The sequence below is a fragment of the Haliotis rufescens genome, unplaced genomic scaffold (assembly GCF_023055435.1).
Source record: "Haliotis rufescens isolate VD_foot unplaced genomic scaffold, xgHalRufe1.0.p SCAF_4, whole genome shotgun sequence".
NCBI lineage: Eukaryota > Metazoa > Mollusca > Gastropoda > Lepetellida > Haliotidae > Haliotis > Haliotis rufescens.
The window spans coordinates 42,911,904-43,048,438 of NW_025964112.1; the positions used below are offsets into that span (position 1 = coordinate 42,911,904).

The following is a 136,535-nucleotide window of genomic DNA, read 5'->3' on the forward strand; positions in this document are numbered from 1 at the left end:
ATAAGATACAAGAATGACTAATGAAATACCTATTTAAATATATATGAGTCTTCAAAGACATTAAACGTCAACGCCAGAGAATAATCAGTCTCGATTATCTGCTTAAACAGATTCTATTGGGTGTAAAAGGCAGAGTAGACGAAGTGATGAAAATTATATGAATAGATCACTGATAGCTCAGTATCGGGCCTGGGTGAGCAAGTCCTGCCCTACCGTCAGTACACGCTACTTAGCCAATTTGCACAATAAAGTGTTTGTTTGTTGCCTCATCCCGCCAAACGACTGCCTGTAAACAATCTGGACCAGACATTCCCTGGACTAGAAAGCGCGTTTACTGGAACTGTAAACGTTAAAACGTTGAATTACTTCTAATGCGTACAAGTGCAGATATTATGTTGCTTAAATCGCTCAATTACGAATAGTTCCTGCCTCAGCCTGTCTGGGTAACGGGTCTCCTAAGGTCACACTGGTCAGCTAAAATGGTCGATTGCACGTAGACCTGAACACAGATCACAATTCAGGCGAAGTTAATGTCGGTGGCGCAGAGTTGTTGGATGGGTGGCCGCGTCCGGCAGCTTGACTCCGGCAGCATCTACAGCTTCGGTCCTGCCCTACACTTCTAGGATATGAACATGTGTCAAGGCACAATGTGCCGGAAAAGATTATTGTTAGAACATATGACACGGTATTGTGTGTATGTATAGGTCATTGGTTGGAACACGTGACAAAGTACTGTGTGCCTGTATAGGTCGTTGTTTGAGACACGTGTCATAGTATTGTGTGCCTGTATAGGTCATTGGTTGAAACACTTGTCATAGTAGTGTGTGCATGTATAGGTCATTGGTTGAAAAACGTGTCATAGTATTGTGTGCATGTACAGGTCATTGGTTGGACACGTGTCATAGTATTGTGTGCCTGTACAGGTCATTGGTTGGAACACGTGTCATAGTATTGTGTGCCTGTATAGGTCATTGGTTGAAACACGTGTCATATTATTGTGTGTCTGAAGAGGTCATTGGTTGGAACACGTGACAAAGTACAACGTGCCTGTATAGGTCATTGGTTGGAACACGTGACAAAGTACTGTGTGTCTGTATAGGTCATTGTTTGAGACACGTGTCATAGTATTGTGTGCCTGTATAGGTCATTGGTTGAAACACGTGTCATATTATTGTGTGTCTGAAGAGGTCATTGGTTGGAACACGTGTCATAGTATTGTGTGCCTGTACAGGTCATTGGTTTGACACGTGTCATAGTATTGTGTGCCTGTATAGGTCATTGGTTGGAACACGTGTCATAGTACTGTGTGTCTGAATAGGTCATTGGTTGGAACACGTGACAAAGTACTGTGTGCCTGTATAGGTCATTGTATAGAACACGTGTCATAGTAGTGTGTGCCTGTATAGGTCATTGGTTGAAACACGTGTCATATTATTGTGTGTCTGAAGAGGTCATTGGTTGGAACACGTGACAAAGTACAACGTGCCTGTATAGGTCATTGGTTGGAACACTTGACAAAGTACTGTGTGTCTGTATAGGTCATTGTTTGAGACACGTGTCATAGTATCGTGTGCCTGTACAGGTCATTGATTTGACACGTGTCATAGTATTGTGTGCCTGTATAGGTCATTGGTTGGAACACGTGTCATAGTACTGTGTGTCTGAATAGGTCATTGGTTGGAACACGTGACAAAGTACTGTGTGCCTGTATAGGTCATTGTATAGAACACGTGTCATAGTATTGTGTGCCTGTATAGGTCATTGGTTGGAACACGTGACAAAGTACTGTGTGTCTGTATAGGTCATTGTTTGAGACACGTGTCATAGTATTGTGTGCCTGTATAGGTCATTGGTTGAAACACGTGTCATAGTATTGTGTGCCTGTATAGGTCATTGGTTTGACACGTGTCATAGTATTGTGTGCCTGTATAGGTCATTGGTTGGAACACGTGTCATAGTACTGTGTGTCTGAATAGGTCATTGGTTGGAACACGTGACAAAGTACTGTGTGCCTGTATAGGTCATTGTATACAACACGTGTCATAGTAGTGTGTGCCTGTATAGGTCATTGGTTGGAACACGTGTCATAGTACTGTGTGTCTGAAGAGGACATTGGTTGGAACACGTGCCAAAATACTATGTGCCTGTAGAGGTCATTGGTTGGAACATGTGTCATAGTAGTGTGTGTCTATATAGGTCTTTGTGTTCCCGAAGAACAATGATATGGTATTGTATTCCTGTTGATCAATGATCAGAGCAAGTGCGACGGCTCAGTGGTCAGATGTGCAAATCTTTGCTGAAATAGCACAATGGTTAGTAGTGTCAACACGCATGACAGGGAATTCGCACTTGGGAGAATCAAGGACAACATCGACATCACTGTCCCGGAATGTTTAATTACACAACATATAAACAATAAACAAAAGATACACAATAAGCGGAGTACCTGCTCAGACAATATAAACATAAGGATGAGCGGAGATTCAAGCCGAGGCATCCATGAGGTGAGCGGAGTTCCAGCTCGACCTCAGGCATAAATCAAACACATATATAGTAAAGAACAACAAGAGGCAATGACATAGCCCTGGACATGGAACTTATGGTCGTGATTACCGACACAGCTCAGGGGATAACCGATAAAGGCTGTAACTGCCATAGCATAAATAACAGTAATTAATCAGGGACATAGCTGTACAACTCGTTCAGGATGGCAGACAGTCAATGTAAATTAAAATGGGGATTAACAATGGGGCTTAGCATCTTCAAAAATTGCAGTAAAGTGATTCTAGACTTGGACATGTTACGGATACAGGGTAATTAACCTTTGTTCATTCGGCCGCTATGATAACATGTATACAAGACCCGTGCATCGGTATTGTTCAATGATCAGAACACTTGCTAAGATATTATTTGCTGGCATCTGTATCATTGTATTTTTGGTCTAAATTTATGTTCGTCACCTTATTCATGTTGGTGTGTGTACTTATACTGAAACAATGTACTCAGACACTTGATATTTGTAGCAGTAACTACACGTTATGAATTATATGTAAATACAAGAAAACCAAACGTCTGGGAATAAATCTATATGTGATCATGTATTCCTGCTTCCAAAGCTATATTCTGGATGTCACGTCCGCAATGGCCTTTGATATTTACATGTTGGTTCCCTCATGAGTTGCCTCTACACCGACTCCCACTGGCTAAAGTCAGACGCTGCCTCATCAAGTATTTTATCGTTTCAACTGTGGCCTTGCATACACATCTCAAGTCTCAGACGGGTCAGGTTTAAAGCAATCTTACGCTAAGTTCAGGTCGGTTCTGGTGTATAACAGAAGTATTAGGTTACAAAGCTAAAATAAAGAAAACATTATCAAGCAGGAATTCTCCAAACGGCTGGCAACACCATTTAGCATTTACTTCTGGATTATACAATCCTCTGCGGGTCTCTCTTTAATATTACAATACGTGGACTGGTGAGGCCGGATGTGTAACTCGAGAAGACCCTGCGAATGGTAGGAAATTAAAGGTATTGATCGGATGTCGCGTGTGGTATGCACGAGGGCTCGTGGGTGTGGAGTGTGCACTAGACATGATTGATGGTGTGATTAAGGTGCAGTGCCGGATTCAACTGGCTGAGGCTTAGACTGCATCTGACTGGGCACAGACCGTGACCTACTGGAGAAGCCATTGCCCCGCAACTGGGTCGTCTCATGATGTAGCTTTTGGTAGCTATTACTATCCCCGAGGTCTCCTAGGCACACGGCGTTTCCATCTGCACTACAGTTATGTTTCCAAGGTCATATTTTCAGAACAGGGTGATAGGAGACGCCGTAGGCACTGGTTTGAGGATAAGATGCTTGTTTGGGTGGGGTGGGGTTGCGTGGTGTGGGGTGGGGGTGTTGCCTGGGGTGGGGTGTTATTGGATGTTATATTATACATGAAATATACTCACATGTATTCACATGTCAACTGGATGATACGGGGGTAACCATCTTCCGTGGTCGCCAAGACACACGGCGAAGTCTTCTATACGCACAACACGTCAGGGACATATTTGTATGATAGTGTTCAATTATGCAAGACGTATTGGTCTGTACTCACATTGCACCGACGTTCGTGTCGACTGGGTGATAATCAGTTTAAGTTGGTTAGAGTATGGTTCATGTCGACTGGGTGATAATCTGTTTATGTTGGTTAGTGTATGATTATACACCTTTTGGTATCTATATCACATTTACAGGGGAACCAAGAAAGGACGAGACGTGAAGAGGCTCACTCATCAATTTGTGGACTTTCCAAGTAGACATGCTTGGTTGGATTGGTTTGGTTGGTTTGTTGTTTAACGCTGCACTCAGCAATATTCCAACAATATAAGGGCGGTCTGTAAAAATAGAGTCTGGACCAGACAATCCAGTGATTGATATTATGAGCATCGATCCACGCAATTGGGACGGATGACATGCATCAACCAAGTCAGCGAGCCTGACCACCCGATCCCGTTAGTCGCCTCCTACAACAAGCGTGGTCGCCTTTTACGGCAAGCATGGGTTGCTGAAGACCTATTCTACCCCGGATCTTCACGGGTCGCTTGGTTGGATTCTTGCTGTGTCTTTACAAGCATCAGTGATATATAAGATTAACTACAAATTGTTTTCAATGCTTTGAAACTTCATCACGCCAGAAGCCCCATAGTTTGGTTATCTGTCGATTTTTGTGGTGAATATATGTTTATGTTATTTTCACTGTGCAGTGAATGTTATTAGTCATATTGTCACGGCACGGAACATATGCATGGTATGTGTACTGAACCATTTACCGGAACTTCTTTCAACATGAGTTCGGATTTCAAGCGTTCCATGTAGAAAAACGGATTTATTTTTCGTAAGTTTAAAGGTTCGGAATAAAATCGCTGATTAAAATAATTTTTCTGTTAAACAAAATACTAAGCGGGGATCGAATTTCACACCCCATGTAGTAAACGCCTGATGAATAATTGATGGCTTTGACAGAAAGCAGCTAACCAATCATATTGCTAGATTTTATGAGTAACGATAAATAAATGTATGCGACAGCCATGATAAGTACCACAAGACGTCATTTCATGAATTTATACGACAGAATTAAAACGCATTAAATATGTATGATCTGAAAGGCTTTCATGGTCGTATTAATGAAAAGAATTTCAGGTGAACAGTATCTCTCCGCGTTGATGCGAATAACGACACAATTGTATGTCCGTCTTAATGAAGAGACGGTTGTCATCCAAACGCTATTCCGGCAATTTGAAGGAGTCAGCAAACTTTGCTGAGAATAATGCTTCTTTGCAAAACATCCGGATGGTGTTAATGAAATACAACACCAATGTACATAGCCATCGGGTTAATGGAACCGTCGTGACACTGGCTGTGGCACAAAGCTACTTATCTGTCATCATTGGCACCGGCCATTGATCTCTTAAACACACAAGGTGGGAGTTGGGGGTGGGTGAAATGTTACAAGACATTAACACGGTAGACGTAACACGGTGACCTAATTCCGCATTTTGGATCCTTGTCCTTTCAGAATAAGGGATCTATTATCAATCGATGCCAACCTAAATGCACACATTTCTATGGCAGGAGTCGCTGTTGACTTCTATGGGCGAATTGAGCCTATTTTGGTATCGTTACATTGTGGCCAAGTAATTATTGCCTCATCAGCATTTTCTTAGAATGTCGCAACATTAACACGTAGCTTTAGACATGCATGTGAAATATCAAAGAAATTGTGCAATACTGGGAGGAGACACCGTACGAACTGGTTCGAGGATAAAGAAGCATTTTGGGGGTTCATTTTAGCTTGGATATCACACCAGCACTGGCTTACATGTTTATAAAAAAGACACAATTATGTCTTATTATGTATCAACTGCCCCCAATCAGAAACATAGGTGTCAAGTCTATTCAAAGGTGCTACTTTTTTAGCTACATTATCATGGACAATTTAGGACAAGGCAGACGTGTATGGTTACTAAATTATGTCATTTATGTGACACTGAATAACAAGGTTCGGAAGACAACCCGAGTCATCTGATCATCACTGAAACCATTCGGCATAACTCCGTGCATGTACCTTGACATCAAGGTTTTGCCATAACTAAGACAATCACATCCGACCCACTCTATAATGCTCGGTTGACGCATTGGGCACAACAGATGATTATGACAGAGCGTAATGCACTTTATCGACGTGTTTTCGACGTATTCACCCAGCATTCCAGGTTTCCTGGCGCCGCACTTGCAAGGTTATAAAAGCATAACTCACCTATCACGGGTAGCAGACGATAGTTGAATCAGCCAACACTCCAAGCAGACGATCAATCCGTAAACTTCTCGTCTGTTAGGTATCTGAGGAGAGGAAATCCCAATAAACATGTCAATGGATCGCCTTCGACTACTGTTCTGTCGATTTGAAACAATGGGATGCACAGATTAAAGTATGTACTGACCGAACGAGACAGACGACGCTCCCATAGGATCGATATCTTGAATTGCCGGTTGTGCGTGAACCTCAACAGAGCAGTCGGTGTTAGAGTTTCATTTTGTGATATGGACAGAGTCTTGTGAGGTCGTTTGTAATGAAATAGCAAACGGCCTTAGTTTTTAATCTTATTCTAATAAAGAAGAGGGTTTGGCTTAAAAGGAGTGTTGCTGCCATTAGAATAGTAACTTGATGCAGGATTTATCAATATTCACAGAACGAATGAATCCTAATTTCTAGACTGTAAGACGTCATATATTTGCGCTGTTGATGCAGTTTGAAGATAATATATTGGGATATATGATGCATCTTAATCTGTATTATTTATGTATCTAGAAAGATCATGTCGGTATCAACATAATATCATTCTTGAAAATCCATTAGGCTTACAAGTAGAATGCAGTTACAGCTACCGAACAAGACAATCAAACACATTTGTACAAGCGTTTCAGGTTTGTTTTGCCAGTATATTTCCCTAAAATCAATCTCAGTTTCCCATAGCACCACGGGAACAGCAACGTGAGAGTATTGATGGAAGCCCTAATGGGTAGTATCTACCTCAAATCCTGTTATCCTTTGTGAATGAGATCTCCTTGAAGCTGGTAAAGAGACAATGTCAGCTCCAATTCCGATGCCAGACGATGTGTCCCGTGGCCCTCTGTCTCCCGTCAGGTACACATACAACCGTATCAGTCGCCGGCTCCTTGCCCTGTGCCGAGTTCAGGTCCACATCCGGTGCAGAGAGCTTCTAGCACAGAAATCCCACTTGGATCCGATATTGATGTCCAATTGCACAAGACATGATCTAACGATTATTTGGCTAATAGGGTGATATTTTCGATACATAAAACACGGCTTATCTCCAGTGTAACTGCCCAAGATCCGCACTGAAAATGTCGTCTGCCAGCTTTGACAAATCCGTCTCCAGATGAAAGCCGACAGGAACTAGGTGAATATTTTAGTAGTTCCAGTATAATCATTCAGCTCTTGCCTGCAAAGTCTCGCGTATCTCATCCACTTGCCAGAATATTGAATGGAAGAAGAAGCATTCCACGCGCAGACGAGAGGCTATCGTCTGCTGATATTGGTGACGCCGCGAGCTTTCGTTCCACAACACACGCAGAGCTAGATCACGTTGCAATGGACTGCAACTGGCAGCAATAGGATCATAGGCTCGTGCCTCACACGTGCTATACGTGACTTTTGCCCTAGAGAATCCCGATTAAGTTGTTCAAATGGAGTTTCCTCGTGTTTGTATCACCTATCAATCAAACGTCCCCTTCCAGCCCAAAGTCTATGCTGCCGGGACCGTACATGGCTGTGGCTGCATTCTCCATGGTATTGATTTGTTTCGGTTTTCTTTGAGATCAGAATTGATTCTGTAAAATACAGTCTTTATTCAGCCGCTAAAGACTCTGCTCTAGGTTATAGGAACATGATCAGGAAACGACAACTGAGATCTCGCTAAATTACATCACCCCCATCTTGTTCGTATTCATCTCTGAGACATTATTGGTTAAAATGATTAATCGATAGTGATGGATCTCACCCATACAGACAGGCACGATTTAAAACAAATTACAATATACTGCTACTAAGATGAATAGTTATCATTTTCTGTATGTAGACTGGAGGTTGGTGGTACATATAGTGCGTAGTGGTTTCAAAATGGCATATTGGTTTACCTGTTAACTGTAGATAACCCTGTAGATAGGGTTAGAATTGATCTTCAGCAACCCATGCTTGTCGTAAGTGGCGTCCAACGGGATCGGGTGGTCAGACTTGGTTGATGCAAGTCACCTTATCCTAATTGCGTAGATCAATGCTCATGATATTAATCACTGGAGTGTCTGTTTCGTCATATACTGGATAAAAATACTGGTTAAACAAACAAACATAACTGTTAACTGCAGCTTCGGCCAAGTCCCCTCTCTCCCCCAATTCCTATCCCATTTCTCAAGTTCCTAAATCCGCCTCAGCGGTGAGACAGCACGGATGATCAAGAATGTTCGTGTCGGGTAATTAAGGCAACAATAGTGATGAAAGAGTTACTTCCCTTGATGCTTCATATTCGTTGGATCTGTCTCATTAAACACCATAGAAGTAGTAAGAGTGTATTCGTTTCTTATATGGTTATGATATTTTGAAGATATATTTTCCATACCGACGGTATTTCGTTTGGATGCGATTGCGTTTTGTGTGAAGACGATAAGCAGATCACATTGCACAGGAAGAGAACGTAAAATCATAACTATCTTTCCGTTAAACTTTAACTCATCATCGATAATCGTCGTAAGACAGAAGAAATAAGTGAGTGAAAAGTTAATAATCGACACAGTCAGCAATATTATAGTTATATCACTTGTTACCCTGTCTGGCGCTCGGCATTAAGGAGCTAAAACAAGGGCTGGTCGGCTCGGAATCAGTATACTGTGTCTGAATGGGGTATTCATGTTTGACTGCGGCACACACACACACACACACACACACACACACACACACACACACACAATAATCTTGAAAGCGACGTAAACCCCATTTCATCTGAGACAGCAATTATTTTATTTTCAAACGTGTGAGCGAGTTGGGTTTAACGACACTTTGAATAGTATATCAGTTATATCATAGCCAGGTGAGCTTACAATAAATCAGTGAGCCTGTATCTTTACCGCCCCGTGAGCACATCCCGAGAAGGGCGGTGATCCCTAATAAATCATAATTGTTACCCTCGACATAATATATATACATACCATACCGTAAACAACTGCCTGGATGATAACCCGTGTTGATGAGCCATAAAGTCTTTGGATGTTTCCCTCGGTAGAGTGAGTCAGACTCTAACGTAAAAATAAACGCGGGTGTGTGAATTTAAATGGTTGGAATGGCCTGATTAATTTTATAGCATAAACTGCCGGACAAAAGAAAGTACACACCCATGTTTGATGGTGGCTAAACATGAACAAACAGGAAATGGTTTTTCGATGGTGATGTGTTTTATACTGGTATCAACGTTGTGTTTTTGGCCTAAAGTTTACAGTGTTTCGGCGACTGTTTTCATCCTAATATCAACGTTATAAACGTTTGTAATGTTTTGCTCAAACCAAGTGTTCACATCTTTTGTCCGTCAGTTTATTAATGTGAAAGCAAAATAGAATTTGTCCTTGGTTAATTATCCCACACAAAGTCATGATTTTTGTCTTTGAATTTAAAGGGATCACTTATGGCCCAGTTATTGAGGCGCTGCAATCTGAGTTGCTAGTTGCGCCCCGTGAAGATTCAGGTTTGAATTGGTCTTGAGCAACCCATGCTTGTCGTAAAAGGCGTCTCACGAGATCGGGTGGTCAGGCTCGCTGACGTGATTGATGCATGTCATCGTATACCAATTGCGTGGATCGATGCTCATAATGTCAATCACTGGATCGTCTGGTCCAGGATATATTATTTACAGACTGTCGTCACATAGTTGGAATATTGCTGAGTGACTCTTATAAAACTGAAACACCATTCAAAGTGGCGTTGAACTAAACTCACTGAAGTCCCTACAGTGATTGGTCAAATTGTTCCATACGTAAAAACATCCGGCAATAACAATCACCTGTACCAAAGCGCTTCCATTATGAATCTTATTATTTTAAATATATACAGTGAAAGCTGTAATTAAAATAACACGATATTGGAATATATTATTCTGATAAAGTAATAATTTCAGATACAATTTCTTCCGACTATTGCATCAAAATTAATTGAAGTTGTATCATTGGGTAATTTTTAACTGAATCACCGGTAGATGCGGGAGAAAACGCGTATAAACATGTTTGTGTATTGTGTTTTAGCCAAGATGGCGAACGTTTCCGAGCGTAAACGTATATAACTATTTCTCCGGTCCCTTGTAGTTCGTTATATCCATGTTCCACTGTACATTGTATTGTAAAACGAACGAGAGTGTTTATGGGAAAAGCCCGGAAAGTTCTGTCCTAGGTATGTGCTAAACAATGGGAATTAAAGTCACATGGGTCCTAAGATCGCTTTGAGGAAGGTGAGGCTGAACACAATTTTGTGACCAACTCCGGACAAGCCGAGTAGCGACTTGTGACCCTCTCAAGGCCATTTTTGCGACTGGGTTCTGTCTAAGCTCAAACGGGCATTGCTTAAAGACTAATAATCTCGATGCTTAATGATTTACGTATACTTCCCCCACATATATTCCAGATGCTATTTAAAACAAATCGGGACTTCCGGTATTATTCAGTATATTGAACAAATTTAACTGTAACTTGGGTATATTTTAGGGGCGGTCGGGTAGCCTAGTGGTTAAAGCGTTCGCTCGTCACCCTGAAGACCCGGGTTCGATTCCCGACATGGGTACAATGTATGAAGCCCATTTCTGGTGTCCCCCGCCGTGATATTGCTGGAATATTGCTAAAAGCGGCGTAAAACCATACACACTCACTGGGTATACTTTAGGATGCAAGACATGCAAAATCAAACATTATTCCTGGGGGAATCTTTGACCGAAGTACTTGAAGTCATGCGGGCATTCTGATTGGTTTGTCGTATTTTCGCATATCACATTCATCGATAGGAATCAAGTCTTCTTGAAATGGGCGAGTGGTGACAAGTGCCAGGACTTTTCACTGCGCATGAATACTTTTCAGGACCTTTTTTCATCAATCCTAAATCTGAAACATCCCATTTGGCTTAGCGAAATGGATACCCGATAATTAAATATTAAGTTGGATCGATATTTATCAGAACTTCGATCAAGTTGTGTCGCAGGAACAACAAAAGTCGTGCGCTGGTTGATGTGTACAAGTGTATCTTTATTATACTTCAACATATCCGTGAATTATAACAAATTAAATGTAAAAGTGGTTTTGTCCAACATGTTTCCCTCGACATACCATGTAGTTTCCAAACCAGTAAATTATTAACAATGTCTCATAACACAAAGAATATGAAGTTTTGGAAACATTAACTAATTTGTACCTCGGGCAATTCTAAATTCAAAATATTCTTACTTTTGCATGTTTCCCATAGTATATGACTCTTTCAAAATATGGAAATGCATGTATAATAATTGAGATTTACATTTGAAACATCTTGCTAGGGCCTGAAAATAAATAATAATCTCCTAATTTAAGAATATAGCAAGGCCTCGTTCTACAAAGCGATCGTTGCGCTACGACCAATATGAAAGAATAAGAGTTACGATCATCTTAGCACTACGATCACTTTGTGGAACGGGGACCAGGCGGGCGGATTCCATTGTACCTACTACTACTACTACTACTACTCGATAGTAGTAGTAGTAGTAGAAGTAGAAGTAGAATTAGTAGCAGTAGTAGCAGTAGTAGATTATTAGAGTGTCGTGCGTTTACATCATATTAATTATTTATTATATACTCTATGGTCGCAAATGTACACACTTCAAAAAAAGAAACGCATAGTTAAAAATTAAGGATATTTATTAAGCGGATTTAAAAGAATCTACACAGAATATGCGTGAACACAATCAAATGAAAATAGACACAGTGATCGAGAAAAGCATTGTTGTCATTGTAAGCATAAATGTAGTTCAGTCATTGCACATGTGTAGCCACAAGGGGGCGTCATGGTCAGTACCTGGTCACACCACCTCTTGCAGCCGTCACTGCTCGACACCTCCTTCTCTTCGGATTTTTTCGTGGGGAATTCTTCGCCATTCCTCCTGTAAGACGTTGGCGAGTTGTGCCAGTGTGTGGGGACGCTGGTGACGTTGACGGACGCGTCGATCAAGTTCGTCCCACAAATGTTCAATCGGGTTGAGATCAGGCGATTTGGACGGTCATGGAAGGACATTGATGTTCTCATTAACAAGAAAATTAATTGTTGCACGTGCTGTTTGGGGCCGAGCGTTGTCATGTTAGAACAGTTCCCTCTGGCGGTCCAAAGTTGGAAGGAGGTGAGGACGCAAAATTTGGTCTATGTATCGGTTTGGTGTAAGATTGCCCTGGACAACCACTAACTGTGATCTACCCGTGTAGGATATGTCTCCCCATACCTAACACTCCCTCCACCAAATCGGTTCACCTGTCGAACGCAGTTCGGCGCAAAACGTTCATGTCGACGTCGATATACACGTTGTCTTCCATCCCGTCGTTGAAGAAGAAAACGTGACTCATCGTTGAACCAAACGCGTCGCCAGTTCCTGAGATCCCATGCCTGTACTCTGTTGCACCACCGGACACGTCGTTGAGGGTGTAGACGTCGCAAGACTGGTCCAACTTTTGGTCGTCTCGCTCGAATTCCCACTTCCCTCAGACAATTTCTGATGGGTTGGTCGGAAATTCTTCGCATACCAGGCACATGTCCTGCAGTATCCGTTGCTGTAGCAAATCGATTCCGAAGATGATGCAACCGGAGGTACCGATCCTGAGCAGGGGTGGTCACTCTTGGTCTTCCACTTCTGGGATGATTTTGCGTCGAATTAGTGCGGGTATATCGATCCCATAGTCGAGATATGGTGCTTTGGTGAACGTTGAAGTGTCTTGCAACGGCAGACTGGGACTACCCTGCTTCCAAACGTCTAATGGCGATATTTCGATCAGCTGCAGTTAATCTTGGCATTTTTCGATCTCCGTTCACGTCAGAAAATTCGTAATGAACTGATGAATTTTGTACGGTCTTTTATAGTCAGTGTCTCTACTCTTGTTTCCAACATTTTGCACGTGCATTGTGCAGAAAACTTTTTCTGAAAGCAATTTCCGTGCATCCTTTGCATTTTGGCTGATAAACGTTTACAAAAAAAACATTTTGAGATGTGTTTGCGCGCAATGCACAACAAACATGACATGATTAACGGGAATCAAACATAAGAATTGTCTTTATGACGATTGCTGAGGAAAAAATCAAAATGGAATTTTCAAAACACCTATGCGTTTCTTTTTTTGAAAAGTGTATTTTTTTAAGCAGTGTCTGCAGTTGGGCTTGTTCCCATCTTCCCGAGGCAAGAGAGTTAACTGACTTTAAAAGTCAAGTTTCCAACCTTGCCGACCTAGGCTGAAAATCCTAGGCTCGATCGTAGTGCCGCAAGTGGCTATTACGAGTTATGTACCTTCTAAGCCTCTCCTATGGACCAATAAGATTCCACCTCTCGTATCACTTGCATTTGCTTCAAACAAAATGGCGGCGCCCAGTCAAGACGATCTGATCGATAATCAAGATCTATATTGTGATAAAACGGGTCTTACATAGCGAAGTGCATTAAATCACGTGAGCACCTTGATTTAAAAACATGTAAAGATTAGGAAAATATCTGTTGACAGCAAGTTCGCGGTGCACATGCTTTGCAAATCCTGCAATCGACCGAAATCTGCAAGACAGTTTACGAACCGGATTTCGATTTCATTGCGCGATTTTGATTGGACATACATAGGCTCATTAGTCCAACCAAAATGTTACTCCATAATACCAGCCTCGTTCGGCTTGGGTGGAAACTGGACTTTTATAGTCAGTTAACTCCCTTGCCTCGGGAAGATGGCTGGTACCCGACTCTCTACGTGTGATGTGAAGTGACGGTGCCCTAGCTTTTATGTTGGAACGCGATCGATATCAATCATCCTTGTTTGCCATAAAAAACTTATTTCAACATTCCAAATATTCCGGGGATAAGAACCAAATTGAGTGAATAATTGCCTTAAATTCATAACAGGAAAGAAGTGTTACAATGACATATATATATATATTATATTGTGGAAATATTTAAATCTCACTTTCCTGTTTTCTGTAACGCTATTGATTCTAGACTGATACAGAAAGCCTAATGTCAATGGGACAAACGGTGAGTCCAGGCAATCAAAATTAATTCCAGCCCAGGGCCCAGTTGCACAAAGCGATCTTAGCGCTACGACCGTCGTAAGCCTATGTTAAAGTATGGGAGTATACGATCACCTTAGCGCCAAAATAGCTTTGTGCAACGGGGCTCCTCGATATGAATTTTACCGTACGGTGTATATCTCCAGTAAAAATACACATACAATGAATAATTATTAGATATTAAATATATTTCCTTACCATGTTTGTGTAGTTAGTACTAGCATATCACATAGTGTGCGTATGAATACGTTGTGGTGGTTAATATCAAGCAATCGTCCTTGGGATAAGCAAGTCTTTAATATCCACACATACGTACAGCCCATGTAGAGTTTGTCGTTTCCGTAATGTAAAACGCATGATGATATGGCTCTATTATCAACATCAACGATTCACTCCAGTGCTCCCCGTGTATGTGCGAGATCACTTTCCTAAAGTAAAATACTGGTTTCCGTGCGGCGGCACATGATCTCCTCTAGGCTTTTTGTATCGTTTCACGCCAGGTATATTAGCCATCATAAATATAATAGAAACTAACGCTCGATTGCATTGGCTTATAGCATGACCATTATCCAATGAAATCAAACCACACAAATCCCTTTGGAATTCGCCTCTGTCGGGCTTTTACGGATTGTCACGAAACGTAACGAAACTTGCCTTGAATAAACCAGGAAGTAAATAGCTCGAGTTATGCATACATGAGGCATACCGAGGACCCAGCTTTCGGCTTGACAGGTTGTCAATATCATGGCTAACTTTAACGCTTCGATTCGAGGTATTCTATCAGGTTGGTAAATCTTTTTCAAAAGTTGTACATGTCCCCTATTTCATTGCTGACACAACATGAAAGCATTGTTCATGTTGTTCTGTTAACTACTGTGAGACCTTAACCCTGATAGAGTGTGGAGCACGCAGACTCGTGTCTGCAACTGTTAACAACTCGAGTGTTTATGTACGCACTGGTATTAAGTTATGAAGACTTACTTTACGTTATGCTCGTATATCAACAGATATGTGGACAATCTTATATTAGTCATTCGAAACTAAGGATTGAATTTAATGATTAAATTTATATATGTTTAAGTCCACTAGTGAACGAAGAGAAACTGAAATTTTTGTCAATAATATTATTCATTTTTTAATGAATGTGTGTCAGCTTCGTCGTCTATCACGTAGGCGCAATGATGCTGAACATATATATATATATGTGTGTGTGTGTGTATGGTGTGTGTGTATGTGTGTGTGTGTGTGTGTGTGTGTGTGTGTGTGTGTGTGTGTGTGTGTGATTGTTTGTTGTTTAACGCCGCACTCATCAATATTCCAGCTACATGACGACGGTCTGTAATTAATCGAGTCTGGACCAGACAATCCAGTCATTGACATCATAAGCATCGATCCACGCAAATGGGATACGATGTCATGCATCAACCAAGTCAGCGAGCCTGACCACCCGATCCCGTTAGTCGCCTCTTACGACATTGATATATATACTGATTTAATACTGAACATTTAAGGTCACCCCTATTGGATATTGTTTCATTCATAACGTCAGTTACAGATGTGAAATGATTGTTTAGCAATATTCCAGCTATGTGACGGCGGTGTTTACAAAATCTAGTGATTGACATCATAAGCATCGATCCACGTACTTCAGATACGGTCACACGCCTGTGTGGGATGTTGGGGACGTTTATTTTTGCACCCCACGAGGTGAGGTGAAATAGGGTCTAACGTCGCGTTCAAGATTATTGCACTTATGTAGCGACGTGCATGTGTGTGTGTGTGTGTGTGTGTGTGTGTGTGTGTGCGGCTGCTTGAAACAAGTCCGGACTAATGCCGATTTTATAGTGTTCACCAACTGAGATACCACGCCGCAGTTTAACATGAATACCCCACTCAGACCCAGTATATGGACTCTGAGCCGACCAGTCCTTGGTTTAGCCCCTGAATGCCGAGTGCCAGACAGGGTAACATCAAGTACTATCCTTTGTCGTTACGTCTTTTGGTATGACGCAGCCGGGGACCGAACCACCTTCCGCTCTTCGCGGGCAGACGCTCTACCACTAGGCCACGGAGGCGGCCCCCAGAAGTTGATGTGTAATGTGTAGGGTATATGACACATGGCCTTGTGACTTCATTAGTGATTGATGTGTAATGTTTCCTATCAATTTGCCTTGTAATGTTTACTATTAATGTGCCTCGTAACACGTACAACGCTCCAATAAATGAATGTTTAAATCAGATGACATAAATATATAATTATATATTCGTCCTGATGTTTATTTGCATGTGGTCGTTGTCACATGGCTGCGTTTGGAGTCGTTACACAATTCCGACACAACCGTCATGACCCGGAAGAGCGTCTCCGTGTCGGATGTACAGCTTGTAGTTCCCGACAAGGAGACATACATTGACTTGAAAATGAGCTCATTATCTCGCGAGCCACAGATACTGTCGTCGCCACTTAAAACACAATCACGAAATATCCCGATGATTATTCACGAAGATAATACGCTAATGTGTGCTTATGCTTACAAAACACTTACAGTCACCTGACTGCCGACCCTCATTCGGATTATGACAACGTGATCAAAACCCAATGATGTTTATCGGTAGCAAAACAAACAAACAAACTGTTCAGAATGTCAATATATTATTAAAGCGCCATTAACACGAAGTCGTGATTCGTTATTCCTCATATCTGTTTAAATTTCCTGTTGTTCTCGAGGATTTGGGTATTTGATAATAACATTCCAAATAACAGTTATGGTTATCTACAATCATTTTATTTCAATAACCATATTGCCATTATTGTTCAGTATTACATCTTATGTACTACCACTTATGTACATTTTGCGTGACGACGTTTTCTATTAGTCCACTGATAACCCTTATTCGGTAATGAGGTCGCTGACCCACTATAAATATTCATTTGATACAACTCATACATATCAGCTATCTATGGAATTAATTATTTTTTTACAAATTGAATGCATAGATAATATTGGGTGTGCGTCAGTAAGTCTTGTCTACTTCCCGTCGGTTCCAGATCGGTTTTGTTTACAAGTAATCTATGGTAGGAGTGGGGCGGTCGGGTAGCCTAGTGGTTAAAGCGTTCGCTCGTCACGCCGAAGACCTGGGTTCGATTCCCGACATGGGTACAATGTGTGAAGCCCATTTCTGGTGTCCCCCGCCGTGATATTGCTGGAATGTTGCTAAAAGCGGCGTAAAACCATACTCACTCACTCACTCACTATGGTAGGAGTGTCGTCTACCTTTCACTGTCATGGTTCGTGCTGGGAACGCAATGTGTAATATATAGAGAAGGAAATACACACGATATGCGATTACAGATTAACGCGAAAATACTTATACAGCGAGACTGAGCATGTGGCTGGTACACTGACCATACACGGCTTGAAGCCTGTGTGGGGACGGTTGGTGGGGTCTTGGGTTTGGGGGCTGTGGGTTTGTATGTTACGGGGTCACAATATACACATTTTATTAAACTAACTACCAAATATTTGAGTTCCCTCTCATTGATGTTTATTTGGTCATTGTGTTTATTTACCACAGATGCACACTTGTACTTACTCTGCACATGGTTGGGTGTATTGCTGACGCTGGTTAACTATTGTTTTGACTACAACATACTTTTTTAGAAATGATTAATGTTTTTGGTTTTTAATGTAGATTGTACGTTGTGTACTTCATTTACAGGCCCGAAGGAGCAGGGGTGGGAGGGGATGAGCGTCTCTCTCTCTCTCTCTCTCTACGGGCCTGATGTTTACCAGTTTACCAGTTTAGCTGTCGCGACCAAGTGGCACATGTTTGAAGTGTAAGCATAAAAAAGTACAACGCTCGCGACAAAGCTAAATTCTATACCTTGCGTGTACAATATGTAGCCGACTGAGCAGTTGACTGTTTTTGTATGCCGTGCACAATGAAACTGAAATCATGTTTGCGTATCAACAAGGATATTTTATCCCGATCAAAAGAGGAGTTGTATATCTGTTGGTAAGTGCGTGAGTGAGCTGATACGAACAGACCTTGTTAGTAAAGAGTACTTAACCGGAGCATGCAATTTGTTCATATATGTCGCTATTGATTAGGACCCACTGCCGATAACATTCTAGCATGATTTATATATCCTGTTTTGTTTTCAAAACGATATTAACGGAAGTAAACATGCGGTCATTATGGAGATATACTTGCCAACAGTCCAAATTACATATATGTTCTCTGTCTCACCGCATTTATTCACCTGATGAAGGAGTAAGCATATACTCCGAAACATTGTGTTCATCATACTAAAGAAGTTGATATCCATAAATTCTCTTCCTCATGTGTATCACTTCTAAATGCCTTTCAAAGACTTGAGTCCGAATTCAGTTGTTTCTTTTAACCATTACTGCGTTTTGGAATTAGTTGTATACAAACAGCATATTAAACAATTTACTTGTTACATTAATTATCCATACAGCACACTATATCGACACAGCGCTATTACTTAAACGTTTTTGAACATACAATACTAGTAGCCCATCTCATAGATCGCTGGGGAGGTAGCCAAGTGATTAAAGCGTTCGCTCGACACGCCGATGGTGCAGGTTCGAATCTCCTTATGGACAGGAATATTGCTAATGGCGTATAACCCCCTATCATACGTTCGCTTCGGGAACATGGCTACCTTGCTTGACAGGTATTTGAACTGAAACACACATTTTGTTCACAGAGGTCGATGCGTTTTTCAACGAGACGCTGCGTAATGAAAAGGTGTCACGTAAGGCCCTACTTCATAAGGAGAAACTACTGGACGAAGTCCACAAGCTCCGACAAGCCTACCCAGAACTACTTTCGACATCTGTCGGTCCTATCCGAATTGACGGTGAGTAACTCTAAATGGAAACAAATATTCCAGGCACCTAACAATTCCAGTGCTACTCTATACGTATATAAGAGACACCTGCAGCCAATCAGAAAACGGTAGTGGGTGTGGCCTACTCATTTCTTTGTTTACGGGACCATGAACGCAAAACATATTGCTTGGTTAGCCCATGATATGCCATGGAATCACTTGCAATTTATTTATATAAGATAATAACTTTCCTTACCGCGTCATAGCAAAACATGTAAAAAGATGTTACTTGGTTAAACCCTACCTGGTGCTCGACATTAAGGGGCTAAAACAAGGACTGGTCGGCTCGGAGTCAGGACAAGGAAGCGCGCGCGCGCACACACACACACACACACACACACACACACACACACACACACACACACGTTCAGCTTAATTTCACCCCACCACCTCACATTTCATTTCACGATGCCAAAAGTAAGTTTAAAGAATACTCATCTTACATTTGTGAAATATTTGGCAGGTAAACCTAAGATCAGAATTCAACATGCAAGTAGTAAATGATTTTATATTTCAATTCCGTTGCTGCACATTTGACACAATACTTTGGTACAGGACATCCTGTGTCAGATACGACTAATATCAACATTTGTGTAGACAGCATAGCCCTGTTGCTTGACAACGGTGTAAGGATCTATACCGAAATGTCGCCTTGACAGTAAATAAAGAAGTTGTTATCCATAAATTGTGCCTATTTTGTTATCCGTCAACTTCTCTAAGTAGTGCATATCAAACAATTCAGCATAGACCTGTGTTCAAAAGATTAATGTGTGATTTTTTGATATGACTGCCCCGAGAACGTGTGTGAGTAACTGTGTGTTCACTATCCAGCTGATGACTTAATTCCGGAAGTTCCAGCCAGAACTCTCAAAGACATCACCAAGGCGGGCTTCCTGGAGAAAAGAAGAAAGAAAGGTTTGTGTCCTACTTGAGGAAGATCGGTTGAGTAGTACATTGCATTACATTACATGTATCCATTGCCAGGCCGATCATATAATTCTGTGTGTATGTGTATGTGTATGTGTATGTGTGTGTATTGCGTGCGTGTCTGTCTGTCTGTGCGTGTCTGTCTGTCTTTGCGTGCGTGCACGTGATCGAGAGAGAGAGAGAGAGAGAGAGGGGGGGGGGGGGGGGGGGGGGGGGGCAGTGAGAGGATATCTGAAAAAAAGATCATTCCTCTTTCCCCGTGAACAAGCTGACAATATACACTGCTCTATTTCAGAGACGCTCTTCCACCGAGGTAGTTACCAAAGGCGGTACTGTGTCATCCAAAACAGCATCTTCTATTACTTCGGCAACTTCACAGATAAGAAACAGGCAGGAGCCTTCAGCCTCGCAGGTACAGTATAAGGCAGATACTACCCCTGTCAGGTGGAGACTGTTTATGCTAAACGTCAACACCAGATAATAATTTGTCTCTGTTATCCGCCGAAACCTATACCTAAAATACAGCTGAGACCACCCGGGTAACCTTCTCTCAGCTGCCACCTTACTGATTGTGTTATCATACAAGACACTTATGTAGATAATGGTGATACACAACACACGCGATTATCCACATACAGCCATCTTTCCGCCGCAAGGGAGTTAACTGACTACAAAAGTCCAGTTGCAAGTCGCTTATGTAAATCATGTAACTCGCCAGGCATTAAAGATGCATCTCACTGTGTATTTCGTTGTGAGACTATCAGAAAACAAAGAATAACATACATCGAAAGTAAATACCTAAACTGCCAAAACATCTTGAATCTAAAACGCTTTTTATGTTCTCCTCAGTGTAAAGATTTAAATCAACTTGGTAGGTTCCTAACATCTCTTAATACAGACATAAGTAAGAAGTCATTATACAAGTGAACAATCTGAAGTCGTTTAGCTATTTGTGTATACCCCTAGTTATATATAAATGTATACTCCCTGTGGTCTTCATTCATTGATTCACTGTCCACAAGATATATATCATGTATTAATGTATTATATTACGGCTCATGTTCCAACGATGGTGGTTGAAAAAGAATTAGAGAATCTGAGAATCTGAGAACTTGGCTGGAATTTCATGCCTCGCTCGTAGCGCCACCAGTGGCTATGACGATTTATTTACCTACCATTTCCCTCCTATTAACTAATCAGATTCCACCCCTCGTATCACGCATCCATTTTCTTCGAACAATAGCCTAGTGGTTAAAGCGTTTGCTCGTCACGCCGAAGACCCGGGCACAATTTGTGAAGCCCATGTCTGGTGTCCCCCGCCGTGATATTGCTGGAATATTGCTAAAAGCGGCGTAAAACCATGCTCACTCACTCACGCTTCGAACAAGAAATTCATTATGTCATTAAGATCAAGTTAATGGAAGGAAAGTTTCCTTTTCCCTGCCTCACAGACACTCAGTGCATGTGGATTGTAACACAATAATTGAGCAAGATGATTAAAGGGATAAATATACTTGAAAATATCTGGCGACGCCCAGTTGACGGTACACATTCTTTTCAAATCCTGCAATAGACCGAAATCTGCACAATAGTGGCCACGAACAGGATGTCGATCTCACATTACACAATGGACTATGGACTATGCATAAAAATTATGCAGATTTTCCAGCCTAGTTCGGCAAGGGTGGAAACTGGACTTTTAAAGTCGGTTAACTCCCTTGCCTAGGGAAGTTGCAAACAGGTTGTTACGATCAGGGTTGGAATTGAGTATTAGCAACACATGCTTGTAGTTAAGAGGCGACTAACGGGAGTGGGTGGTCACGCTCGCTGACGTGGTTGAAGCATGTCATTGTATCTCAAATGCGTGGATCTGTGCTGATGACATCAATAAGTGGATTGTCTTGTCCAGACGCGATTATTTACAGAACGCCGTCATATAGCTGGAATATTGCTGAGTGCGGCGTCAAACAACCAAGCAATAACAAACACTTGACAAAGAGAGGTATATTAGGTGAGGCACGGTGGCGGGCGAAATGTTTGAAAATAAGTAAAATATTCTGATTTATTTCCTAATAATTTGTACATGAGCAGACCAAAAATCCTGTGGCACGTTCATACGCATGTTATGTCACCATATATACTACTCACAAAGTTTAAGGACTACCCAATTCTTACATATTTCTAGCGTAGTCTGTCTGTTACTATAGTAATATGAAAGAATCGGGTGCTCTTTAACTTCTTTGAGTAGTACATTTTCATACACAATCACTTCCTCGAAATACTTAATACATAATACTAAAATACGTTTGTGAAGTTTAAAAAAACTATTGTCCTGTTGAAAATTCTCCTACGTATTGTTCAGTTTTACAGTTAATACATACCACCTATAATGACTTTGTTTACTTGTATATCATGCTTTAACACAGGCTACAAGTTCAGAAAGGCTGCTTACCTCCCCGAGGAAAGCCACAAGAAAGATCTGAGTTTCGAGCTGTCATCGCCAGGAAAACGTTCTTACCAGGTAAATACATACACTATCTACCTAGCTTCCTTGGATTACTGGTCAACAAGAAATCTCTAAAAGTCTTGCCGTGATCACGTCCGGGCGAGGGTTTAGCAAAGTAACAAAAATCTCCGGGGAAATGTGATGGTGTGTTTGTTGAACGATGTTCGTGTTGTAAACATGAATCGATGCTATGTCTTAATTGCTATTCACTCTTTTTCGTAATTTTATTATTTATCAAAGGATGAATACTAACGTTGTACACGTTTATACATTTTGTTCTAGTTTTTGGCAGAAAATACGCAGGATTTCAAAGAATGGAAAGAGGCCGTGGAGAAAAACAACTCAGACTCTGAAAAGAATAATAAAAAAAATAATAATAAGTCGGAAGGTACGGTGTTTTTGTTAAGCAATCGTCTAGCTTTATATGAATATTTTGTAAAAATCTAAATGATAAATTTCCGAGACTACTACTTTAAAGAAATGGGTTTGAATACTTTAATGCAAATACAATTGCCTATTTTTACAATAAGGTTACTTACTCTGAAACAAACATTTGAAAATCTTATATGTCAAAATAGAATCAACGCTCTGTTTTGAAATTTCGATCCGAAGGGTGCGAATAGGACAATGCCTTATGTTTTGTAATTGTTACACTTTGCCTGGTACCGCCTTAGTGGTCTCGTGGTACAGTGTCTGCCCGGAGAGCGGATCCCCGATCCCCGATTCGATCCCCGGCCGCGTCATACCAAAAGACGTTAAAAGATTGTACTTGTTTCCCTGAATGGCGCTCGGCATTCAGGGGCTATAACAAGGACCTGTCGGCTCGGAGTATGTATACTGTGTCTGAGTGGGGTGTTCATGTTAAACTATAGTGTGGTATCTCAGTGGGCTAGCACTATAAAAGAACGTCGCTGTGTAAGTGCAATAATCCTGAACGCGAAGTTAAACCCCATTTCACCTCACCTCACCTTCGCTTGGTATATCGTAAATGATTGAGAACTGTAAGGGATGGGATACACATATTGTACAGTATCTATGAAGTCACATGTCAGACTAGATTCGTTTCAATAACTTCGTATACCGTTCCGCCAACCAAATGTTTCAAAATTTAAGTTTGAAAAGTTTGATCTTCCTACTAACACGCTTGTTTACTGGTTACTTCATGCCAATACTTTATAGAGAGTCAATTTTGGAAGCAAAGTGACCCTTGAAATGTCATTCGAAAACAACCCCTTTCAGTCTTTTCAGAAATTATATAACAAATCATTAACAAATCAGTATTTCGACCAACGAGTGTACGATTACAAAAAGAATCGTTAAATAATACAATGAATCGTTTCAACGTTTACAGCAATGTCCACTCCTAAAGGAGAGTCTGAGTTTGTGAAAGACGACAGCGACGATGACGAGTATTACGTCGCTGTGCCCGCCGACAGAGAGGAGAACAACAATAAACAACATGATAATGACAGTGAAGACGACAGCGATGATGGACAAAATTATGAGGTCGTTTTACCAGATAAAGATGTTGATAGAAATGGAACTAAACCAGAGAGTCCAAAGCCTCCCCCTGTGCCAAAGAAAACGGCACCAAAGAAAAAGGCACCGAAGAAAACGGCAAAGACATCTATAACAAATCGTGCCCCCATGCGACCTCCGCCGTTACCTAAACAAAATGCCAAAACTAAACCTACAGCTGATAACGGCTTGTACGAAGACTGTGATACTAAGTCGGATGACGACGAGAACTACGCCGACCCGATGGAGTACGGCAAAGAATCTGATGAAGATTTCGACGATGAGGAAAACTATGACGATGTTGAAAGTACTTTGAAGGACCCTGCTGCTGAAAAAACACCCGTACAGGATGATGATGACGATTTGTATTATACCGACGTCATTTCCGGAAAAGCACAAGAGGAAGTGACGCATTGAATTTACCCGGACCCTATTTCGAGGTTTGAAAATAGCACCCATTTTAAAAGGCCACGAATCGTGTGATCAGATACGAATCAGGAAGTTTGAAGAGTTTGAGGTACACAATGCAGGGTAGATGGGTGGGGACACGCACGTGCATGAACCCCCTGCACCCACGCCCTCTCCAGTGATAAACGTGCTGTTTCTATGCCAACAATGGTTTTATAGATAGTGATCTGATTTGTGATGTTATACTTCCTTGTTACATTGTATAGATATGTGTTTGAGACTTTTTTATATACAACACTGATCTGTGGTGTCTGCAGTCAACAATTAATGCTGGCAATAAATCGTGGTTGGACAATAAGTGCAGAGCGGGTCCAGGATGTTTAAAGGGGGAGGGGCGGAGGGTGATAAAATGTTCACAACGTCAGGTTTTGTGGTTCATTACAGTTGGTAGGGTAAGACGAAAGATTTATCAAATTAAATATTTAATATGTTTCTAATACCCTGATTACAGTCAAAAGCCAGCTGGTGTTCCAACCACACCACTACCACCCCGTCATTCTAGGGGTCCCCGCAGGGACATTTCCTCACAGGACGGTTTCCAACTGAAAGTGTTTCCCCACCCACCCACTTTTTTTTATCCCCCGCCGAACAAAGTTGGCGAGGGATATAGAAACGGGCTCCGTACGTGCGTCCGTCACGTTTCGTTTCCGGAGCATAACTCAGAAACCGTTCAATATTTTTTCATGAAACTTTGCAGGTCTGTCAAGTACATGCTGAACTGGTGCCTTTTGCTATTTAGAAATTTTAGAAATGTTTATTCTTTACGTTTCCATGGCAACAAGATGGTCTTAGGTTCCAAACTCTTCATTTTTTTACAATTTCCATGACAAGTTCCAGCTCGGTTAAATAAGGATAGGGTTTGTTAAGATTTAATTATGTCATAAATCTTGCAACAGGGGCGGGGGATATAGACACGTTAGTGGCAAACTCTTGTAAGGAACTGAAAAGAGGAAGTTTGGTGGAGGATGCAAGGCCTATTTTGAGACGGTGTTTTTCTTACATTAACCACTAATCATAAGAGGACATTGGAAGCGAATATTGCCAGCCTGTAGACTGTAGATGGGATCATGGAGGTATTTGTTAATCATCGGATGTGACCGTGTTGACAGGATCTTTTTAGGAACCGACCTTTAGATATCCATAGGGGCCTGGAATTTTATCGAAAAAAAATAATTGTCCAAGAATATGATTGAAAAAAATAATTATGCTTCAGATTGTTGTTTAAAAGAAATAGTCTTTTACAAAAAAATATATACATTGTTGCAAGATGTATTGGTTCTTGCGGATACCAAAGGTAACATTTTATTGTTAGAGGAAATTGGTAGTGAATGCTTAATATCATGTAGATATTAGGATATCGTCTTTTTATATCCTTTTATTCTCTGTGGGTAATCCTTTCACGCTGATGGAAGAAAGTCAGTCAAGCAGTTCACACAGTCTATGTCATAGGTGATCAGACTTGGTTAAAATTAGTCTTTATCTGTGACAGATTCTAGCTGGTGACATTTTAGTGAACTTCACAAATGCTGACGAATTTTAATATTCATATTATTATATTTTGTCAGTTGTAAATAAAACTGTGATATAAATGCTATGTTGTCTGTTTTATATAATTTTGATAATATATTCAATGTGGGAAAAATTTCATATGGGGAACTTGCTATTTGGGGTATTGTCCGCGTAGGAAATTGTCCTGTGGATAAATGTCCGAGTGGGACATTGTCCTGTGGATAAATGTCCGAGTGGGAAATGTTTCTGTGGATAAATGTCCGTGTGGGACATTGTCCTGTGGATAAATGTCAGAGGGGGAAACTGCCCTGTGGATAAATGTCCGTATGGGAAATTATCCTGTGAAAAAAGTCCACGGGGAAGTGGCAGTGTGAACTATTATCCGCGTGGGAACTTGTGGACCTGTGGATAGACGTCCGCGTGGTAAATTGTCCTGTGGTGATCTGTCCGTGTGGTAAAGTGTCCATGTGGTGAAATGTCCGTGTGGGAAATTGTCCAAATCGGGTAATGTCTGCGTGGGAAGTGTCCATGTGGTGAAATGTCCGTGTGGGAAATTGTCCAAATCGGGTAATGTCTGCGTGGGAAAGTGTCCATGTGGTGAAATGTCCGTGTGGGAAATTGTCCAAATCGGGTAATGTCTGCGTGGGAAAGTGTCCATGTGGTGAAATGTCCGTGTGGGAAATTGTCCAAATCGGGTAATGTCTGCGTGGGAAAGTGTCCATGTGGTGAAATGTCCGTGTGGGAAATTGTCCAAATCGGGTAATGTCTGCGTAGGAAAGTGTCCATGTGGTGAAATGTCCGTGGGGAAATTGTCCAAATCGGGTAATGTCTGCGTGGGAAAGTGTCCATGTGGTGAAACGTCCGTGTTTGAAATTGTCCAAATCGGGTAATGTCTGCGTGGGAAAGTGTCCATGTGGTGAAACGTCCGTGTTTGAAATTGTCCAAATCGGATAATGTCTGCGTCGGAAAGTGTCCATGTGGTGAAACGTCCGTGTTTGAAATTGTCCAAAGCGGGTAATATCTGCGTGGGAAAATATCCATATCGGGTAATGTCTGTGTGGGGAATGTCCGTGTGAGGAATTGTCCATCTGGTGAAATATCCTGCAATCGTTGTTCGGGATCCTTCACTGATATGTTTCACGCCCTGGTGCCCATGTCAAGTCTGGATATTGTCCTTGTTGTTAGTATATATTATCAGTGTACAGTCATACTGTAACGCATCATGTATACGTGTCCTTCTACCACGGTGCAATTTTTTGTGCACATCATAAAATTTCTGATAACTCTGCGGTTATGATGTTTATTTTTAGTCTATGTATAGACTTTGTAATTAGTGTCCGTCGTGTTCTTTGTGTAATAAAGAAATAATTTTATTGCTAGATTGATCAAAATAATAAAATTTCAAATAACGCTACGGTTATGCAGGCCATTTCAAGAAGCCTTTGTGTAATTAAAGTAACGATTAACTGTTTGGTTTATGTACGTAATAAGATTGGAGTGGACTGAAACTACACATGTGCAACTCCTGAAACCAACATGCCAACATGTCTACCGTTAAAGGCGTGATCCCTGATACATGGTCCAGGCATAGCCCACCGTCAAAGGCGTGATCATTGATACATCGCCCGGGCATAGTCCACCGTCAAAGGCGTGATCCCTGATACATGGTCTGGGCAAAGTCCACCGTCAAAGGCGTGATCCCTGATACATTGTCCGGGCATAGTCTACCGTCAAAGGCGTGATCCCTGATACATGGTCCGGGCATAGTCTACCGTTAAAGGCGTGATCCCTGATACATGGTCCGGGCATAGTCTACTGTCAAAGGCGTGATCCCTGATACATGGTCCGGGCGTAGTCTACCGTTAAAGACGTGATCCCTTATACATGGTCCGGGTATAGTCTACCGTTAAAGGCGTGATCCCTGATACATGGTCCGGGCGTAGTCTACCGTTAAAGGCTCGATCCCTGATACATGGTCCGGGCATAGTCTACCGTTAAAGGCGTGATCCCTGATACATGGTCCCGGCATAGTCTACCGTTAAAGGCGTGATCCCTGAGACATGGTGCGAGATATTACAGTTTAGTATAGTGTATAACAATTTCACCTTATCAGTTTAATAATATCCAAGTTTGGAATCTTTAAGTTACCTGAGAATATGTCTATGGGTATGTTCGTCACGAGTGTATGTGTATGTATAATTAGAGTAACAGATATACAATTGTTGTTCAAGTTTATAGGAGCAGTCGTCCAATGCTATCAGATATTCACATGTGTTGGAGCGCATGCAAGGAGCATCGAAGTGAGTCAACAATCAAATCTACATCCGGGTCTTGTGTCTACTACTGTTTTGGCGACAAGCCAGAGGCCTGTTTACAGCTTATCAAGGAAGTGAATATTTATACTTATCTGCATGTAACTGTGTTCATCTCTCGCAGGTCGACATACACCTTTACCCGCCTCGAACTGCAGGGTTGAATTTTGTGACGCATTAAGATGAATGAGAGAGGGAGACAGGGAGAGAGAGAGAGAGGGGGGGGGGGGGGGGGGGGGAGGGAGAAGAGTGAGAGGAGAGAGAAGAGGGGGGGGGGGGGGTGAGGGGGGAGAGAGACGTGAGTTTAGATAATGAAATACTGACATAAAACTTAGTTACTGCTGTTTAATATTGTCAGTCATGATCGCTGTCATCTCAGACGCCTCGCCAGTAACACTGAGGCTTTTGTCAGATCATGTGATTCGTAGCGGGGACATTGTGGGTAACGCGTGGTGCCAAGAGTGTTTGCTTCTATTTTGTTGTTTAACGCAGCACTCAGCAGTGTTCCAGTTGTATGGTAGCGGTCTGTACATAATCGAGTCTGGACCTCACAATCCATTGATTGACATCATGAGATCTATGTTTAGAGGATACGATGACATGCATCAACCATGTCAGCAAGCCTGACCACCAGATACCGTTAGTCGCCTCTTACGACAAGCTTGTGTTGCTGAAGACAAGCTCTACCCCGATCTTCACTGGTCATATGTAGTGTGTCATAGATGTGTGTCATAGGTCTGACATATAAGGTATACAAATTGCAATATTTATTGTGTACATATCACGTTCATGACATTGCGTTTTCCGTCTGTGTCATCAGCACAGCTGAACTTCCTCCCACCGCGACGTGATAACATTCACAACCTGACAATGAGTGTAGTTAGTGTCTGTATGACATTATAGCACATGTTTCACAGCAACGATAAATATAGCTTGCCATGTTGACTCAGCCACATATAGCTAATGTAGGCAACTGTCACCTCTAACCACCATATCTGCTTTGATGGAGTGTGAGGTCATTCCTATTTCATTATCAACATTCACTGTGATTAAATCAAAAGGTTCCAATTTACAGATAAGGTGGGAGTGGGAGATTTGACACCGCTTTTATGAAACGCAATTACAACCATTGTACACAATGTGCATGGTTTCGTAACGGACACAACTCTGCACTACCTGTAATTGAACCTGGTTAGGTGGGGGGCTTGTTGTTCAAGTTTCCGCGTCACTTCTTAAACCAGGGTTCGAATCGCCACATGGATCTTTATCCCTTAGTCCGTTCTTTGAGCGCCCTGTCGTGATATGACGGCCATGGAATATTGCAAAAAGCTGCGTTTATCCTCACATATGGGAGTGAGTGAGTAAGTGAGTATGGTTCTACGCTGCTTTTAGAAATATTCCAGCAATATCACGGCGGGGGTCACAAGAAATGGACTTCACGCGTTCTACTCATGTCGTGATTCGAACCCGGGTCTTCGGCGTGACGAGCGAACGTTTTAACAACAATACCGCCGTTATTTTCGTTTAGTTGCCGCAATTCGGAGTGAAAATTTGCACCAGGATATGGCTAGTTTTGGGTTCGAATGTCATATTCGTCTCGAATATGGTCCTTGGTTTGCCTGTGCCATGCCTTGATGGTTTTACGAACGCAGTAAAAGTATGTGTCCACCTCGAGCTTTCCACCCAAATATTATCTGACCCTAGCAATAGAATAAACGGTAGACAATGTTCAAACAAACAAGAGATTACCAAAGGTTCATAAAATGTGTGGCTTATATCTACGTATCTAACATTGATAAACATCCACAATAAAATTTATTGGGTAAAAATATATGTAAAATAGAGGCAAAATCAATTTCATGATGGAAACTGTAAGCAGCAGGATAGCACGATCGTGTGTACTTTTATTCATCCGACCTTCACACCAAAGAAATTACAAAAATGATGATGTGTGACATCACAACCAGTTACCGAATCACGAATCTCATACCGTGTTAGAACTGTAATATTGTATTTAAGCTCTAGCATGGCATTAGGCTTTGTTATAACTCACGAGCACGAGTATGGTGTGACAAACCTCGAGGTATAATCAGGGCGAATCTGGATTCTCACGCACGATCATAGGTTTCTGGCACGCCTTAGGGAGGCCACTCTGAGTACGGCGCCTTAGACGATGGGGCCACCCTTTCACTTATTGAAAAATACCCCTGTTGCAGACCAAAACCAAGAATCGAAACTATTCATACTACATTTCATTAATCATGTATTTAGTGACAAATTACTATAATTATGTATGAAACTATTAAAAATCTTTCTGGGAGACCTATTTTCTGTCTGCCTCACTGACACTGTGGTTTTCACTTAGGATCATTTAATTCACATAAGAAAATACAAATCCTTGTTAATTAAAACAACATGGTTATCTCATTACTCAAAAAGTTACATGTTCACACGAAGCTGTGCCCTCATGAAAATATTAACTTTTCCACGTCATTCAATACGATAAATATACTATTCGACAAAAAATGTCATCTATATTTTCCTTTTTTTGTTCGGGGCGGCTTTTTTGTATTCATAGCCAGTTACAAACAGGCTGGACCGACCTTAAAAATATTCAGAAAAAATCAGAATGACATCTTTTTACATATACCACCTACGGTAAAGATGGCTTTGACAACAAAAATGACAAAGAACTGTCGCTGTCAGATTTTAGACCTATATTATTTATAAAACTCCAAACCAGGCAAGGTATCATCTACCCATCCAAAGAAAACTTTAACATGATTAAAACATCCTGTCCAATGCAATTTGCTTTAATATTTTTTAACAATGGTAGTATTGTTGTATGTCCTATACCTTAAGTGTAAGTAAGGAGAAAGTTGGTTTTGAATACATCACGCGCAAGGGTGAAAAAAGAACTTTCCGAATGTCGAATGAAAGGCAGACGCCTTGAACTAGTGTAAGCACTGTGCGTCCGGGGAGGTGGGGTAGTATAGTGGTTAAAGAGTTCGCTCGTGACGCCGAAGGCCCGGGTTCGATTCCCCATATGGGTACAATGTGTGAAACCCATTCTGGTATTCCCCGTCGTGATTTTGCTGGAATATTGCTAAAGGCGTTGGTGAGCCATATGCACTCACTCACTATACGTCCGAGCGGTTAACAATTAATATTCGGGATGCGAACACCAGACGATACCCGAGAGATAAGTAATAGTTATTCCAACGCTTTTCTTGGTGTATCTGTCAATTCGTTCGGTCGAGTTAATCTTAATCAATATTTTTGGACAACGACACGTTCAGGGCCTGGAAGACTTTGTTTTTAATACTCAAGTGTGTAAACTTGGACGTTTTGCACGTGTTATATGGTTGGTTGGTTGGTTGGTTGGTTGGTTTTTTAACGCCGCACTCAGCAATATTCCAGCTATATGACGGCGGTCTGTAAATAATCGAGTCTGGACCAGACAATCCAATGATTAATATCATGAGCATCGATCCACGCAATTGGGATCGATGACATGCATCAACCAAGTCAGCGAGCCTGACCACCCGATCCCGTTAGTCGCCTTTTACGACAAGCATAGTCGCCTTTTACGACAAGCATAGTCGCCTTTTACGGCTAGCATGGGTTGCTGAAGACCTATTCTACCCCGGAATCTTCACGGGTCCACGGGGGCGGTCGGGTAGCCTAGTGGTTAAAGCGTTCGCTCGTCACGCCGAAGACCCGGGTTCGATTCCCGACGTGGGTACAATGTGTGAAGCCCATTTCTGGTGTCCCCCGCCGTGATATTGCTGGAATAATGCTAAAAGCGGCGTAAAATCAAACTCGCTCACGGGTCCACGTGTAAAATGCGTTGCTAGAAGTGGGGTGTGATATGAAAACTGTGATATTATAACCTGTGATATAATAACCTTTATATCATATGCCATAGCATAAAATTGTAAAATGTATCTATTTGCAAGTGAATAAAAAACATCTCACCTTGTCTTGGAAGTCAGTGTCACGGGAAAGCTATCCGAGCAGACGACGCACTAAGGGACGTAACTCTAAATTATTACCACCCGGGCTGATATCCAGTCCATTTTGAATGCATTGACAAGTCATATCAGCCCTGCAGGGAGAATAATACGGGTCTGGTTATTACACCTCCTGTGATATGATCGTCTCCGTGTTGGCTCTATTTACATGTAAAATGCCTCATATCATTGAGAGGTATATGATAAATACTATTATGATGTGGTGTGCTGGGTTTTTTTCACATGTACCTGTAATCATCGAAGGATACTTGATTTTTTCATAAGAAGTGCAGTCAGCAAGGACGTAATTTGTGATCCGACTGATTACCAGACGTTTTTTTCATATTTTTTAAATAATCTGCAATATTGAATGGATACAATAGTTGAGTTGTTAGAGCGTTTCTAGTGGTTAGAGCGTTCGCTCGTCACGCCGAAGACCCGGGTTCGATTCCCGACATGGGTATAATGTGTGAAGCCCATTTCTGGTGTCCCCCGCCGTGATTTTGCTCGACTGTTGCTAAAAGCGGCGTAAAACCCATACTCACTCACTCCCTTCTGTGCGGGAGGTGTAGTAAGTCGGTTAATCGTTCTTTGAAGAGTATTTCAGTTTTATAACAGTTTAATGTACGAGTAAATTCGAAGCAATGCTGGTCCGTTTATCTCTTTGGCAAAACCCATGAATGCAAGTGTGGTGCTGACAAACCAAGATTCTCTAACCTTGGAATCGAACCCACGATCATCGGATATTTGCCTTAACTGGTCTCGCCCTTAACAATAATCGATTCTACTTTAACCGCTGGTCCCACCTTTCCCAATGTTGACAACCTGTGTTCCTCTTGGTTATCCTCGCAGTGGTACGGGACGAAATATGGACCAAACAATGTTTCTGACAATAACGCTTTCATTTATGAGAATTTGTGAAATAATCCATTTTTAGGTAGAGAGACAAACGTTGTTTGGTGTTTAACATCGTACTCAGCAATATTCCAGCCATTGGGACCGGGGTAGAATAGGTCTTCAGCAACCCATTCGTGTCGTAACAGGCGACTATGCTTGTCGTAAAAGGCGACTAACGGGATCAGGTGGTCAGGCTCGCTGACGTGGTTGATGCATGTCACCGATCCCAACTGTGTGGGTCGATGCTCATAATATCAAACACTGGATTGTCTGGTCCAGACTCGATTATTTACAGACCGCCGTCATATAGCTGGACTATTTCTGAGTGTGGCGTTAAACAACAAACCAGCCAACCAACCAACCAATCCAGCCATGAGACGGAGCCATATATAAGATATTCGACGACAGCATGGATCACCATTCATAATATCAATCACTGGATTGTTTTGGTCCAGAGTCGATAGTTTTCTGACCGGTATCATATGGCTGGACTATTGCTGAGTGCGGCGACAGGCACTTCACAAAGCTTTTATAATGTAACAAAGCGACCAGTACATGGCAGTACATGATTACTCATTTCTCGAACACCGACTCAAAAGTTCAAATTAAAATTAAGTCTTAACCCATAACGCTACCACCTGTCCACACTGTTGTCGTAACAAATGTCAGTTTACCTAGTCACCATTACCTTTACTTGGTTAGATTGTACATTTTTCTGAAAGTATTTATTGTACCATGTTCGCTGTAAGTCGTATATACTGGTGTGTATAATGCAAGTGCCTGTGAAATTATTTGCACATTTAATTTCAATATGCATTATACATCTTATCCATACTTGAGTTAACGCCCAATTATATACCATGTATCCACAACATGTCTAGAATCAATTAATTGCCTTTTTTATATATGTGTTTTATTGTCTCTCATAGCCCTCGGGGCGGCCACTGGGTGAAACAAAAATACAATATTTTTCTTTCTTTCTTTTCTCTTTTTATAAGATGCTAATACCCCATTGTTAATTCTCACTACCATGGTATTGTATACTGACTGTCAGCAACCTGAACGAGCTGTTAAAGTATGTCTGCATCTTCCCGAGGTAAGTGAGTTAACTGACTATAAAAGTCCAGTTTCCACCCTTCCCGAACTAGGCTGGTATTATGGAGTTAGGTTTTGGCTGGACTCACGAGTCTATGCATAGTCCAATCAAAATCGCGCACCGAAATCGAAATCCGGTTTGTAAAGTGTCATGCAGATTTCGGTCGACTACAGGATTTGCAAAGCATGTGCACCGCTAGCTCGTTGTCAACAGATATTTTCTAAATCTTTTCATGTTTTTAATCAAGTTGCTCACGTGATTTGATGCACTTCGCGATGTAAGACCCGTTTTGTCACAATATAGATCTTGATTATCGATCAGATCGTCTTGACTGGTCGCCACCGTTTTGTTTAAATCAAATGCAAGTGATACGAGAGGTGGAATCTGACTGGTCCATAGGAGAGGCATAGAAGGAACATAACTCGTAATAGCCACTGGTGGCGCTACGATCGGGCCCAGGAATTCCAGCCTAGTTCGGCAAGGGTGGAAACTGGACTTTTAAAGTCAGTTAACTCCCTTGCCTCGGGAAGATGGTATGTCTGTGACCTAGGTAAGACTTGGTCCAGGGACGAAGAAATAAAGTCTCACCCTTAGCTTAGCATAACATGTACATGTTTAGACTCACTTAATAACCATCATTCTAAGATGCAAATGCCCGGACACATAGCGTTTCTTGTATATATCTACATGTATAAAGCAAATGTATATATACCGCAACGTGCTGGATGTTGTCACTTCCTGTACCGAGACCCGTACATCGATCCCTTACATATAGGAATATAAGACCAATCCTAAGTAATCAATTTAATTCATATGCATATCCATATACCAAAAATACACATGTACATCAATTTAATTCATATGCATATCCATATACTAAAAATACACATGTACATCAATTTAATTCATATGCATATCCATATACCAAAAATACATATGTACATCAATTTAATTCATATGCATATACCCAAAATACATACGTACATCAATTAAATTCATATGCATATCCACATACCAAAAATACACATGTACATCAATTCAATTCATATGCATATCCATATACAAAAAAATACACATGTACATCAATTTAATTCATATGCATATCCATATACTAAAAATACATATGTATATTTTTTTATTTCATATGCATATACCCAAAATACATATGTACATCAATTTATTTCATATCCATATACTCAAAATACATATGTACATCAATTTAATTCATATGCATATCCATATACCCAAAACACATATGTACATCAATTTAATTCATATGCCTATCCATATACCAAAACTACATATGTACATCAATTGAATTCATATGCATATACCCAAAATACATATGTACATCAATTGAATTCATATGCATATCCATATACCAAAACTACATATGTACATCAATTTATTTCATATGCATATAGCAAAAATACATATGTACATCAATTGAATTCATATGCATATCCATAAACCAAAACTAGATATGTCCATCAATTTATTTACAGGCCAACATGGTGAGAGACGGAGACGGCATGTTGGGATCGGCACTTTCCGCCAGTCATTAGGTTTCTCTTCCGTTTTTATGTCACGGTCTAATTCACGATACTTCTTCTTTCGTGGTCTCAGTTTGAATCCAGCCAGAATCTTGAGTTATTGTAATGTCTTATGCATTAGGGGGCACGGGAGGTCCAGTCGTCTAAGACGCGGCGATTCGCTGTGCAGAGTTGCGTCCCTTGGGCACGCCAGAAAGCTATGATTTTGGGTTCGAATCCCTGTTCGCCCCGATTATGTTTCTAGGTCTGCCAGCAGCACCCGTACTCGTGGATTTCACCAAAGTGGTAAACGTCTGAGACCTGCATCCCTTCAGGCTCTCCTCCCACATTAAGGTGACAAGCTGTTAAAAGCGGAGTTAAACCCAACTCACTCACTCACTCTTATGCATTATGTTCTTTCTTTATCATATATATGAATCGTAAAGTGTGGACCCAACTTTGAAAGTTTACAGTGCCAGCCCTCATTTTTACATACATATATTCTATTCAAATAAAAATTTCCCATTTCTAGCATTTATTTTATTACACACCTGGTATGTCTTCCTGGCTGGTTCTCGCTATGTCTTCCCTGGCTAATCATTAAAACAATTATGATTACTCATTTTTAACGTGTAAAAAGGTTCATACCAAAACCGAAATAATTACCACCCACTGTCATTTCCTTTAATTTACATTCAAATATCATGGTCACTCTCCACCAAGAGACCGCCTCCGTGGTCTGGAGGTTGAGCTTCCGCCCGGAGAGCGGAAGGTCCGGGGTTCGATCCCCGGCCGCGTCATACCAAAAGACGTTAAAAGATGGTACCGTCTGGCGCTTGGCATTAAAAAGGGGCTAAAACAAGGACTGGTTGGCACGGTGTCAGTATACTTTTTCTGAGTTGGGTATTCATGTTAAACTGAGGCATGGTATCTCAGTGGGCTAGCACTATAAATCGGCATCAGTCCGGACTAGTTCAAGCACACACACACACACACACACGTGCATGCACGTCCCTTTATAAGTGCAATAACCTTGGACGCGACGTTAAACCCCATTTCACATCACCTCATTTCCGCCAAGGGGTAAAGCTGTGTTAACTGAACCGACGCGGAAATGTGAATACGGCGATTAGAACAGGACAATGGGGTGCGACAGGTCGGGTATTTTCGTATCACTGTGTTCACGTGAATATTCGTACCTGGCGATTTATGGGATTTCTATGGTTTGTGCGCAATTTCAGTCACATGTTTCGGCACTTGTATGCGCCATTGTGTCAGCCTGAGCAGCGAATGACTCACCATCGTTATCACTGTACCATTGACGTAGATCTAGGTTCATTTAAAACTATATTTACCTACTACCTTTGAACACACCTGGATTGTGAAATCGGAGTTGACGACACGGAATCTGGCCCCGTGTAAAATTGTGTAAGCCTGACGCGCTCTTACACAAGAAGAGTTCACTAAGATATTTTGCAACTCGGACCGCCTATAGCATAAACGATTGCCCTTGAATAAAATACGTAAACACGTGCACCCAACCGTGACGACAAATACACCATGGACTGAATAGCTATCGCAATACATCGGTCAGTGGCTAACAACACAATGCAAAGGATTAATCAATACCGCGTGACTGCTGAATACAAAATACTGATTATGTGCAATCCTTATCGAAGTGTTTGTTTGTTATGGAGACGGAACACGAGGCTGGCAACAGGGTGGAGCTTAACGTCCAGGTCTCCCACCGGAAGTTCCCAAGTTTTCAAGGCAACAGTGCGATGTACCGAGGCGAAGGAGGACAGGCAGAGGAGACGGGAACGGACCAACTGATAGACGAGTATTATAAAGACCTTGATAACGACCCAAAGTTATCGGAACCCAAACCGCCTCAAGTCAGTCATCCTAGCACCAACAATATGAGCGGACACGGCGGACACGGCGGGGCTAAAGTTGAACCCTTTTCAATCGATTCGGGTAAATATTCATGCTGATACAGTGATAGGGTGCGGTCGTGCTTACCGCAGCTTCGTCCTAATAGTTGATACGCTTTGTATTATTGTCGGTTCGTTTCATGTAGCTTTTGTATCTAACTCACGTAGTGTCATCTCGTAGTTTGCTATGTTTATCTAGGTAGGTCAGGATATATTGACTATGTGCGAGGCGTCCTGTCAGTTGACAGTATGTATGCGATGTGTCGGCCTAGTTAGTTGACCTGGATGCGTGTGTAAATATTCATTGAAAAGGTGAGATGCTGTGTGGATACAATGTCGTTTTCAAATGATCCTGCTCCGGTCCTTGAGTACTGTGTTTTAAAAGGAATCGATATTTATGAGTGTTGTGGAGCGTATTGACTTCAGCAATCCGCGACGGTAAACTATCCTGCTGCATGTAAACACGTTGACTACCTGCCTACCGAAAGGTGTTTCCGAAAACTTGTAAATACGGGTCTCAATTGTAAATATATTTCATAATGTATTTACTATATCCACGACAGTAAACCACCTTGTTTCATATAAACATTAAGTGTCTGCCTGTCCACCCCAAGGTGTTCGTTGTTACTTGTAAATAGAGGTGTCAATTGTAAATAAATGACATATGGTATTTACTGTATCAATCCACGACGGTAAACCCCTATGTTTCATATAAACATTAAGTGTCTGCCTGTCGACCCCAAGGTGTTCGTTGATACTTGTAAATAGGGGTGTTAATTGTAAAAATAATGACATATTGTATTTACTATATCTATCCACGACAGTAAACCACTATGTTTCATATAAACACGGTGTTTGTCTAGCTAAAGGCGTTCTTGTAAATAGGGGTGTCAATTGTAAATGAATGACATATGGTATTTACTATATCATTCCACGACAGTAAACCACGATGCTTCATATAAACATAGGTGTCTACCTGCCTACCCCAAGGTGTTCGTGGATACTTGTAAATAGAGGTGTCAATTGTAAATAAATTTCATGTTGTATTTATTATATCTATCCACGACAGTAAACCACGATATTTCATATAAACATGGTGTCTGTCTAGCTCAAGGCGTTCGAGGATACTTGTAAATGGAGGTGTCAATTAAGAATTGACCTTCACTTTGTGTGAGTTCATTGGAGTATGAACCTGCATAGAGTGAGGGCCAAACTGTATAAACGTCGGAGCTTGCAACGACGTTCATACAATGTTTGGCCCTCACTCTATGAAGGTTCATACTCCAATGAACTCACACAAAGTGAAAGTCAATTCTTATAATTTTGTATCACAATTTCTTTCCTCATAGGACGTAGGCCAAGATCTAAACACAATTTTATTTAGTACGTGTGACTTCATGTTTACACTGACAGCCAAACAACAACCAGCTAAATCGTGGAATAAAATAGTTCCCCAAACAGAGGTGACATGAGCGTATGGATGCAGAACTTGCTCTTCAGAAACATCTTACGCAACACATGTGTTCATATAATATCCGCATTAGATGAGAAAGGTCTGTAATGAACTACCCCAGTAAGTCAGTCACAATGACAGCGCGTCGTAATACATTTACATCAAGTACAAGACGTCAAAATGGCCGACACGATAAACGTGCCGGGAGGATTTCCGAAGTTGTTAATGAACCTGTGGCGGTTACATGTGTTAGTCATCATTGATCAACTGACCGATTATTGAAAGGTGATTAAAGATGCGTCAAACAGACACCAAGGTAAATTCGTAGATTGCTGGAGACGGTCACTGTCAGCCTAGACACAGATCGAGTCGATACTGACGATAGTTTTTTCGTTTGTTCATTAGGACGTAGCGAGGAAATTCGTGAACAATCATGCAATCAAGCTCTCTTACGTTTCTCAATGTATACTGAAATGCTGAGACCAAGATTAAAGGTTCTAAATGAACACGGTCTCATGAAAAACGTATGAACGTCAAATTGTGTCGTTCATACACTTATGAAAGTCAACTTCGCGGTCATGTGACCGACCTCTCGTCCAATGGAAAAGCCATATATCGTGTAAACGTCAAATTAAAAAAATATTTGTAAATAAATTACATGTTGTATTTACTATAACAATCCACGACAGTAAACGGCTATGTTTCATATAAACACGGTGTCTGTCTAGCTCAAGGCGTTCGGGGATACTTGTAAATAGAGGTGTCAATTGTAAATAACTTACATGTTGTATTTACTATAACAATCCACGACAGTAAACCACGATGTTTTATATAAACACGGTATCTGTCTAGCTCAAGGCGTTCGGGGATACTTGTAAATAGAGGTGTTAATTGTACAAATAATGACATATTGTATTTACAATAACAATCCACGACAGTAAACCACCATGTTTCACATAAACATTAAGTGCCTGCCTGTCCACCCCAAGGCGTTCGAGGATACTTGTAAATAGAGGTGTCAATTGTAACCAAATTACATATTGCATTTACTATATCAATCCACGACAGTAAACCACCATGTTTCATATAAAAAGGTGTTTGTCTAGCTAAAGGCGTTCGTGGATACTTGTAAATAGAGGTGTCACTTGTAAATAAAAGACATATTGTATTTACTATAACAATCCACGACAGTACACTACCATGTTTCATATAAAAATAGGTTTCCGCCTGTCTAACGAAGGTGTTTGGATACAGGTACATGGTGTATTGATATTGTATTTACTATATCAATCCACGACGGTACACCACCATGTTCCATATTGACATAGTGTCTGCCTGTCTAGCACCAGCTGGTCGGGCATGCTGGTGTGTTGTACCACATCTGTGACATCCGTGGTTTTACAATAACTGGAGGCAATAGTTTTGTTGTTTTGCTATAATTGTGAGTGTATTTTTAACGCCCTGAGCAATATGCACCTACACACACAACGTCTGTTTGTTTGTTGTTTAACGCCGCACTCGGCAGTATTCCGGCTATGTGACGGCGGACTGTAAATAATCGAGTCTGGACCAGACAATCCAGTGATTGACATGTCACATCATAAGCATCGATCCGCGCAATTGGGATACGATGACATGCATCAACCAAGTCAGCGAGCCTGACCACCCGATCCCATGTGTCGCCTCTTACGACAAGCATAGTTGCCTGTAACAGCTAGCATGGGTTGCTGAAGATCTATTCTACCCCGGATCTTCACGGGTCAACACACACAACGGGGTAGGTTGGGGGTGCCACGTGGGACAACGGGGTGGTGGGTAATTAACAGGTATTTGTGCGATGGTTAACATGGGTCATTGTACCAGATTAATAGACACCTCTCAAATGAAATCTTTGAAACCCGAGGCTCTTTCTGTGCGACAAATCAATGGGTTTGTTCTTTGCAACATCAAATCGGTTTTTTTTCTGTGCAACACATTATGATTGCGGTCTCCAATGATTGATGATGGATGACTGTGCTCAAGCGTGCTTGCGAACGACTTGAAAACCCCGGTCGATCCAGGCTAACCCGTGTTGCCCTTTACCTTGGTTGACCATTGTTAGCTCACGCTATCTGATTTACATGATACTTCGGTTGATTTAAGTTGCCCATAGCAACTGAACTCCTGGGGCGCGGTAATCTGGTTAGCGCCCTCCAGGTGACGTCATCGGTGAAGAAAATTTGTTTTATTTATTGTTTCAATCATGAATAAAAGTAAACAGAATTAGCTAGGTGTTTATAGTATATGTGTATTGTGATATGGAAATTTCTGGGAAATTTAACTTTCGATTGTTGATATATATACTTTGGAATTACTAATGCATCTTGCATATAGTTTGATGTTATAATCTTTAATTTTTTTTATGTTTTGTATAAAATGGTTTATATGCATACAATAGAAAAAGTACAATTGGCAGCTTTATCAAGCAATGAAAAAACTCTGCTAGTTTTTGTTATAGCAATACACATTACCCGTGAAGATCCGGGTTAGAATAGCAACCCATGCTTGCTGTAAAAGGCGACTACGCTTGTAAGAGGCGACTAAAGGGATCGGGTGGTCAGGCCCGCTGTCTTGTTGATGCATGTCATCGCATCCCAAATGCGTAGATCGTTGCTCATGATGTCAATCACTGGACTGTCTGGTCCAGTCCAGATTATTTACAGACCGCCCTTGTATAGCTGGAACATTGCTGAGTGCACCGTTAAACAACAAGCAAGCAATACACGTGCATTTTGTATTGCATCTAAGGTTGCATTGTATGTGTTTTATTCAGTATACTAAGTTATCCTTCATTAACACTGGGGCGGTCGGGTAGCCTAGTGGTTAAAGCGTTCGCTCGTCACGCCGAAGACCCGGGTTCGATTCCCGACATGGGTACAATGTGTGAAGCCCATTTCTGGTGTCCCCCGCCGTGATATTGCTGGAATATTGCTAAAAGCGGCGTAAAACCATACTCACTCACTCACTTCATTAACACTGGTTAACTCAGGTTGAATCTAGGCAACCCTGGCTGCCAGAAATGTGGTAACCTCGGTTGATTCGGGTTTAATAATCAAACGCAACTGGTGTTGAGATACGTGACAACATAATCACACACAAGTTATATAAAGCAAAACTAAATCAAACCTTTCAGCTTCATTGAAGTAAATCTTCAGACGAAACAGCACATAGACAACGTATCAAGAAAATGATTACAGTCATAGAAGGCTATTTTGACCTTTGGTTTGTGTAGACAAAACAGACTAAACCCAACTAACTGCTTCAACCACTTTTACTGCCTGAATCCACTTAAATGCCCATTTCATTAAAATCAGATCTATGTTCTCGCTGCCGATAAACAAAGATCTCAGGACTTCCAATTACGGGTCACGTTAGAACGACCTTTCGCGAACTTTGACAGACCACTGAAATGACCAACTCAAATGTTTATCCCACGGAAGAGAGATATGGACGAAAATTCTGACGGAATCAGTGGTACGGGTCGTAGCTGTCGTTCGGAATACCCCATGCCGTAAAAGGCGACTATGCTTGTCGTAAAAGGCGACTAACGGGATCGGGTGGTCAGGCTCGCTGACTTGGTTGATGCACGTCATCAATCCCAATTGCGTGGATTGATGCTCATGATATTAATCACTGGATTGTCTGGTCCAGACTCGATTATTTACAGACCGCCGTCATATAGCTGGGATAATGCTGAGTGCGGCGCTAAACAACAAACCAACCAAACCAATCGGAATACCGCATGTTAACATTTTCGAGGTTGCATGATTAGAAAACACATTCTGGATGTCACTTTCATGATCTGGATGAAAGATCGTTCTGACGTGACCCGTAATTGGATGTCCTCAGATCTTTGAACTAAGACCTGATTTTAATGAGATTGCTTAAATGCCTGAATCCAACTAATTGCCTTAACCCACTTAAATGCCTAAATCTAACGGGATCAGATGGTCAGACTCGCTGACTTGGTTGATGCATTTCATCGATCCGTATAGCTCGGATCGATGCACATGATATTTATCACTGAATTGTCTGGTCCAGACTCGATGTTTTACAGACCGCCGTCGTATAGCTGGAATATTGCTGAGTGCGGCCTTAAACATCAAACCAACCAACCAAGCAAGCAAGCCTGTATCCATTTGAATGTCTGAAACCACTAAAATGCCTAACCCGAACTAAGCTGTCAGCAGTTTTTTATCAAATATCAAATCTTAACAGCTTCCAAACATTATTGTTATTTGTTTCAGAAAATGATAGTGACAGCGGTATTGGGTGCTGTGGATACATCCTGTACGGCCTCTCCCTCTTCTGCATGCTCATCACATTTCCCTTATCCCTCTGTGTAGCCATTAAGGTAAGAAGATCGCCTATACAAGGCCATGTGGTACACAAGCCGTTCAGGGCCATTTGTTTATTTCTTTACTAACTTAACATTTCAAGATGCTATGTTGAAATTTCAAGTTACTTAGTTGAAATTTCAAGTAAGTATCTTGAAATTTCGACATATCATCTTGAAATTCAACATATCATCTTGAAATTGCAACATAGTATCTTAAAATGTCAAGATAATAAGATGAAATTTCAAGTTAAAGTCTTAAAGTTTCAAGTTTAGTATCTTGGAATTTCAACTTATTACCTTGAATTTTCAAGGTCATTTTCTTGAATTTTCAACTTATGTATCTCGACATTTCAACTTAGTATCTTCAAATTTCAACTTATAATCTTGAAATTTCAAGCTAAAGTTTTAAAGTTTCAACTTATTATTTTAAAATTTCAATTTAATTTTTCTTGAATTTTCAACTGACGAATCTTAAAATTTCAACTTACTGTGTTGAAATTTCAACACAGTATCTTGAAATTTCAAGATTATAAGATGAAATTTCAAATATAGTTTCAACTTATAATCTTGACATTTCAAGATCATTATCTTGAAATTTCAACTTAGTATGCATCTTGAAATTTCAACATAACATCTTGAAATTCCAAGATAAAAAAAAAGAAAACAACAAATGGCCCTGAGAGGCTTCCATAATATGGTGTAAGACTAATCTTACCGTGTAAGACTAATCTTACCGTCACATCAGATTCAACGCCCTAGTGGTCTGAGGCGCCACAATATGCCGTGCGCAGTTGCGTCCCTTGGATTCCTGGACCCTAGGTTCGAACTCAGATTCGCCTTGATAATGATCCATGGTGTAACTCCATACATAGGCTTGTTGGTTCCACTAAGGTACCGACCATATGCTGGTGGATTATCTATGAGAAAAGTTATCCCAAGGATTACTTGAAAATAATAATTATGTTTCAGACTGACAAAAAGTAAATTGACTGCCACAAAAGGTTCATTATTGCACGGCCATTGTCTTTTCTTTTTCTTTATTCGGGCTCATGGGTTTAATAAAAAACTATCTGGATTTGCAGCAATGGTTGAAAACTTATCTAATTGACAGAGAATGGCCAGTCTCGATTATCCACCAAAACAGATTCCATGGGGCGGAAAACGCAAACTAGGAGGACAATTATTTGAATGGATCACTAAAAATTAGTGATGACAGCAGTTGTTTGCGAAAAGGGTTAGCCTGTCCCGCTTGTCCCCTTCCGTGGCCAGTAGGGCCTGGTTTGCCCCAATAGGGATATTCCAACACCATACTGACACGTGTTCCTTAATGGGTTGGTTGGTTGGTTGGTTGGTTGTTTTACGCCGCACTCAGCAATAGTCCAGCTATATGACGGCGGTCTGTAAATACTCGAGTCTGAACCAGAGAATCCGGTAACCTCCCATTGGTTATACGTCCCATTTGTCATACACCTTAAAACAACATAGGTCATGGCTGAATGCACTGATTGGTCTACCCTAATTTACCTAAGTATTAAAATGGAGTGATCCATTAGAAAAGTGATCTACATGAGTGAACTTATATATAAGGAACATAAGATAATGTAGAAAAATAAACATATACATATATTAAAAAATCTTAATTAAAACTGGTAGAAACATTAACAATGTATATCAGTCTTTGTGTAGCACAGTAGCAATAGCACTGTATGTTTGAATTGTCCCTGGCCTACTCCAACCCTGCATAGAAGCCGGCAGCATCCAGGAACTGGAGTGGAGTCTTCAGTCCCTGGTGAAGCTAATCTTTCAATCTCCTCAGACGGTTTTCAGACTCTCTGTAGACACTCTTGCGGTGGGGGTGCTCCGAAATCGATCTGGGCCATCTTCGCGCGGTCAACCCTCTCGATTCTCTGAAAAAAACTTCAATGAAGCGGTAAATATTTGGATGGTCGTGGGGTAGTTCTCGATTCAGTCTGTTATGAAAACCCTGAAGATCGTTGTTTGGGCGAGGTCCTGTTTTCTGGTGATGGTTCCAAAGATGAAGGGGAAATCTAGCTTCGAAAGTCAGCCCAGTTCATCTCAAATAATCTAGTAATATACAATAAAACATTCACAATTAATTAACCTAATAATATCTTATTGTTTCATAAATATTGTTGTAAGACAGATAAACTAAATTCAACACAGATTAGTTGCCTTTTTGTCTGATCATAACATTTCACAATACCACTCGGGCTTGGTAATTAGTATCTTTGCCTTGGTCTATGTGGAACTCCATTTAGGGCTGATCCATTACTCAGTAGGTGCTGTCTTAATTAATCCTTTCCTCCTCCCAAACTGTAACAACTGGGATTATAGAGGTGTGTTGCAAATGGGACGTGTAACTAATGGGATATAACCGACAATCCAGTGATTAATATCATGAGCATCGATCCACGCATTTGGGATCAATGACATGCATCAACCAAGTCAGCGAGCCTGACTCCCCGATGCCGTTAGTCGCCTATTACGACAAACATCGGTTGCTGGTGACCAGTCCTAACCCGGATCTTCACGATGGAGACAAGGTGGGTTGCTGGGGACCAATTATAACCCGGATCTTCACGATGGAGACAAGGTGGGTTGCTGGGGACCAATTATAACCCGGATCTTCACGGGAATCTCGCTGGAATTACACTGACGGGAAGTGATCGCTCACGTTACAATTACCATTGATTTCTCTGAGAATCCATATTGGTTATTGATAAAGGTTACAACAAAACGGGAAATATTGATTATCGCTTAGAGGCGTATGGTGTGAAATATCTTTGTTTGGTGGACACAATTAATCAATAATTTCATATGGTTATATATTTGAATATACCTTCGATATTTACCCGTAGAACGTTACTGCCAAACACGTGACAGTCTAGTGGTTAAAGCGTTCGCTCGTCACGCCGAAGACCCGGGTTCGATTCCCGACATGGGTACATTGTGTGAAGCCCATTTCTGGTGTCCCCCGCCGTGGTATTGCTGGAATATTGCTAAAAGCGGCGTAAAACCATACTCACTCACCCTAGTAAATATGCAGAGCCTCTTTGTGCATATAGGGATGGCTGGGACAACATCTACATAGTACCGATAGGAGTGTAAGGGTCCGACCGTTTTATACTCTGGGTGTGTGCGGGGGGGGGGGGTTGTCATCCCAGGAACCCCCCCACCAAACCCACCCCGAATAACAAATGGTCGGTCCCTTAGAATACGGTAACAACAGTACCACCGCCTGCATACCACGCACCAGCTTTGTAAAGTTACCAAGGTGTCGTTGTTCAAAGCGATCTTAAAGCTAAAGTGATCGTTACTCCCACACCTTAGCAGAGACTTACGCCAGTCGTAGCGCTGTGGTTGTTTTGTACAGCGACACCCAGAACGGTACTGCCACGTGCATACTACCCATCGATGTTACCACAACAACAGCATTACCAAATATGCGTGTCCTTCAACACTAATGTAAATATATAAAACAATGTTCAATTTTTTTTTTTTAACGAATCAAAGAAACGCAATACACAGAAAATGCACAAACACACCCTCACTTCCCAGTGAACAAAGCGAAGTTATTGAACTCTTCACTGATTGGGGAAACTGATTACTTTCTTGTTATTTGTGTGATTGTTTTGTGGAGTTGTGACGATCATTAGGCGTCGTCTACCTCCAGTGTAAATTTACCAGGAGAATATCTCAGTGGTAGTCCTTATGGACTGGTGTTAATTAGTGAACTGATCAATCAGAACTGATCTCACCTGTCCACGTGTTCTGAAGAAACTGGTGCAAACATACAGATACGGTACACAATGACAGTTTACACACGATTGATGTCCGTTACTTCTGCAGTTGTGAGCTAAAGAGAACAATAGGTTGGTATCTGGTCGTCATTTGGTGTAAGTTTATACTTTGAACTAAATATGTGTTTTATGTCATCTTACTCATAAATTACGAAAAAAGATGATCACTGCAAACTTTCCAGAATAAAGACCAAATGGTGAATATCTAATCAGTCTGTAAACATCCTCGCGAAGTATTTATCTTATCTGATCCTCCGCATGAACAAGACCCTTTTTTTACTACTTCATAACTTTAATTTACGGTATGCCATAGTTTGACTTTACTTGTTGGTTTTCGTGATATACAGATTATCAGCCAAGTTTATGTTTGTATACTTTTTCACATTTTAGGAATAGAAATTGTATCGTGCGCATAATACGTAGTATATTTTCTGATATATATTTACGATTAACAGTTAGGAAACACATGAGGATAATAATCTTTTTATCATATAAAGTCATACTTAAAATAATTGTTTGAAAGTTTAATATAGTAAACTACGTTTGTAACGAACACGCTTATAACGAACTGACCGATATAACGAACTTGTTTTTAGTCCCGACCATTTGTTGTATAAATGCTGTATGTATGCTTATAACGAACTACGGTTATTACGAACTAAAATGAGTGGTCCCTTCGAGTTCGTTATAACCGTAGTTTACTGTTCGCATTTTTCCTCAATGAAGTAACATTATGAACCGCGTATGAATACAAAACGTGATCCGCTCCGTTTATCATATAGTGCCAAATGATTTACAGCACACACACACACACACGCACAGAGGAAAACCGCTATTCGCTATAACCTATTTGGAACATCAGACAATAATTTATTGATCAAGCGACGTATGGAGCTTAAATGTAGTCCGTGCTTGGTTACCTCATTTGCATATTTATTGGATGGGTTTATCGCATCGATTTCACTATCCATTTATGTATGATAAAATACATTTAAGTCTGCGCGTGCGCGCATGTGTGTATGTGTGTTTTGAGTAGGTGAATGTTCCAGAATGACAATCGAAAATATCCCAGCTATATCACGGCGTCCTGTAAATGAGAGACGATGGTGGTGCGACCACACATATATTTACAGATCAAGCAGAATAGCGACTCGTGCCCCTCTCGTGAACATTTGTGCGACCGGGTTCCGTCTTAGCGCAGACGGGCATACCTAAAACAATTGTCAACTCGTTGCGTAATGGTTCACATATATTTCCCCATATATTGTATATATTGCAGATGCAATTTAAAGCACATCGGGACATGCGGAATAATACAGTATGATTGAACACATTTAACTGTGTCTTGGGTATATTTTTAGATGCAAGACATATGTAAGATCAAAAAGTAATTCTGAGGGATTCTTTGACGAAGAACTTGATTTGGTTTGTCGTATTTTCGCAAAGAACATTCATCGATAGAGGTGCGACATTCGTCACCACTCGCCCCTTTCCGTAACCTGCAAGAAGAGCTATTCGGTTGTCCCGCAATAACACGAGTTGGTCACGAATGAGAGGTGCGAGTCTTCTCGCAGGTTACGGAAAGGGGCGAGTGGTGACAAATGTACGAAATCAGTGACATCGTTCAGCGCAATAATGGAACACAAGCCCTCTCAAGAGAGAGTAGTCCGTTAGTGGGCGTGGCCTATTTTTATTTCAGTTTAAGGAAACAAACGCAAACGAAATTGCTTGGTTAACCAATAAAATGACACGGTATCACTTGCGATTATTTATTCTGATGTGACATTGGGGTCTTAGTGCTACGATTGTCGTAACTCCCATTCTCTGATATAGAGTTACTTCAGCCGTAGCGCTAAGATCGCTTTATGAAACAGGCGACTATCGGGTTCACCTGCCCAGAACAAATCATGGCCTTACAATAAGTGAGTTATTTAGGTTTAACGCCGCTGTGAAGAGTATGCCTGTAATCAGCTAAATGTGGGAGGAACGCCCGAAGTGATGCAAGTCTCAGACGTTCACCTCAGTGGAACCCACGAGTGAGAGAGTGAGTCGGGTTTAACGCCGCTTTTAACAATTTTCCAGTTATATCGCGGCGTGTCAGCTTAATGTGGGAGGAAAGCCCCAAGTGATGGAGGTCTTAGACGTTTACCACTTCGGTGAAACCCACGAGCACGGGTATGGTGCTGACAAACCTAGAAACATAATCGGGGCGAACCGGGATTCGAACCCACAATCATAGGTTTCTGGCGTGCCCAAGGGACGCAACTCTGCACAGCGATTTGCGGCGTCTGATACGACCGGGCTACCCGTGACCTCTCACAATGAGTGAACTGCTGTAAAACTGAGTTAAACCAACACTCTTCCTCCCTACGTTGCAGGTGGTGCAGGAATATGAGAGGGCGGTCATATTTCGACTGGGTCGTCTGGTCCCCGGAGGCGCCAAGGGGCCGGGTAAGTACAATCATTTCATCTTCCAACTAACCATTGGAATATCTATAATCGATCTGATCACGAACCATTTTATTTCCTGGAAACCAACGCTGTGTTCGCCATACATGAAATCAAGTTAGTTAAACCAATTGATCATCTGGAATTCTGGGGTGGGTGGGGGAGTGTGCTGGTATTTTGTAAAGCCGGGATCGCTTATTTTTTCAGCTATTTATAACTATGAGACAATTCTTTTTTCTAAAACACGCATTGCCAATTTCTTTTTTATTCCTACCAATTTTCAAGACTTTTCGGGGAAAAAATATTTTTTCCGATAAAATCCCAGACTCCCCCGGAATGTCAAAAAGTCTGCCCCTGACATCTACCTTGAAACCAACCATTTAATTGCCTTTTTGAGTCAATCAGTTGACTGTCTTTTAACAAATAAGGTAGTTATTGTGAAACAGGGCATTTTGGTTAGGATGAAACTATACGAGTAGTGACGGATGGTTCATTGGTTACACAATGGCATCCAATCCATCACCAAGAAATCAAACAAAAAAATTACACTAATAGATTTTTGTGAAGCAAACAATTTGTCAAATTGGAAGGCTTCCTTCTCGATGTGTAAATTGAATACACGAAGGAAAAGGGGAAATGATGAGAAATATGTATTTAAAACATCGCAATATGTCGATTTCACTCGCCGTATTATGTGATAAGCCCTATAGAGTGCTTATGGAGTGCATGCGGTCGGCTTCCTTTGCTGAATCTTTTCTGATGGTGAAAAAAAAGTGATACAAGGATTTCTAATAGTCTGAATAACATAACATGCATATACATATATTATTTTTTAAAGAAATGTGTATATTAGTGTAAAATAAAAAAAGAAGACTTGGTTTGAGGTCTTGAAAAATGAAACTTGTACCCTGATACTGAAAGCATAAATATATAATGACGACGACGACGATGATAATGACGACGACGACGATGATGATAATGATGATGATGATGGTGATGATGATGATGTTCTGTTGGGCAGGTTTGTTCTTCATAATCCCGTGCATGGATTCTTTCACCAAAGTGGATCTGAGAACTATATCGTTCGATGTGCCGCCCCAGGAGGTGAGTGTCATACGCAACGTTGTCAGTAATATTTCACTATCATCGCGGCCTGTAAACCAGGAGAACCAGTGCTAGATGAAAAAAGGATTCAAGGCGTCGTGCACGTTCACACACAATAAGCCAGGTCACATGTTGTGACCCATCTGTCCTAAATGTAGTCGGCTCCAATGGAAGCGAGGTGAAGCAAGGGACATCTTATCAACAAGTAACATCTTTCAACGTAATTAGGTTTGTCGTTGGGACCTTCCGCTCTCGTGGTCTTGTGGATAGAGGGTCTACACGGATAGGTCGGTGGCTCGATCCCCAACACTCTCCGTGCAGACCGTCTATCCACAAGACCACGGGAGCGGTCGACAATGGTAACCCTCCCTCGTGGTATGGACATTGTTACACCTCACCTCACTGAACAGACCGGTAAGAATAGGTCTTCAGCAACCCATGCTTGCCGTAAAGGGCGACTGTGCTTGTCATAAAAGGCGATTAACGTGGTCCGGTTGCCATGCTCGCTGACTTGGTTGATGCATGTTATCCCAGTTGCGTAGATCGATGCTCATGATGCCAATCACTGAATTGTCGGTTATTTTCAGACCGCCGTCATATAGCTGGAATATTGCCGAGCGCGGCGTTAAACAACAAACAAACAAAACACCTCACTCACTCACTTACTGTCTCTTATAGGTGTTGACGCGTGACTCTGTGACGGTAGCCGTGGACGCTGTGGTCTACTACCGTACGAGCAACGCCACCGCTTCCATCACCAACGTGGAAGACTCAAGCCGATCCACGAGACTGTTGGCAGCCACAACACTCAGGAACGTCCTTGGAACCAAAAGTCTGGCCGAGATTTTGTCAGAGAGAGAAACTATCAGTCAGAGTATGCAGGTAAGTTGGATATCTGTCCATCCATCCATCCATCCATCCATCCATTCATTCCGAAATTTGTCTCTCATGTATTGGTTAAAGTTCAAAGATTTCTTTTGTAAGTTGTGTAAACATCTCAAAATGAAATAAGGTAAATCTTAGAGTTGTGTTGGCAAAAGTATAAATCAGTGATTTTGGTAAAAAAAACCCTTATTATTTATTTTGGATAATAAAAGAAGACAAGGAAATATTTATCTGTTTTGTAAATGCGCAATTAGAAACTGCTTTGAGTATCACCTGTGAATATTGTTTGATGTGAGGTGAATGGGGTTTAACATCGGGCTTAAGATTAAAGTACTAATACAGCGACGTGTGCATGCGTGCGTGCGTGCGTGCGTGCGTGCGTGCGTGCGTGCCTGTGCTTGTACTAGTCCGGACAAATTCCGGTTTTATGGTTCTAACCCACTGAGATACCATGCCGCAGTTTAACATGGATACCCCTCTCAGACACAGTATACTGGTTCCGAGCCAACCAGCCTTTGTTTTATCCCCTAGATGCCGAGGACCAGGCAGGGAAACAACAAGTACCATCTTTAACGTCTATGTTGTTTAAGTATGATATATGCTATTCTCAAATTATATCATCTTTATCGTCCCATAGATGTCCCTAGATGAAGCCACAGACCCATGGGGTGTGAAGGTGGAGAGAGTAGAAGTGTAAGTAACATCCTCACAAAATCTCGCAAATGTTCACTCAATACCATTTGTAGCCGTGTTGTATTATTGTCTGTTATTTAACAACTGTAAATAATCGAGTCTGGACCAGACAATCCAGAAACTGAAATGAGTGAGTGGGTGAGTCAAAATTTAACGTCGCATCGGCATTATTTCAGCCATATAGCGACGACTGACATGAGCACTGATCTACGCAATTGGGATACGGTGACATGCATCAACCAAGTCTGACACCTGCTCCGATTACAAGCACGTGTTGTTGAAGACCAATTCTAACTCGGATCTTCACAGGGGTATTGGGGCGGTCGGGTAGCCTAGTGGTTAAAGCGTTCGCTCGTCACGCCGAAGACCTGGGTTCGAATCCCGACATGGGTACAATGTGTGAAGCCCATTTCTGGTGTCCCCCGCCGTGATATTGCTGGAATATTGCTAAAAGCGGCGTAAAACCATACTCACTCACTCATTCACTCACTCACAGGGGTATTACGATAACCCCATGAGATGAAATTATGAATCATCCCTGTCAATCACTAGATTTTATGGTCCAGGCTTGATTATTTACAAACATACATTTACATACAGCTGGAATATTACAGAGGGTGGCGTTAAACAACGAACACATCTTTAAAAAATACGTGTGGTCTACCAGTGTGATTGAATTTAAAACTCTTAATAATAATTAATGTTCTTCGAAAAGAAATGCATACAGACAAGTATCAGACGCAGTGTGCTAGCATTATGAGTGTGTCTGAATTTGTTAAATGATATTCTTATATAAGCTCATTCCAAGATGTTTTCGTAGCTTATATTTACAACTTTATATTTTGCAGTAAGGACGTGCGACTGCCACTCCAGCTCCAGAGAGCCATGGCTGCAGAGGCAGAAGCTTCACGAGATGCACGGGCCAAGGTAGATAACTCTTTTATCGCATTTGCTCGCTTTTTGTGAGAAAGTAGTCTTTGCATCGGGGCTAGGATAAGGTTTGGTACAAATAATGTTGATACAGATTTATTAATCATAGCATTCAAGGAATATATCAATGAAAACATGTTAAATCCTGGTTTTAGGGAGAGTGATTTTATTACGAAACACGTGTTTTAGCCAACTTAAAAATCACTACAACTCGTAACTTACCTGTCACATTTATTGTCAGTCAAACATTTATGCGAAGAGGAAGCATTCTTAGTGAAGATTTTATTTTGAACTAAGACAAAGAGTACACCATGACCTTTCTCATTGTTGACCTCGGCCTCGTGAAATCAACCAACCTTGACCTTCCGTCTTTCAGGTCATTGCCGCTGAAGGAGAACAGAAGGCTTCCCGGGCTCTGAAGGAAGCTGCTGATGTCATCTCAGAATCTCCCGCGGCTTTGCAGTTGCGTTATCTGCAGACGCTTAATACCATCTCGGCTGAGAAGAACTCGACAATCATTTTCCCTCTGCCCATTGACCTTCTGCAATCATTTGTGAAGAAATAGTGAAAAGAAGTCAATCATTTGTGAAGAAATAGTGAAAAGAAGACCGCTTGTTTTGTGGCACATGAGAACATTTGAGATGTTATGTTGAGGGGTTTGTGTTGAGGTTTTTTTGTGGTTTTTTTTGTATATTTTGTTTTCAATTTTTTTTAATTTGTTCTAAATTTATTTATTTTTCTTATTATTTATTTGATTTTTAAGGGGGGGGGGGGGGGTAGGGTGTTAGGGTGTGTCATTTGGTAAATTGGGGTGGGTGGGGGGTGAGCGTAGAGATGGGCAGCGATGGAGAGGGGCAGTGTGGGGATTGTTCAGGCAGCTTGTATACATGCACTGGTTGTTTGTTCTAAATGGTAACAGTGGTTTCATGACTATTATATAAATGTTTGACCTTTTTTCCACTTATCCTTGAATACTGTTGTATCAGCAGCAGCATATAACCTAAGGGTGATATTATCAGTATTGAGACCATCATGTACACGGTGCCTTGTATATTACATAACCCTACACCTTGTTTAACCAGATTCTGCCAGTCTTACACACACTGTCAACTACGATTCTACATTAACTTCCCCTATAATGCAGAAAAGTATCTGTTATATTCTACTTGTTTGTTCCCGCACATGTTTTCGACGTCAACAAGAAATAAAAATAATAATCTGTCTTTGTCACTTTCACTACAGGCACAGTTGTATTGAAAGGATATTTAAGACAAAACATATTTACATTTCAACTCGTTCGTTATTACCTTGTGCTCTTTAAGGGAAAGAGGAGTAAGCATGATTATTGCTTGTGCTGTATTAATTCTCTTGTATACCATGAGATATTACTCATTTGATAATCCAAATGTCTTTGGGTCAATATTTTATTCAACAAGTATCTACCCTCCATTTGGTATTAGTTTGCTGCTTTCTGTTGGCTGGTGCAGCGTAAAGCAATATTCTTTTATTCTTTCTAGGGGTTACTGTGTAATCTTGAAAATTTTGCCCATTTCATATTCGGTTTCAGAATACAAGATGATATCATTACCCAAAGCACAAAATAAGTCTGCACTGGTACTTCCACCATTTGCACCAGATATATGTTCCACAAAGGAGGCATAACGCTCCGAGGATCGCAAGTCTGTGCTGAAGTATGGGAAGTGCGATCATCCTAGCCCTAAGATCGCTTTATTAAACAGTTTGACAAATACATTTATGTCAGAAGTTGCTTGAATTGACAAAAACAGAAGAGAATTCCTAGGATGACGCCAATATGCTGCATTCAGAATGAAACCCCTCTGTGTAGTCTGGATAACAAGACTGGAGAGGGCCGACTAAACTAGCTATCTAAAGATATCTGCAAAGGGTCAAAACAGGTCCCTTCGTAAGAGCAGGGTGAATTACACTTCCCTGTTTGGAGGGTCCTCTGTCCCGAAACCTTTGGTAATAATTCCTTAAGTTCCTGAATTTGGTCCCGGGAAGGTGACGACCATCCCATTGTCTTATAGAGCGTTATATATATTTAGACGGCAGATAGGTGCGAATAATCTGATCTTTCAGCTTATGTTCAGGAATATGTTTCATTTATACTCCCCCAAGGCCTTTATTATTGAACCTAATTCCACCCAGTAAAGTGAGTGATTGAGGATGGTTTTGCGCCGCTTTTAGCACTATTCAAGCAAATATCACGGCGGGAGACACCACAAGTGGGCTTCACACATTTTACCCATGTCGGAATCGAACCCGAGTCTTCGGCGTGACGAGCGAACGCTTTAACCCGACCGCCAACCCCCCCCCCCCCCCCCCCCAACAACTATGTAGTACTGCTGAATGACAGAATATGCAAGTTCTGCGCTGAATCGAAGCTTCAAACTGTGATAGAAGATAAAGCCCACTTCTTACTTGACAGCTTCTTCTCTTCAGATCAACGTTGCAAACGTAACAGTGTACATCGAGAAAAACTTAGTTTTTATTCATTCATTCATTGGACAGCACTGAGAAGTTGTATTAATTTTATCTTACAATGCTTTACAACACCTCTTAGCTTTCACTTTATATATAATGTACAAAGGAAGCCTTGTAAATAGAACTCTAAAATGTGGATACAGCTGGATGATGATACAGTTCAAATGTGTTCAAATTGTATATACAGTAAACTACGTTTATAACGAACTGACCGATCAAACGAAGTTATGTTTTAGTCCCGGGAAATATGTTGAAAAATGCTGTATATATGCTTATAACGAACTACGGTTATTACGAACTACAATTATTGGTCCTGTTGAGTTCGTTATAACCGTAGGTTACTGTATGTGGCCATGAGCTTGATGGGCATCATACTCTTATCTGTATGTAACATTGTTTTTGTATTGTTGTGAGTATATTGCTAGCTCCAGAAATAAACTATTTATCTATCTTATATCTATTATACCTCGGTTGACTCGCGCCAACAGGAAGAGTCGCAACCCCTTCCAGAAAGCCTTTTTGAAGGCACTCTGGATAATCCGGCGTGAAGGTCCTGCTTGCGATCCACGCAAGCAGTCACAATGGCACAGCCAAGTCAGAGCCTGACCACCCGATCAAATTTAACCCCCTCGTCGACCAGAAATGGATCAGAGGAAATCATTTGGCCTTTACCCAGCTCACTCACTCACTATTATTTGGTTATTTTATTGCGCTATGAAACCCTGTATTCACATTTTACAGCCATGCTGTGAAATCAGATAAACGTTAGTAAGATCCTTCTGGCTGTTTCCGTTGACAAAATATGTACGCAAACGCACAATGCTAAAGTTGAAATAAATACCTCTAATACTAATACCTAAAGAGTTGTGTCCTGGCCCAAACCGAAGAATCCTACACTGTTGGTATGTGAAGAATTCGAAATGGGCCAACTAAGGGACACAACTCTTCACTTCGCGTAATGGAACGTGCAACCTATGGTTAGTGCATTGGTTAATGCGTTGGTCATCATGCGGTGATTCCCTGCATTGTTTTTTTTGTGAGCAGCTCATTCTTGGTGTCCCCTGTCGTGGGGGTGAGGCGAGGTGAAATGGGGTTTAACGTCGCGTTCAAGATTACTGTACTTTTATCGCAACGTGCTTGCAGGTGTATGTGTCTGGATGCTTGTTATGGTCCGGACTAATGGCGATTTTATAGTGCTAGCCCACTGATATACCATGCCACATTTTTAAATGATTACCCTAGTGAGACACAGTATACTGACCCCGGCAGGAGGCGACTAAGGGGATCGGGTGGTCAGGCTCGCTGACTTGGTTGATGCATGTCATCGTATCCCAATTGCGTGGATCGATGCTCATGATGTCAGTCACAAGGTTATCTGTCCAGACTCGATTGTTTACAGACAGTCGCGCGGCGTTTGTCTTATAAATACTTCCTGAATTAAACTACTTTTAAGCGTATGCTACAGGTGCATTATGCACTGAATCGTACTGTTTGCTGTTTTACGCCGCATTCAGCAATATTCGAGCTATATGACGGCGGTCTGTAAATAATCGAGTCTGGACCAGACAATCCAATGATTGACATCATGCGCATCGATCTATACAATTGGGATAAGATGTGAATCGTACTATGTTGAGAGGGCGCCAGTGACGCATTATCTTGACATATTCAATATTCACCTGGAATCTGTGTAAAACTTCAAACAGACAATTCTACGGACATGTGTGCGTTGCTATGAGACGTCATCGATGTGCCATGCAACCAGTGAGAGGTAATGGGCTGACTGAGGGGTGGAAGACAGGTCAACAGAGAGATGAAGATGGTTGTGTCACTTTCCGAAACTATTGTAGCGTATGTTTTGTTGTTTTGTTTGTCGCTTAACGCTGCACTCAGCGGTATTCCAGCTACATGACAACAATCTGTAAAGAATCGGGTCTGGACCAGACAATCCAGTGATTGACGCCATGAGCATCCATTCACGCAACTGGGATACCATAACATACATCAACTATAAGTCAGCGTGACCACCCGATCCCGTTAGTCGCCTCTTCCGACAAGCATGCATGGGTTGCTACACGAAGACCAATTCTAACCCGGATCTTCACGGGTGGTACTGAATGTGTCCATTTTTGAGGAATACACTATATCTTAAAAAACAGAGATATCGCAGAGATATCCCATTCGTCACCACTCGCCCCCGTTCCGTAACCCGCAAGAAGATTCGTCCCCCTATTCATGAATGTTATGTGCGAAAATACGACTAAGCAACCGCAATGCACGTATGAATTCAGGTACTTCCGTCAAAGAATCCCTCAGGAATATTTTTTATTTTTTATTTGACACATGTCTTGCATCTAAATAAATACCCCAGATAAAGTTCAATGCGTTCAATCATACTGTATAAATACCGTAAGTCCCGATGTGTTTAAATAGCATCTGGAATATATATGATGGGGGGGGGGGGGGGGGGGGGGGGGGGGGTGGATATAAGTGAATCATTACACAACGAGTTCACAATTCTTTTTAACTATGCCCTTTTGCGCTTAAATGGAACCCAGGCGCAAAAATGGCCACGAGAGGGGCACGAGTGGCTATTCGAGTTGTCCCGGAATTACACGAGTTGGTCACGAATGAGAGATATCCCTACCATGTTCTGGACATAACGCATTGTTAGTGTAGATTGAACAGTTTGACCATTGTGATCAAGCCCAGATATCCTCAAAACTAATTTTAAAAAGTCACCTCATCCACGACAGTTTTCACACTAGTAGCCGGAACAGCAGATGTAATTGACCAAAGATCACGTAACTATAACAATTTAAACGACTGAAAGAAGACAACTGTATTGTGCATTCGTTTTAAACTATATTTTATTTCATTTTTGTGACGATTTTAAAGTGTAAGCACTTGTTTTTTGTGGTACGAAGTAACTACGCCACAGGTAGTGAGCGCTAAGATCTGATTTTAATGAGATTGTGAATTTTATGAATTTAAACGTCAATCAGTTATCATTTATTGTATTTAATTACTAAATGAAAAATACTAACATAAATCATTACGAGCACATATCAAGCTTTTTTATTTGTTTTAGTTATTATTTTGAAAATCTTTGAATAAACGCCTGCCTTGAATAAGAGCCGGGTCGAAATATAAAGTATTTAAGAACTTTCTTTCAAGATAAATGCGTCAGGGAGGAGAACGGCACAGCCAAACATTTCGCCAGCCAATCAAATGGCTTCAGCAATATAAACTTTGACCTTACCGCAAGCAGGAAGTCAAAGGCTGGACCCGGAAGAGAATTACGAACTTTGAGAGACATGAGCTGTCAAACATACCTTTATTGGTAATTTTGAAGTTTTTGGAAGGGTACATTTAATCAAAGATGGCACAGTTTCACGAGAGCATTCGCAATGCTTTATCAGGTGAGGAAAAACATCAACTTTCACTCGATCTATCCAAGTAAACGACTCGCGAAAGACATTCCTGTACAAGCCTAAGGCGAATTTGTAAACATTTTCAAGTTCTCATGTCCCATTCCTAGTGGGTACCACGAAGTAAACAGATAATGCAGGCAGGAATAAAATAAGAGTAGGGAGAGAATAATCCTTTTGTTTTATGGAATTTGTATGTTTATCAACAGCTGATCATCAACAGTAAAGTCATGTTGATATAACTTCAGTAAACAACTGATGAGTGATATTGATATGGATAATTGAATGATATATGTACTGCTGATAATTTTGTTCTTGGTCGTCTAAGTCAATATAAAATTGCTGGTCGCCACAATGATTACATGTTTCTGTAACATTACAGACTGCATGATATTATTATCAGTCAAACTCTTGAAACAAGTTAAACATGTACGTGTGTTTGTTCTCAGAAAACAGAATAATTATCTAAGTTATGTCACGTAATAATTCTTTTCAGTTATGATGTATGAAAGTTATAATATATGTTGTGTAATTTCTTTCTTTATACAGAATTTGATAAATTTCTGGAAGCTCTGAAAAGTGAAAAGTTATCAAAGAAGTTGCTAAGTAACAAGGATAAGCTGATTGAGTTGCTGAAGAAGCTGAGGGATGACTACCCAGCTCTTGCACCAACCCCAACGAATGATATAGAGGGTAAGATTTCCCTTCACGGGGCTCAAGATATTTTTTTAGCCAATGAATTATACTCACAACTTGATGGTTTTCTTTAGGTATTAAATATATTGTCTGTTTGGTATATTTATGCCAAAGAGTACATATTTGTAAACATTCTTTTGCTTAAATGCTGTTTCAGTTTTCAGTGGTGTGCAAAAGTTTATCACAATTTAGGGGGTCTATGGGGGTCAGGAAGGCCAGAAAATATGACACATATCTATTTTTCAAATATTGTTTATATATATATTTAAACATTATTTAGGGACTTGTCATTTACTTTAGGGAGGGAGGAGGGGGAAGTTGTAATGAAAAGATGTAACATGTATTTGAAGGGGTTTGGGTGGGCAATGATACAGTCTTATTTCACTGCTCTTTGCCCCTTCAACCCAGCCCCCAGCCCCCCATTCCTTTGGTTAATGACCTTCTTCCTTGTTGGTTGCAGGGTCTGATGGATCAGCGGGGAGAGTGAGCAACCTGAGTGTAGGAGCGGCAGATGAAGATGACTATGCCTACACTGAGAGTAAGTATAACCCTGTTCCTTGTTTGTGTCACAGGTCAGATATTGAGGTCACAGGTCAGATATTGAGGTCAGGTGTAATGTTAGTGCTGGTTTAACATTACCTAGGCAGTTGGAATAAGCACTCAAGAACGGTCACGTCACTGTCAAGTATCAAGGAAGTTTATAGTTGACATGTTTAGATTCACATTTCATTTCATAATTTCCATTTACATCTTTTTAATGACCAGTAATAGGGTTTTTCATTACAAAATAATAGGACTACACTGTATTACCGGTATACCGATACACTGAAATATGCTTTTCAAACGATACATATTGCAATATTTTTTCTGTCTTGTGGTATTTTGAGTAAAAAATATTACAAATTCCATGTATAGTTTATCTTAAGATCTATACAGACATTCTGTCACAAAAAACAGCAGAAAAGGGGAAGTGATTTTTATCCAGTATGTAAAAACTAGGATCTGCATGGACAATCAGTGTAAAAAAATTCAGCTCTTAATATATCGCAATACGTATTGCAGTACAGATACATGCATCATAATATATTGCAATACAATGTTTTCCCCAATACACAGCCCTATAGAAGCTTTAGAGGCCTGGGAGTCTATGACAGTGATCTGATGGCTGTTTCTAGTCTCAGCCTAGACACTGCACTTACTGCAATCTCATTAAAATCAGATATTTTTCCTCTGCGTGTGAAGTTCTGTAGACACCTTCACAGGAGGTTGTGTCAGGTTAACTATTCAGCCTACTCTAATTCTTGGTACACATAGGTGAAATGTTCAGACAAGCCTATCTGAAGTCTATATCTTGAAAATTAAGTTAATTGGCCTATTCAGAATGAAAATAATAAAAGCCACCAGATTATGTTGTGGATATTTTATACATCATGTCGTTTCTGGGCATGAGGGCATCTTCACCCAATGAGGAGTACCAGGCATATTTGGTACAACGGCATATTTTTTGTTGTGGGGCGGGGGATTTCTTTTGTTAAGATCAAAATTTCCAAATCAATGTTGTAAAGAAATGAAGCCAATTGGTTTTAGAAAGCTGACGTCTGATTGGTTCAAGAATCCAAGTGTCCTTCATTTATATTGGCGTTCAATGTTTGCTCAGGTTCCACCTGATGCATCTTTCCGAAAAGTCCAGTTTCCACCCTTGCCGAACTAGGCTGGTGTTATGGAGTTACGTTTTGGCTGGACTAACGAGTCTATGCAAAGCCCAATCAAAACTGCGCAACGAAATCGAAACCCGGTTCGTAAACAGTCATGCAGATTTCGGTCGATTGCAGGATTTGCAACGCATGTGTGCCGCCAACTCGTTATCAAACAGATATTTTCTAAATATTTTCATGTTTTTAATCAAGGTTCAGGGTTGTGATTCAACTGCAATAAGAAGGAATATCAACTTATCAAATAAAAGTCATGTATCAAGATTCGAATTGTATCGCACCCATAGTAACAGGATATCTTAGCCCCCATCGTATCGTTACACTTCCATTACATATAGCATGTAAAAATGGCAAAAAATACTTTTTGTCATATTTGGATGATTTTAATGCTGCATGGTTTGAAGATCTGTTATGTTAGTTTTAGATCAAGTGAAATTTTTATGAAGTGTACAGGTTGGAAATAACTCCAATCTCATTGAAATCAGATCTTAGTTCTCGCCAAGGCTAAACAAAGATCTGAGGACATCCTATTATGGGTCACGTCAGAACGACCTTTCATCCGACAAATCAAAGCGTCGCTTACCAGATCATGACAGTGACAGTCAGAACGTGTTTTCTAATCATGCAGCCTCGAAAACGTTAACATGGGGTATTCCGAACGACAGTTACGTCCCGTACGACTGATTCCGTCAAAATTATTGTCTATCTCTCGCTTCCATGGGATAAACAGAGGAGCCGTTGCATAGTATGTGGGAAGCACTGCTATACAATCTCAACCATATATTAGACATTCCGGAATGTTTGTTTGCTCAGTTTTCAAAATTTTAAATGAGAACTGTGTCAACATATTTTTCAAGCGTAGTCTGAGATGGAAGTCGCCAGGTTGAAACGAGTGCCGTAAAGCTCGAGAAAGCTGTTTTCTAATTGGCTGATGTCGACTTCTTGTTAGTCATTTCAGTGGTTGGTCAAAGTTCGTGAAAGGTCGTTCTGACGTGACCCGTAATGAGATGTCCTCAGATCTTTCTTTAACGGCACCGAGAACTTAGATCTGATTTTACTGAGATTGGAAATTAGTCATGTATGCATGTTACTTTAGCTTAAGATATGTGATACCTGCATGTTGTAATTATGTTTTTTTTTGGGTTTTTTTCAAGCATCAGGTTTGAAAATACTTTACTTTTAGTACAAACTTACTGTAGTGGTGAACTACTCCATCTAATACCATTGTTATGTGGCTGTTTATGATGGTGAGGGGAGTGAATATTGTGAGTGGCAGCAAGAGAACGAGGAGCTCATAAAATCTTGAGTTTTGGGAAGTACTCTGTGGCAGCCTGTGAAATTACAATATTCACTACCTCCTGTTTACTGCTACATGACATCATTGTAACCATGGTAACATTACTAACACAGTACTTTAACTTAGTGAGTGTATTATTATGTTAACTGTAACTTTGTATATACTAACGGCAGAAGTCTATCATACTGACCCTGATACAACTGTATAACAACTGTGTTTTTATGGAAGATATGTTCATTTCAGAGACTAGATGTTAGTCTATAACTTTAGTAGTTTCTCATAGAACTGATAATGCATAATGTGTTTTTCTACACTGAGTCATCTAGCTTTTGCTGTCATCAAATTATGAACTGAGCATCTCAAAGAACCTAAGATTATACTTGAAAGAAAAGCTAAAGCTTATTTAAAGCGGCAGGAAAGTTTAGTCTGAAAAAAATGCAGCACAATAGGTTCAGCTGCAAATTGTTGTTTGGGACTTACAAGCAGTGGGCAGTGGGTGAATTTTTGACAAAAAATATTCTGTACCTAAAAGTGATGTTTCTGAAAAGTGTGCCACCTGTTGACCTTGATACATGAGTGATGACAGACATCAGATATAGGAGAATAGTTTATAATTTGTGATGTGAATAAACATGCAAGTTGTCCTGTCTTGAATGTGAATGCTTTATGCAGCCTTGTAAACAGTGATAAGCTGAAAGCAGATTTATTTTGAGATAACAATGTCTTAAATTTCCAGTGTCCTAAAATGGGTGGATATTTATAACTTTTGTTGGCAATATATTGCAATACATATTGTAAAAGTATACTTGTATACTTGTGAATAAGATCCACCATTTTGTATCTTCCTGTAAGCCTAGACTTGCTGTAGGTTTTCAGTTGCCGAGTATAGCTGCACCAGCTCTCCCTCTACTGATTCAGGTCATAAAGTACAGGGGTGGCCCTGTAAGTTGTCTAGTCTAAGGTCCGATCATTTGATATTCTTATTCTGTAGGGGGAGGGGGGCTGGGATTTTATCCATAAAAAGATTGTCCCAGAAAAGTCTTTAAAAAAATTATTATTATTCAGATTGTCAAAAAGAAAAGAAACTGTCTTCCACAAAAAATTTCCTTGTTTCATGGTGTTTTCCCTTATAAAGTATTGAGGCACATAGTTTTAATTTCAAAAATCTAATATCCTTATGAAATCCCAGTAGGTTTCTCAAAAGTGGTAAATGTCTGAGACCTGCATCACTTCAAGCTTTCCTCTCACATTAAGCTGGCACATTGTGAAATAACTGGAAAACTGTTCAAACACAACTGGACGGTCGGGTAGCCTCACGGTTAAAGCGTTAGCTCGTCACGCCGAAGACCCGGGTTGGATTCCCGACATGGGTACAATATGTGAAGCCCATTTCTGGTGTCCCCCGCCGTGATATTGCTGGAATATTGCTAAAAAGCGGCGTAAAACAATACTCACTCACTCACTCACTCACTCACTCACTTCAAACACAACTCACTCAATCATGTAAAGTATGGTACATACTCTGTAGCGCTGACTATAAGATTTGTTTGTTTGTTCCAATATTCCAGCTATTGACGGCAATCTGTAAATAATCAAATCTGGAACCAGGCAATCCAGTGATAGGCATCATGAGCAAATTGGACACGATGACATGTATCAATCAAGTCCACGAGCCTGTTAGTTGCCTCTTACGACAAGCATAATCTCCTTTTATGGCAAGCATGGGTTGCTGGAGACCTATTCTCATCTGGATCTGCTGACTATAAGAGATATTTGGCTACTGGTCATTTAATGACAATTTGCATCCCTTAGGTGTGCCAGAAAAGTATGGTCGTCGGTTCAAATTCGGCTGATTATGTTTCTAGATAGTCAGCCCCATACCTGTGCTTGTAGGTTTCACAAAAGTGGCAAAGACCTGCATCACTTTAGGTTGTCCTCCCACATGAAGCTGATACCCTGTGGCACAGTCAGAGCTTCAGATAAGCGTATTTGCGTAAAATACCAAAACAAATATTCAAAACTTTCAATTAACTTGCGTACAGAAACGCATGCATTAAATGAAAAACTCAAATGTATAAAAACAGCATGCGTAAATACCCAATGAAGCTTTTTCAGCATTATTTCATTTTGTTTCAAATCTTAAAATGTTCACTAATTTTGCAAAAAACCAATGGAGTGATGAATAGATGAGTGAAAAAATATTGGTTACCCAATGAAAAATGTAATACCGTATTCGACATAATAAGCACCCAGGGCGCTCTCAAAATTTGAAATAGGGGGCTCTTATTAGAATATTATTTTGGTGAAAAACAACAGAGTTGAAAGATCGTAAATTTCGTGGTTTTTGCAAATATCGCCTTGGGCGCTTATTAGAGCGGGGCGCTTATTACTAAGGGTGAAACGATACACAGATATTCCGATATATCGCGATACTTGACCCACGATACGATATACGATAAACGTGGGCCCATTTATCGATACGCCATGATACGGAATGCAAATCTCAAGTACAGCGTTTCCTCGCTATTGTGCCTTTCAATAAACTGCTAACTTGGTTATAGCGCGCGCTAACGCATGGCTCCCAAAAACGTACTTACATTTTTAATAAGCTCAGGTTTTACACCGACAGATGTTTTTTCCCATCTCATAAAACATTATCAGCTGATCACATAACACCAAAAATACAAGTCAGCAAATCCGAACTGAAGTACGCAATTCAATACCATTATTATACTATCTTGTTATTAAAACGTGTTCATTGTATTTCTGGACTTGTGTTTGTAATATATTTTATTAATTTTATTCAAAATTTCATTTAATATTGTTTTCATTAAGATATGTGAAATCGTGTGTGAAGAGATACAGCAACCACGGTCAGATTACCGCTTTTGACACATTGAAACAAACTTTAGTTGCTAGAGAATGGATACATATATTAAAAATGCCATACTTTGACTCGTTAAAAGTCATATTTGTGGCAATTTGGCTAATATATGTCAACATAACATTAGCACAATCGAAATACATGTAGCACGGGAAGTCCCTAGGGTGACTGGTCAAATTGTTCCAAACGAAAACATATCCTGCAACAGCAATCACCAGTACCAAAATGCTACACTTGTGGTTCTTATAATTATAAATATATATATAGTAAAAGCTGCAACTAAGGTAACACGATATTGGAATAAATTATTCCTGATAAAACAATAATTTAAAATAGAATATCTTCGACCATTGCATAAAAATTCTTTGAAGTTGTATCACTGGTGGAGTACATTAATTATTTTCTGGTGTTTGAACTTTGAATGGTTTTGAAGGAAAGTTGAACAACTTCAGTAGACCTGTTATTATAAAATAATTTTGACTGTTCCAAAATCATGAAAGGTTCAATCTTGACATGCTTTAAGTGTTGTTTTTTTTATCATTGTGTATCGAGATACATATCGTATCGTGACCAGAATATCGAGATGCATATCGTATCGTGACCTTCCTGTATCGTTGCAGCCCTACTTATTACGTCGAATACGGTAACCCAATTAAGATAGAAACCCTAGAGTAAAAACTCAATTGCTCAAAAAGTTATCTGGAGCTCTGCTAAGTGTAATACTGTTGAAATTTTATCAATGGATTACCACTGGCTAATGGACATCAATATCATTCCCATTGCTGTAAAACATTACAAATGTATTTTTAAAAGTCAAGATATTTTCATGATTTAGGCCAGACAATTGTGTCATCGCCCTTTAGGTAAGGGTGCCGTGATCAATTTGTTTAAGAAAGATTATAGAAAATAGAATGCTTCCGAAGTTACATTTTTTTAAACTGTGGCTAAAAATGTAACAATTAATTCATTGTGGCTTACATTTTTTGGCTAAGTTCAAGGTCTGAAATAAGGTTAAGAATTGTGTAAATGGTACGAAATATTAAATGTAATAAAAGTGACTAACTGTATAAAGTCATATTTGACATAAATGGTAAAATCAGAATCACATTTTGTAGAAAAAGTCCAATGTCCATTGAGGTTACAGACAATAGAAATGAACCTTCCATAATAAACATGAAAATAATAATACAGTAAAATATGTTTATACTGAACACGCTTAAAATGAACTGACGGATATAAGGAACTTATTTTTTGGTCCCCGCCATTTGCTGTATAGATGTTGTCATTATGCTTATAACGAACTACGGTTATAACGAACTAAAATAAGTGGTCCATTTGAGTTTGTTATATCTGTAGTTTACTGTAAATATAACATCATACCTGTGAAGATCTGGGCTAGAATATGTCTTCAGCAACCCACGCTTGCTGTAAAAGGCGACTAACGGGATCAGGTGGCCAGGCTTGCTGACATGGTTGATGCATGTTAGGGCTGGGCTGGGCAACCCGGGTACTCGGGTCGGGTGGGTACTGAGTAGGACCCGGGTACCCACAGGACTACCCGGAACAGTGGTTAATCACGTGATTATATTGTTTAATGGCAAAAATTATCTAGAACTCTATGGTTACACTATAAGTGATAAATGTTCACATTTCTTTCTGACTTTGCACACACTTTATATCATATATATATATATATATATATATATATATATATATATATATATATATATATATATATATATATATATATGTTATATGTTTGCATAATAATAAAACATCAGTCAACTTCAGTGTATGCATGACAAGATCGGTTTATACGTGTATCTAAATTTATTTTGAAAGGAGTACGGTCAAAACTATTCCCAATCGGACATGTTTTACCTATCTCTTGAGACCTACAGCGGGTACCTGGGTAGGGTTGGGTAATAGGGAGGTGGGTACCCGGGTAGTAAATTTGGACTCGTCCCAGCCCTAATGCATGTCATATCCCAGTTGGGTAGATCAATGCTCATGATGTTAATCACTGGATTGCCTGGTCCAGACTCGATTATTTACAGACCTCCATCATAAAGTTGGAATATTGCTGAGTGCGACATTGAACAACACACATCAACAACATATAACCCACATTGTATACTCACTGTTAATGGACTAGTCTCAATAAAAACTGTCGTCAGCTTCTGAACAACACTGCCAGTTTGACAGAACTGAAAGCTGGTGCAAGTGACCTCAGTCTGGGGTCAAACCTTGTGCTTCCTCCCACAGATTTGACAAGTAATTAACTAGGTTTAACAACGTAATCCTCTTACTGTATAGGAAGCGAGGACACCCTGCTGGTCCCTTCCTTCAGTTTTGGACAATAATTAGTTTAAGCTTTGTACATTGAGCGGACATCTTGGACGAGGTCAATGTTTATGTATGGATAATGAAACATCTGGCAATGATGAAATTAATCAACGATATTTACCAGTCCTTCCATTCAAGCAACTATTTACCAAATCGGAGAAAAACTTGGGATTTGCCTGGTCTTGAAGGTAGAGTTTGTGATTTCTTTGCTTTTGGGGAAATAGTGTTTATACATTGTTTATATAGCTCTATGTTTCTTTTGCATATTATCATAATGAGAATTAAAGTTTCAATTGGTTGGGTCTTTAAGTTACTGTTTAATTACTGTTTAAGTTTAACAGAGTCTTAGAAAGTTTTAGTTCAATACCTTGTTTTTTAACAATCCTGTGACTCTTAGTTAGGATACTTTAGATAATTAACATATCTTGTTTTTGTTACCATGGTTACGCTTGCTTTTAATATTAACCCTGTGTGAAATGCTGGTTTTATTAATTGAAACTTGTTTTCCTGTGCTATGTCCAGCTTGTGTTCTTATGAATATGATGATATGAATTATATATGCAGTGACATGTGGAAACCCTTTAAAATTTGGCAATTTCTACTGGTACTATTGAGAAGTTTGGTCCAACTATCATGAATATCAGCATGATAGGACTAATGTCAGTTTCTAATGCTAAACAGGCCATTGTCCTGCAGGTACCACTCTTAGGTACCGTGATACCACTTTTAAGTATACTTGTGTACAATACGATGTATACGATGTACAAACTACACTACCGGCCTTATGTATCCAGTGTCCACTGCTAATCATGAGGCAAGGAAAGTGAAGGTATAGCTGTGTTGACAGACGTTTTCAAAATCAAACAGGAATGACAACATTGTCGGCAATGTTTGCCTGTAAAGCCCTCCTTTCTTTTGGCGATTGTCATACAAATTTGTTGCTGTCCCTACAAGTTACTGTTTCTGCTGGTTCATGGTAACAGAGGTTGGTAAATCCAGGAACATTTCACTGTATATTCTTTGACAGGCAATAACAAGTCTACTTAAAGTACATGGGTACTAAAACGTAGACCAGTGAAGATCCGGGGTAGAATAGGTCTTTAGCAACCCATGCTTGCCGTAAAAGGTGACTATGCTTGTCATAAGAGGCGACTAATGGGATCGGGTGGTCAGGCTCGCTGACTTAGTTGATGCATGTCATCGTGTCCCAATTGCGTGAATTGATGTTCATGATGTCAATCACTGGATTGTCTGGTCCAGACTCGATTATTTACAGACCGCCATCGTCTGGCTGGAATATTGCTGAGTGCGGCGTTATACAACAAAGACAAAAAAGACTAAAAATGTTAGAATGACCCTTTCAGGTTTCTGTACATAACCCATTACTCACAATATTTGTTGCCTCGTAGTTGTAACAAGCTTCTCAGACTAATAGCTCGGGACGGACAATACTGTCACCATGGTAACCCAAGCCCTAATTATATATATATAATGAATTGTATCATGATAGGAAACACTAATGTGGACAGTTAATCATGTTGGTGTATATGTTGCCCAGATCATCTGGCTTGGAGTGAGTGAGTGAGTGAGATTTGTTTTACGCCGCTTTTAGCAATATTCCAGCAATATCACGGCGCGGGGACATCAGAAATGGGCTTCACACATTGTACCCATGTCGGGATTCGAACCCAGGTCTTTGGCGTGACGAGCGAACGCTTTAACCACTAGGCTACCCGACCGCCCCCATCTGGCTTGGAGAGCTTAAAGCTAATTGAGTCATATGTTGTTGAATGCTAGTGACTTATCTCAGTCTCAACTTTCCCAAACCTGGGTATGTAATGCGGTACAGTACAAGATACACGATGCGATACGAAAATTCTACACTTGGCATGTTTGCAGGAAACTTCCATCATCAGGGAGAATGAAAAGAAATAAAAGCAAAGTTTATTTTGTAGATTTGTTTTACAGTTAACTACGTTTATAACGAGAACGCTTGTAAGGAACAGACGGTTATAATGAACTGGGTTTTTTTTGTCCTGGCCATTTGCTGCATATATCATGTATATGCTTGTTTTCGCTTATAATGAACTACGGTTATAACGAACTAAAATTAGTGGTCCCAGAGTATCGTAGTACACCAAACATGTGGTAAATTGTCGACCTCTACTAACAGTTGGATCAGGAAGACAAGTGTTCATTCTTTAATACTTGGTTTTGGTACTCATGTTTGCATTATTATCGTGATGCATTAATTTCATGATTTACGGTATCATTTATTTATATGTCACTACTGGGGGCTGCGGAGAGTCCTGTAAGAAAAGTCTGACAATATACGATTTACAGACTCTGATCTCTGATTGGCTACAAATCAAAAGTATTTTTAAATATAATACCTCTCTCCTTTAATCAGTTGCCTCAAACTGCATATGCTTTCTTTGAAATTGAGTTTAATGATAATTTTGATGTTATTTTTAATAAGGAATACAATTTATATAATGATATATATGCATTTTTAAACAGATGTGCCTGAAGTTGCTGTGAAAGATCTAACAAATGCTGTCAAAATGGGATACTTGGAGAAGAAGAGGAAAAAAGGTAGGTTCATTTGAATCTTAAATACTCCCTTAATTGAACTACTGTTAAGTGTAGGTTAGATAAGCATTAGTATAGAATTGCTGTGAATCATACTGTTTGGTTGTTTGTTTGCATCAATCCATGCAGTTAGGATACAATGACATGCAGTCAACCAAGTCACTGAGCCTGACCGCCCGATCCATTTAGCCAAGCTCAGATTGATCTATATTCTGACCCAGAAACCCCAACTTGGTTACTCGAATCACATTCCTAACTGACACAATCAACCATGAAGATTCTTGGGCAGAATAAGTCGTCAGCAACCCATCCATGCTTTGAGAGCTTTAAGACATGTCTGGGGACTGAGTGGTGACAATAGCTTTAAATAGAATTTAAATATGGTAGTTCACAAATATGTTGAAACAAGGAAATACCAAGGCATAATTCTCATGTGTAACCCAGAAGAAAATGATGTCAAAATGGAGTGATGAGGCGATTTGTTGATCATACTATCCACCACTGGTAGCCTGATCCAGCCTCAATACCAGATTTTCCTCTCTGTTTCCTGATCATATGACAAATCACTTGCTAAAGGCAAAAATGGCTTTTATCAAACTCATCGTTGAGTTTATCATGGTGACATCTTGAAAAGTATGTGAAGTCTACATCACCTGACAGAATGGGAGGGAAGCAGTGTGCAGACAGGGGTTGCTACCCGTGAAGATATGTCTTCAGCAACCCATGCTTGCCGTAAATGGCAGGATCAGAGGGTCAGTGCTCATGATATCAATCACTGGATTGTCTGGTCCAGACTCGATTATTTATAGACTGCTGTCATATAGCTGGAATATTGCTGAGTGCAGCGTTAAACAAACAAACAAACAAACAAACAAACAAACAAACAGGGGTTGCAGTGTGTCTAGTCAGGCCTTCTCATGTCTTCTTCAGAATGGAGGATATTTTGTAAGAAAAGTGTGTTCAGTGTCACATGTCAGTAAGGGGGCACGGGTGGCTCAATTGTCTCAGGCGCTGTGATTCGCTGTGCAGAGTCGTGTCCCCTGGGCAACTCAGAAGCCAATGATTGTGGGTTCGAATCCTGGTACGTCCCGATTATGTCAGCACCATACAATTTTTTGTGATGCCATGGATGGAATATGGACTATTGTGTACCAATGCTGACCACACAGTGACCTGTCACAATGCCGATCGTGGTCATTGGGCTTCGACAGAATGGATATCGGTCATGATGTCATATCGTCAATTTCTGGTTTGATTGGTCCAGAATGAATTATTTACATGGCACCATTATGAAGCTTCTCTAATGCTGTAGCATAAAACAACATTAACTGATTAAGAACCAAACTTTCACCAACAGGTTTGATTGTGGGTTCGAATCCATGATTTTAACTGATTATTGACCATTGTGTGTCAGCACCATGGTGACATTGTACAAAAAGATCTTAGCGCTAAGGTGATTGTAACTCCCATGCCTTAACATAGACTTACGACAATCATTGCGGTAAGGTTGGTTTGTACAATGGCCCCCATACCAGTTGGTGACTTTTACCAGTAAACATCTGAGACCTGCATTACTTCTTGCTTTTCTCCCACATTAAGCTGACATGCCATGATACGACTGATATGTTCTGTCAAAGTTGTAACCCCAACACACTCACTCACTCATTGTTCCAGCCACGCTTCTACAAAGTGCGTATCAGAAGAGGTTCTGCGTGATCCACAACAAGACCTTCTACTACTATGAGAAGAGCAAGGATGTCAAACAGTCTGGAGCCTTTTTTCTTGAAGGTAATGTTCTGAATGTCTGTCATGGACTGTAAGTGGTACACAAAAGCTGTTCCATGTTGATTTCAGAATTAAGTTTCTTGACCGAGTACCCTAAATCTCATACGTTATTAGGCGTAGCAGTATGAGGAGAGGTATATGTGTTTAAATGCAGCCATGTTAGGTTTTGTGTTTATACCACGAGCCAAAGGCCGGAGGCGTGTGGTATAAGACCTAACGAGGATTGCATAAAACCACATATACCCCTTGTGATTCTGTGACAATAAATTTATCTTATTATCGTGTTTCAATCTGCCATTGTAAAAGAATAAAAGCAAATTGAAAATCGACAGAAAACAGCTGTTCGATTGAGCTGAGGTTTAATGTGCTGTGTCATGTGATTTTCATTGACTCGTTAACGGCGTGCCACTTTTTACTTCGTAGCAGGGTATAAGGGATTTATTCTTCCACTCAGAAATCCATGTGCAGCCTGTTTTCTTCTAAATGGGGTGTAAGGGATTAATTTACTTCCCTCCCAGTGGGGATACATAGTACTTTGTCAAGATCATGTGGACCAATCAAATCTCAACATTCTGAATCGTGGGTGAGATAAAACCCTGTCTACAGACCTAGACCTATGTGTCAAGACTGGTTAAACACATGCAATTCATGTGACTGCTAGAAACATCACACATGATGTACCCATTCGTATAACCCAGGGGATATTCTGACATGTGATTGGATTACATTCAAGGACAACATGGTAAATGTCATTCAGCAGGAAAGGGGCATAAAACATCTTGTTTACACAATAACTTTGATTTTGCATGAGAGCATCAAAAAGCTGTTTCATCAATGAAAAAATGTCTATGGTATGAATTGATATTATATATAGAGAACTCAAGATAAATGTTTTTGTCATTTTATTGCTATATGAAAAATGTATCACAACAGTAAGTAAAAAACTTGACATTTGGGATATTTCAGAGACATATTTTGTTGTTGAAGGAAATGACCATAGATGATTAACCAAGTCATGTTCAGTAAACAGATCAGAGTAAACAGTTATTTTTGGGCCATAGTTCCTGTAAGATCAGATTATGTTGTGCTGTGAACATGATGTCATGTGGTGCACACATCATTGCGTGACAACATACTTCCTGGGATGTTGCCATAGCGACCATTGTGATGTCACATGCAAAGTAGTTAGAAAGTTGGTACCCATTTGCATAATCATTCTGTAAACATAATATTTAAACTGATTTGGATTTCATGTCAGGATTTGATTTTTGTTATTGGGTAAAAGGACCCCCTCAATGGGCAAATGGATAGAGCGTCTGCCCAGAGAGAGGAAGGTTTGTCCCTGGCCACATAATACCGAAAAAAAGATGTAACTTGTTGTTTCCCTGCCTTGCGCTTGGCATTGATGGGGTAGAACAAGGACTGGTCTGCTCAGTGTCAGTGTAGTGTGCAGTGGTATCTCAGTGGGCTGTCACTATAAAACCGGCATTACTGGCAAGTATAAGCAGAGCGCTTGAGACACAAGTGCATGCACATTGCTGTATAACATCTTCCCGAGGCAAGGGAGTCAACTGACTATAAAAGTCCCATTTTAACCTTTGCCAAACTAGGCTGGAATTTCTGGGCTCGATTTTAGCGCCACCAGTGGCTGTTACGAGTTATGTCCATTCTATGTCCTTCCTATTGACCAATCAGATTCTACCTCTCATACCACTTGCATTTTGCTTCAAACAAAATGGCGGGGCCCAGTCAAGACGATCTGATCGATAATCAAACCCTATATTTTGATAAAACAGGTCATACTTCACTGAGTGCATCAAATCAGGTGAGAACCTTGATTAAAAACATGAAAAGGTTTGGAAAATATCTGTTGACTCGTTAGTCCAGCCAAAATATAACTCCATAATTCCAGCCTAGTTCGGCAAGGGTGGAAACTGGTCTTTTATCAGTCAGCTAACTCCCTTGCCTCGGGAAGATGCTGTATAAGTGCAAGAATTTTGGAAGTGACATTAAACAATATTTAACCTCTTCTTACCTGTATGGCTGAACCTCTGGTACACATGGTACAGATGGTACACATGGTACACATGGTACACATGGTACAAGTGTTGGTGTGCTTCATGATGCTGCTTTCCCTATTTTCAGGCTATGAGTTCCGCGAGGCACCACAACATGTCAAGGAGGCTGCCAAGAAGGAACTGAGCTTTGAGATGGTGGCGCCAGGGAAGCGGTCATACCAGGTCAGATGCAGTGATTAACCTGGGTCTATCTTGTTTCTAGAACAGGAGACTTTCAGTAATAATTTGGGGGGTTCCAAAGCATGACTGAACATGGGATAGGCTTGTGACATGCTTCACAGATTTCAAACTGCTCATGCTCAGACGAGTCCAAACTTACTACCCGGGGTAAAGCCCCCCCCCCCCCCCATTACCCGCCCTACATGCTGTAGGTCTCAAGAGATGGGTACAAAATGTCCGATTGGGAAAAGTTTGACCGTAGTCTTGACAAAATCTGTTCATATACACATATAAAACGATCTGATCATGCGTTCACTGAAGTTGTTTTATCTTTATTTCAAACATACGAAAGTCAGAAGGAATGCGTTCATAGTCAGAAAGAAATGCGAATATTAGTGACTTGTGGTGTTACCGTGGAATTGTTGATAATTTTTGTCATTAAACAATATATCACATGACTAACCACGGGTCCGGGTAGTCCTGTGGGTACCCGGGTCCTACTCAGTACCCACCTGACCCGGGTACCCGAGTTACCCGTCCGGGTAGACCTGTGGATACTCGAGTCCTGTTCGAGTACCAATGTTACCTGTTTCAGCTCTACTCAAAAGCATTTAGCTTTTTCTAGATGGGGATTTCAATGCCAGATGATGGAATATCAACCACTGACAGCCTGAATGAGTGTATTTCTTGCCAGAATAGAACTGTCAGTTATATGTAACATGTCTACGAGTTTGATTAGTTATTCGGATTTAAACTGGCAATGTTAATTATTGCATTCATTCACACTTTGTATGTGTGTAGGTAAAGCCTGTCAGATGTCCTGCTGATGAGAGGGAAAGGTGACCCTGTAGTTGTAGGCTTGGGCTTAGTCCAGGGATGTTCCGATTGTCAAATCCTGCATTTAAAAAATGTGTGAGTGTGTTGGGTTTATCGCCGCTTTTAACAGTATTCCAGTTATATCGCAGCGTGTTTAAAAAATGAAAACAGATGCAAAGCAAATACTGAGTGCATTCACCACATTCACTGGGATGCATGTTTAGGAATGAATGCTGTTATTTCATCATTTGGAACAACTTAAAATCAATTTTCGTACGTAATCATTTCAAAAATACAATACACAGTTGAATACTTCATGATCTTCTAGAACCTTGAAGGTCCAGGTTTAAATAGGTCTTCAGCAACCCATCCTTGCCATAACAGGGGACTATGCTTGTCAATAGATGCTCATGATGCCAATCACTGGATTTGTAACACCTGCTATAATGTTGCTAAAGAAACCACTCTTCTTTACCAACCCGTGAAGGTACGGGTTAAAATACGTCTTCATCTTCAGCAACCCATGCTTGTTGTAAGATGCAACTAACGGGATCAGGTGGTCAGGCTCGCTGACTTAGTTCATCATGTCATTGTATCCCAATTGCGTAGATCGATGCTCATAATATCAATTACTGGATTGTCTGGTCCAGACTCAATTATTTACAGACCGCCATCATATAGCTGGAATTATAGAAACAACAAACAAATTAACATCAAACGATCTTCTAGAGATAGCACTTGTAGAATCGTTTCAATTGGGGAATTCCACATCTATTTTTAACTAATGGCCTCTGAGCATGCGCCGTCTTTTGTCGCTTGTGGTAGACATACTCAGGGACCCCTGTATTGTAGCTAGGTACTCCAACATTGAAGACTTTTAGTCCCTTTGACCCCTGAAAATAAGGCAAGGACAGTTTCAGACAGGATCTTTGAACAATTATTTTATTTTTTCACAACACAATTGTTATCGATGTGTTCTGCGAACAATTTCTTTCTTTTTGTAAAAACTAAAGCAATATTATTTGTTCCCACTATTTTCTGCAACAAACTCTTTTTGTCTAAATAAAAAAGAAATGCTCCCCTGCTCCCCACGAATATCAAATGGTTTGTCCCTCGTACATCATGTACATGTTGTAAACATGTTATGTTACCCGTAAGGATCTGGGGTAGAAAAGGTCTTCGGCAACCCATGCTTTCGGTAAAAGGCGACTATGCTTGTCATAAGAGGCCACTAACGGGATCAGGGGGTCAGGCTCGCTGACTTGGTTGATGCCAATTGCATCACAGTTGCACGGATCGATGCTTATGATGTCAATCACTGGATTGTCTGGTCATATAACTGGAACATTTCTGAGTGCGGCGTAAAAAACACACAAAAAACACGCAAAAAACATATCCTGTTTTTTATTTTCAGTTTCTAGCAGAGTCAAAGGAGGAGTTCCAGTCATGGCGGGTTATCATCGAGAGTGGCGGAGAACCTACAGGTAGCAGTGACATTCCAATAGAGGGCGAGTTCGGTAAGCTGGTGATAACGCTTGCTTTATTAACATATAGACGTGTAGAGATTTCGGAAATATTGTTAAATATAATTTCCAGTAAATATGTTATCAATTATTATCAGGTAAATTATTAATTTTAATGTTAATGAATAATGATTTCAAGGTTTTCAATAGGAAGATTTTAGAATGTTCAGATTTATTGTGGTTAAAAACCCAAAGATTCAGAAGTTATGACTTAAAAAACTGTTTATTTCAATTGTCTAGTATTATAATCAACACAATCACACAGAAGAACAGTAAATGTACATATTTGTAATAATGTGATATTCTGTTGATACAGTATTGATATATCAAGAAATCATTTCAGAAAAATGTACCTAAAACTGAACAATTATTCACCACAGTCCACACCTAAGTAGTACTCTAGATTTTGCATAGAATAGATTTTCTACAATTAGTTTTCTATTTGTCGTTAAGTCCATTTGAAGGACTGTATGACTTTCTCTCATATTACATACTTTTATATTCTAGAGCAGCATTCTTAGATCTTTGTGTCTAGAGCACAGTGTCTTGCTTACAAATAACAATACGGTACATCCATTTCCCCATCATCACATCCCCAACATGCAGCTCCTTATCGTTCCTTGTTTAATATCAGTTTTCTCTATGTCACTACTGGGGCTACAAATCTCCACGTCTTCCAATGTGCGCTGTAGGAGTTACAGCTCACTGGAACATCTGATTGGCCAACAAATAAAAAAAGTTTTAATAAGCTATAAATAAATGTCTTCCTTAATCATGTTAATCACTTCCCTCCAAATATGTTCGCTTTATTTCATCAAAAGTAAAATTTCAATAAGGATTCGAAGGATTCGAAAAAAAAGTCGATACAGGTTTTGGAAAACAAGATGGCGGCCATCTTGAAAACACCATCAGATTTCTTTTTGATTTGGAATCCTTATTCAAACTTCACTTTCAGTAAAAATTAAGTATAGGTATTTAGAGGTTAGCAATTACGGTATATATCTATGCTTTGTAGCCTATCAAAGATGTAGAAATGAGCTGTAAATCTTACAGTGAACATTGGAAGACTTCCAACAGGACGATCCATAGCCCCCAGTAGTGACAAATTGAAAACTGATATGTAACGAGGAATGGTAACCGCGGCTATCTCACACTGTGACAAGTATACTGTATATTTATAGCACAGTTGGAAACAATCTAAAGAATAAGGTCTAGGCTATGGATAGATGATACAACAAACCACTCAGAAACGTTAACATCAACACCACACAGAGGTGACATCACGTTGCCAAGCACAACCTACCCAACTATGTAAACAATAGGGATAAATAAGTCAATATGTATTAAGCAATTAATAATTTGGAATTTGTTTGATAATTTTCCAAATATCAGCTCTGTACAGGGATAGAATTAAATTTATATTTTTCTTGTCTGCAATGATTCTTCATGCCAGAATTGCCATGGTAAAATTGGCAGTCAACAAGAAATGTCCCTCGTCCTTTCTGAGTTATTTGGGGCATGGGTGATCCAGTCGTCTAAGGTGCTCAAATTCACTGTGCAGAGTTGCGTCCCTTGGGCCATGCCAGAAACCTATGATAGGTTCGAATCTGGGATCACCCCGATTATGTTTCTAGGTTTGTCAGCACTATTCCCATGCTTGTCGGTTTCACCAAAGTGGTAAACGTCTAAGACCTGCATCACTTTGGGCTTTCCTCTCACATTAAGCTGACATGCCATGATATAACCGCACACTGTTCAAAGAGGTGTTAAACCCAACTCACTCACTCCTGATTTATTGTAAAAGGTTGTAACCCACCATGGTTGAAATAGTGCTGATTCAGCACAAACAATAGGGTAGGTGTATATCACATACAAAAATGCATTTCCAAGTTTCAAACTGTCTCATCAATGGGTACAGCTCAGGGTTTGGTTCTGAGGTTATTCCATACGACTAAACTGCTTTTCAGACGATATTTATGAGGATATGGAGGAGGTGGCAGAGCAGGTGAAGACATTGTCGGCAACCACTGATGTTCCACAGCCTAATGGCGACAAGGATGATCAAGAAGTCTATGATGATGCAGAGTCTGCCACAAAAGCAGACGAGGAGATTATCGGTGAAATGGATGAGGTTTATGATGATGTGGGAAATGTTGAAAAATCTCTGCCAGCTCCAGAGAAACCCACAGAAAAACCACCTCCAGTTCCCCCGCCGATGAGATCCAAACCTTCTCTGCCTCTCCCAGACCTTCCACCCCCTCCACCCCCATTCAAACAGGATCAGCCTCTTCCAGCCTTACCATGCTTACCGGACCTACCCCCACCCCGGCCTACTAAACCCATCCCCAGGCCAAAATTGGAGCTGTCGATCAATCCATTGGAGGATTATGAGAACATGTATTATGGAAAATGGGACTGGAAGGCTGATTCAGATGAGGAGTTGTCCTTCAAGCACGGTGAAATTGTTCATGTTATTAACCGCGAGTTTGACAACAAGGACTGGTGGGTTGGCCGGATAGATGAAAAGTATGGTCTTGTGCCAAAACATTATCTCATCAGAGCGTATAAAGCAATGGGATGAATACCGAGGAATCAAAATTTTCATGATTTTTTATTATTGATTTTGTTTAGTTATTTCTTGTTCTTTCAATCAGTTATTATTCAGCTGTATTGACAAGGTTTTCAAATTGTTTGTATAATTGTTATTGAACTGATTTAACTATTTTTTCATACTCAAAATATTCTGTGATGATTTTTATATGTGTTTTTGTCTTGTAATCATGGATAGAGTATTATTCATGTTAGGATATATAACATTAAATTTTAAATGAAAAATATGAAATTAAGAAAAAAACAGAATAGGAATGACATTTTCATAAAAATAGGCATTACTTGGAAGTTGATCAGTGACAAAGTAGAGATACTTTTATAGATAACAACTTCTTTATTTACAGTAAATAAAGAATTTGTTATCCATAAAGTTATCTCTACGTTGATATTTTCATATATTTACTTCTGGCTCTACAAGCAGTTTGTTTGGACCATGCAGCAATTATATCTGAAAGATTTCTTAATTTTATATTATCTCATATTTTCTGATGAAATGCAGGGATATTTTTTTTTAGTTTTTGGTTTATCAATTTTGTTTTCGTTGATCAAATTCAAATCATTTTGTCTTCTGAACATGCTGAAACATGCAGTTTATTTTATAAATTTTATGTCATTATACATGTATATGGATAAAAAGTAAATGCTTAATCTGTATATTTTTTATCAATATCCCAACCTATACAGAAAGAAGTTTTTAACATTTTGTACTCCATATGCTGGTAGTAAATCTGGCGACATGGAACAAGTTCTGGTGAGACTTTTAACATAATATTAAATGAAATTTTGAATAGAATTAATAAAAGAGGTTACAAAATAAGTCAAGATATACAATGAACATTTTTTTATAACCAGACAGTGTCATCACATGATTAATTTACGTACTTCAATACAGATTTGTTGACATAGTATTTTCCGTGTTATGTGCTCACAGTAATGTCTTTGTGTTGGGGAAAAAAACATCTAAACTCTTCAACCCTGTGTTAAAGACGATCCCCTTGAGAGCCCCCTAATTTTAAGTACGAAAAACTTGCCTTATACACAGCAATATACGATAATGTTAATTTTCAGTGGAATATCCCTTTAACATGTTTAATGCATGATGATACACTGATTTATTGTTGATTGTCTGTGGTCTGTTTGCTCCTCAACTGAACTATTTATTAAGTGTAGCCGAAATGCCTGCCATCATTACCATGGTTACTGACATGGTTTTGTCACGATGCTGATTACTACAGGCTAGTTAAGGGCTTGTGTTGAAATCCACAGGGATCATGTAAGCTATATTACTTAAATATAGAAGTAGTTGTGTCTATGTATTAGAGGTTAGATACATCAGCCTATGGCATCGCTGTTCACATTCAATGCAATTAGCTTCTATTTGTTAGTTTGTTGTTTAATGCCACACTCCACAATATTCAAGCCATTCTATTTTATTGGTTTGATGTATTATTTGTAGGCCAGGGTCTTTTAAATTTAAAATGTAGACGGTAGGTCGGAAAAAAAAATGCATCGCACTGGATTTTTTAATCATCTTAAAGTTTGATTTGGATTGGAAGGTGATTAAAAAAAATCTTGGCCATTTGTGTCCTTATGAATATTTAAAATATAAACTCTGACTTGTTATGACAATTTATTGTCAAACAAATTCTGTTTTAGCCATATAAAAATACCTTAGATTACATTTATTGTCAAAGCAACCTTTACTGTCGTTGGTATAAACATGATAAAAAAAACTTGTCATTCTGATTTTTTTATAAAATGATATTTTAGGAACATATTTTAGCATTTCTGTATGACTGCTTAATAAGCAGTTCCTAATTAAGTGCCTCAAAGAATTCACCTGGTGCTAGAAGTGGGGAAAAGTGTTTTCCATGCTTATGTTGTGATCGGTTTTACGAACATCAGTTTACCAGTCATTGAAGAACATGTATTAGAATCTTCTCCAGCTCTTTGCTGCACAGCATTAAAAACAGCTAGTCATGTTAGATGTTTAGTCTTGGTGCCAACCCCCTTTCCCCTGAATCCCGAATACCATTAATTTTTTCACTTGAATCTCATTTGCTCACCCCTGAATCCCAAATACTTTTTAACGCAAATCTCAAAAGCACATGTCAGAATTCACTCTACAAAGGCAGAATGTTGATCACAGATGAAAACTTATAGAACACGTTCCTAGGTCATAAGGGATAGTATTTGAAGTTAGATTAATCAAACATATCAAAAATATTGCATAAATAAAATATATATAGGAACTTTTTACACCTACCAATACATTTTTTAAATGTTGAATCTGTGAACCAAATACAATTTTATTTGCGTCCCATGAACCTCACGAATCCCGAATACCCTCTAAGACCCTGGAATCACTCGTTCCAAAAGGGGGTCGGCCATGTTGGCAGCCTCAATCTTCATAGGTCTCCTGATCTTTGTTTGTTGTATGTGATTACACGTTAGTTTAACATTTATTGATCGGAGATGTAAACATGTTACCATGGTAACTGAATATTTGTTACTCCACTATGGAATTACTGTATGAATTGCTATGAGAAGTTTAACTTTAATGAATGGCACGTGAATTTTTTAGATAGCTTTGAGTAGAAATTGAGATTTGTTAACATGATTAAGATATAAAATAACTGAGCATTTTTAATAACAAGGCTAGACTCATTCATTCTCTTGTTATCGGCAAACCTTATAAAAAAATTATACATTTGAGAAACAGTATTTAAATTATGTTTTTGATTTAAGTATTTCTTTTAAGCATGTTTTTTTTTGTTAAAAAAATAAAATAAATTTGCTTACCCATATGTATAAAATTCAGTAAGTTTTGTCCTGGTTGAATTGACTTTGTCAACACAAGCTGCCAGTACTGCAGATGCACATGTGTATTTCTAGACGAACACCCTAATCATGCCTGGTTGTATAGTCTCTATATACCCTGAATGATTCATAGCCACTTGACAAATCAACACAATTCTCATCTTGAAATAACCAGCCAATCAAATCATGCTTGTTATCATCACTCATATCTCCATGCAGCAACTTGTAACAAAACTTTTCATTGGATGGCATCAGAGTGAGTGAGTGAGTATGGTTTTACGCCACTTTTAGCAATATTCCAGCAATATCACAGCGGGGGACACCAGAAATTGGCTTCACACATTGTACCCATATCGGGAATTGAGCCCGGGTCTTCGGAGTGACGAGCGAACGCATTAACCACAAGGCTACCCAGATGCCCTATTCAAATATAAACTCAAGTCTTGTTCTGGTCTCCATTTAGATTTTATTTTCTTATTTTGTAGATATTTATTATTCAAATAAGATAAATTAATCTCTTGGAGCAAGGACGTACATATGTACTTTGCTGGGGCTCAATGCTAGTCTAGAACTAGTGGTGTAGTCCACAAAATAATTTCAATGCTTTTAGAATTGCCATGTCTGTATTAAACCTGGAGTTTGATTGGTCAGAATTTTGATCATCTTTTGCCTCAATGATGTGGTAGCTGGTTATTCCAGGACATGAACTGTATTCAACAAGTCATCAGCTATGTGACATTCAGGGTATATGAAGGAAAGTTGTCACCATGGAAACCCACGTCTTTTCAATTAAAATGTATTTTGTACAAAACATTTCGAAAAGTACATGATTAGCTGTGTGTTTTTCATTTTTTGACATGCAGGTGCCAACCCCTGCCTTCCCAGAATCCCAAATACCATCATACCACTGAATCCCTAGTACTACTTAACACAAAAGCATTGAGTAAAGGGTGCGATTAGAAGTTAAGTTACTGAAAAAATATCGAAAATATGAATAATATAAAGTCATTTTTTAGGTACACCATAATTTTTGTTTAAATATTGAATCTGCGTACGGAATATGATTTTATTTGTACCCCCACTTACTGCGTCCTGAATATCCTCTAAATTGATCCCTGAATCACTCCTACCAAAAGGCTGGTTGGCAGCCTCATCTACTGATAGTAGCATGGCCGATATTAACTGTTGATATTTTAACTTGCCATCCATAAAGTGCCGCAAGGCAATGGGCAGTTCTGATGCATTAGTTCTTTGAATAATCATCACACATTTAGAATATTACTTTGAATGTTTGAGGATGCGTACTTGTCAATCTCATTAAAATCAGATCTTAGTTCTCGCTAGCGCTAAACAAAGATCCGAGGACATTCCATTACGGGTCATGTCAGAACGACCTTTTGCAAACTTTGACTAACCACTGAAATGACTGACAAAAGTCGACATCAGCCAATTAGAAAGCATCTTTCTCGACCTTTACGGCACTCATTTCAACCTGGCGACTTCCATTTCAGACTACGTTTGAAAAATATGTTGACGCAGTTCTCATTTAAAATTTTGAAAACTGAGCAAACGAACATCCCGGAATGTCTAAATATTGTTGAGATTGTATGGCAGCGCTTCCTACGTACTGTGCAACGCCTGTTTCGTTCAACTATTTATCCCATGGAAGCGAGAGATAGGCGAAGATTTTGCTGGAATCAGTCGTACAGGCCGTAACTGTTGTTCAGAATACCCCATGTTAACATTTTCGAGGTTGCATCATTAGAAAACACATTCCGACTGTCACTTTCATGATCTGGTAAGTGTCGATGTGATTGGTTGGATGAAAAGTTGTTCTGACATGACCTGTAATGGGATGTCCTCAGATCTTTGTTTAGCGATAGCGAGAACTAAGATCTGATTTTAATGAGATTGCCTACTTGTTAGTGTGGTCTCTTTCTACTGTAAGTATCGAATACCAGATTGTGTGAATCTATGTTTGTTATTGTCCGACAGGAAACATTGTAATACTCTTTGTAATGTTATACGTGATGGAATTTGAACCATTTCTTGTAAACTGAGCGTTATTCTGCAATGACTGAGTTGAATTGAGAACAAAGTGATATTTGTCCTTGTGAAAATATTTCCATGCACCTCGTGCCTTCTGGAATGTGTCACACTTCTGCATGCTTTTCAATAAAATGCAGTCGTCATCATTATGCTAAATATTGTGTTGTTTTATATGCCATGTCATCTTTTGTTGTATTTCCTACATTAATGGTTATTCTAACTATTAGATACAAGTATAATTTAGGTGGCTTGTGGAACACATATCCACTGGTCATTCGCAGATGCACATGAAATACAAGTTTTTTGGGGAAAATCCTCAGTTTCAACATTGTATAATAACAATAATAGGTATGGAAACGGTAAATTCTTATAGCCATTCAATATTGCTTTATAAGACTTATATATACTACTCAAAAGAAGTTAAAGAACCCTAGATTCTTTTATATAACTGTAGTTAATCTGTACTGCCATGATAGATAAACTATAATATGAAAGAATCAGGTGTTCTTTGACTTCTTTTGAGTAGTATATGCTGATGCTAAAGATGCCTCATTATGCTCTCATTTATTATGAGCACCAAACTCATGCATAAGGGTTTCACCAAAGTGGTAAATTCTTATGACCTCAATTTGGGTTGTCCATCCACATTAAACTGACACTCGGTGATATAAATGAAATCTTGTTTTAGCAGCATGAAACCCAACTCACTCACTCATTCTGTACAGCGTTTTCGTTCATGTACATGTGGCTTCGTCAGCTGTTGATGTGAAATGATACAGTGTACTTGACTGCTCCAGTTTCTAGTGAAGACCACACTGACAGTAGGTCAATGCATTTCATATAATTCATCCTGAATGAAAAATGTTTACTTGAAGGTAACTTGGCCACGGAAGGTATGTCCGATGACTAACTACACATATGTGACATACTAAACTGTATTGACAGTAACACTGCGGAAGTTGGTCCATTGTTGGTCAGGTCCCCTGCACCTAGACCTTGGCTCACTTGAACCAAGCGATCTTAGCGCTTAGATGATCGTAACTCCCATACTTTAACATAGGCTTAAGATAGTCTTAGCGCTAAGATTGCTTTGTGCAAGTGGGCCCTGGACCCTATATCTGCAACCAACACCCCCCCTCTCTCTCTCACATACACACACACGCACATGCACACCCACACCCACATGCACATGCACATGCACATGCACATGCACACGCACACACCACCCACACCCAATACACATGCACACATCCCACTTCACACACTCCCTACCCTTGGATCTGCCAGTGCACTGTTTCACACCAAGGTACAATGATACAGCTAAAGGCTTTGCTCTAGTGGACATTTGTCATTTTGGTGATTTTAGTAATGTACAATAAAGTGCTGTTTGATCCATGTGCTGTGTGTTCCATAAGTAGGTGCACTTACCAGATTAGGCCGTATACTGTACTGGAAAGTTACAGTAGGGAGAAATGTGAATCATGTGAAGACCAAATGTGAAATACACAGTATGTGAAACAGAATGTGAAACACAAAGAATGTGAAACACACAGTATGTGAAACCAAAGGTGAAACAGACAGTATGTGAAACACAGTTTTTGAAACAGTATGTGAAACAGACATTATGTGAAACAAACAGTATGCAAAACACAGAAGGTGAAACAGAGTATGTGAAACACAGTTTGTGAATCAGTATGAAACAGACAGTATGTGAAAAAGAAGGTGAAACAGTATGCGAAACACACAGTATGTGAAACACAGCATGTGAAACACACAGTATGTGAAACACACAGTATGTGAAACACACAGTATGTGAAACACAGAATGTGAAACACAGCAAGTGAAACACACAGTATGTGAAAGTACAAATATTTCAAAATCATGAAGTTATTCAAGCACATCATTGTATATTCCTCATGTACACCACAAACCACTTCATGTCCCTCAGGTAATACTGAGACAATATTTAACAGCTACTCTTAGTTGGTCATGCTTCCAAATTATCGACATAGCAAAATAATTGCAATAATCTTGAACACGGAGCTAAACCCCAATTCACCTCACCAACCTCCAGATCATAAATTATGTATGCATTTCTATACGCAAAGCCACATACCTATGGATGTCTTCTTGAGGCTGTACTGCCCAGATATTTGTAATCTAACAATAAACAACAAGGGTGTTTTCATCCTGTAATGTATTTGCACATGTACTAATGCTTCATTTTAACACTTGTGCTTTGTGAAGACAGACATGTTTTTTCTGATCTTCGAAACTGACATACTTTAAATCAGGAAATTGATGCGTCACAAAATTAATGCGAAAGTCGACACCTGTCCTTAATGCGTCAGAAAAAGAATGCAAGTAGCCTTGCCCCAATCTCATTAAAATCGGAAGACCCGTAATGGAATGTCCTCAGATCTTTGTTTAGCGGTAGCGAAAACTAACATCTGATTTTAATGAGCTTGAGCCTTGCCCTTAAACTATGTTAACGTAATCTTCCATAGAATTCCATGATATAGCATGTATAGTGTGGGGGATAGTAGTTCCATGAAGAGCTTTGCGAGCAGTATTGTCTAAATCTAGTGTTAATTATAGCATTTTTATGTATGCCATTTTTTCCGCACATGTACAGTAAACCTGAGAATACAATATACTCCAAAATATCCAGATAAAAATATATCACTTTATTAATGTGAGCAGGGGACAGTCGCATTTTTTGCATTCATTTTATGTTCGTATTAATTACCTATGTCTTGGATATAATAATGATGATGGCAATCGGTAAGTACCGGTATTATTTATATTTTCACATTGTACAGCAAAGGTCAGTTTTCATCCTACAGAGGATCTTCTGAGCTTGTATTTGGCTACAAAATAATAGTCTTGGTTATCAGGCACCGACTGCATCATCATAAAATCTGCCTCACATTTTGTTTTTCATTTCCATTTTAGAAAAAATCAAAAAATCCTTATACTTCAAAACAATGCGATCCAATATAGCACACAGTTACTTCCCTTTACACGGCCTAACTGCGCATCTCATGTTATGGTCATGGCGGCAATAGGAGTTTGTGTGCTTGTTTATGTAGGGAGGCCCTTTCCCAGGTTGATGGTACACAACTGTTCATTTGGTCACATACTAGTTTGAATAAGCCAAAAACAAAACAAAACACCACCCGCCCGCACTATATTCTCAAAAGTCATTGCCTGAGAACTTTTATTTTTTAGGCCTTGATAGCACATGAGTAGTTCTTTGATTTGTTTAATCACTGGCGCTTGGAATATATGAACTACAGGCAGCTCTGTAGTAATTCCTGTATTCCTCTCCTGAATTGTATTTTAACTCATGTAACATATATACTACCCAAAAGAAGTTAAGGATCACCTTTGATGTTACTATCGCTAATCTGTCATGGCATGACATATTAACTATAGCAATATGAAAGAATCAGGCATGAATGGCATGACAGACTAACAATAGTTACATGACAGAATCAGGTGGTTTTTACCTTATTTTGAGTAGTAAATATTTGAAAATATTTGAAATATGTAGTCCATCAATGCACTGTATTCTCGTCCATGTTTACAGTATGCCACATACATCTTGTGTGTGTAAAACATTTTCTGCCTACTAGTATTGGCAACTTAAATAGGCCTCTTCTCAGCCTCCCAGTTCCTCGTCAGTTCTCTTCTTGTTGGTAAGTATGTTATTATTTGACAATGCATGCCGATATGATTTAATAATTTGATTTGGGCAAGTCTAAATCTGTAGTATGTATTATTTAAGTTGCAACTTTAAAAACTTTCCATATAATGAAATATATACCACAATATATAAAGCAATGCGAAAACTTTATTTTAACTTTACACGTACAGTAAGTATCTGTTTGTTTCTTGAGTCATGTTTCTTCCTGATGTATACTGATGGAAAGAAATAAGGGAGGGAGGGAGTAACACAGAACGGCTGTTAAGTGAGGGAGGGAGTAAATCAGAACGGCTGTCAAGTGGGGAAAGTCGGAATTGCTGTAGAGTGAAGAAGGAAGGGAGTCAGAATGGCTGTTAAGTGAAGAAGGGAGGGAGTCAGAATGGCTGTTAAGTGAAGTAGGGAGGGAGTCAGAATGGCTGTTAAGTGAAGAAGGGAGGGAGTCAGAATGGCTGTTAAGTGAAGAAGGGAGGGAGTCAGAATGGCTGTTAAGTGAAGTAGGGAGGGAGTCAGAATGGCTGTTAAGTGAAGTAGGGAGGGAGTCAGAATGGATGTTAAGTGAGGGAGGGAGGGAGTCAGAATGGATGTTAAGTGAGGGAGGGAGGGAGTCAGAATGGCTGTTAAGTGAGGGAGGGAGGGAGTCAGAATGGCTGTTAAGTGAAGAAGGGAGGGAGTCAGAATGGCTGTTAAGTGAGGGAGGGAGGGAGTCAGAATGGCTGTTAAGTGAGGGAGGGAGGGAGTAGGAATGGCTGTTAAGTGAGGGAGGGAGGGAGTCAGAATGGCTGTTAAGTGAGGGAGGGAGGGAGTAGGAATGGCTGTTAAGTGAGGGAGGGAGGGAGTCAGAATGGCTGTTAAGTGAGGGAGGGAGGGAGTAGGAATGGCTGTTAAGTGAGGGAGGGAGGGAGTAGGAATGGCTGTTAAGTGAGGGAGGGAGCAGCGGTCAAACTAGAGTCAAAACAGTCAGTAAAAAAATGTAAAAAATGGACATTGGTATGTTAACTCATACTTAGAATGTTCATATGATTATTAACTTCAATAATGTCAGTCTTTGAATTATGTACATAAGTAGCCAATTCTAGCATGAAAATAGAATGACAATGTTAATTTCATATAGCATGCACAAGGCGTGAAGTTTACATGATAGATGATAAAAGAGGAAAACCTTTTTTTTTCTATTTATCCTCTAACAAAATATGAATTCAATATAAACAAATACAATTAATATATGGCCATTCTGACTTTTTCATGGCCTTTTTTACCCTTTTTGCCACAACCCTTTTGACTATGACTTATACCATGCATAAACATGACAAAAGACAGCATATGCTTTACATGTCATTCCTGGGTACACCAAAATAACTGAGAATGCCATACCCAGGCCTCAAACAATGATGCAATCTTATTGTTAGAATGTCTTATAACTCCAATACTTGAACATAGATTTATGATAGTCACACTGTGATTGCTTTGCGGATTTAGACCATGACATTAGGGCTTGATCGGGTAACTCGGGTACCCGGGTCAGGTGGGTACTGAGTAGGACCCAGGTACCCACAGGACTACCCGGACCCGTGGTTAGTCACGTGATATATTGTTTAATGACAAAAAGTATCTAGAACTCTATCTTTCTGATTGTGCACCCATCCCTTCTGATTTTTCATATGGTTGAATAAAGAAATAACTTAATTCAACTTCAGAATATTTAATACTTGTATCTAAATACGTTTTGCCAGGGCTATGCTAAAAATGTTCCCATTTGGACATTTTGAGACATCTCTTGAGACCTACAGTGGGTACCCGGGTAGGGTCGGGTAATAGAGGGGTGGGTACCCGGGTAGTAAATTTGGACTCGTCCCAGCCCTACATGACATATCATTTCACACAAACTATTTTGTTGCTATGTTGTTTGTATTTTGAATGCAGCAAGTGTGCTTCCTCTGAATTGGTCGGTTTCTCCTTCAGTATATTTCAATAAACCGTATTAGACGAAATAAGCGCCCAGGACGCACACAAAATTAGAAATATGGGGCTCTTATTAGAATACAATTTTGGTGAAAAAGTTGTGAGTTGAAAGATCTTTAATTTCTAGGTTTATGTACCTGAAATGATACAAAAGAAAAGTCTGTGCGTATTATACACGACAGATATATTTTTCCAGAATTTAATTGCCCATAATTAAGGGTGCATATAACACAAGAGTGCGTATCATACACGAATAAATAAGTCTTGTGTACATTGCTAAATTGGAAGAGGTGCTAACTGGGATTGTTCACTAGCCAATATATAAGCAAATATCACCATGGGCGCTTATTAGAGCGAGGCGCTTTAATGTTACGTCGAATACGGTATACAAGATATTTGTATGACAACTGATATCGATCACCAGCCCACTGTATGCTGTGTATGATTTCTCATATCATGATATCATATGAATGACACCTACTTTCAGATGACACCTATGAATACTTCAGCGAGGCCTCCAACTACTACAACCAACAATACGACGACGCATCGGCTGCCATCCCAGGGACTGAGAATTATGAGTGTCTTGATGATGGCTCTAAGGGGATGTACGATGATGCCAGGACCCCACAGCTTCCGTCCATGCCTCCACCCGCTATCCCGAAACAACCTATCCCCAAGATCTCGACCGTTTCCAAACAAGCGGTCTCTCAGACCAAGACTCCTGCCAAACCACAGGAGCAGCCACGCCTACCCATCAGGATCATCGTCAACCCAGATGAGGACTTTGAGAATATGTATTACGGAAAGTGGCCAAATAAGGCCGACTCTGAGGCCGAGCTGTCCTTCAAAGTGGCGGACATCATTCACATCATCAGCCGGGAATATGACAAGCAAGGCTGGTGGATTGGACGAATGAAAGACACATCAGATTATGGCCTGGTCCCAAAACAAATGCTCTCTCCTGCTTACAGGGCCATGTAGTCGTCCATGAACACCTGCATTGACAGAGAGTTGACTAGTGATAACAATAGTTAGCTGTGGTTAGGCTAAATATGATATATCTTCCAATAATCAGAGTTTTGTTATGTTATGATGATGTTATCTGTCATATGTTCTCATTCTGAGGTATTCTTTTTCAGTTGTTTTTTATGTACACGAACTGTAGTATCTTCCAATAATCAGAATATTGTTATTCTTTGATGATGTTTTTTGTAGCATTTTTTCCTTTTCAGTTTTATGTCTTATGTGTACAAAAACAGCATCAATACATGGAAATATTTTCAATTCACTTGCTTGCATTGGAACCATATTCAAGCACCCGTGAAGATTGACGTTAGTTTTTATTGGTCTTCAGCAACCCATGTTTGTCGTAAGCTGTGTCTAATGTGAACAGGTGGTTAGGCTTGCTGCCTTGTTTAATGCATGTCATCGTATCCCAGATGCGTAGATCAATGCTCATGATGTCAATCCTTGGATTGTCTGATCCAAACTTGATTATTTACAGATTGCTGTCATATAGCTGCAATATTGCGGCATTAAACAACAAACGAACATGCATATTTAACCATCAAAGGGATTGACAAGCAACTCAATTGAAACAAATTTGTCAACTTGAAAGATGTTCGCAAACATTCTACAATGGCTTTGAAAGTTCTGTTTTCTCAATCAGTGGTTTCAAATGGCAATAACAACCTCTGAGTCAGATTGTAAGTCTTTGTTTCAGGTTTCAAGAAATGACACATGTTTAAGTTACAAGTTTTTTGTTCAATATTAGAAGTATTCCTTTTCATCAGTATAGTCAAGTTCTGTGTTTCTGTATGCTAATCCAGGGAAATCATCCAGATTTCAAGATAATCCAATCGTGAGTAATGTGCCTTCAGTTATATATTGCATTCCCCAAAAAGAGCGTCCATGAGAGGTTTCTGGATAAACAAGGTTTCACTGAAAGTGTATGTGGCTGATTCTTGTTTACACAGCTGTTCCCTTATTTCTTTCCATCAGTATATACATGTTTATCATCCAAAACTGGCTCCCACAGGAGATATGGCTTGGATTAGATCAAGCAATATCTACACTGTAGATATCGCTGCAATGAAATTACATCACAATGCTTTGCAGACCATTGTGACATCACTGGTTACCATGACATCACAATCAAATGACATCACTAATGGCTCTGCTACTGAAGCTGTTAGCAGTACTTTTTACACTGAAGACACTACTAATTACTGTCTACAAATTGAAAAAGTTGGAAGAATGATGTTGGATGATAAATAAAATCTCACCCTCGTGTCTTTTGATATCAAATATATCAACACTTGTTGATAAAAGTGGCAAAAATCCTCGGCAAACCTCGGAATATTTCCACTTTTATCAACTCGTGTTGATATATTTGATATCAAAAGACACTCGGGTGAGATTCTCTATATACATATGACTGAAGATGTTCTTGTCCACTGAGCTGTTCCCTTGTTTCTTCCCCTCAGGTGTATGTGTATTTACTCAACTGAGTCTCTTCATAAATGTGCCGCCTCCGTGGTCTTGTGGTAGAGCGTCCGCCCAGAGAGCGGAAGGTCCGGGGTTCGATCCCCGGCCGCTTCATACCAAAAGACGTTAAAAGATGGTACTTGTTGTTACCCTGTCTGACGCTCAACATTAAGGGGCTAAAACAAGGACTGGTCGGCTCTGAGTCAGTATACTGTGTCTGAGAGGGGTATTCATGTTAAACTGCGGCATGGTATCTCAGTGAGCTAGCACTATAAATTGGCATCAGTCCGGACTAGTACAAGCAGCCACAAACACACGTGCATGCACGTCGCTATATAAGTGCAATAATCTTGGACGCGACGTTAAACCCAATTTCACCTCACCTCTTCATAAATGCCTGGTGTCATGACTGCTTGTTAGTGATCCATTCACATGGTTTTCACCACTGTTTTAAGCCCACTGGAATCACTTTTGGCACCGGGGTCTCTTTCGGGGGAGGATCGGGGATGGCTGTTCTTGCGGCAGCATTTGTTTACATCAGTATGTATATCTATGTATTTTGTTGTAAATAGTAATGTTTACTCAGAATTGTGATTGTCAGTTAGCTCTTGTGTCAAAATAGGAGGAATGTCTCTTGGTGATGGAAATAAAGATATATATTTAAAAAAGAAAGAAAAGAGTTTTCTTGTTGAATTCAGACGAAAGCCTATGAACAATTTTCCCCTGTACAAAGTGCTGATGTATGTTTGCACCAGTGCCTGTGAGAGAAGTGGATATATTTATTCTTCTACTGCAGTCGTATTATAAGAGTAGTATGTCAAGTATGTAAATAGTGAGGTCTGGACAAAACACACCAGTGGATGTTAACATGATGAAAGATCCACATCATCAGGTTTGGATGAAAGCCAGGACTAGAAAACCAGGTTGTTAGCATGAGGTTTGTTTGTTTGTTGTTTAACGCCACACTCAGCAATATTCCAGCTATATGACAGCGGTCTGTAAATAATCAAGTCTGGACCAGACAATCCAGTGATTGATATGATGAGCATCGATCCACGGCTAGCATGAGGAAAGATCACATCATCAGGTTTGGATGAAAGCTAGGGCTAGATAAACCTGGTTGTTAGCATGAGGAAAGATCCACATCATCGTCAGGATGGATTATTTGGGACGTACAAGTAGGCACTCTGCCCCAGAATCCCTACAGAGAAGTACCTATGGGTTGTGTATAAGGTTACCAGCTAAACACATGTCTACACATTGCTGGGGTGATGACTGAATAAAGGAAGACTGAGAACATGTATTTGTAATATTGATAAATTAGAGAATGACACACTGCTTACAAGCCTTTGTTTATGCAGAAACAGCACAATTGGTTCTAAAGAACAGCAGACAGTACCTACATGAGTAGACATGAGCATCTTGTTCTCATTGAAAAGGAAAATAACAAGGAGCGTGTGTGTGTATCAGATGTATTAATTTAGTGCACTATGCAGCCATGTAAGGAATTAAACTCAGAAATATTTTTTGACTACCAAACATACTTATTGAACTTATTAACAACATGATTAAGGTGAGGTGAGGCGAGGTGAAATTGGGTGTAACGTCGTGTCAAAGATTATTGCACTTATATAGCGACGTGCATGCATGTGTGTGTGTGTGTGGCTGCTTGTACTAGTCCGGACTGATGCTGATTTATAGAGCTAGCTCACTGAGATACCATGCCGCAGTTTAACATGAATACCCCACTCAGACACTGTATACTGACTCCGAGCCGACCAGTACTTGTTTTATCCCCTTAATGCCGAGCACCAGACAGGGTAACAAGTACTATCTTTTAACGTCTTTTAGTATGACGCGGCCGGGAATCGAACCCCGGACCTTCCTCTCTCCGGGTGGATGCTCTACCACTAGACCACGGAGGCGGTCAACAACAACATGATTAAAGTAGCCCTCCGCTGCACTGCTGGAGATGCTTGCTGCTTTACCATGTATACTGAAGAAATAAAACTATTGTCCCAAAAGAGTTCCTGTTGCAGACAAATAAGATAGCTGACCAATTCATATTGATGAAATGTTTTTATGTTTTTTTTACACTATTTGTCATAAAATATTTTTCCAATCGAACAAAATTGTGTTTGGTAGTATTTAATACTGCTTATGTTTGTACATATCTTTCACTTTTTTACCATAGGGTCAGCTTTGTCATGGAATCATGACAAAAAAAATACTTTTCTTACAAAACAAATAATGGCAAGACAATGAAAATCAAATTCTTTATTTTTCCATGATATTTCCTGTAACCATTCCCCTTTCAACTACTGACACACATATCAAACGCACTACATTCAAAACCATGTCCATCTGTTCATATGACATTAACAAGGAATGCTTTGTACTTACTGAAGGACAGACAAACTGAAATCCATTCACAGGAATTTTTACAAGGGAGATAAGTTGATAGCAGTACATGAAGAGTTGTCTCCTCATGGTACATTCACTGACTGTACATACAGTAAGCCATGCTTGTATATCCACATAACAAAACACATCAAATATCATCCTCAAAAGGTGAAACATGGGAATACATTGTATAATAATATCTCATTGGATATATCTTTTGTAAAATATGTCCAAAAATAAGACAATACTTTAAAGTAATCGTCCTTTATTTTCTATGAATTTCAGATCGTTATGAAGACTCAGTTTCAAGAATTAGATGCTGGAAATTTACTGGAAACATGCTATAACTATGAATATATATCTTATTCAATCTTATCTTAAACCTGAAAAATATAATAACTGAGTGAATGAGGGTGTTGACATTTCATGTCGCTTTGACTGGTATTATGTCACAGGGTGCCGGGGAAATGTTGAAGAAAAGTGAGTGTGTGAGTGAGTATGGTTTTACGCCCCTTTTAGCAATATTCCAGCAATATCACGGCAGGGGACACCAGAAATGGGCTTCACACATTGTACCCATGTCGGGAATCAAAACCCGGGTCTTCGGCGTGACGAGCTAACGCTTTAACCACTAGGCTACCCGACCGCCCCGTTGAAGAAAAGAGTAAGGCCAACCTTGTCATTGATTGTCCCATTGAAGCAGTATTGTCTGCTTACACTGATTTAAACTGTGTAATATTTGGGATGTTATTGGAGCATTAGTTCCCAAACATGATTGCCCCAACCATGGACCCTAAATATAGAGTGTCCATGTATAAAGTATTAAGTGTCCATGCCCTAACGCAACAGTCGTACCTGTATTACAATCCCCTTACTATCCTATGATGAAGTCCTTTACATTTCTACAATTTATTTTACCATGCAATATTGACATGTTTGCTTTGTCCTTGGTTCCGACTTCTGATGTGATTATCAATGAGTTCTGCATGAATATGGACATGACTGGTCAGACAAGATGTTTTTTGGATGAGAATGACTGGTAAAGTTGCGTAATGATTACAAGTACTTCTTCATTTTATCTGAATTGTGTAGGGTGGCATTGATGTTGATTACTGATACTGGAACTCACAACTGATGTATTGCCATAGCAACTAAGGTACCAATGAAACACTGCATGCTATTTTGGCACTGACTGTAGCTCATGACCAACTCAGCAGCTGAGGACTTATGAATAGATGGAAATGTTTTTGAAGTAATGCTTTGGTGATTTTAAGCTAAAAACAATAATAGTCTTGGTTCTCAGGCACCGTCCGCATCATCACAAAGTCGTTTTTATTTCCACTTTTAACAAAAACGAAAATCCTTTAATATTCCACATCTTGAACATAAGACCCCAGCAGGGAAATGCTACAAATTTAAGTCCAGATACACGATGAACACTTTTATAGCCAGACAGTGTAACAACCGCACTAACTTGCCTACTTCTGTCCGGATTTGTTGACATGCTTCTTCTGGTGTTGTGTGCTCATGATAATGTCTTTGCTTTGGGAAATAAAATCAAAGCTCATTGTATGCATGCATTATGTACACACTGGTTGTCGAACAGTAATAAAATATTGTATTCCAGTACATCAAAGAGGTTGACTGTACACAACTGTTTATTTGGTTACATACTAGTTTGTACAACCTAAAAACATAAAAACACACACTGTTCCAGCCTGCACTATGTTTTCAAAAGCCATTGCCTGCGAACCAATTTTTAAATTTTTTTAAGCCATAGAAATTACTATTTGAATCAAGCAACAAAGTAGCATTTTATCATAAACTGAAATGTGCTATCACATCTGAATGGTTTCCTCCACGTTCTAATTGTCCTCCATTCTGGCAGCGTGCTCACTGTTGTCAAAGGAAGCTTGTATTTTATGTGTCACTCAGGCGCCAGTTGAGTCTACTGCTGTATAGGGGACAAACAAGTCAAGTATTTGTTTGCTGGAAACTTGACATATAAAACTCAAAAGAAGTCAGAGAACACCTGATTTTTTCCTATGACTGTAAATCTGTCATGACTGGTAGGTATTTCAACACAGCTTTCCAATTGTGGGTGCTCTTTCACTTGTTTTAAGATGTATATATTCTCAATTTATTCTGACATTTGATCGTTATTTCTCGGTTTATAAGTCAGAAAAAATACATTTCAAAACAAATCTTCTGATACGTGTCTTATCCTCCACACAAATTAACAAAGAAGCACATTCCCATCATGTTTATACCAACAAATAACACGTCCATGGATATGTCCAGACGGCATGGATCTAGTCACACAATGAACAATGGTTTCAGGTGGAATGGGGAAGACTGTATTGTCAAAACGTGTGTCCTGCCTTCTTGAAGACCTTTTCATCTATCCGCTGACAGAATGTGGTTAGATTCTTGTATTCTTCGATAACCTCGGCAAATCTTCTCACAGGAAGTGCAGTGGTCAGGATCGTGAACAGGTGGCCAAACACCTGGGCATCCAGTTCCGTTGGTCTGCAAACAGGTACATACAACTTACAATGGAAGAAAAGTGGTCATATTATGTTGACATATTTAAAAAACTATATTGGTTTCACAGATATGACTGACCAGCCCCAATGACAAAATAAAATTAAAATAGCTTGAATGTATCTTATTTGATGACTACTCTATCTTGTCCAAATAAATCTTCATTTTTAACAATGCATTTATTTGTTGTAATGAAAAGCATAGGAGACCTTATAAAAGAGTAATCTTGTCAAAAGAACTGAATAAAGATCCTCGTTTTTATTTGGTCAATTGACAAGCATTTTAATTCTATGTATTAAATTTCAAGGTAAGATTGTGACAATGGTCCTGAGGATTACACAAATAGTAGATATTTACTTGTCTCCAAAGAAGTAAGCCTTTTTATCCAGACGTTCTGAGAGTGCTTGACAGCAGGTTCTAACGTCGTCACACACCTGCAGATATAATAACACAGTTTGTTTTACTGTATGTTGTTTAATGCCTCACTCAGCAATATTACGGGTATATGACTTCGGTCTGTAAATACTCAAGTTTGGACCAGACAATCCAGTGATTGACATCTTGACCATTGTTCTACGCAACTGGGATATGATGTCATGCACCGACCAAGCCTGACCACCAGATCCTGCAGTGAGTGAGTGAGTGAGGCTTTGCGCCGCTTTAAGCAATATTCCAGCAATATTACGGCGGGGGACACCAGTAATGGGCTTCACACATTGTACCCATGTCGGGAATCGAACCCGGGTCTTCGGCGTGACGAGCAAACGCTTTAACCACTAGGCTACCCGACCGCCCACCAGATCCTGTAAGTTGCCTCTTGTGTTTGTTTGTTTGTTTGTTGTTTAACGCCGCACTCAGCAATATTCCAGCTATATGACGGCGGTCTGTAAATAATCGAGTCTGGACCAGATAATCCAGTGATTGACAGCATGAGCATCAATCCACGCAATTGGGATCGATGACATGCATCAACCAAGTCAGCGAGACTAACCACCCGATCCCGTTAGTCTCCTTTTACGACAAGCATAGTCGCCTTTTATGGCAAGTATGGGTTGCTGAAGACCTATTCTATCCAGGAATCTTCACGGGTTTCGCCTCTTGTGACAAGCATGGGTTGTTGGAAGACCAATTCTAACCCAGATCTTCATTGGGAAATAACACAGTACTGACATAGGAATGACTGTCAGACGAAGGGCAACATAGCGTGAAACAGCTGGTTGAACTTTGCATACACTGCAATTGTCCAAAGGCTCATGCTGATGACGTATAAAAATATCAATGGACATACAAACATAGAGAAAAAGTGTATTTTCACCATCTTTAGCATGCATAGTAAATACTTCACAATGAGTAATCTTCCCTAGCATTCAACTTTACATTATCCTAGGTAACAGCAGATGTGTTTAGACTGACATGTTAAACATTCTGTAGCTCACCAATATTTTCCTGAATATAATATTCGATCAGTAGGTCAGGGGTATAGACGAACAAGTAAAACAAACTTCAGAAGTTTCTACAGAGAAATCCACAGAATGTTAATTTATTTACTGAGGCTGCCACCTGATCCCTTATATCTCCTTGGACATACAACAAGGTATTATCAGTGCATCATTGTTACCATGGTTACTGTGTGTCTTCATGATGTCGTGTATGAACAAGAATACAGGTGTGCTGTGGAGGGTATCTGTACCTCATGCCCTAGTTAGAAATTCACTGTCTTGTGTAGTTTCAAGTTCTTTTAGAATCATGCATATGTTTTATTACAGTTTGTTTATTTTTTAACGCCGAACTCAGAAATATTCCAGATGTATGACTGCAGTCTGTAAATAATCAAGTCTGGAACTGACAATCCAGTGATTGACATGATGAGCATCAATCTATTCAATTCGGAAATGATGACAAGCATCAACCAAGTCCGGGTTAGAATAGGTCCCAATTGTGTTGATTGATTCTCATGATGTCAACCACTGGATTGTCTAGTAGACTCGATTATTTACAGACCACCGTCCTATAGCTGGAATATTGCTGAGTGCAGCGCTAAACAACCAAAAAACAAACAAAATACTGCGTCTGACCACCTGATGTATTAAGTGGCCCCTCATCATATGCTCATGACAAGCACATGTTCCTGAGGACAACTTATAACCCGGAATTCCCAAGGGTGAGTTTTACTACAGGTATACTGTAAATCTTGAAATTAACTTGAGCACAAATTAAGTGCAATAAATGTGAGGGGTCTTTGCTCGCATTAATTAACATGGCACTTATGTCTCCAAATGACAATCAATAATAAGACGGCCTCACTACACACTTTGGATAGCGGATATACTTGAACATAAACATAAACAAGTATATAACAATGTCATTCAAATAGGAATTACACAATAGCCATCTGGTGAGTTATCACTGCTGTGGTCAAGAGTTCTACCCACTCCTGTCAAACTAGGCATAATTGACCACTCCAGCAGTCCAGACAGACGCCACCCACACAACACTCTGTCAGAGGCCGACATGAGCCAACGTGCACCAATAGGCTACATCACACTCCTCAGTCTTTGTCTTGTCATATGTTCAAGGTTGTTGACACCTTCTCCGCATACTAATCAGTGGACTGTTGTTGGTTCAAATATTTTATTGCCTTTGAACTTCCAGAAATGCAAATCAACAGAATAAACATATAAACTGTGTGTTCTTTTTAGGAAAACACTGTTCATTGTTTTTACGGAAGTGCTCTACTCAGCACTAGTGAGTGAGTTGGGTTTAAGGCCGCTTTTAACTGTATTCCAGTTATATCATGGCGGGTCAGCTCAATGTGGGAGGAAAGCCCAAAGTGATGCAGGTCTCAGACATTTACCACTTTGGTGAAACCCACGAGCACAGGTATGGTGCTGACAAACCTAGAAACATAATCAGGGCGAACCGGGATTCGAACCCACAATTATAGGTTTCTGGCGTGCCCAAGGGACGCAACTCTGCAAAGCGAATCGCAGCGCTTTAGAGGACTGGGCCACCTGTGCCCACCTACTCAGCACTAACGAGTGGTGCTATTTGTGTTTGATTGGATTAAGGTAAGGATATGTATCGTTCCACAGGGTATGGGAAGGGGGCAGTCGCATTGATATTGAGTCACATTTTGGCTCGGGGTCAGCAGTTGTATTAATTTTGAGATGCATTATTTTCAAGATTTACAGTACTTGTTGAATGGCTGAAAGCAAAGCAACAAACAGACATGTTCTGTACACCTCATCACAATATCACCAAGGTCATACACAATCCAGCAGGATAAGGGTCAGTGGACAAGCACGGAGATGGGATGTCCATAATTTGCAATAGCAGAGCTACAGATAAGCAGCGTATTTGCGTAAAATACCCCCAAAAATATTCAAAACCCAATTACTTTCAATTAACTTGCATACAGAAACGTATGCATTAAATGAAAAACTCAAATGTATAAAAACTGCGTGCGTAAATAGCCAATGAAGATTTTTCAGCATGCGTACAAGGGGGCTAATTTCTGAAACACAATTCAGGCTAATTTACTTTCCGAGTCAAGCCCATATATTTAGAACAGTTATCATGGTTATATACATCTAAAACATTATTTCATTTTTTTTTAAATCATAAAATGTTCACTCTTTTGGGGGAAAACCCAATAGAGTTATGAATAGATGAGTGAAAAAATATTTGTAATAACCCAATTAAAATAGAAACCCTAGAGTAAAAACTCAATTGCTCAAAAAGTTATCTGGAGCTCTGGTTAGGGTCAGTGGACAAGCAAGGAGATGGGGTGTCCATAATTTGCAATTTAGCCAGAAAAAAATAACATCATCATGGCCTGTCAAGTTATCAAGTATCAACCACTAAAACTAGAAAATTCGAGTTGGAGATAACAAGCCATTTCTTACCTCATCCACGGTCTTCTTGCCCCATCCCACACTGCTGAGTCGAGCCCTGACGTCCCTCTGCTTCTTGAATGGCAGGAGGCGATTGAGGGGCCATGGATGCATACACCCATACCGGGGCTTGCTTACCTAGACATCCAACATGAGTGAGAATGGTTAAACACTTTACATTGGTCAGTATATTAGTGATATCCCAAATATAACATTTGTTACAAGTGTTCTGTAGCTTAAGCAATAATACACATTGTTGAGGTACAATGACACATCACTTGTTATAACCCAGAACTAGCCATACCAACAGTTTCCATAGGAACCGATCTGAAAGTGTTGAAACTTTATGATCATGTCCTAAATAATAAAGAGTGATTCTCAGTCTGAATATATTTAAATATATACATGTCTCAAATATCTTTCGGGGATTTTTACTGATTGGCCATCCTGTCTGGTCAGGGACCACTGACAGTGAATAATTTTATCTTCAATCATTTATGAATTATAATTTCAAGCCTTTCTTTCAGTAAGACACCTGGCAATACTTATCTCTTGTTACATAACAATATCTGTTATAAAAGATATATGAAAAACAGACATTGAGATTGTAAAGTGAGTGCGTTTCTGTAATTCTGTATTGTAAATATCGCATACTGTAAAACGTGAAATTAATGCATCTCCAAAAGAATGCGACCTCTGGCCCCTAGCCAATAATGCGACTCAATATGAATACGACACCCCCTCCTCGATAGATAGATAACTATGAGATTTAACGTGCGCTTTCCGACTAAAGCGTATTTCGCACACGGGGAAGCACTTTATACTATTGGGAGAAAAAAAGCGTAATAAATAAATAAAGAAGTGCGACCCCAAAAAATGTAACTTTTACAGGACTAATCTAATAAAGCTGCGTGGGGTGGGGGGTTTGGCTGGGGGGGTGTGGGTGGTAATAAAATACTCAATAATATGGAAAATTTGGGCGTGGGTTGGGCATCAGTGGATTTATATCTGAACAAAATGTCCTCTGTCACTCAGGTTAACAGGAGAATCCTCACCTTAATCCAACCTTACATTAATCCAATCACACACCAAATAGCACCACTTATTAGCGCTGAGTAGAGTACTTCAGCTAAAACAATACGTGCGCGCTGGCTCGTGTCGGCCTTTGATGCAGTCGCAAAGAGCAAAGACACCGTGTTGAGTGGCGTCTGTCTGGACTTGCAGGTGTGATCAGTGATGACATGAGTGAGTAGAACGCTTGTCTTGACCAAAGGAGTGACAATTCACAGGATGTAATTAGTATTTGAATGACAGTATTATATACTTATAACAAGTGCTGCTCAATAAACAATGATGTGGAATATAAAGTTGTTTGTTTTCAGCGTATGTCTAAGTTGGTATTTCTGCTATCCAAAATGTCTTATTGTTGACATAAATGTGATGTTTAATAATGCGAGCAAAGACCACTCGCATTTTTCGCATTTAATTCACACTCGCGTTAATATCAAGATTTACAGTATTAAGAATAAAAACTGTATTGTGAACACAATACATATTTTTCATTCCTAATATCATGAATATATGACATTTACAATACAGAGACATGCAGGTAACAATATCTCATCTAATGTCATTTTTACAATAATTGATGTTTAAGACACCCCGTGAAGTAGCTTTAGAAGCTGTGTATGAATACAATCTGTGAGTGACCTGCCCCATTTATCATAGACTGCCACATGACTTGCAGCCAAGTTGGTCTACAGAGACATGGTGAAGCTTTGGGAAACCCCTATCCAAGCACATTGGGAGTGTTATGTTAGTCAATAGTTTAATAAGAAAGAAGACATTGCATCGATGTATGGAGCTTGAAAGTCGTTGCTCCTAGGTGACCCCACTGCACATATATTGGATCATGATACCAAATTTATTGGATTGGCTTATCACATCGGTAATACTTTCACTCACATGAAAAACAAAACTTTTGGATTGTATGATCAGAGCTAGGGAGTACATACCTCTTCTGACACCTGCTGATCACACCAGGCCAGGTGTAACTGAAATGCAGACAGTTATCATCAGGGGGGTGATAATTGATTGAACGTCAATGCATCACATGGGCTGATTGCAAGTAACAATACAACCAGTTACAATCAATACTGCTCTGTTTGTGTGAAAATGAAAACAAACACATGATCATTTACTTGCCATTCACATGTAAATAATTCAGTGTTGAACAATAATTAGAGTTACCTCCCTTGGCTTACTAACAAATTTCCCAGCATTCAACTGACTGAACACAATCTGACTGAAATCAGGGCCTTGTTGTACAAAACCTTAGCGCTACGACTGTCGGAAGTCTAAGTTAAGATATGGGAGATATGATCACCTTAACGCTAAGATCGCGTTGTACAATGGCACCCAGGTCTTTTACTTACATATGTCTCTCTGAATTAAGATATGAGGACATATTCATAGACAATGACATGATGTCTTGTCAGGTTCACCCTGAATGACCTTTGACCGTCTATCTATATGAAGGGTATATGGGTTCTTGAGCCAATCAGATGTTGTTTTTTCAAACCTTTGAAAAATTAAGCATATGTTGTTACTCGGAAGTCAGCAATACTTCAGAACGGCAGCTTGTAAATAATCAAACCAGGGTGTTTACAGGGTAATATATACTAGTGGTTGATAGCATGAACAACATTTTACATGTGCCACACAAGACTACACAATATCTGTGTTAGTCGACTCTCACAACAACAATGGGGAACTGGCGACCTATTTATCCCCGGAAACCCCACAGACACATGCCTGTACTAACCTCAGCATTTACCAGCAGGTTGTCAACCAGAGCCATGTATGCTCGCATCTCCGCCTTCTCTTGTTCATCAAGATGACTGCTTAACTGGAATCCCTAAAATAAGACAAATATAAGTTTGAATTTAATAATTTTGCTCCTTGATTATTAAACATTCATTATTATTGTTTTTCCAACTTACATGTGGACAAAAAAATGAAAAAACAACAACATGTTATTGATTTTACTGTTTTATGTTGTTTTATCTATAGTAATATTGCACTCAGTAATATTCCAGCCATATAATGCTTGTCTGTAAATACTCAAGTGTGGACCAGAAGAAACAGTGACTGACATTATGAGCAACGTAATGTGACAACCAATCATCAAAGTCATCAAACCTAACAACCTGATCCAAGACACCTCCATATACAACAAGCATCTGTTGCCTGATCTAATGCAAAATCCCCACAAGGTATTGTGGGTAAAGTCATCCTTAAAATATTATTGGTTTGTACATATACCGGTAGTTTCTGTTATGTCAAAATCGGGAAGATTGAAAATTATTTGAACGCCAATTTCAAATAGGCAAAATGTCTAAAACCTTCCAATGATAACCATGTTACCATCATCAGATTTACTTTGAAGAATTCATAAAGAATATATATCATGCAGTTATCAAGATACTCAAATATAATCAAAATCAGATACTTTTGTTTGATATTTTTGTTTTCCTGGTTGTCAAAATGAATATAAAAAAGGTCAGGAATGGGGCCTCAAAATCATTATATAGTAAACATTTTAAATGTATAACCATCATAATAAGCATATTATTTTTCTAAATATATTTTGTCCTAAACATGTAAGAAAGCACTGTTCTACCAACCCTTGTGTTGACAAAAGCTACGATGGGGTCCAGCTCCGACACAAGGAAGGCTCCAACACGGATGAAGGGAACTTTACCTGTTCAACATATTTGTGAATGAGTGAGTTGTGTTTTACACCGCTTTGAACATTATTTCAGTTATATCATGGCATGTGATTGTGAGCTAAATGCGTCTGGACAGCCCGAAGGGATGCAGGTCTTAGACATTTACCACTTAAGTAAAACACATGAAAAAGGGTATGATGCTGACAAACCAATGGTAAGAATCAATGCAGTCTGGGATTTAAACCAACGATCATGACATCCTGGCATGCCAAAGGGATGTTACTCACAGTGCAGGAGATGACAGGACCATGCATGCTGCCTGAACATAACAGAGATCCAGCTAACTCTGTATCAAGTGTAACAATGTTGAGACTGATATCTAAGGACTAATCAATATTATGAAGATAATTGTATTTATATTGCGACATGGAATCATGTGTGTGTGGCTGCTTGTACTAGTCCGGACTTATGCCTGTTTTATAAAGATAGCCCACAGAGATAAAATGCCATAGTTTAACATTAGTGAGTGAGTTGGATTTAACGCCGCTTTTAACAGTATTCCAGTTATATCACAGCGTGTCAGCTCAATGTGTGAGGAAAGCTTAAAGTGATGCAGGTCTTAGACGTTTACCACTTCGGTGAAACCCACGAGCGCCGGTATGGTGCCGACAAACCTGGAAACAAAATCGGGGCGAACCCGGATTCGAACCCACAATCAAAGATTTCTGGCATGTCCAAGGGATGCAAATGTGCACAGCGAATTGCGGCACCTTAGACGACTGGGCCAACCACGCCCCCCTAGTTTAACATGAATACCCACTCAGAGATTAGTCTACTCAAAGCTGACCGATCTTTGTATAATACTCTTAATGCTAAGCACAAGGCAAGGTAACAACAAGCACCATCTACTCATGTGGAACACTCCTGAATGTGAACAGTGGGGATAGTTACCTGAGGGAGACATCTCCTCGTCCTGAACAACTCTTATTATCATACCTCCATATCAGAATGATGAGATCTGATAGGTCAATGTGTTCTTGATTAAATATTATATATCCCTCCCTGGAGGGAAATAAACTTCCCAGTGGGTGAACAAATCCCTTATACCCCGCCATGAGCAAGTTTGGCTGCACATGGATTTCTGAGATGCATAATAAATCCCTTATACCCTACTTCAATGCAAATAGCTGCACGCTTTTTCCAAGTCAATGATAGTCTCGTGACATAGCACAAGTTAACCTCAGCTCAAATATTGTCAAATGAACAGCTGTTTTCAGTTTTGCATTTGTTTGAATTTTTTACAATGTCAAATTAAAACATGTGGGTAAGATATATTTGTTGTAGCAGGATAATGAGGGGTACCAGGGTTTTATGTGTCCCGCTGGTGGCTACAAATTATAACGAGGAACAGTGGATATAGTTACCTGAGGGAGACATCTCCTCCGCATTAGTCCGTAGCTCCACATTGAAGTTGAGTCCGCACATGTGGAGAAATGTCTTCACACCCAGACACTGGGCATAGTCAGGAAAAGTGATTTGTTCAACTAGACAGAAAAATATCTAGTTACAGTAGCAAGTTCATATTGCATCGAGCAGTGCTAGATGAATTCTGCGATTCCGTGTTAGCGGAGAGATTTGCAGAAAACATAACTTCCTGCTGAATTGCAAGAACATTGCAGAATTTGCCTTTCTTATCAATCAATACACTAATTTTAATTATTTTCAAGCTTTTTGCACTCGAATGGTGCCCAAAAATTTAACATGCAATTCAAACATGCAATTTAATCCTACAATAAGACAGCATTTGAAAAAATTAATTCTCACTTTCAACCCAAATGTTCTTGTGGTATGACTACATAAACTATGTTTACATCTCATCATAAATATATAGTGACTCTATGCATATTTGTTTGTATCATTTAATGTCTTAACATGTCTTAATGCAAGAGATTAAATTTTTTAAACAAACAAAAATGAGTTTGTATTAATTGTTGAGGGGAAGGGTGTTTTTACCACAGACTTTTAGAAGCAGATTTTGATAATTTTACAGCAGAATTTTGATAATTTCATCACAGGGTTCATCTGAGACTGATACATGATTTGGTACATGATACATTATTTGTCATTGCATGAGCTAGCTTATTTTACATATTTGCAGAATAACTGCAACTAAATTGAGAATTCTGTCGACATATCATATGTTCACTCCATGAATCATGATGAATAGAATAAATATAGGTCATAATATCCAGCACACTCAATCTAATCCAAGACAGGGTGATACTTTAACATGTACTTTAAATATGTATGTGTAGATGATGAAACTCTGATTCTGATTACTGAGGACACATTTCTTGTGAGGTGAGGTGAGGTGAGGTGAGGTGAGGTGAGGTGAGGTGAGATGAGGTGAGGTGAGGTGAGGTGAAATGGGGTTTAACGTCGCATCCAAGATTATTGCACTTATATAGCGACGTGCATGTACGTGTGTGTGTGTGGCTGCTTGTACTAGTCCGGACTGATGCCGATTTATAGTGCTAGCTCACTGAGATACCATGCCGCAGTTTAACATGAATACCCCACTCAGACACAGTATACTGACTCAGAGCCGACCTGTCCTTGTTTTAGCCCCTTAATGCTGAGCGCCAGACAGGGTAACAACAAGTACCATCTTTTAACATCTTTTGGTATGACGTGGCCGGGGATTGAACCCCGGACCTTCCGCTCTCCCGGCGGACGCTCTACCACTAGACCATGGAGGCGGTCTCATGTGATGTGAAATGGGTAATAATATTGTGTTCAAGATTATTACACTTGCATTGCGATGTGCGTGTGTCTGCTTGTACTAGTCCAGTTTAACATGGATACCCCACTCAGTAACAGTACACTGCGTCGCCCAGACCTTAATTAATCCCCTCAGTACTGAGCAGCAGGCAGGGTAACAACAAGTACCATCTTTGGCTTCTTTTGGAATTGAACCCCTGTCCTTCTACTCTCTGGGCCATACTGGGCAGATGCTCTTATCCATTACCTGATTAAATCACAGAGGTGATCTCAAGAGTAACAAGTTAGCTCTGATACCTACAGAAAGACCTTGTTAACATGAATTCCATTAACTCGAACATGTTTACATATCTATATCTGATCATGATGTGACATAACCATTCAGCTTGTCTTGAAGTATGAATAACTTGAAATATTACTTGATAAATTTTGATATATTTCTGATGGTCGGTATAACTTAAAGTTAATGGTGTTTCAGTGTATGTATTCAGAACGGATCAACGCTAAACAAATTGTGTACATGGTTAATATAGAGAATCTCACCCGAGTGTCTTTTGATATCAAATATATCAACATGGGTTAATAAAAGAGAAACATTCCGAGGCTTGCAGAGGATTTTGGCCACTTTTATTGAGTGTTCATATATTTGATATCAAAAGACAACGATGGTGAGATTTTATTTATCATCCAACATCATTCTTCCAACTTTTTCAGTTTGTAGACAGTAATTAGCAGTGTCTTAAGTGTAAAAAGTACTGCTTTCAGCTTCAGTAGCAAAGCCATTAGTGATGTCATTTGATTGTGACGTCATGGTAAGCAGTGACATCACAATGGTCTGCATAGCATTGTGATGCAATTTCATTGCAGCGATATCTACAGTTGATCTCACCCAAGCGATATCTCCTGTGGGAGCCAGTTTTGGATGATAAATAATCTTACCCAAATAAGACTAAGACTATAAAAAATGAGCAAAACTAGAGTTACCTTGATATGGCTGGAAAAGAGCTGCATTGTCAGGCCAGGGTTCTGTGGCTGTAACAAGACATGTCTATTCAGTATTTCGGCCTTGGGGCCCAGAGTACAATTCAGTGAACAGAATAAAGTTGGTAGTCACGTGACTGACAGGGCATTTGCCAAATTAACCACTCTTTGAAATATTATAGAAAATATGTTTGATAAAGATGGTTACTGGCTAATTTACCTGGTCATGCCTACAACGTTATATAACTAAACGAAAAGGGTCAAATAGGTGACGGACACTTATGAAGGTTACGGGTAGGCATGGTGTCTCGTGACTTTAGTCTACAGACACTTATGAATGATGCCATTTGGCACATTCGTCCCATTCCGTAATCTACAAGATACTGAGTGGCGAGGAATGATCCGATATGGTGTGAACTGAAAACGGCTGCAGGCGTCAGACGTTGAACTCGCAAGTACGCATGAATGACATGGTATTCAATAATTCGTCGGGTGGATTTTGTGACAGAAAAGTGTGGTAGGGAACACTGTAAGCATGATGTGGATAAGAGTAAGGAACGAGGGAGGCATGGGCATGGCTAGTGACGACACAATGGTGAGTTCGCTTTTGAATTAGTACTGAAAAAATGTAGCGGGTGAAAGTGGCTTGTGTGAATGTTCCAGGACAGTTTCCAGTAGCCAAAGCATTCGACTCAAAACCATTTCATCCTTTTTACTTGACGTTTTTGTGCGAAGAATATTAGGAGCCCCTATAGAATCTATAATAGCCACTAAATGGGTAGATCTACCTGACCCTAATGATCGTAAAGGGATGATTGATCTTAAAGGGGATCCAAGGGCTAAAAAATAGAGTTTGGGAAATCTAATAGCCACTAAACAGGTATCCAACCCTAATGATCGTAAAGGGGTGATTGATCGTAAAGGTGATCCAAGGGCTTAGGATAGAGTTCGGGGTAACCTACCCTAACACTGGCGACATTAGGATGTGTTCGGCGCCAATATAATATCCCTAATAAACTGCATTCTTGTGCATGATAATGAAAATTAATGAACAAAAAAAAGTATATGTATATTTGTTCCCATTTATAACAATTTTAGCCACTTGAATTACGAGAAAAATGAAATAAAAAATATACAAAAAATAAAAGTGCTTTCGTAAACTAGCGCTTGCTAAAAAATGCGCTACCCCAGGCTATATTTAGTAAACAAATATTCAAAACTCTCAACACTGCTAGGCGTATTCAATGACACTGCGTGTAGAGATGATAGATCACTTGGAGGAGCTTATGCACACTTGATGACCCCTGACGTCACAGGGCATTGTTTCGCCGGTGTGACTTGCAACAAGAAACTACAAATTACATTATAGGGTAATGTCACGTGTTTGAAAAGTTTGTGGTACTGTATTCTAAAGGTAGGCCGGAAATCCAAACAGGAAACACGACAAGAAAATAATAGTGTTCTGACATCTGATGCCCATGTGTGTTTGCCATTACTCATTAAAGATACTAGCAACTGGTAACTCTGATAAGGGTAGTGATAATGTGGCTTACATGTAAGTTTAATCCAATATTTAATTACTTTCAATTCTAATGGCTCAGCATCACACTGGTTTCTGAGATTAACAGATGTCATAGCCAATGTTTTGGTGACATTTCTAAGTTAATAAGGATAAAATAATAAAAAAATCATAGGAGAGAAGAGATCAGAGGTGACAACTCTACTAGTAGATGCCAATTGCATTGATAAAAGGTTCAAGTTGGCAACAAGAATTCCATCCCCTTGTTCCAGTACAACATGGAACCGAAATAAATGCCTTTCATCATGTTCATCGATCAGCTGGTCATTCCTCGCAAACACAAACTGAATGTATGCCTACAGTTATTGTCGCTCACTCGGAAATCTTTAGCGTTAAAAAACTGAGTTCTTTTTATTTTCCCAACTTGTGTAAGATGACGGGAAATGTGCGCGGGGAAGATTTTAATGAAAGGAAATCACGCCGACAGGGCATGCTTCGGGCCCCCAGCATTGGGGTGTGCGCAACCGACGAAATATTCTCCTTTTCGTTATTGTTTTTTACCACACCAACCATCGCACTGATAAAAATTCAATTAAGAAAATATTGGATCGTACCCCCTAGTTCGGCCTGCATGGTTTCAACGACCAATGATGCCATACTGAATACTGTACAGCCACAAACTGTTCAGCGAAGGGTTCAATGTCAAACTTTACACTAGGAGGCGGCCATGACAGGTTACAGCGCCATCTACTTCCTTTGACGAATGTCCGCAAATAGAATCTAAATTTAGTAACAGGAGACTCCAACACGATTGGATGGTATTTTTAACTCATATCGCGGGTTTATAAAGGTATTATATCTACCTCATATGTTACTACAGCTTTGAATCAGTGTGATATGGTGCTGGGAGATATAACCTCGTAAGTATATGTGATGTTAACACCTACTATATCATGTGTATTATATTTTCGAAGCAAGTTTGTTGAGATTTATCAGTTTAATGATAGACATCCTTGCTTCTCTGCAGAATATTAGCAAAACTGTAGCATTCCATTTTCAATATTATATTAAAATAATATGTTATCTAAGTTGTGTTGTCGCAAGTAAAAAGGGAATGTATATATAATTATCATTTGAGGAATATGTGATTTTTTTGGCAATGTTTGTTTGTTTGTTGTTTAACGCCGTATTGAGCAATAGTCTAGCTGTGTGACGGTGGCCTGTAAATGATCGAGGCTGGATCAGACAATCCAGTGATTGACATCATGTGCATCAATGTAAGCAATTGGGATACGTTGACATGCATAAACTAAGTCAGCGAGCCTGACCACCCGATCAAGTTAGTCATAATAATAGTATATTTATCATTTATATTTATATCTTTCTTGATTATTCAATGATAGAATGGATATAATTGTCTTGTTTTGTTTTAACTGTTACCTTTACTATTTCCTCTATGTTGTTTTTGCAGTAAAATGCAGAATATCAAACTTGTTGTTGTCGGTGACGGTGGAGTTGGGAAGAGTTGTCTTTTCATTGCTTACACTACGGGGAATTTCCCGAGTGAGTACGTCCCGACGGTGTTTGACAACTACAGCTCCAACGTCATGGTCGACGGCAAGCCTATAAACCTGGGTCTGTGGGACACTGCCGGGCAGGTAAAGTAATCAAGCATGATCTTCTGTAACTCAATGAATTTGCGCGTCTGTTTATCATTTATTTTCTTCATATTTTAAAGGGTTTTTTTCTGGCCTAGACTCGATTATTTGCCGTGATATAGATACAATGGTTTCAATCACTTTAAAATCAGATCTTAGTTAGCGGTAGCGAGAACTAAGCTCTGATTTTAATGTGATTGCAATGGCGTTGACTGAGCCATCAAACAACATTCACTCATCATCTTCACATTTTAAAAGCATCAAATATGCACGCAATTCCTAAATATTTGACAACTGCGTATAAATTTAGCAGTGGCACATTTAGCGATATCATAGTTACATCATCGCGCTTGTGACTTAATAGATCTATATTTTGGACCTGTCAAAGATTGTTGAATGCTGAAAGTGTTGATATAAATAATAAGTACTAATAAAAAAAAGATAGCGTATTCATTCAGAGAAAATACATCAGTAGTCTCCAACATTTTGTAAAACATGCACCAGTAAGAATAAAGGGCGAAACAGGAAAACCTGAAATAATATGGACCCGGGTGCTTGATGGAGGAAATACGGTATGTATTCTGTTTTGAAGTAAGCAATGTTATAAGTGTGATCTTATATATTTCATTCCCCAGGAGGACTACGACCGGCTCCGTCCCCTGTCCTACCCCCAGACCGACGTGTTCCTCATGTGTTTCGATATCAAGAACAGAGACTCCTTCGAGAACATCCGTGAGAAGTGGTACCCTGAAGTACAGCATCACTGCCCGAACACGCCAAAAGTAATCGTCGGCTGCAAGACAGGTCAGTAATATAGGTTCTCATACATTTTCCCTGACTACTTGACGATCCACCAACTTTATGTTTTTAATAATATCTGATATTTACTCACACTTTTAGTGTGAGAGTGAATTTGTTTAACGTCATTTAATGGTTTGTCAGTTACGGCGTGTTAGCTTGATTTTGGAGTAAAACCCGAATGAATGCATAATTTAGATATTTACCAATTTGTAAAACACAGAAGTATATGGGTAATCGGGACACAAGTGGCCCAGTTGTCATTTTATAAGGCATCCAATTCGTTTTGCATAGTTGCGTCCATTAGACCTGCCAGAAATGTATGATCGTGGCTTTGAATCCCTTATTCGCCGTGATAAGATTTTTGGTTTGTCTGAACCATATATCCCTCGTTGGTGTCACCATAGTGGTCAACGTTTTATTTTACCTGAACACCATCTTTGTCAAATATTATCAAAATCTCGTAGTTCCGTATGTCGTATTTCAGATTTACGTCGAGGCGTCAAAGATAAGACAGCAGTGTCCTATGAAGAAGGCTCAGCATTAGCTAAGTCACTTGGAATGCAGTACTTTGACACTAGTGCTCTGGCTTTGACGGGGCTGAAGGAGTGTTTAGAGGGAGCCGTAAGTGACCTTTTACTGACGCTTCACTAAATATGTATGCCAGCATTTCGAACCAGAGTTCGTATGATAATCGCTTGGACATAATATCATAGATCTTACACGACTGGAGTGTTATTAGTGAGATTGGTGTATAATGGGTATATACCTTTTTTTCAGATCAGATTTGCATTGAACCGACCCGCCGACCCGAAGCGAATGATGTTCGGGAGATCCAAGAAACCAATGCCTCTCCCACCAGTCATGCCGCCGGCAGGTATGTAATCTCAACCACTCAAATAGTAACCTAACAATATCCGGAAAAGGTTGATTAACATTGAGGTGAGGTGAGGTGAAATTGAGTTTAACGTCGCGTCCAAGATTATTGCACTTATATAGCGACGTGCATGCACGTGTATGTGTGTGTGTGGCTGCTTGTACTAGTCCGGACTGATGCCGATTTATAGTGCTAGCTCACTGAGATACCATGCCGCAGTTTAACATGAATACCCCGCTCAGACACAGTATACTGACTCCGAGCCGACCAGTCCTTGTTTTAGCCCCTTAATGCCGAGCGCCAGACAGGGTAACAACAAGTACAATCTTTTAACGTCTTTTTGTATGACGCGGCCCGGGATCGAACCCTGGACCTTCCGCTCTCCGGGCGGACGCTCTACCACAAGACCACGGAGGCGGTCGATTAACATTGAAATCATAAAGAAAAGTGCAGTGTTTGTGTTTAGACGGTCCGCTATTAGTTATCTCCCTTTGAATGAACAACGCGAGTGGATGAGTCAGTTGGGTTGAACGGCGTTTGATTTGTTTGTTTGTTTGCTTTTTGCGACGTGAAGCAGGTCTCAGGCGTATATACTTTGGTGAAACCCACGAGCATGGGTGTCCTGCTAACAAACTCTTATAATGAGGGCGAATATGAAATTTCATCGCACAATCAGCGTATCCTGGATTTAAAAAACCGTTTGACCAGTGACAGAAAAATAAATATGAAATATAACAATATTGTAAAATAACAAGTATAAGAGCTCGGTGTATTGATATTCGTAACCGCATAACCAGCTTGAAACATTGTAGGCCTGGCCCCGTGGACGGAGATAGAGACGTCCAAGTTTGCTGAAGACTGGTACCAGCTCCTGGAGGACCCCAAGCTCTCGGACGTCACCTTCCTCCTGGGGGACAGGCATGAACTGGACGCCCACAAGCTCCTGTTGTCCTCAGCCTCAAAGTTCTTCGCCCAAATCCTGCAGCTGCCATTTACTAGAAAGGTAATGGTTCATTGTGTAGTTGAATGCATACCCTGGTTCTAATGTCTGATACCATTTCCAAGAACAGACCCTTCTCACTCTCGTACCCGAGAAGCTTGATATACATGTGTGGTCTGACCTTTTCTGAGTTTGTTTGTTGTTTAACGCTTACTATGTGATGGTGATATGTAAATAATCGAATCTGGACCAAATCCAGTGATTGACATCATGAGCATCGTTCAAAGCAATCTGATGCGATAACATGCTAGCCTGATCCCCCGATCCCGCAAGTCGCCTCTTATGACAAGCATGGGTTGCGGAAGACCAATTCTAACCCTGATCCTCCTGGGATGAACTTACAAAGTAACCTGTTATAGTCTTGCTCAAAGATTATTTGAGTGTGTATGGGTATAAACAGCCTTTAGCAAAACTCAAGCAATATCACGCCGGGGACACCAATGTATCCACGTGAAGGATCGAACCGGAGGATGAACCGCAATACCACCCAAGGTCCCGCCAAATACAATGTGAAGGGGCAGAGTTATGTCTCTTCAGTAGTGCTTTGAATGTTTTGGTGCTTTGATGTTTTGTATCTAAATATTAAAGAAAAGGCGCTTTTCTTTTCAGACCAACCAGCTGGCAAAGGTCAAGGGGACAGAGGCCATGACCCGAGAGGACCTCAACTCTGGCAAGGTGGAGGGCATCACCTTTGTGTCCGACACAGACTGTAAGACAAAGCCAGGTCACGTGACTATTCAGCTCAGCGCTGACATCCCTGCAGCCACATTCACACACGTGCTGGAGTTCCTCTATACGGGTAGGCATTGTTTTCCCCGTCTTTTCATGAGAGAATTTGTACCTGGGTGATTGGATAAAGGTAATCTTGTTTTATGGAGCAATCAGTAATATAACAGCTTTATCGAGACTGTTCGGGCCCAATCTCATTAAAATCAGACCTCAGTTCTCGCTACCGCTAAACAAAGATATGAGGGGTCACGTCAGAACAACCTTTCATCCAACCAATCAGAGCATCGCTTACCAGATTATGAAAGTGACAGTCGGAATGGGATTTCTAATCATGCAACCTCGAAAACTTTAACTCCGAACGATAGTTACAGGTTTAACGAGTGAATTCATACAATCTGGACCATCTTTTGGCCATTCCAGAATGTTCTTTTGTTCAGGTTTCAAATTTGTAATCGAGAATTTGTCAAAATATGTTTCGAAGCGTAGTCGTCAATTTGAAATTAGTGCCGTAAAGGACGAAAAAGCTGCCTTCTGATTGGTCATTCCATTGGTCGGTCAAAGTTCGCGCAAGGTCGGTCTGACGTGACCCGTAATGGGATGTCCTCAGATCTTTGTTTAGCTGTAGCGAGAACTAAGATCTGATTTTAATGAGATTGGTTCGGGCCAGGCAAACCAGCTGATCGTACCAGAAACGATCTTTACCTTTGGTACACAAAGACTGACACTCAACCATGTCCTGCCATTATAAGAACGATCCTTCTGATTGCTTCTGATGACTGAGTTGGTTTTAACGCTGCTTTCAACTGTATTTCGGTTATATTACGGCGTGTCAAGTAAGAAGTGACATAGATCCGTGAAGATCCGGGGTAGAATAGGTCTACAGCAACCGACGTAAAAGGCGACTGTGCTTGTCGTACGAGGCGATTAAAGGGATCGGGTGATCAGACTCGCTGACTAGGTTGATGCATGTCATCGTTTCCCAATTGCGTGGATCGATGCTCATGATCTCAATCCCTGGATGTCTTGTCCATACTCGATTATTTACAGATCGCCGTCATATAGCTTGACTATTGCTGTGTGTGGCATTAAACAGCAAATAAACAAACACCTTGGCGAAACCCACGAGTTGGATCGAGCATGGTGCTGAGAAACCTGGAAACATATTCAGGAAGAATCTGACATTCGACCCCACGATCATAGGTTTCTGGCACTCTGTAGTCACGTGATTCTCAAGAACGAACTGTGGCGTCTAGAAAACCCTGCCATCATTGCCAGCGGTTCTAATGACAAGCTGTGGGACCCGGGGACCCATTATTACCAAACTAGCGCCAGATATTAAAGATGTACACCACATGAACCACTCTTTCTGGTTTTTCAGGAACTCCCCGGCTGCCGGATGACGTCAGTGATGACCGCCTGGAAGACCTCATCAGGGTGGCCAAGATCTTTAAACTTCCCCAGCTGGTGACGATTTGCCGCAACGTGTTGAACGAGGAAGACTTCCTCAACCCAAGCATCGGCACCTTCCTCAACGACGAGACGGCGGCCAAGATGAAGGAGCTCTATTTCAACCAACCAGATGCAGCTGATGTCGTTTTCGACATTGGAGGTGAGAACGAGAAATAATCCATTGCAAAATGTAACGAACATGTATAACTTTAGACCTGTATATTATTGTTGTATTTCTGTACTGCTTTGGACGGTAAATGTATTCTTGGCATGACTTAGCTTCATTCTGTTCAAATGAAATAGATGGCAGTAAAACCTATTAGCTAGTTCATAGTAGTTGAAATGCTTTAGAATCGCATGAACACCCCCGTCTTCACGCCGAGGCAGGAAAACGTGCCTTTTATTGGTTCCAATGATTTGTAACCTTGAATCTTTTTCGTGCTGAAAACTTAGTGAGTCTTGAGATATCATCTGTTCCAGGGATCGAGGTGTACGCGCACAAGGTTGTCCTCATGTCTCGATGTGACGTCATGGCCGCCATGTTTGGCGGTACTTTCATTGAGGCTTTTCAGTCTGGAATGTGCAAGGTATGTTCTCGCTTGATTGTGGTTTTTCGAACGTTGTGTTTACATCAGCTGCGTAACTCGTATTCGCAAACAGTCAGTGAGTAAGTATGGTTTTACGCCGCTTTTAGCAATATTCAAGCAATATCACGATGGAACACGTAAATCGGGCTTCACACATTGTACCCATGTGGGGAATCGAACCCGGGTCTTCAGCGTGACGAGCCAAAGCCTTAACCACAAGGCTACCCCACCGCCCCGTATTCGCATATAGAATGTATATACAGATTAATGATGGAAACGTACACTAACGATTCGACACAACCGAGTTTGAGACAAAGGAGTTCGACTGTATGTTCATATATAGATTTAGTGATTAACACGTGATTTGTCATGAATCACGTAGAGTGTCAAAGTCGTATTCCATGTGTGGAGACAATTGTATTGTTGTAAACATACACCTAAAGAGTCACGTTTTCTGTAAGTAAATTATATATGGTTATACAATTTTATGGATCAAGTATTTGTGTATATTGAAAGGATATTTGGAGATAGACACAGCTTGTCTTGTGCTTTGATTTTAAATGTGAAATCTGGTAGAAATTTTATTTGCTATCACCCTATAAAAATGTATATTATTCCAACACGCCTAAACGTATAGCCGAAGTTGGGATATGCCATGTATATGCTCTTGAAACATAACAATGGGTAACTTTTCTTCCAGCTGAAAGTTCAAAACACAACCTGCGAGTGTTTCCTCGCGTTATTGGAGTATATCTACACAGACCACGCCCCGATTGAAGGTGGTGATGCGGTCGGGATATTAGTCCTGGCGGATGAATACTGTCAACCTCGCCTCGTGAACCTGTGTGAGTTATACATCACCAAGGAAGTTGACCGGAGCTGTACCAAGAACATCGAGAAGTCCGACATTGACGTCATCGGACTCCTGCTGACAGCACAGGTAGGAATTCTAAAAATCATCACGATTGTGCGATCATAAAACTACATTCTTTTACTTATTTGGGACGATTTGTTTGTTTGTTTATTCATTAACCGCACTCAGCAATATTCCAGCAATATGACGGCGGTATGTAAGTAATCGAGTCTGGACAGAACAATCCAGTGATTGACATCACGAGCATCGATCCACGCAAGAGGGATCAAATGACAGGCATCTACCAAGTCAGCGAGCCTGACCACCCGATCCCGTGAGTCGCCTCTTACGACAAGCATAGTCGCCTTTTACAGCAAGCATGGGTTGCTGAAGACCTATTCCACCCCGGATCTTCACGAGTCTTACGGTACAGGAGACCCAGCTTATTAAGGCACTACTGCAATCTGCGGTTAAAACTTGCGTCTCAGGCGTGACAGAAACCAATGATTATTGGTTCGAATCCAAAATTCACCCTGATTATGTTTCTTGGTTTGTCAGCACCATGTCGATTTCTTGTGTGTTTCCCGTCTTAGACCTGCATCACGTCGAGTACAAGAAGCTGACAGCGGAGACAACGGAAATACTGTTTAAGAGGCGTTTAATCAAACTAATCATTCACTATGGGCGATCCAGTAACATAGAGGATATCATTTTCACTCGTCATGGCAAAGACCCGGGTTATGTCAGGTACTTTTTATGTTTAACTAATCGTTAACTAACTGTAGGCATCTATATGTTATTGTAGCTCCACAACGCCGCGCAGCTGTCCAAATGGTGCCTGCACTTCATCTCGTCCAACTACATAGCGTTCTCCCAGAGGTCAGAGTTTATCATGTTGAAAGGCGATAACGAGGTGTACGTGGAAGAGAACCGATGGCCGCCAGTGGCCTACCTCAACGAAGTGGATGAGTATGAGAAGAAGGTGTCCAAACTAGGAGGAACATGTTCAGTCATGTGAACAATTTCATAAACAGACTCTGACGTCACAAGAAGCTTGAGCTGCCAGAGTAATCACGCGGAAATTACTTTCATCACTTGACGTCATGGGAAGCGATTGTTTTGTCAGCCTCGGTTTGGTTTGTGTGAAACACGTGCATCACGAAGAGGCAGAAAAGCCACCTGTTCATCACCTTCGTCACCGCTCGTCCCTTTCCGTGACCATCACGAAGCTATTCGGCTTGTCCCGGAATAACACGAGTTGGTCACGAATGCCGACCCAATTGGATCGCGTCATGTTCCAGCGACATGTTGACATGTAGAGAACTTATTATTAGTGGCATTTACAAACCTGGTGGTTGCATCAGTGCAGCTGTTCTCACAGTTTTTGACACCATCGCGAGAAAGTCCTTTTTCAACTGACAAAACTAATGCACCACTCAAAAGAAGTTAAAGAACATGCCATTTGTTCAAATGACTAAAGTTGATCTGTTATGACATGACAAAAAGTGGGTGTTGTTTAACTTCTTTTGAGTAGTAAATATTCACATATAGTTTTTTTAACAGTTGTCACGGGTGTTGAAACTTTGGATTGAAAGCTGTAATATGGCTGTGATATGGTTGCTTTGAGTAATGTCACCCAATGTCCTAGTGAGTTGTGATTTCTGTTCGTATATTGCGCCTTAGGCGCGACAATTCCATGTGCAGAAACCTATGTCACAAAGGCATCTCAGAAACCTATGATCGTGTGTGATAAAAAAGTCCCCAGGTCCACAGCATAAGAGCCGGGTATAAGGATGACAGGGCTTTCAGGACGCCACAGAGCCAGAAACCTATGATCTTGGGTTCGAATCCAATATTCCCCTTGATTATGTTTCTAGGTTTGTCGACACCATACCAGTGCTCGTGGGTATTTCAAAAGCGGTAAACGTATGGCGCCACTTCATATTTTTCTCCCACATCAAGTTGACACGCCGATATATATCTGAAATACTGTTGAATGCGATGGTCAACCCAACTCAATCACTCACTTGGATAATATAGATACGTATTAAGGTGTTGGCACACGATGTATTCTATGCTCAAAGTATGTGTTAACTGTTGTATTTTACCCTAGTTACATATATACATGTATATAGTCGCAATAAACATGAATAAATAATCACGAGGTGTTGTGTAACCTATTAGCCCAATAATAGGTCCGCATGTTTTGTAATGCATTGATTTGTTTGTTTGTTGTTTAACGCCGCACTCAGCAATATTTCAGCTATATGACCGTGGCCTGTAAATAATCGAGTCTGGACCAGACAAAAACCAACGATGACATGCATCAGCCACGTCAGCGAGTCTGACCACCCGATCCCGTTAGTCGCCTTTTACGAAAGGCACAGTCACCATTTACGGCAAGCATGGGTTGCTGAAGACCTATTCCTCCCCGGATCTTCAAAGGTCTGTCACTTCTTAATTGTCTCCTACATCAAGCTGACAGGCAGTGATATAACTGAAATACTGATGAAAGCAGCGTTAAAACCAACTCACTCATGAGAAGCAATCAGAACAAGGATCGTTGTTAAAATGGCGGGACACGGCTGAGTGTCTGTCATTTTTTATAGATCGTTCCTAGTGCGATCGACTGGTTTGCCTCGCCCGAACAGTCTCGATAAAGTTATCATACTGCTGATTTCTCCATAAAACAAAATTACCTTATCCAATCACCCAGGTACAAATTCTCACATGAAATGACGTGGAAACCAATGCATACCCGTATAGAGGAACTCCAGCTCGCGGAGACACGTGCGAATAGGATGATCGAGTCTGTTGACGTGACAATTGGTTGCAGAATATCAGGTAACTAAACCCTAACGCATTACGCCTATTCATATTATATTAATTCCTTATTAATATGACATTACGTTCTCGTGTGTCTTAAACAAAATTAAATGTATCTGAATTATACACACAAACATGCATGTATGAACACTATATGATATAGAGAGATAACTTATATTAATCACCTAAACTGCACTAAACACGTACCAATATTTAATTTAGCCTAAAGTATACTAATATATAAAATGTATTATTCTACAGTTACTATCTTACATTGGTATGATATGTGTCTTCGTGCGCCTAAAAGTCTTGAAAAGTATACTGATTCAAAATTCAACACACACACACAAATAAATATTCATAAATGAAATATATTATGTGGAGACTAGATATTTTATCAGCTACATCTGCAAAATCATATGTTATAGGGTGTTGCGTGTAGAGATGATAGATCACTGGGAGGAGCTTATGCACACTTGATGACCCCTGGCGTCACAGGGAATTGTTTCGCCGGTGTGACTTGCAACAAGAAACTACAAATTACATCATAGGGTAATGTCACGTGTTTGAAAAGTTTGTGGTACTGTATTCTAAAGGTAGGCCGAAAACCCAAACATAGGAAAAACGACAAGAAAATAATAGTGTTCAGACATCTGATGCTCATGTGTGTTTTCCATTACTCATTAAAGATACCAGCAACCAGTAACTCTGATAAGGGTAGTGATAATGTGGCTTACATGTAAGTCTAATCCAATATTTAATTACTTTCAATTCTAATGGCTCAGCATCACACTGGTTTCTGAGATTTACAGCTGTCATAGCCAATGTTTTGGTGACATTTCTAAGTTAATAAGGATAAAATAATAAAACAGTCATAGGAGAGGAGAGATCGGAGGTGACAACTCTACTAGTAGATGCCAATTGCATTGATAAAAGGTTCAAGTTGGCAACAAGAATTCCATTCGGAAATCTTTAGCGTTAAAAAACTGAGTTCTTTTTATTTTCCCAACTTGTGTAAGATGACGGGAAATGTGCGGGGGGAAGATTTAATGAAAGGAAATCACGCCAACATGGCATGTTTCGGTCCCCAAGCTTTGGGGTGTGCGCAACCGACGAAATATTCTCCTTTTCGTTATTGTTTTTTACCACACCAACCATCGCATGATAAAAATTCAATTAAGAAAATATTGGATCGTACCCCCTAGTTCGGCCTGCATGTTTTCAACGACCAATGATGCCATACTGAATACTGTGCAGCCACAAACTGTTCAGCGAAGGGTTCAATGTCAAACTTTACACTAGGAGGCGGCCATGACAGGTTACAGCGCCATCTACTTCCTTTGACGAATGTCCGCAAATAGAATCTAAATTTAGTAACAGGAGACTCCAACACGATTGGATGGTATTTTTAACTCATATCGCGGGTTTATAAAGGTATTATATCTACCTCATATGTTACTACAGCTTTGAATCAGTGTGATATGGTGCTGGGAGATATAACCTCGTAAGTATATGTGATGTTAACACATACTATATCATGTGCATTATATTTACGAAGCAAGTTTGTTGAGATTTATCAGTTTAATGATAGACATCCTTGCTTCTCTGTGATTTTTTTGGCAGTGTTTGTTTGTTTGTTGTTTAACGCCGCATTGAGCAATAGTCCAGCTGTGTGACGGTGGCCTGTAAATGATCGAGTCTGGATCAGACAATCCAGTGATTGACATCATGTGCATCAATGTAAGCAAATGGGATACGTTGACATGCATCAACTAAGTCAGCGAGCCTGACCACCCGATCAAGTTAGTCATAATGCTAGTATTTCTATTATTTATATTTCTATCTTTCTTGATTATTCAATGATAGAATGGATATAATTGTCTTGTCTTGTTTTAACTGTTACCTTTACTATTTCCTCTATGTTGTTTTTGCAGTAAAATGCAGAATATCAAACTTGTAGTTGTCGGTGACGGTGGAGTTGGGAAGAGTTGTCTTTTCATTACTTACACTACGGGGAATTTCCCGAGTGAGTACGTCCCGACGGTGTTTGACAACTACAGCTCGTACGTCATGGTCGACGGCAAGCCTATAAACCTGGGTCTGTGGGACACTGCCGGGCAGGTAAAGTAATCAAGCATGATCATCTGTAACTCAATGAATTTGCGCGTCTGTTTATCATTTATTTTCTTCATATTTTAAAGGGTTTTTTTCTGGCCTAGACTCGATTATTTGCCGTGATATAGATACAATGGTGTCAATCACTTTAAAATCAGATCTTAGTTAGCGGTAGCGAGAACTAAGATCTGATTTTAATGAGATTGCAGTGGCGTTGACTGAGCCATCAAACAACATTCACTCATCATCTTCCCATTTTAAAAGCATCAAATATGCACGCAATTCCTTAATATTTGACAACTGCGTATAAATTTAGCAGTGGCACAGTTAGCGATATCATAGTTACATCATCGCGCTTGTGACTTAATAGATCTATATTTTGGACCCGTCAAAGATTGTTGAATGCTGAAAGTGTTGATATAAATAAAAAGTATTAAGTAAAAAAAATAGCGTATTCATTCAGAGAAAATGCATCAGTAGTCTCCAACACTTTGTAAAACATGCACCAGTAAGAAAAAAGGGCGAAACAGGAAAACCTGAAATAATATGGACCCGGGTTCTTGATGGAGGAAATACGGTATGTTTTCTGTTTTGAAGTAAGCAATGTTATAAGTGTTATTTTATATAAATCATTCTCCAGGAGGACTATGACCGGATCCGCCCCCAGTCCTACTTTCGGACCGACGTGTTCCTGGTGTGTTTTGATATAAAGAACAGAGACTCCTTCGAGAACATCCGTGAGAAGTGGTACCCTGAAGTACAGCACCACTGCCCGAACACGCCAAAAGTAATCGTCGGCTGCAAGACAGGTCAGTAATATAGGTTCTCATACATTTTCCCTGACTACTTGACGATCCACCAACTTTATGTTTTTAATAATATCTGATATTTACTCACACTTTTAGTGTGAGAGTGAGTTTGTTTAACGTCATTTAATGGTTTGTCAGTTACGGCGTGTTAGCTTGATTTTGGAGTAAAACCCGAATGAATGCATAATTTAGATATTTACCAATTTGTAAAACACAGAAGTATAAGGGTAATTGGGACACAAGTGGCCCAGTTGTCATTTTATAAGGCACCCAATTCGTTTTGCATAGTTGCGTCCATTAGACCTGCCAGAAATGTATGATCGTGGCTTTGAATCCCTTATTCGCCGTGATAAGATTTTTGGTTTGTCTGAACCATATATCCCTCGTTAGAGTCACCATAGTGGTCAACGTTTTATTTACTTTTATTTACTTTGTCAAATATTATCAAAATCTCGTAGTTCCGTATGTCGTATTTCAGATTTACGTCGAGGCGTCGAAGATAAGACAGCAGTGTCCTATGAAGAAGGCTCAGCATTAGCTAAGTCACTTGGAATGCAGTACTTTGACACTAGTGCTCTGGCTTTGACGGGGCTGAAGGAGTGTTTAGAGGGAGCCGTAAGTGACCTTTTACTGACGCTTCACTAAATATGTATGCCAGCATTTCGAACCAGAGTTCGTATGATAATCGCTTGGACATAATATCATAGATCTTACACGACAGGAGTGTTATTAGTGAGATTGGTGTATAATGGGTATATACCTTTTTTCAGATCAGATTTGCATTGAACCGACCTGCTGCCCCGAAGCGAATGATGTTCGGGAGATCCAAGAAACCAATGCCTCTCCCACCAGTCATGCCGCCGGCAGGTATGTGATCTCAACCACTCAAATAGTAACCTAACAATATCCGGAAAAGGTTTTTAACATTGAAATCATAAAGAAAAGTGCAGTGTTTGTGTTTAGACGGTCCGCTATTAGTTATCTCCCTTTGAATGAACAACGCGAGTGGATGAGTCGGGTTGAACGGCGTTTGATTTGTTTGTTTGTTTGCTTTTTAACGCCACACTCAACACTATCCCAGCTATATGACAGCTGTCTGTAAATAATCGAGCCTGGACCAGACAATCCATGATTGACATCATGAGCATCGACCTACGCAATTGGGATACGATGACATGCATCAACCAAGTCAGCGGGCCTGACCACCTGATCCCGTTAGTCGCCTCTTACGACAAGGATAGTCGCCTTTTCCAGCAAGCATGGTTTGCTGAAGACCTATTCTACCCCGGATCTTCACTGGCCGAACGCCGCTTGAACATGAGTTCAGTAGGTATAAACATAATAATGGAATCCCGACGTGAAGCAGGTCTCAGGCGTATATACTTTGGTGAAACCCACGAGCATGGGTGTCGTGCTAACAAACTCTTATAAAGAGGGCGAATATGAAATTTCATCGCACAATCAGCGTATCCTGGATTTAAAAAAACCGTTTGACCAGTGACAGAAAATTAAATATGAAATATAACAATATTGTAAAATAACAAGTATAAGAGCTCGGTGTATTGATATTCGTAACCGCATAACCAGCTTGAAATATTGTAGGCCTGGCCCCGTGGACGGATATAGAGACGTCCAAGTTTGCTGAAGACTGGTACCAGCTCCTGGAGGACCCCAAGCTCTCGGACGTCACCTTCCTCCTGGGGGACAGGCATGAACTGGACGCCCACAAGCTCCTGTTGTCCTCAGCCTCAAAGTTCTTCGCCCAAATCCTGCAGCTGCCATTTACTAGAAAGGTAATGGTTCATTGTGTAGTTGAATGCATACCCTGTGTGGTTCTAATGTCTGATACCATTTCCAAGAACAGACCCTTCTCACTCTCGTACCCGAGAAGCTTGATATACATGTGTGGTCTGACCTTTTCTGAGTTTGTTTGTTGTTTAACGCTGCACTCAGAAATATTCAAGCTTACTATGTGATGGTGATATGTAAATAATCGAATCTGGACCAAATCCAGTGATTGACATCATGAGCATCGTTCAAAGCAATCTGATGCGATAACATGCTAGCCTGATCCCCCGATCCCGCAAGTCGCCTCTTATGACAAGCATGGGTTGCGGAAGACCAATTCTAACCCTGATCCTCCTGGGATGAACTTACAAAGTAACCTGTTATAGTCTTGCTCAAAGATTGTTTGAGTGTGTATGGGTATAAACAGCCTTTAGCAAAACTCAAGCAATATCACGCCGGGGACACCAATGTATCCACGTGAAGGATCGAACCGGAGGATGAATCGCAATACCACCCAAGGTCCCGCCAAATACAATGCGAAGGGGCAGAGTTATGTCTCTTCAGTAGTGCTTTGAATGTTTTGGTGCTTTGGTGTTTTGTATCTAAATATTAAAGAAAAGGCGCTTTTCTTTTCAGACCAACCAACTGGCAAAGGTCAAGGGGACAGAGGCCATGACCCGAGAGGACCTCAACTCTGGCAAGGTGGAGGGCATCACCTTTGTGTTCGACACAGACTGTAAGACAAAGCCAGGTCACGTGACTATTCAGCTCAGCGCTGACATCCCTGCAACCACATTCACACACGTGCTGGAGTTCCTCTATACGGGTAGGCATTGTTTTCCCCGTCTTTTCATGAGAGAATTTGTACCTGGGTGATTGGATAAAGGTAATCTTGTTTTATGGAGCAATCAGTAATATAACAGCTTTATCGAGACTGTTCGGGCCCAATCTCTTTAAAATCAGACCTCAGTTCTCGCTACCGCTAAACAAAGATATGAGGGGTCACGTCAGAACGACCTTTCATCCGACCAATCAGAGCATCGCTTACCAGATTATGAAAGTGACAGTCGGAATGGGATTTCTAATCATGCAACCTCGAAAATTTTAACTCCGAACGATAGTTACAGGTTTAACGAGTGAATTCATACAATCTAGACCATCTATTGGCCATTCCAGAATGTTCTTTTGTTCAGGTTTCAAATTTGTAATCGAGAATTTGTCAAAATATGTTTCGAAGCGTAGTCGTCAATTTGAAATTAGTGCCGTAAAGGACGAGAAAGCTGCCTTCTGATTGGTCATTCCATTGGTCGGTCAAAGTTCGCGCAAGGTCGGTCTGACGTGACCCGTAATGGGATGTCCTCAGATCTTTGTTTAGCTGTAGCGAGAACTAAGATCTGATTTTAATGAGATTGGTTCGGGCCAGTCAAACCAGCTAATCGTACAAGAAACGATCTATACCTTTGGTACACAAAGACTGACACTCAACCATGTCCTGCCATTTTAAGAACGATCCTTCTGATTGCTTCTGATGACTGAGTTGGTTTTAACGCTGCTTTCAACTGTATTTCGGTTATTTACGGCGTGTCAAGTAAGAAGTGACATAGATCCGTGAAGATCCGGGGTAGAATAGGTCTTCAGCAACCTCCGTTTGACGTAAAAGGCGACTGTGCTTGTCGTACGAGGCGATTAAAGGGATCGGGTGATCAGACTCGCTGACTAGGTTGATGCATGTCATCGTTTCCCAATTGCGTGGATCGATGCTCATGATCTCAGTCCCTGGATGTCTTGTCCATACTCGATTATTTACAGATCGCCGTCATATAGCTTGACTATTGCTGTGTGTGGCATTAAACAGCAAATAAACAAACACCTTGGCGAAACCCACGAGTTGGATCGAGCATGGTGCTGAGAAACCTGGAAACATATTCAGGAAGAATCTGACATTCGACCCCACGATCACAGGTTTCTGGCACTCTGTAGTCACGTGATTCTCCAGAACGAACTGTGGCGTCTAGAAAACACTGCCATCCTTGCCAGCGGTTCTAATGACAAGCTGTGGGACCCGGGGACCCATTATTACCAAACTAGCATCAGATATTAAAGATGTACACCGCATGATCCACTCTTTCTGCATTTTCAGGAACTGCCCGGCTGCCGGATGACGTCAGTGATGACCGCCTGTTAGACCTCATCAGGGTGGCCAAGATCTTTAAACTTCCCAAGCTGGTGACGATTTGCCGCAACGTGTTGAACGAGGAAGACTTCCTCAACCCAAGCATCGGCACCTTCCTCAACGACGAGACGGCGGCCAAGATGAAGGAGCTCTATTTCAACCAACCAGATGCAGCTGATGTCGTTTTCGACATTGGAGGTGAGAACGAGAAATAATCCATTGCAAAATGTAACGAACATGTATAACTTTAGACCTGTATATTATTGTTGTATTTCTGTACTGCTTTGGACGGTAAATGTATTCTTGGCATGACTTAGCTTCATTCTGTTCAAATGAAATAGATGGCAGTAAAACCTATTAGCTAGTTCATAGTAGTTGAAATGCTTTAGAATCGCATGAACACCCCCATCTTCACGCCGAGGCAGGAAAACGTGCCTTTTATTGGTTCAAATGATTTGTAACCTTGAATCTTTTTCGTGCTGAAAACTTAGTGAGTCTTGAGATCTCATCTGTTCCAGGGATCGAGGTGTACGCGCACAAGGTTGTCCTCATGTCTCGATGTGACGTCATGGCCGCCATGTTTGGCGGTACTTTCATTGAGGCTTTTCAGTCTGGAATGTGCAAGGTATGTTCTCGCTTGATTGTGGTTTTTTGAACGTTGTGTTTACATCAGCTGCGTAACTCGTATTCGCAAACAGTCAGTGAGTAAGTATAGTTTTACGCCGCTTTTAGCAATATTGAAACAATATCACGACGGAACACGTAAATCGGGCTTCACACATTGTACCCATGTGGGGAATCGAACCCGGGTCTTCAGCGTGACGAGCCAACGCCTTAACCACAAGGCTACCCCACCGCCCCGTATTCGCATATAGATGTATTAATGATGGAAACGTACACTAACGATTCGACACCACCGAGTTTGAGACAAAGGAGTTCGACTGTATGTTCATATATAGATTTAGTGATTAACACGTGATTTGTCATGAATCACGTAGAGTGTCAAAGTGGTATTCCATGTGTGGAGACAATTGTATAGTTGTAAACATACACCTAAAGAGTCACAATTTCTGTAAGTAAACTATGTATGGTTATATAATTTTATGGATCAAGTATTGTGTATATTGAAAGGGTATTTGGAGATAGACACAGCTTGTCTTGTGCTTTGACTTTAAATGTGAAATCTGGTAGAAATTATATTTGCTATCACCCTATAAAAATGTATATTATTCAAACACGCCTAAACGTATAGCCGAAGTTGGGATATGCCATGTACATGCTCTTGAAACATAACAATGGGTAACTATTTTCTTCCAGCTGAAAGTTCAAAACACAACCTTAGAAAATATATATTGATTGTTAGAAGATGAAATTTAGAAATTCACTGGTTTTGTTCCAGGTGAAGATTCCAAACACAAGCTACGAGTGTTTCCTCGCGTTATTGGAGTATATCTACACAGACCACGCCCCGATTGAAGGTGGTGATGCGGTCGGGATATTAGTCCTGGCGGATGAATACTGTCAACCTCGCCTCGTGAACCTGTGTGAGTTGTACATCACCAAGGAAGTTGACCGGAGCTGTACCAAGAACATCGAGAAGTCCGACATTGACGTCATCGGACTCCTGCTGACAGCACAGGTAGGAATTCTAAAAATCATCACGATTGTGCGATCATAAAACTACATTCTTTTACTTATTTGGGACGATTTGTTTGTTTGTTTATTCATTAACCGGACTCAGCAATATTCCAGCTATATGACGGCGGTATGTAAGTAATGGAGTCTGGACAGGACAATCCAGTGATTGACATCACGAGCATCGATCCACGCCAGAGGGATCAAATGACAGGCATTAACCATGTCAGCGAGCCTGACCACCCGATCCCGTTAGTCGCCTCTTACGACAAGCATAGTCGCCTTTTACAGCAAGCATGGGTTGCTGAAGACCTATTCTACCCCGGACCTTCACGGGTCTTACGGTACAGGAGACCCAGCTTACTAAGGCACTACTGCGATCTGCGGTTAAAACTTGCGTCTCAGGCGTGACAGAAACCAATGATTGTTGGTTCGAATCCAAAATTCACCCTGATTATGTTTCTTGGTTTGTCAGCACCATGTCGATTTCTTGTGTGTTTCCCGTCTTAGACCTGCATCACGTCGAGTACAAGAAGCTGACAGCGGAGACAACGGAAATACTGTTTAAGAGGCGTTTAACCAAACTAATCATTCAATATGGGCGATCGAGTAACATAGAGGATAACATTTTCACTCGTCATGGCGAAGACCCGGGTTATGTCAGGTACTTTTTATGTTTAACTAATCGTTAACTAACTGTAGGCATCTATATGTTATTGTAGCTCCACAACGCTGCGCAGCTGTCCAAATGGTGCCTGCACTTCATCTCGTCCAACTACATAGCGTTCTCCCAGAGGTCAGAGTTTATCATGTTAAAAGGCGATAACGAGGTGTACGTGGAAGAGAACCGATGGCCGCCAGCGGCCTACCTCAACGAAGTGGATGAGTATGAGAAGAAGGTGTCCAAACTAGGAGGAACATGTTCAGTCATGTGAACAATTTCATAAACAGACTCTGACGTCACAAGAAGCTTGAGCTGCCAGAGTAATCACCCGGAAATTACTTTCATCACTTGACGTCATGGGAAGCGATTGTTTTGTCAGCCTCGGTTTGGTTTGCGTGAAACACATTCAGCACGAAGAGGCAGAAAAACCACCTGTTCCCCACCTTCGTCACCGCTCGTCCCTTTCCGTGACCATCACGAAGCTATTCGGCTTGTCCCGGAATAACACGAGTTGGTCACGAATGCCGACACATGACGTATTTTCAACAGTTGTCACGGGTGTTGAAACTTTGGATTGAAAGCTGAAATATGGCTCTGATATGGTTGCTTTGAGTAATGTCACCCAATGTCCTAATGAGTTGTGATTTCTGTTCGTATATTGCGCCTTAGGCGCGACAATTCCATGTGCAGAAACCTATGTCACAAAGGCATCTCAGAAACCTATGATCGTGTGTGAGAATTGGTCCCCAGGTCCACAGCATAAGAGCCGGGTACAATGATGACAGGGCTTTCAAGACGCCACAGAGCAAGAAACCTATGATCTTGGGTTCGAATCCACTATTCCCCTTGATTATGTTTCTAGGTTTGTCGACACCATACCCGTGCTCGTGGGTATCTCAAAAGCGGTAAACTTATGGCGCCACTTCATATTTTTCTCCCACATCAAGTTGACACGCCGATATATATCTGAAATACTGTTGAATGCGATGGTCAACCCAACTCAATCACTCACTTGGATAATATAGATACGTATTAAGGTGTTGGCACACGATGTATTCTATGCTCAAAGTATGTGTTAACTGTTGTATTTTACCCTAGTTACATATATACATGTATATAGTCGCAATAAACATGAATAAATAATCACGAGGTGTTGTGTAACCTATTAGCCCAATAATAGGTCCGCATGTTTTGTAATACATTGATTTGTTTGTTTGTTGTTTAACGCCGCACTCAGCAATATTCCAGCTATATGACGGCGGTCTGTAGATAATCAAGTCTGGACCAGACAAAAACAAACGATGACATGCATCAGCCACGTCAGCGAGTCTGACCACCCGATCCCGTTAGTCGCCTCTAAAACCAACTCACTCATAAGAAGTAATCAGAACAAGGATCGTTGTTAAAATGGAGGGATATGGTTGAGTGTCTGTCATTGTATACCCAAGGTTTAGATTCGTTGCTCCATAAAACAAGATTACCTTTATCCAATCACCCAGGTTCTAATTCTCACGGGGAAACCAATGCATACCCGTATAGAGGAACTCCAGCACCTGTGTGAATGTGGCGGAAGTGATGTCAGCGCTGAGTTGAGTAGTCACGTGACCTGGCTTTGTCTTGCAGTCTGTGTCGGACAGAAAGGTGATGCCCTCCACCTTGCCCGAGTTGAGGTCCTCTCGGCTCATGGCCTTGCCCCTTGACCTTTGCCAGCTTGTTGGTCTGAAAAGAAAAGCGCCTTTTCTTTAATATTTAGATACAAAACACCGTTGATTCAACCACTATTGAAGGGACATAACTCTGTCCCTTCGTCTTGTATTTGGCGGGACCTTGGAGTAGTATAGCGTTTCATTCTCACGACGAAGACCCCGGTTCGATTCCTCACATTGATAAGTGCGAATGTGATGATTGAGTCTGTTGACGTGACAAGTTGCAGAATATGACCTAAACCCTAACGCATTACGCCTATTCATATAATTAATACCTTATAAATTTGACATGTGATTACTTTCTCGTGTGTCGTAAACAAACTTGAATGTATCTGAATTACACACACAAACATGCATGAACACTATACTATACAGATAGATAACTTATATTAATCACCTGAACTAAACACGCTCCAATATTTAATTTAGTCTAAAGTATACTAATGTGTAAAATATATTATACTACAGTTATTATCTGACATTGGTATAATATGTCATCGTGGGCCTAAAAGTCTTGAAAAGCATACTGATTCAAAATTCAATAAATGAAATATTTTATGTGGAGACTAGATATTTTTTTAGCTACACCTGCAAAACCGGATATTTTACTTTCAGAAAAACTACGAGCCTACACATTGACTAAAACACACACCTAAGAACAATATATTCTTTGTGGTAGACAAAAACAATTTAACAGCACAATTATTTCTTTAAAGCTTTGGGGCGGTCGGGTAGCCTAGTTTGTAAGGCGTTCCCTCGTCACGCCAAGAACCCGGGTTCGATTCCCGACATGGGTACAATGTGTGAAGCCCATTTCAGGTGTCCCCCGCCATGAGTGAGTGAGTGAGTTAAGTTTTAAGTCACATCGGCAATATTTCAGCCATATCGTGACTATCAAAGGTTAAATATTATAAATACTTTGAAAACGTACATAAAAACCTGCCAACGATGGGCAGTAAAATAACTAGATTTATCACAGAGAAATATTTAAAACTAGTATGGAATCATAAAATTGATATTACGATACATAACAATACATTATAAAAACAGGCTATGATCTCCAACAACTGAAGGTAGATCACCATACTGGGGACCATGGGGACTTATAGTACATTTGCTACCTGCATGGACCCCAGCTGGATTTACATCATCCCTTCAGGTGTTGGCAATTATTAACTCATTTAGCCAAATTAAAACAACATATATTCTACGGTTAAAAGATATCGTAAGAATAAATCTACTTTGAAAGACGTGGTCTTACATACCCTCTCCAGGGGACAATAATTTTACATTACTTCAACCCCCTTCGAGGATACAGCCACTATCAATCTCAGTTATCACATTTATTCTGCCAATTATAAAACACTATATTATATACACAACATATTAATCAAAATTTATGGAACAATTCAATTTCTTTTAAAAAACCAATAACTAAATGAGAACTGATATTAAAAAGATCCTTCATAGATGTAATCTTGAAATATTTATCCCTTGTGATGGAAAAATCAACACAGTCAAGCAGGACATGCTTGACCGTCATTCTTTCATCACAAGGGATGCAAAACGCAGGATCCTCACCTTTTAATAAATATTCGTGCGTATATCTGCTGTGGCCAATACGACATCGTCTTAATACGACCTCTTCAAATCTGGACTGACAACCCAAGTAGGTGTAACCAGTAGTGGGTTTAATTTCATGTAATTTATTGTCTACTTGGGTGTCCCACTTCTTCTGCATTAGATCTCGGATGTAAGATCTAATAACAGGTTTATAATCACTATAGGGTATAAGAAGTGGTGTCACAGATTTGTTGAGTGCTGCTTTTGCAGCAGCATCGGCCATTGTGTTCCCAACAATACCAACATGGCTGGGTAACCAACAAAAAACGATGTCGCACTGGCCAGTAGCAAGAACATTTAATAATTCAATAATTTCAATTAAAAGTGGATGCTTACAAGACTGATTTTTAATTGCCTGAAGACAAGAAAGAGAATCTGAAAATATAATATATTGCTTATGTTTGGAATGTTTACTTATGTACTCTAATGCTGTTAATATGGCCTTTGATTCGGCTGTAAAAATGGAACAGTTATCTGGAAGTCTTGAAGATATAGTCCTGGATCCAATGATGGTGGCGCTGGCAACTGCGTCACCATCCTTAGATCCATCGGTAAATATAGATTTATAAGTATCATATTTGCTTGTTGATAAATAAGCTGATTTGTTTCCGATTTCCTGAATTTAGTTAAGGATAGATCCACCTCTGGCATTACCAATTGCCATGGCGGGGAAGACAAAAGTTCTGTGGGAGCTATATTGTCAAGATGTATTTTAGCAGCTGAAATATGATGTTTTATTCTTATTCCAAGGGGTGGAGTAAGACTTGATTTTTTTATTGTAGAGTTCTTCATAGAGGGGAGTAAAAACACAACCGAAGGCTGGATTGGAGTTATTAGAATGCAATTTAGAAATGTACTGTAAAGATAACTTTATACGACGTTGTTGAAGTGATGGTTCATCAGCTTCCAGATACAGGCTATGAACCGTGACGTTCTAAACGCTCCAAGGCAAAGCCTCAGGCCCTGATGATGAATAGAATCAAGTTTTTCCAAATTACTTTTACATGCTCCACCATAGATAATGGAGCCGTAATCAAGTTTAGAGCGGATAAGCGTTCTGTATAGTTGGAGGAGGGTTTTCTGATCCCCTCCCCATTTTGAATTTGAAACTACTTTTAATAAATCCAATGCTTTCAGGCATTTAGTCTTTATATAATTAATATGTGGCAGAAAGGTCATGTGCTGGTCGAAAATAATACCAAAAGACTTGGCCTCTTTTACAACTTTGATAGGAACACCATCTAAAACTATATCAGGGTCCTTATGCGGTTTATACTTTCTACAAAAATGAATGCAGTTTGTTTTAGCTTTTGAAAACTTGAAACCATTTTCAAGAGATCATTTATGAATTTTATTTAAGCATAATTGAAGTTGCCTTTCAATAGTATGCATATTTTTACCACGACAGGAAATGTGAAAATCATCCACAAAAAGTGATCCGTCGATCGAATCAGTTAAAACTTTTGATAAACTATTTATCTTTATGCTGAATAATGTGACCGACAAAATACTGCCTTGAGGGACACCCTGATCCTGATTATAATGATCAGACAGAGTGGAACCCACGCGGACCTGAAATTTTCTGTCTGTTAAAAAGTTGGATATAAACTGAGGCAAACGACCTCGCAATCCAAAATTATGTAAATCTTTTAAAATACCATGTTTCCATGTAGTGTCATATGCTTTTTCGAGATCGAAAAAGATAGACACTGCATGTTGTTTGTTTATTATGGCATTTTTAACGAATGATTCTAAACGTACTAAATGATCGATAGTACTTCTGTTTTTACGGAAACCACATTGTATATTGGTCATGAGATTATTGGTTTCTAAGTACCAAACAAGTCGATTGTTTATCATGCGTTCCATGGTTTTGCAAACGCAGCTTGTCAATGAAATTGGACGATAATTTGATGGATCGGTGTGATCACGTCCTGGTTTAGGTATTGGAACAACAATAGCCGCACGCCATGAAGGTGGTAAACTTCCTGTCGTCCAGATTTTATCAAAAATATTTAACAGAGATAGTAAACATGATTCTGGTAAGTGCTTCAGGAGTTGATAATGTATGTTATCAGCTCCAGTAGCAGTATCATGAGCTTGTCCAAGGGCAGTATGTAGTTCATGAATAGAAAATATTTCATTGTAATCTTCCCCATTATCTGAATTAAAATTAATAGGTTTCTTTTCCTGCTGTTTTTGGTATTTTTGGAACTG

General features: G+C 40.1%; 7 protein-coding genes across 14 annotated transcripts in view; 5 read left to right on the plus strand and 2 right to left on the minus strand.

The window, feature by feature from the left end:
• LOC124135941 (tripartite motif-containing protein 2-like) overlaps positions 1-8,003 on the minus strand; it is a 77,388-nt gene extending 69,385 nt beyond the window's left edge. The window contains exons 1-2 of the mRNA XM_046501643.2: positions 7,081-8,003; positions 6,307-6,389 (exon numbers count right to left, since the gene is read on the minus strand). The gene's annotated coding sequence lies outside the window, so the exon portion shown is untranslated. The remainder of the gene's footprint in view (positions 1-6,306; positions 6,390-7,080) is intronic.
• Positions 8,004-15,007: 7,004 nt separating this feature from the next.
• Positions 15,008-27,503, plus strand: LOC124135940 (src kinase-associated phosphoprotein 2-A-like). The gene is made up of 7 exons (XM_046501641.2): positions 15,008-15,160; positions 19,109-19,261; positions 20,123-20,206; positions 20,514-20,630; positions 22,645-22,739; positions 23,007-23,112; positions 24,076-27,503. The coding sequence occupies exons 1-7, from the start codon at positions 15,121-15,123 to the stop codon at positions 24,657-24,659; spliced, it is 1,179 nt and encodes a 392-aa protein (XP_046357597.1). The 5' UTR covers positions 15,008-15,120; the 3' UTR covers positions 24,660-27,503.
• Positions 27,504-37,671: 10,168 nt separating this feature from the next.
• On the plus strand, positions 37,672-56,674 carry LOC124135939 (band 7 protein AGAP004871-like). 2 transcript variants are annotated; one of them, XM_048381642.1, is made up of 9 exons: positions 37,672-38,046; positions 43,743-43,849; positions 50,034-50,106; positions 51,125-51,207; positions 51,886-52,089; positions 52,730-52,785; positions 53,634-53,712; positions 54,092-54,258; positions 54,291-56,674. In XM_048381642.1, exons 1-9 carry the CDS (start codon positions 37,761-37,763, stop codon positions 54,310-54,312), a joined length of 1,077 nt encoding a protein of 358 aa, XP_048237599.1. In that variant the 5' UTR covers positions 37,672-37,760; the 3' UTR covers positions 54,313-56,674. The 2 variants fall into 2 exon arrangements, with proteins under 2 accessions (XP_048237599.1, XP_046357596.1); XM_046501640.2 differs by having other exon boundaries at positions 37,678-38,046; positions 54,092-56,674.
• A 2,816-nt stretch (positions 56,675-59,490) lies between these two features.
• Positions 59,491-92,804, plus strand: LOC124135936 (src kinase-associated phosphoprotein 2-B-like). Of its 7 annotated transcripts, XM_046501635.2 has the most exons (10): positions 59,491-59,642; positions 60,201-60,344; positions 60,808-60,885; positions 63,214-63,219; positions 71,107-71,181; positions 72,853-72,966; positions 75,109-75,203; positions 77,431-77,533; positions 85,894-85,911; positions 91,174-92,804. In XM_046501635.2, exons 1-10 carry the CDS (start codon positions 59,603-59,605, stop codon positions 91,668-91,670), a joined length of 1,170 nt encoding a protein of 389 aa, XP_046357591.1. In that variant the 5' UTR covers positions 59,491-59,602; the 3' UTR covers positions 91,671-92,804. The 7 variants fall into 7 exon arrangements, with proteins under 7 accessions (XP_046357591.1, XP_046357592.1, XP_046357594.1 ...); XM_046501636.2 differs by lacking the exon at positions 85,894-85,911; XM_046501638.2 differs by lacking the exon at positions 85,894-85,911 and having other exon boundaries at positions 77,431-77,500.
• Positions 92,805-95,438: 2,634 nt separating this feature from the next.
• Positions 95,439-111,783, minus strand: LOC124135935 (metaxin-2-like). The gene is made up of 9 exons (XM_046501631.2): positions 111,643-111,783; positions 109,513-109,560; positions 107,172-107,291; positions 105,703-105,779; positions 104,841-104,933; positions 104,032-104,070; positions 102,029-102,154; positions 98,481-98,557; positions 95,439-98,108 (listed from the first exon to the last, which is right to left on the minus strand). Exons 1-9 carry the CDS (start codon positions 111,683-111,685, stop codon positions 97,943-97,945), a joined length of 789 nt encoding a protein of 262 aa, XP_046357587.1. The 5' UTR covers positions 111,686-111,783; the 3' UTR covers positions 95,439-97,942.
• Positions 111,784-111,920: 137 nt separating this feature from the next.
• On the plus strand, positions 111,921-121,191 carry LOC124135931 (rho-related protein racA-like). Its single transcript, XM_048382074.1, has 11 exons — positions 111,921-111,948; positions 112,500-112,686; positions 113,322-113,490; positions 113,972-114,108; positions 114,265-114,361; positions 115,174-115,364; positions 115,971-116,160; positions 117,469-117,699; positions 118,020-118,126; positions 118,827-119,066; positions 119,785-121,191. Exons 1-11 carry the CDS (start codon positions 111,926-111,928, stop codon positions 119,995-119,997), a joined length of 1,785 nt encoding a protein of 594 aa, XP_048238031.1. The 5' UTR covers positions 111,921-111,925; the 3' UTR covers positions 119,998-121,191.
• Positions 121,192-123,278: 2,087 nt separating this feature from the next.
• Positions 123,279-132,186, plus strand: LOC124135932 (rho-related protein racA-like). Its single transcript, XM_046501629.2, has 11 exons — positions 123,279-123,309; positions 123,740-123,926; positions 124,561-124,729; positions 125,208-125,344; positions 125,500-125,596; positions 126,332-126,522; positions 127,154-127,343; positions 128,658-128,888; positions 129,209-129,315; positions 130,090-130,329; positions 131,048-132,186. The coding sequence occupies exons 1-11, from the start codon at positions 123,287-123,289 to the stop codon at positions 131,258-131,260; spliced, it is 1,785 nt and encodes a 594-aa protein (XP_046357585.2). The 5' UTR covers positions 123,279-123,286; the 3' UTR covers positions 131,261-132,186.
• The last annotated feature ends 4,349 nt before the right edge of the window (positions 132,187-136,535 follow it).

What these genes read in the sequence shown, in the direction of transcription:
- LOC124135940 (XM_046501641.2), top strand. Translation starts at nt 15,121, where the DNA reads ATGGCTAACTTTAACGCTTCGATTCGAGGTATTCTATCAG. An exon ending in GGAGAAAAGAAGAAAGAAAG is followed by an intron (nt 20,207 to 20,513) that starts GTTTGTGTCCTA and finishes GCTCTATTTCAG; the next exon opens with AGACGCTCTTCCACCGAGGT. An exon ending in AAATAATAATAAGTCGGAAG is followed by an intron (nt 23,113 to 24,075) that starts GTACGGTGTTTT and finishes CAACGTTTACAG; the next exon opens with CAATGTCCACTCCTAAAGGA.
- LOC124135939 (XM_048381642.1), top strand. Translation starts at nt 37,761, where the DNA reads ATGGAGACGGAACACGAGGCTGGCAACAGGGTGGAGCTTAACGTCCAG. An exon ending in ACCCTTTTCAATCGATTCGG is followed by an intron (nt 38,047 to 43,742) that starts GTAAATATTCAT and finishes TATTTGTTTCAG; the next exon opens with AAAATGATAGTGACAGCGGT. An exon ending in CCCTCTGTGTAGCCATTAAG is followed by an intron (nt 43,850 to 50,033) that starts GTAAGAAGATCG and finishes CCTACGTTGCAG; the next exon opens with GTGGTGCAGGAATATGAGAG.
- LOC124135936 (XM_046501632.2), top strand. Translation starts at nt 59,603, where the DNA reads ATGGCACAGTTTCACGAGAGCATTCGCAATGCTTTATCAG. An exon ending in GGAGAAGAAGAGGAAAAAAG is followed by an intron (nt 71,182 to 72,852) that starts GTAGGTTCATTT and finishes TCATTGTTCCAG; the next exon opens with CCACGCTTCTACAAAGTGCG. An exon ending in TCCAATAGAGGGCGAGTTCG is followed by an intron (nt 77,534 to 79,506) that starts GTAAGCTGGTGA and finishes ACTGCTTTTCAG; the next exon opens with ACGATATTTATGAGGATATG.
- LOC124135935 (XM_046501631.2), bottom strand. Translation starts at nt 111,685, where the DNA reads ATGGCATCATTGGTCGTTGAAACCATGCAGGCCGAACTAGGGG. An exon ending in TCTTTTCCAGCCATATCAAG is followed by an intron (nt 107,292 to 109,512) that starts GTAACTCTAGTT and finishes TTTTCTGTCTAG; the next exon opens with TTGAACAAATCACTTTTCCT. An exon ending in ATCAGCAGGTGTCAGAAGAG is followed by an intron (nt 102,155 to 104,031) that starts GTATGTACTCCC and finishes TTGGATGTCTAG; the next exon opens with GTAAGCAAGCCCCGGTATGG.
- LOC124135931 (XM_048382074.1), top strand. Translation starts at nt 111,926, where the DNA reads ATGGTGCTGGGAGATATAACCTC. An exon ending in TGTGGGACACTGCCGGGCAG is followed by an intron (nt 112,687 to 113,321) that starts GTAAAGTAATCA and finishes TTCATTCCCCAG; the next exon opens with GAGGACTACGACCGGCTCCG. An exon ending in AATCGTCGGCTGCAAGACAG is followed by an intron (nt 113,491 to 113,971) that starts GTCAGTAATATA and finishes GTCGTATTTCAG; the next exon opens with ATTTACGTCGAGGCGTCAAA.
- LOC124135932 (XM_046501629.2), top strand. Translation starts at nt 123,287, where the DNA reads ATGGTGCTGGGAGATATAACCTC. An exon ending in TGTGGGACACTGCCGGGCAG is followed by an intron (nt 123,927 to 124,560) that starts GTAAAGTAATCA and finishes ATCATTCTCCAG; the next exon opens with GAGGACTATGACCGGATCCG. An exon ending in AGGAGTGTTTAGAGGGAGCC is followed by an intron (nt 125,345 to 125,499) that starts GTAAGTGACCTT and finishes ACCTTTTTTCAG; the next exon opens with ATCAGATTTGCATTGAACCG.